The following is a 144179-nucleotide window of genomic DNA, read 5'->3' on the forward strand; positions in this document are numbered from 1 at the left end:
TCATTCCACATCTTCATCTCTATCTTATTACATACCCCACCCTCATACCTCTCCTCCATTCCACATCTTCATCTCTATCTTATTACATACCCCACCCTCATACCTCTCCCTTCATTCCACATCTTCATCTCTATCTTATTACATACCCCACCCTCATACCTCTCCCTTCATTCCACATCTTCATCTCTATCTTATTACATACCCCACCCTCATACCTCTCCCTTCATTCCACATCTTCATCTCTATCTTATTACATACCCCACCCTCATACCTCTCCCTCCATTCCACATCTTCATCTCTTTCTTATTACATACCCCACCCTCATACCTCTCCTTCATTCCACATCTTCATCTTTATCTTATTACATACCCCACCCTCATACCTCTCCTTCATTCTACATCTTCATCTCTATCTTATTACATACCCCACCCTCATACATCTCCTCCATTCCACATCTTCATCTCTATCTTATTACATACCCCACCCTCATACCTCTCCTTCATTCCACATCTTCATCTCTTTATTACATACCCCACCCTCATACCTCTCCTCCATTCCACATCTTCATCTCTATCTTATTACATACCCCACCCTCATACCTCTCCTTCATTCCACATCTTCATCTCTATCTTATTACATACCCCACCCTCATACCTCTCCTCCATTCCACATCTTCATCTCTATCTTATTACATACCCCACCCTCATACCTCTCCTCCATTCCACATCTTCATCTCTATCTTATTACATACCCCACCCTCATACCTCTCCCTCCATTCCACATCTTCATCTCTATCTTATTACATACCCCACCCTCATACCTCTCCTCCATTCCACATCTTCATCTCTATCTTATTACATACCCCACCCTCATACCTCTCCTTCATTCCACATCTTCATCTCTATCTTATTACATACCCCACCCTCATACCTCTCCCTCCATTCCACATCTTCATCTCTATCTTATTACATACCCCACCCTCATACCTCTCCCTCCATTCCACATCTTCATATCTTTTTATTTCTTACCGCACTATAGTTCACAGACAAGGTAGTCAAGACTGTAAATCAGATGTATTCAATAATGTTATAATAATAATATAGGATTTGTATAGCGCACGTATACACCTTGCTAGGTGCTCAAGGCACTCCTATATTACCCCAGCTAAGCAAGTCTACCGATTCTGGTGCGCACAGATTTTTGAAGAATTACTTCTTGCCGGTACCCATTTTCCTCATCTGGTTTGAGTGCAGCACAGTATGGATAAATTTCTTGCTGAAGGAAATCATGCCATGGCTAGGATTCGAACCCACGACCCTCTGTTTGAAAGGCGAGTCAGAACCACTAGACCATGGCGTGCACACACAAACTCACACAAACTTATCCCATGACAAACTCAGAGCAGACACAATATACATGAAAAAATAAAGTAATATTTATTCTAAAATTCATTCCCATGTGTATAAAAGTTCCACAATAATTACATTCAGTATTCACAAGTCATTATTATTGGAACATTTGTATTTACAATCAAAGCTGCTTTAGAGATCATCTGTCTACAATATCTTATTGATTCTAGAAGATTGAAATTCAAATTCAACTTCATTACTACAATTTAAAAATATATAAATATACAAAATAATTTACATTAAATAGGAATTATACTTGTGGAGGGGTCAAATTCAGCATAATTGCTTCTGTAAATTGAATCCATAATAAATATCAAATCAATACGTGTAAAAAATTTACACCAAAGGTTACAATATGAACATAAAAACTGAAAGACGACATATTTTTATCATTTGTATTTTAGGGTTTATTATTGAGCTACACAGCTGAAACCCCTGCTGGTGATAAACTTATTTCTTTTATTCTTTTTTACTATATCCCTTTCTCCATTTTGGTTTACTAGTGGTTGAAAAAATACAGGGGAGCTACCCTTTGAAGCACTGTCCTTGATAATAAGTGTGTATCCTTGAATATCATTGAAACATGTATTACAAGACCCTGTTCATATAAAGACTATCCTATTATAAACACTACTTCTCTCTATTGTTTGATATCTATATACAGGTTTTACTGTGCCATGATACTGTATATCATTAAAACATGTATTACAAGACCCTGTTCATATAAAGACTATCCCATTATAAAGACTACTTCTCTCTATTGTTTGATATCTATATACAGGTTTTACTGTGCCATGATACTGTATATCATTGACACATGTATTACAAGACCCTGTTCATATAAAGACTATCCTATTACAAAGACTACTTCTCTCTATTGTTTGATATCTATATACAGGTTTTACTGTACCATGATACTGTGTATCATTGAAACATGTATTACAAGACCCTGTTCATATAAAGACTCCTATTACAAAGACTACTTCTCTCTATTGTTTGATATCTATATACAGGTTTTACTGTACCATGATACTGTATATCATTGAAACATGTATTACAAGACCCTGTTCATATAAAGACTATCCCATTATAAAGACTACTTCTCTCTATTGTTTGATATCTATATACAGGTTTTACTGTGCCATGATACTGTATATCATTGAAACATGTATTACAAGACCCTGTTCATATAAAGACTATCCCATTACAAAGACTACTTCTCTCTATTGTTTGATATCTACATACAGGTTTTACTGTGCCATGATACTGTATATCATTGAAACATGTATTACAAGACCCTGTTCATATAAAGACTATCCCATTACAAAGACTACTTCTCTCTATTGTTTGATATCTATATACAGGTTTTACTGTACCATGATACTGTATATCATTGAAACATGTATTACAAGACCCTGTTCATATAAAGACTATCCTATTATAAAGACTGAACACTTCTCTCTATTGTTTGATATCTATATACAGGTTTTACTATACCATGATATTGTATATCATTGAAACATGTATTACAAGACCCTGTTCATATAAAGACTATCCTATTACAAAGACTACTTCTCTCTATTGTTTGATATCTATATACAGGTTTTACTGTACCATGATACTGTATATCATTGAAACATGTATTACAAGACCCTGTTCATATAAAGACTATCCTATTATAAAGACTACTTCTCTATATTGTTTGATATCTATATAGGTTTTACTGTACCATGATACTGTATATCATGGAAACATGTATTACAAGACCCTGTTCATATAAAGACTATCCTATTACAAAGACTACTTCTCTCTATTGTTTGACATCTATATACAGGTTTTACTATACCATGATATTGTATATCATTGAAACATGTATTACTAGACCCTGTTCATATAAAGACTATCCCATTATAAAGACTACTTCTCTCTATTGTTTGATATCTATATACAGGTTTTACTGTACCATGATACTGTATATCATTGAAACATGTATTACAAGACCCTGTTAATATAAAGACTATCCTATTATAAAGACTATTTCTCTCTATTGTTTGATATCTATATACAGGTTTTACTGTACCATGATACTGTATATCATTGAAACATGTATTACAAGACCCTGTTCATATAAAGACTATCCTATTACAAAGACTACTTCTCTCTATTGTTTGATATCTATATACAGGTTTTACTGTACCATATACTGTATATCATTGAAACATGTATTACAAGACCCTGTTAATATAAAGACTATCCTATTACAAAGACTACTTCTCTCTACTGTTTGATATCTATATACAGGTTTTACTGTACCATATACTGTATATCAGTGAAACATGTATTACAAGACCCTGTTAATATAAAGACTATCCTATTATAAAGACTATTTCTCTCTATTGTTTGATATCTATATACAGGTTTTACTGTACCATATACTGTATATCATTGAAACATGTATTACAAGACCCTGTTAATATAAAGACTATCCTATTATAAAGACTATTTCTCTCTATTGTTTGATATCTATATACAGGTTTTACTGTACCATGATACTGTATATCATTGAAACATGTATTACAAGACCCTGTTAATATAAAGACTATCCTATTATAAAGACTATTTCTCTCTATTGTTTGATATCTATATACAGGTTTTACTGTACCATGATACTGTATATCATTGAAACATGTATTACAAGACCCTGTTCATATAAAGACTATCCTATTATAAAGACTACTTCTCTCTATTGTTTGATATCTATATACAGGTTTTACTGTACCATGATACTGTATATCATTGAAACATGTATTACAAGACCCTGTTAATATAAAGACTATCCCATTACAAAGACTACTTCTCTATATTGTTTGATATCTATATACAGGTTTTACTGTACCATGATACTGTGTATAATATTAATTTATATCATTAGCAATATGAATGACATATTACATGTTTTAAGGTTTTAATGATTCATGCAGTTAAAACCATTAAGTCTTCTATTTGCATTTAGAATGCATTATAAGTAACTCCATCATGTGAAAAGTACAGGTGTACTACTTCACAATAATCTGATAGAAGTAGTCCTTTCTACTCATTAATCAACTTCTACAGTGAAAATCAAAACAAGTTTACACTTAAAAATAATGGTGTAAAATTTGTGATATTCTGAGGCTTTTTCCACATTTAAACATTGGTACAGAGCAAATGACGATATAACTGTCAAACAATTGTTCCGCTTGAGTGAGCACCACTCACTTTTGAAAAATTGGTGAAAAATGATTTGTGCAGATTTGGAAATAGTTATATGAATAAAACGTAAAAACGCACAAACTTTAGCTAGGAAGATTGATTTGGAGATATCTTTTCCATTCTAAACTTCATATACCTTCATAGAGCGCCATACGTACCACTTCACAATAATCTGACAGAAGTAATCCTTTCTACTCATTAATCAACTTCTCAATTAAATGGGATTTGGGCAATAACTAGTCATTTGATACACATATTCTACTACATGTAATAAGAACACATAATTAGTAATACCACTGTGTCCAAAATACAGGCGTACCACATCACAATAATCTGAAAGGAGCCATCCTTTTACTCAATTACCCTAAGACCAAACAGTTTAAATTTTGATTCATATTCAAGACGTAACATATTGGGGATTTTCTGATTCACAAATTTGATAAAAGTCAATAACTAGTCATTTGATACATAACATTTCAAATTACCATTAAAATCCAACTAAACCATACTGGCCTATAAAGGATGGATGGATACAATAAATTATCTTACATCAGAAGGATGAGTAATTCATGAGAGATGTGATAATAAATTAATATTTAAAGGCATTTAACTTTTAAAGCAACTGACATATAGGAATGGAAAAATAATTAGATATAAACAGTTAACAATGTACCCAATAAGATTCCTGAAGTTAATCAAAAATTCAGCTGCCATTTGTTTATTATAGACAATACTGTCTTTTAAACTTTACACTACTAATTTACATTGTAGATAAACATCTATCATTTATGACTCTATAGATTATTAAAATTGGAAGACTTCACATACACTGTGAACATGAACTTGTAGCTTAAAATAATTCCACATTGCTTTTCTTACAATGGAAAGAATAAGATGAAATATGACAAAACACTTGAAGCTGATTATTGGTCTCTGTTTGAAAGATAAATCATTCTGATACCATGGCTACAGATGAAAAATGACATGAAGGGCAATTCCACAGGTTGGGACAAATCTGTAACGTGAGTAACCGACACATTCCAAAAATTTGCCAGGAGCATAATAGAATTTCCCAAGTTTTGTTTTTATACAAAGGACAGTCAGACTGTGTACTTTGTTGTGATACGGAGATGTTTAGTTCCTATCAATAATAATGGAGTTACAGCTCCAAGTATGAGTCAAGGTGTCTCCAAATGTAACGTGAGTAACCGTGGAATAGCCCATAAGATTATTTTCATCCAAGGAGTAATCATACTCAATGTAATCTATTGTGAGCTTGTGTATCTTTATTGTATAATCAATTTTGTATGAATCTGAAATTGCCCAGCCCCCCTCTCTTCTTGTAGTTTCATTTGAATCACTTCTAAAAGGTAAAGAATTATTACCTTTATCATAATCAATTGGTATCTTTTCATTTTGCTTTATCATTATTACAAGTTACATATAAACATTGCATTGAGAATGGATGAGTTACTCAGTGTATGTACGCATCAGAAAACAAGTAATCTATTGTATGTTATCATTGAATGTGCATATTATTATGAAGAGAATCAAATATTCTTTGGGAGGTTATATATTTGTGTGAAAAGAACTGCCTTTCATTCTGAAAGATTGCAACTTGGTTTCAAAGTTCATATTAAATTGATTTCATGTCTATAAAATTGATAACATCAAACCAAAAAGGTGATTTGAAAAACGTGATTAATCATAAACCGAATATTGCTCATTCAGTTACAACATGAAAATGTACATGTATGATCATTACAACATAAATATATATTTATACAATTTTGTGAAAATAACATAAATGAAGGCTTCACTTTTAATTTTGAAAGAATGGGCAAGATTTGTTAAACCAGATGATAAGAATACAACATTTATGTAAGCATACTAGAACTGAAGGAGTGACTTTCTCCTTTATGATAAACATAATAGAATTGAAGGACTGACTTTCTCCTTTATGGTAAACATAATAGAATTGAAGGAGTGACTTTCTCCTTTATGATAAACATAATAGAATTGAAGGAGTGACTTTCTCCTTTATGATAAACGTAATAGAATTGAAGGAGTGACTTTCTCCTTTATGATAAACATAATAGAATTGAAGGAGTGACTTTCTCCTTTTTGATAAACATAATAGAATTGAAGGAGTGACTTTCTCCTTTATGATAAACATAATTTTGAAGGAGAAACTTTCTTCTTTCGATAAACCTAATAGAATTAAAGGAGTGACTTTCTCCTTTATGATAAACATAATAGAATTAAAGGAGTGACTTTCTCCTTTATGATAAACATAATTTTGAAGGAGTAACTTTCTTCTTTCGATAAACCTAATAGAATTAAAGGAGTGACTTTCTCCTTTATGATAAACATAATAGAATTAAAGGAGTGACTTTCTCCTTTATGATAAACATAATTTTGAAGGAGTAACTTTCTTCTTTCGATAAACCTAATAGAATTAAAGGAGTGACTTTCTCCTTTATGATAAACATAATAGAATTGAAGGAGTGACTTTCTCCTTTATGATAAACATAATAGAATAGGAGTGACTTTCTCCTTTATGATAAACATAATAGAATTGAAGGAGTGACTTTCTCCTTTATGATCAACACAATATAATTGAAGAAGTGACTTTCTCCTTCATGATAAACATAATACAATTGAAGGAGTGACTTTCTCCTTGACGATAAACATAATAGAAATGAAGGAGTGACTTTCTCCTTTATGATGAATTTATTTCAATTCAGGTTCATTGCAAAATACACGATTGCCAGTCACAGTCTGAATTGTAAATATTTACATAATGCCAATGTATAAAAATGATAACAATTATTAAGATTAACAATACAATTTAAAATTACATACATGTATGTACACTTAAGAATGGAGTTAAAATGGATAAAAGTTTGTTTTCAGTGGAGGTAACCAGTTTTTGTACAATTGATTCATTTCTAAATTTAAAGTGAAATCTGTGGTAAGTTTTACTCTTTGACTTTCAAGTGATGTCAAATGTGAGGTATTTGAAACAATAGATACTTGGTTCCCAATATTATCTTGCATGATCTTTTCTGGACAGTTTCAGTAACTTTTATCTGTTTCAAAGTAAGAGAAGCAGCGAATATAGGTACACAATACTCTAGGACTGGTCTTACATACCCTAATTACACTGTTAACAAATCACATTCAGGTTCATTGTAAGCTTTCAGCTTAACATGAATAACTTTTTATTGTTTTTTTCATTATTTCGGTTACACAAGCATTTCAATTTAAATCATTATGAATTGTAATTCCTACGATTTTCACTGTGGTTAAAAAAAATAGAATTAAAGGAGTGACTTTCTTCTGTATGATAAAGATAAAAGAATTGAAGGTAATAACAGAATTCCAGGTTGTATAAAGCATTGTTAGAAGAGTTTACCGTGATAATGCATTGACAGATTAAACATTGATTTTGGTTCAGAATAATGTGAAAATATGGAATACCAAGGTCAAAATACTTTAAATTGATATTAATGAAATCATAAAAACGTTTAAATTCATGTTAAAATCACCCAGAGATGATGTCATAATATATAGGCCTATTTTAATTCTATTAACACGCATTGCATGAAATTATTAGTTATGATACTTCTGAATAGGCCTGGGAGTAAACATCGATTGATTGAATGATTCTATAGGCCTATTTTAATTCTCTTAACTCGCATTGCATGAAATTATTAGTTATGATACTTCTGAATAGGCCTGGGAGTAAACATCGATTGATTGAATGATTCTATAGGCCTATTTTAATTCTATTAACCCACATTGCATGAAATTATTAGTTATGATACTTCTGAATAGGCCTGGGAGTAAACATCGATTGATTGAATGATTCTATAGGCCTATTTTAATTCTCTTAACTCGCATTGCATGAAATTATTAGTTATGATACTTCTGAATAGGCCTGGGAGTAAACATCGATTGATTGAATGATTCTATAGGCCTATTTTAATTCTATTAACCCACATTGCATGAAATTATTAGTTATGATACTTCTGAATAGGCCTGGGAGTAAACATCGATTGATTGAATGATTCTATAGGCCTATTTTAATTCTCTTAACTCGCATTGCATGAAATTATTAGTTATGATACTTCTGAATAGGCCTGGGAGTAAACATCGATTGATTGATTGAATGATTCTATAGGCCTATTTTAATTCTATTAACACGCATTGCATGAAATTATTAGTTATGATACTTCTGAATAGGCCTGGGAGTAAACATCGATTGATTGATTGAATGATTCTATAGGCCTATTTTAATTCTATTAACACGCATTGCATGAAATCATTAGTTATGATACTTCTGAATAGGCCTGGGAGTAAACATCGATTGATTGATTGAATGATTCTATAGGCCTATTTTAATTCTCTTAACTCGCATTGCATGAAATTATTAGTTATGATACTTCTGAATAGGCCTGGGAGTAAACATCGATTGATTGAATGATTCTATAGGCCTATTTTAATTCTCTTAACTCACATTGCATGAAATTATTAGTTATGATACTTCTGAATAGGCCTGGGAGTAAACATCGATTGATTGAATATATATAGGCCTATTTTAATTCTCTTAACTCACATTGCATGAAATTATTAGTTATGATACTTCTGAATAGGCCTGGGAGTAAACATCGATTGATTGAATATATATAGGCCTATTTTAATTCTCTTAACCCGCATTGCATGAAATCATTAGTTATGATACTTCTGAATAGGCCTGGGGGTAAACATTGATTGATTGAATATATATAGGCCTATTTTAATTCTATTAACTCTCATTGCATGAAATTATTAGTTATGATACTTCTGAATAGGCCTGGGAGTAAACATCGATTGATTGAATATATATAGGCCTATTTTAATTCTCTTAACCTGCATTGCATGAAATTATTAGTTATGATACTTCTGAATAGGCCTGGGAGTAAACATTGATTGATTGAATATATATGGGCCTATTTTAATTCTCTTAACCTGCATTGCATGAAATTATTAGTTATGATACTTCTGAATAGGCCTGGGAGTAAACATCGATTGATTGAATATATATGGGCCTATTTTAATTCTCTTAACCTGCATTGCATGAAATTATTAGTTATGATACTTCTGAATAGGCCTGGGAGTAAACATCGATTGATTGAATATATATAGGCCTATTTTAATTCTCTTAACTCACATTGCATGAAATCATTAGTTATGATACTTCTGAATAGGCCTGGGAGTAAACATCGATTGATTGAATATATACACAACAAAAAAAGTAAGTCCCCCCTAAACAAACATTAATAATTTCCGAACCAATGCGAGTTTTTGATATATTTTTACATGAGCGTGTAGGTAATTTTATAAGCTACCCTATGAGTAAATGTTGTGGATGTATCTTACGTCATGCTTCAGTGAGCACCGTCAGAAGGCAAAAATGTCACTTTTCAAAAGTCACAAGCAAAATATCACGACTTTGATTCCATTGTATTGGAACTAATTCCACATTCTCATCATGAAAACTAGTCAGAAGGCTTGGAAAGGGTACTTTCTAAAAGACGATACAACTTTTTAAGCTAAATTTCACGGTTGAATAAACTCAAGTCCAAATTTGCTATAATTGGATTTTTACACATTTCTTTCAATAAAAAATGCTAGAATATGATGACAGTTATTTTGGGGAAGACTATCTCCAACAATATTCACCGTTTCACGGTTCAATGAACATTTATTGGAAACAAAAAATGCGATTTTCAAATATCGTAGGCAAGTATTGCTTCATTTTTCTAACTGAAAATGATCTTTTCTCAACTTTTTTGTTATGTTCATGACCAATTAACATGCTTCAATGATTCAAAGGTGTCAAATTAAACATTTACGCTTGAATGAACATGTGGAATGTGATTAGCTCTTTTTTACGTTATTGGAAAAACTGCAATTTGTAACTATGGATATCTGTCACACAACTCCTTGCACAGTTCATTTGATTTGATTTTTATGAAAATCGAAAATTTTCGAAAATTATGCAAATGAGAAGAAAGTTCAAGGCCTTGGCCCCACTCTGTACCGAATCGAATGGTTATTTTGGTGTGCGCACATTTTGGATAGTGTTACTCTGAAGCCATGTGCGAAGTTTCATGAAATAACTTTTGGCAGAAGTAACAAAAACCGTCCATGAAACAAACCCTCATTTCATATTTGTTAAAATTTTGACTTCCTCTCTCATAGACTTGTGTACATTATGGGTGCATATGTTTAAGCATACGTAAACCCCTTATTCAATATGGTGGAACTTTTTTTCAAGACTGTCTTTAGCAATGTCGTTTGGCAGTAATGTTTATCAACCTATGGGCAGAATTCTGTGCAAAAATGAAATCGATTTGTTTGTTTATGGATGAGTGAGCACGCATCAAAGTGGGAAAATTGGTATTTTCAATGTCACAGACTCATTTTAAAGGGTAATAAAGTGAATATTGGGGGCAAATTTGGTTTGAAAGGTGTCTTTAATTGCTGTTGTTTTTATCATCCATCATTTCTATCACCAAACACTTTCCGAACTTTAGCCATTTCATGGTTGAGCGAGCTCATTCGAAAATTTAGGAATGGATACTCTTTATACTGCATAAATGTATTCTTTTCCTAACAATTTCTCAGGATCAGTTGAATGTATGGACAGATCAGTGGTGGATCCAGAATTTTAAATGGGGGAGGGGCCTATAATCGGGGGAGCCATCAACATTTTCAAATTTTAACATGATCTAACAAGTTGTAAAAGATAATACCCCAAAACCCTATGATGACACGTCACAATACAGGGGCCGCAGAGCAGCTTTCAAAGTGGGGGGGGGGGCTGACCATGCCAAAAATCACAATCGTATTACATTTTTGTACTTGCTTATGGACAAAAGTGGGGGGGGGGGGCTGAAGCCCCCCAGCCCCCCCCCCCTCCCCGCTTCCGCAGCCCCTGCAATACATCGTGCTCACTCAACCATGAACATACGATATCAAAATTTGGTCTGAAATGGTTAAATGATGGATAATAAAAGAGCGTTTACACCACAAAGTTCACCTAAAAATAATTTTTGCCCAACTTTGTATTTGCACAATCTGAAAAACGACTCTTGTGACTTTCAAAAATTGTCATTTTTAATTCAATCTTTAATTACTCATGCATGGCTCAACCGATCAATCTCATTTTCCCCTAGGAGTTGCTTAATGAGTGTATAAAACAACCCATGAAATATCATATCTCAAAATAATTCGGTTCAAAAGTTACAGCAGTTTGATTTAGGGGGACTTACTTTTTTGTTGTGTATACAGTGTATAGGCCTATTTTAATTCTCTTAACTCGCATTGCATGAAATCATTAGTTATGATACTTCTAAATAGGCCTGGGAGTAAACATCGATTGATTGAATGATTCAATTGTTTTTTTTTCAGAAAATAACCAAATGGTAACAATGACATTCGTCCCAGGCCTACTTCTGATGCTTAAATATCACTTTAAAAGTCAGATGGAAAGAGCTCATCAGTCATTTTAGGATTAAAATTATGATTCATATTTGCCTCTGGTGAAAATTGGTTTCACATCATAATAATATTCAAAGAATTAAAAATAAAATGGGTTCATACATATCACAGCTCTAAAACAAACCATTGTAGGATATGACTGCCTCATGGAGATCAATTAGATGGTTGTGGATTGCCGTTGTATAGATCTTGACTGTACTTGTTGCAGAGTCACATCATGCATCAAAATATTCGTCTAAGAAAGACTCAGAAGAAGTTTCAAATTCGTCTAAGGAAGACTCAGAGACTCAAAGAGAGCTTCCATTTCGCTATAAAATATTTAGAAAAGGTGACAAAATATAGGTTTATTTGATAGATTGGCTCTGAATACTTCAAAGGGATGGTCTAGGCTGGAGATATATCACAATGAATAGAGTAAATTTGATCAAAATCGGATAAAAAAAGTTACAAAAAGTTATTGAATTTTAAAGATTTGCATTATTCCTGTGAAACAGTTTAAGGCATGTCTTTATGAATATTAGGTGGGCTGATGTCATATACCAATTTGTTCTTTTGTATTTTATTATGCGAAAATCAAAATTTTTCTAGCAAGAACTGATAACTGATTAAGTGTATTAGTTATTCATTGCCGCATCTTACATGTACTTCATCATAATGGAGACATCATTTACACATGTATGAAAAAAATTAAACTATCATGATTTCATGTGATAACATAAAAAATGGAAAGTGGGATTGTGACATCATCAGCCCACCTAATGTATATTCATGGCGATGTGCATGTAACTGCTTTCACAAAATATTGATGAACTTTAAAATTCAATAACCTTGTTATAACAATATTTGTTATCCGATTTTGATCAAATTTTGCTTCGTTAATTTTATTTTGTTTATTTAGATATAAATATTTTCAGCGCGGACTATACCTTTAACATATTACGATTGTAAGAGCCGATTCATGAACAATTTATTGTATTCCTCGTACATAAAATTATTGTTGTACAAACCTGTGAATGACCAATACGTGTAATTATTGTATTCCTCAAACATATAAAATTAGTAATGTGAATAATAATAATCCACTTTTAAATAGCGCTCATCAGAACGTGTCTAAGCGCTCTACAGATATTACCGTTTCATGGCCAGTTTGAATACAATTATTGTATTCCTCGTACAGGTATATAAATTAGCCTTGGAAAAAGCTGTGTCATTACCAATTTTATTTCTCATACATATAAATTATCAAATCCCTTGCTTGAGATCGTTACATTGAGAGTTTACAAAAGGAGAAGACGTATAATTTTACTTAGAAAAACGTTTGCAGCGAAAAGTTCATTTTCCTTGTCAATGTCACGCATAGTCCATTTTTCCCCCAAGGAAAGTTATCAACTTTTTTCTTTATTTTTTTACATATGATGAGGAATGATATAGCTGGAACAGATATACAACATAGATACAAAGACTCATTCTCTGAACAGGCTAAATCTATTCACATTCAGAAACATCAATAGTACCACTTTCCCTTAAAGCCCCCTCACACCTGACCGAATTTAGGCGGACGAATGGGAAAAATGCACGAAATGCTCGCAAATTTAACAAATTCAAATAAATTTGACGTCAAATCATGTGATCAGTAACTATTGTCAAATTTTATCGAATGGTTTAAAAGCGAAGGATAAATATGACATGTGAAGGATATCGATTTTTCGGTTCACATCTTTGAGTAAATGGCAGCCAATGGCAAGCGAAGGGTTTATATAACCCAATAAGACGAACGAACAGTGAGCAATGTTTTGATATGGCGTGCGATTGGAAACGAAGACGAGGGAAAAGATCGGGCAATCTTGTACATTTGTGTCATCGTGTTGCTTCGTTAAGGCTTCTTTCGAGATCGGTCCACTTTGGCAAAAGCGCGACAAGGGACTATGCGCGACAATAACAAACGAACGATAAACATGATAAACAAACGATTACCGCAGACTAAAGAAGAGATGCGAATTCAAACAGATGACCAACAATTCGACGGGAAATCTTAAATATGTTCAAGATTCCGTGCGAATTTGAATAATTGCAGCTGTTAGTTCAGAAGCTGTACGAACCCAAACACGAAGGGTAAATATGATTTACTACCAGTTACCATTGAGATTTCTTAAAAAATGCCTTTCGCCAGCCATTGCAAGGCATATTCAGTGTGAGGGGGTCTTTAGGCCGATGGCCATCAGGGGAAGGGTACTAATGATGTTCCTTCGATGTTAATAGTTTAAGCCAAATCTTTGACCATCATTGTATAATTTGTATAGTATTGTACAAAGCAGTTTCACAACCAATTTAGGTGTACAATTACTGTATTCTACTTACATATAAGTTAAAATTGCACAAAAAGCTGTTTCATGACCAATTTAAACACAACTATTGTATTCCTTGTACATTTAAACTAGTATCTTAAAAAGCTATTTATGAACAATTTGGGTACAACTAATGCATTCCTCATATGAATTTAGTATTATAAAAAAGCTGTTCAAGACCTTTTCAAGTACATTTATTGTATACTTTATATAAATTAATTACTATTGGATGATGCAGATTCATGATAAAATAAAAATAATATAGGATTTGTATAGCGCAAGTATCCACCTTCCTAGGTGCTTATGGCACTCCCATATTACCCTGGCTAAGCTAGTCTACCGATTATGGTGCGCACAGCTTTTTGATGAATTTCTTCCTGCCAGTACCCATTTACCTCACCTGGGTCGAGTGCAGCACAGTGTGGATACATTTCTTGCTGAAGGAAAACACGCCATGGCTAGGATGCGAACCCACGACCCTGTTTGAAAGGCGAGAGTCAGAACCACTAGACCACAACGCGATCAGTTTAAGTACAATCATTATGTTCCTCATAATTATAAATTAGTACTCTAAATAGTTATTTCATTTACATGACCAGTGTAGGTAAAATTATCGTATGCCTGGAGCATATTTCTACAAAAGCCATTTCATGACCATTTAGGTACAATTATTACATTTGTCATACATTTATAAATGAGTTGGCCCATTGTAATGATCAAATTAATGAGCAGTATAAGAACTGTTAATACATTGATCATATCTAGGTTGTATCAGCCTGAGTGAAGAGGTCACCTTTAGCTTAATAAGTTTATTAGTTCACCTACCTTATCAAGTCACTGACTGCTTGTAAGAATGATTGACGATCCTTCTGAGGCTCTCCATTGAACATGAAATTTCCTTTGCTGATCTGAGGGAAAGAACCCTGAAAGAATAGAAGCATCATTGGAAATAGTAATTCACCAAATCATTTCTTTATTCTCATTATCATAATGCTCAAAATTGTATCATGCATAGAATATACCTTTCTTATTTTATTCATATTTTATACAAGTCATATCAGGCATGGATCCAGAGTTGGACTTTTACTGGGGGCTGATTAATGCACGCGAAGGTTGCCAACACTTACAGAGAGCGCAAAGCGTGCTCCCTAGAGGGGAGTATGCAGGGAGGGGGAGTTTCCTCCCTCAGGTGCGGAGCACAAAAGTTTTTGATCTCTCCTCAAATTCAAATTAACAGAAGATGTCTTTTGCGTCTCTAGGAGAAAATTCAACCGACGCAAATTTTTAAATAGTGATGAGAAAGAGAACAGGAGGAAGATCTGAGGACAAAGAGAAAAAAGAGAGAGAGAAAGACAATGCAACATAAATATAGTGTTTATCACAATAAAATTACTCAATATGATTATCTTGTGTTTTATATCCTTTTTACATTGTTATTTATCCTCTTAAATTTCTTGATTGTTATTGTCTAAAAATTAACCATCTGAAATTCATGGAAAACCATATCAAAGGACTTAAAAATATTTCCTTGCATTATTTTGAGTTTTCAACACAAATAACCTTTGCTTACATTGTACATGTAGAAAACAAATACAATTTACATGTATAACCTATGGCCTACTTTCAAGAACTAACTTGCCATGACACTTCACATCTTTTATCATTAAAATAATTGACTTTCTGTGTTATTTGACACACATTATTTTTACTGTATCAATCATTTTCTTGCTTTAATACTCCATTGTTCTGATGGAACATGTATCAGCTATTGTAAGTTATAATCATTTTGAAATCGATAAATATATACATGTATCTATTTTTTCTATTTTTATTTATTTTCACATCCTGTCTCATTAAAACAATTGACCTTCTATTGTTTTTTACTGAATTTCTCCCTTTAATACTCCATTGTTCTGATGGAAAAAACAGCTTTTGCAAGTTTTGCAAGTTGTTTCCAACATTCAGCAATTACAATAAAATTGAACTTTCTGTTTCTCAATAAATTAAACATACCAATGCTTCTACATGGATTTTGCCTGAAGCAAATTCACAAATGGAGAGGGGGGGGGATATCCACTCGCCAATGGAAGTCCCCTACCCCCCCTCCCGCCAGGTTCTCATCATTTCATCAAACAGGACACATGACGGAAGTGTCGCGGTGTAGCGGTTCTGACTCTTGCTTTGTAATCAGAGGGTTGTGTGTTCGAATCCCACCATGGCCTAGCGTCCTTCGGCAAGGCATTAATCCACACTTTGCCACTCTCCACCCAGGTGTTAAATGGGTACCCGGTAGGATGTGAAAGCCTATATGTAGTATGCCTAGCAATTGAGTCTTGGAACTCTTGTTGGAATGCTCCCCAGGGAGTGGAGAAGGTGCATACATTGTATGCGGGCATGCAAGGATCCGATGACCAGGGTAATAATATAATAATAATACCAACATGCTTATATAGCGCATTTCACTGCCAAATGCGTCCCAATGCGCTTAATTGGATATTATTACCCTAGCTTTAGCCTCGCAGCCTTTTACAGTGCGATAGCATTTCAAGGAATAAGTGCCAGGTACCCATTTACCTCACCTGGGTCGAGTGCAGCACAATGTGGATGAATTTCTTGCCAAAGGAAATTACGCCATTGCTGGGATTCGAACCCACGACCCTCTGTTTCAAAGTCCGAAGACTAATCCACTAGGCCACAACACTCCACGCGGTTTAAAGACGTCGTTCTGATGTATTAAGCGCTATATGCAGAATATTATTACTATTATTAATTTAAAAATTCTACCACTCTTTCCTATCCTTACTCCTCCATCTTTCTTTTTCTCAATATCTAATAGTCTCCCAAAAAATTATATTATGCCTCCTCTCTATCTTTACATCTATCATAGAGCTATTACAATAGCTATTACAATAGCTCTATGCATCTATCATTCTATATTGTTAGACAAACTTTGCATCATCAATCCTTTTTCCATGGTAAACTGTTATAAAATCTAAATTTAAAGTTGACAGTGATATGGGTCTCTTTAAGAAATGTTTTCCTTTCTGAGACTCACTAAATAACTAATGACCCAAAATGCACTTTAAGAAGAATATCCCTTTGATTAACTCTTCATGCATTACGTTCGCATTATTACACATCCGTAGGCGTGTTTCGTTCGCATTTTTGCACAACCACACATTTCCCATAGACGTCCCCTGTCCCATTGTTTTTCGAACAATTGCACGTCCCAGAGCAAGTGCGACATTAGTTTAGCGTTCAACGGATTATCGCAGTTTACAAATTACAGAAACGTTAAGTTTTCCCCAAAAATCAATACATCCTGATCACAGCCAGGAAGTTCATTGAAAAAAGAGAGGATAAAATCAATAAAACCCTCCTCACAAACAATACCATGGCCAGGTTTATTGTTAGGAGTCTGTGACTCATGGCACGAATGTGAATGAGACCCTAAAATAATGCAACACACAGGGGGTTTACAGGTGAACGCATGAAGAGTTAAATTATGTTCATTATGTAAAGAATAAGCATTAATATCTGAATTAGCCACCTAGATGTTTGTGAGGGCAATAGCAATTAATAATACCGGTAAACATTCCTGATATCTTGAAGCAATGTAAAAAGAGCTCATACTGTTCTCATAAGGTTAGAGGGTTTATTTGATAGAATGTCAAATTTATCTTTAATATTGAAATAAACAAGATGACACCTGTCTAGATGTTTAGTAAATGTACACAGTAATTCCTTATATTTGACAGGGATGTACATGTATGAAATTCTCATGAAGTTCACATGTCATTATCAACAGGATAGAGTCTCACTTACTTTCTTAAGTTTTATTTTTCATCCCAATTTTTTTATTCACTATGTAAGTGTCAGGGAGATTCCCTAAAATGTGTACAAGTCATTAACAATTGTTATCATGTTAATTACATTCATGTACATGCTCCCCTTCATTTGACTATTTCTGACTTTGGTAGACTAGAAGGTCAAGTACACAATAATTGTAAACATCTAGACAAATGGAATGTAAATTAGTTACTGGAGTTTACTGGTTGGTACAGCATAATGGATTTCAAAGTTAGTTCAACATGAATAGCTCCATGTATTAATAAAGATCATGTGCATGTATAGTGATTGTCTTTGTAGAAAAATCATGAATATTTTTCTTTTACAAAGTTCACAATTTTGACAATTCTACAAATAGTTCCTTTCTCTAAAAAATATTGGATTTTATTCTAATTTCTATTCAGCATTATTAATTGAAGTCGATGGTGTATAACATCCAGGAAGTAGGACTGTGATTCATTTAGGGCACTAAATTAATCTAGAATACAATATTCAATCATGGTTAACATTAATATAACCATCAGAGACAAGCACTACATGTAATTTTGCAGACTGTTCATTGCAACATTTGATATTGGGGTAAATTTCCATTTCTTTGCTAGACCTACAAATTTTGCTCCTAGTAGTTACCAAACAGAATTAATAAATTTGAAATTGATATTTAAATACCAGGGTAGTAAACTATCCTGTACTAACACTTCAATCCAATTTGCAGCCTGTCAATATCCACTATTCTATTTCAAACAGAATTTATTGAAAAACCATTCATAAATTATATCCTATAAAGCAAAATAAATAAAGCAAACAAGCAAAACACACAAACACCCATAACCCAATGAATTAACGTAGTATAATAACTCGAAGTCAGTAAGATTGGGCTTAATACACAGTGCTTCTTCTAGGTCAATGGATGAGATTGTTGACAAGTCTCATGCATTCAACACACAAACATAAACCCCTCAAAAAAAGTTTTGCAACTCAGTTTTGGGGGATGATATCTTTTTGGTTAATGAAGTATAAAAGATGAAACTGGTATCATTGGAAAGCTGAATTATTCCTCTTAATACTATGACATGCCATTTGCTGTGATTATGTAATCATGGAATATGCAATCACCCTGAACTTTGAGAAAAGTCAGAAGTGAAATGTTGGAAAATGCATTTATTTCTAACAAGAGTCTCCATTTCTATAGAATTTCCACCATGCAGGTGACAGTGAATGCACTCGGTCCATCCTCGAAACAATTGGAAATTCGCTATTGGAAACGACGAATTTTGCAACATTTCATTTCTTACATTGTTGCATATTTATCTTGTCTGTGTATTTCATGATAACACTAGCAATCCAAATGACACATATCGTAAAGAGGAATATTCATACTTTCCAATGACACCACTTTAACATGATGGCACACTAAGAAATTTATTAGCACTCAAACTTGAGTTGCAGAACTTTTTTTTGAGGGGTTTATATCTTTCATTACACACATAAAATTTAAAGGTAAAACAACATTAAAACTATTCATTTTCAATATAAATTATGAGTGCTATAAAGCCATTGAGATGTATATTCTACATATATATCAGACACCAACTCACAAAAAATAGTTTGAGCAGGACAAAAACATATTTATTGTCTTGCCAACAGATATTTGTTGATTGAAAAACATTAATTTGAAACTGATGTCAAGTTTAAAGGCAGGTATTTATCTTCTACAATACGTGAGTCAGCAAGAAAACAGTATGTCCATATTCATATCCATTTTCCATTCCAGCTTTTACCCTGCATACCATCTCAATCTAAACCACCTGGTCATTGTTCATTTCATCCTATTATTATGTTCCATGTATACACTCAATGTAGCTCTCACTGTACTGTATACATTGTATGTATCATGGTCAATATCACTCTCATACACATACCACATGCACCTCTGATATTCAATGATCTACTTTCTCTCCCACCTTTTTGAAGCTGATATTTCTCTTTATATCTTCCATGTGTATTATCATATTAGAAATGACTAGGAAGAATCACATATGGATAAAGTTAAAAACGATTCCATGTTTCGACATCATAAACCAAACACCTGAAGATAATGAATTGACAATTTCTCAATTACATGTAGAGCCAAATTTCTTAAACATTTACTCATCTAGTCTCCTTTATTAATAAACACTCCCAAACAATACATCTAAATATTATAAAAAATTATGTTCTCTAACATATCTAACACTATGAAATCGAATAAACACTGTCATTATTCCATGTTTTCAAACATGTTATGAGAATAAAGTAGAGGCAGACATACCTTCAAGGTTGAAGCCTTCTCATTCAGATGAGAATATAACTCCTCCTGGTAACAATCTCCACTCAGTGTCAGGTTAGTCAGGTTAGGTAGAGAGCATAAAGCTCCTGCTAGGTGATGTGAAGAGGCTGATGATAGAGGCTCATTATTCTCAATCTCAAGAGTATGGACCTACATGTGTACAAACATTGATCATTAAACATACATGTACATATCAGATGGTATGATCATGCTGTAATGCTTCAAGTTAAAATGGTTCAAAAATGTGTTGATAAGGCTAATGTATGCATAGATGTATTTCACAACATAATATTTTAGCATCCATACCTGTTTAAGCTTCACAGCTTTTCTGTTGAGGTGTATTTTGTTAAAGGACAACACGTTTTAATATAGATGAATTTTGAAAGAATTAATTATTACAGGTAAACTCTGTACACTTATTCTACAATATAACATCACTTTCAACAATTTCTGAGATACAGATTGATTTAAAAGATCATACATATGAAGACAATAATCTCAGACACTCTGTGATCTGTATGTTTGTGTACTTCATATTTGTATTCTATTTTCAGTAACCTTTTACCCTGCATACCATCTCAATCTAAACCACCTGGTCATTGTTCATTTCATCCTATTATTATGTTCCATGTATACACTCAATGTAGCTCTCACTGTACTGTATACAGTATTGCTCGGAATAAAGTTGACACCCTCCCGAGGGGTCACGCACCTACCGCGAGACAGGCGTGAACCAAAAAATTACCGCCAGCCAATTTCACGTGTGAAATTCCCGCGGTAATTCCCGCAGGCCGCTGGCTGAAGAGAGGCCCAATTATCACGTCAAACACGAGATTTTAGTCAGATCTGATCACCATTTGTCCATGTACTTTTCGCCTCAACACTAGACACTTTTTGGTAAAAACAAGACGCAATCTCAAGCGATCCCGATGCGATCCCGTCAGTTTACTGACGGATGTTCTATTGTCACTTGGTCTATTTATCAGATGGGCTAACAACATTATGGCTAAACCCACTTTGTTCAATTCTCTTTTAATCTACCATCCAGTCATTTGCACTTCAAAATATCAACCCGATAGACAGTAGGTTGAAAAACTGCCTCGAGCGCGCGCATCAGAAAAATTCCCGCTAAAAATCCATGTGCCCAGTTCCTGACCGAGTGACCCAGTTATTGTGACATCTTTGGCTTAAAGGACGAGTAGATTCCCTTTCCACTGTTTATTAAGCTAGCTAAAGGTTTATTTTTCAGTGTATATGTTATCAATGACGTCTTCCGTTTAAAAGGAGTAGATAATAATTTATGTCTTTTTATCTCCTGTTCTTCAATTCTGTAATTTTAATCAGGTACGTATTTCATTCAAAGAACGAATATTTTCATCATTTTTCTATTCATCATTCAAAGAAGATTCGCTTCCCATCATAGGCGGCGGAAGCCAACAAAAATAGGAGGGGTCCACCTGAAATCTTGTGATGGACGCAGTTAAAAAATTTGACAAGAAAAAAAAAAGGTTATCAACTAAAATTTTAGAGGGGAACCATCCTCCCACCTCAAATTTAGGGGGATCTGTCCCCCCCCCGCCGCCTATGCTCATCGTTTTCTGTTCATTGTTTTTTTTTTTTTTTTAATCAGTAATACGTCGTTTATTTAAAGGACGAGTAGATTTGCTAACCATCATATTCTGTTTATCAATTCTGTGTTTTTTGTTTTTAATTTCATCACTTACGTTTTTATTCAAAGTAGATTCGCTTTCCATCATTTTTCTGTTCATGAATTCTGTATTTGTATTTTTCTGTTACGTCGTTCATTTAAAGGACGATTAGATTACCATTATTTTTCTGTTCATTGATTGACTTTTTTTCATGTAATCGTTACGAAGTCAATTCAAAGGACGAGTTTAATTCAGATTTGAGTTTTATTATGAAGTTATGAAATAGAGATTTAGAATTAAGTCAGAATAATCATACATTTAAATAAACAAAACAACCTATGAGATACGAGATCTACTCAGAATGGAACAGAGATTACTAGATTTGCTAACTATCATTTTCTGTTCATCAATATTTTTGTGTTTTTCCATTACTGACGACTTTTATTCAAAGAAGATTCGATTTCAATCATTTTCTGTTCATTTATTCTGTGTTTTTTTTTTTCATTCAATCACTTGCGTCTTTTATTCAAAGAACATTCGCTTTCAATCATTTTTCTGTTCAATTCTGTATAGTTTAATTGCATCGTTCACTGCAAGAACGAGTTGATTACCTTCATATCATTTTTTAGTTCCATCAATTCTTTTCATTGTTTCATCAGTTAAGTCTTTTATTTAAAGAAAAAAAAAACGCTTTCCCTCATTTTTCTATTCAACGATTCTGTATTTTTATTTTATCTGTTACATCGTTCATTCCAAGAACAAGTAGATTCACTTTCCATCATTCCGACGTTCAGAGGACGAGTATATTTGCTTTCCATTTTCCTGTTCATCAGTTCTGTGTTTTAATTAGTTGTTTATTCGAAGAACTAGTAAATTTGATTTCCATCATTTTCTGTAAAATTCTATACGTTTATCGGTTACGTCTTTTATTCAAAGATAATTCACTTCCCATCATATTTCATTTTATCGCTATCGATAACACATGATTTTATACCCCAAAAAGATTACTTTTCAATATCATCATTCGTATATTATTTATTCTCATTCAATTCTTATGTCTTTCACTTTGTTTTCTTCCTGTTCTTCTTTCTTTACCTTTATCACCTTCATTCGTTCATTCAACATATCATCCATTGCTTCTCTTGTATCCTTATCTTCTTTATCCTTCATTCCTTCTCCTCGCCGTCGTCTTCTTCCTCCTACTTCTCCCTCTTTTCTCTTCGATCGGCCATCTTGAACCCCCCTTCCCGGAAAAAGAAAACCCGCAAGTGGCCCTGCTTTAAATGCCTAGCATCAGCACTTTCTGAAAAATCTTATTCAGTCCCCCCCCCCTTGCATCTTCCTTAAATATTTTATATGCCTGTTAGTGTTACTCTGTTCCCTTTCTCCCCGTTCATCATTCCAGCAACAGCCTGCCCCTGTAGGCTATATCGTCTTTTTACGCCCGCCCGTATGAAGGACACACTCGGTGTCCGTCTGTCCGTCCATTCGTTAACTTTTCCTTCTCAACATGATAACTCCAGTTCAACTTACCCGAGGCTTATATTATTGGTGTGTATATGATCCGGGAATTCTATTCCTTTTGAGGTCAATTAAGTCACTACCTTCCAGTTTTCTTGCTTTACCAATATACTCCATTTTCCGTGGCACAAAACATTGACAAAATATCATAAAAATGTTTATGGGAAATGTTAAAATCATATAAAAATGGTTTTCTCATTACTATAAAACATTTCACTTACGTTATAGCTGTAACGTAAAAAAACATTTAAAACATAATTCCCTATAAATGTATTTCAGTAATATTAATAAAATGTTGCAATGGTATCTTTTTATGAATTGACTCGTTTTAATCCATGTGCATATCAATTATCTCTTGCTAATATGTTTATGTATATTCATTTTAATGTTGCCCTGTGTATTGTTCGTCTATATAGAACAGACAACCAGGAATTATTGCAATTGTTTCTCTTTTTATCGACAACAGGTGATTTTTATCCAAAATATATGATAGATTTTCAATATCATCCTCATGACCATCATCGTCACCCTCATCAACACTCCGGGCCCCAAAATGCCAACTATATTGGACAATTTGGGGGTGGGTATTCATGGACTGTCTTAATACATGTTCTTTTCAAACAGTTACACAAAAGATCAGATGCGTAACTTACAGCCTTCTCATTGTTTGCTGTTCTATAATCTTCACACCTCTATTCATTGTCCACAAAAAGCGCGAGACGGTGTAATTAATTGACCCCAGTTAAGTTCACATACAGCTAGGGTTGTTCAATTCAACCACGTTTCAAGAGTAATTAATATACATGTACGAGGACATCATTCCTGATCTATCTATCTGTCTATATAAATGATGTACACGTTCGATAGGGAAGATTGATACTGAAGAAATAAAACAATGTAAGAGTCTTGTACCGTCATATTATAAACCCCTCAAAAAAGTTCCGCAGCTCAAGTTTGAGTGCTAATAAATTTCTTAGTGTGCCATCATCATATGTAAAAGTGGTATCATTGGAAAGTATGATTATTCCTCTTTACGATCATGTGTCATTTGTAATGCCAGAGTTATCATGAAATACACAGACATGATATTAATATGCAGCAATGTAAAAAATGAAATGTTGCAAAATTCGTTGCCATGTCATGTTTGAGTTCTGCAACTCATACTGCAAGTTTTAGTGCTAATAAATTTCTTAATGTGCCATCATCATGTGTAAAAGTGATATCTTTAGAAAGCATGATTATTCTTCTTTACAATCATGTGTCATTTGTCATGCTAGTGTTATCATGAAATACACAGACATGATAATACGCAGCAATGTTAGACATGAAATGTTGCAAAATGCGTCGTTTGCAATAGCGAATTTCCAATTGTTTCGAGGATGGACCGAGTGCATTCACTGTCACCTGCATGGTGGAAATTCTATAGAAATTGAGACTCTTGTTGGAAATCAATGCATTTTGCAACATTTCACTTCTGACTTTTCTCGATGTTCAGGGTGACTGCATATTCCATGATTACATAATCACAGCAAATGGCATGTCATTGTAAAGAAGAATAATTCAGCTTTCCAAAGATACCAGTTTCATCTTTTATACTTCATTAACCAAAAAGATATCACCCCCAAAACGAGTTGCAAAACTTTTTTGAGGGGTTTATATGTGTGTCTGATGGAAACGATTGAAGTTAAACAGAAGAAAAGGCGAGATCAGAAAGGAAAGAATGATCTGAAGAAATAAAATACTTAAATTTAAAGGTACAAGCCTATAGGCTTGAAAGAGATTGAACAAGAACGGTAGACGAATACAAAGACAATAACAATTGATAGTGAAGACAAAAATAAAGAATAGAACATACATGTTTCGAGGTGTCGCACCTCGTCCTCAGCCTGAAAATTATTAACAGTCATTGGTATTTATACAGTTAGGATGTCAAGTATAAATTTCAAGAATGTACATGTAGTTACACACAGTCACTGTCTACCATGTCTGGAGACACTTGCAATCGTCACCCCAATGCTAGTTAGAATGAAATACCCATTGTTTCAAAATTCTCGATACTGCTCAAACAGATTTTCAACTAAAAATAAAAGAAGGACTTTTCATCAAATGGAAACAACCTCAACTAAACAAACAGGTGTGCAATTTCCAAATAATGTTATCCATTTAATTTAACCCACCCCTATCTGATGAATCCATAGAATTTGTATTTTTTACTGCATTCCATTTAACAATTGAATTCACACCTTGTAATCCTGTGTAACTACATACTTGACATCCTAACTGTATAAATAGCAATGACTATGTTCCGTTTATTAAAATGTTATGTTCTATTCTTTATTTTTGTCTTCAATTTGGTATCGTGCCGTTCTTTTGGAAGTATCATAATTGATAGTGAATAAAATAGGGAATAGACATAGACAAGATATTCAACAAAAATTAAGAGCGATAGAAGAGGACAGGACCTATTGATATAGAGGAATGAAATAACGGGATTGACTTAATTGGCTTAATACATGTTCTATTCAAACAGTTACACAAAAGATCATTGTGTAACTTACAGCCTTCTCATTGTTAGCTGTTCTATAATCTTCACACCTCTATTCATTGTCCACAAAATGCGCGAGACGGTGTAATTAATTGACCCCAGTTAAGTTCACATACAGCTAGGGTTGTTCAATTTAACCACGTTTCAAGAGGAATTAATATACATGTACGAGGACATCATTCCTGATCTTATTGATGCTGAAGAAACAAAACAATGTAAGAGTCTTGTACCGTCATATTATATATGTGTGACTGATGGAAACGATTGAAGTTAAAGAGAAGAAAAGGCGAGATCAGAGAGGAAAGAATGATCTGAATAAATAAAATACTTAAGGGTATAGGCCTATATGCTTGAAAGAGATTGAACAAGAACGGTAGACGAATACAAAGACAATAACAATTGATAGTGAAGACACAAATAAAAAATAGGACATACATGTTTCGAGGTGTCGCACCTCATCCTCAGCCTGAAAATTATTAACAGAGTCATAGGTATTTATACAGTTAGGATGTCAAGTATAAATTTCAAGAATGTACATGTAGTTACACACAGTCACTGTCTACCATGTCTGGAGACACTTGCAATCGTCACCCCAATGCTAGTTAGAATGAAATACCCATTGTTTCAAAATTCTCGATACTGCTCAAACAGATTTTCAACTAAAAAGAAAAGAAGGGCTTTTCATCAAATGGAAACAACCTCAACTAAACCAACAGGTGTGCAATTTCCAAATAATGTTATCCATTTAATTTAACCCACCCCTATCTAATGAATCCATAGACTTTTTTTACTGCATTCCATTTAACAATTGAATTCACACCTTATAATCCTGTGTAACTACATTCTTGAAATTTATAATTGACATCCTAACAGTATAAATAGCAATGACTCTGTTAATAATTTTCAGGCTGAGGATGAGGTGCGACACCTCGGAACATGTTCGTTTATTAAAATGTTATGTTCTATTCTTTATTTTTGTCTTCAATTTGGTATCGTGCCGTTCTTTTGGAAGTATCATAATTGACAGTGAATAAAATAGGGGATAGACAAGATATTCAACAAAAATTAAGAGCGATAGAAGAGGACAGGAACTATTGATATTGAGGAATAAAATAAAGGGATCGTCTTAATAGAGATTAAGAGAAATTAAGATATAGATAGCAGGCGTATGTGTACGTGTGGTTACAAGAGAGGTTGATACTGACTGATGAAATCAAATGATGGATAAATTAGAAGAACTGATGATTGAAGAAATAGAAATAACCCACCCCTCACCTAGTCTGCTGGGCAAACCCTTCACTCGAAATAAGGGTCTGAATGTGCAGCCTACTCATGCCTTGTGTACTGAAGGCTCTCTCGCTCAGAGGCACACTTGTTCCACTGAGGGTCTGTGCCTGCAAACTACACCTCACCCATGATGATGCCAGGTCGTCCTCGACTATACCCGATGTTCAAACTATAACTATGTTGTGCATTAGATTAATAAGGTAAGTTTATCTTTCCACATTTCTAGCTGATTGATTTATTTTAATTATTTTTTTTCATTCTTACACATTCATGAAAAACGTACTGCGAAATTAAATGTCACGTCATTGGATATATTTCTTTATTTAATTTATGTATACTGCCACTTCCTGACTCGTTTCCATTGTTTTATTGCTTGGTTTTCCCTCATTCGCTCCGTCAATCATTTTAATCACAGCATCACTATTGAAGTTTAGGGGTGGATCCAACTTTTTCAACGGGGGGGGGGGGTATGCTTATTCAGTAAAATCTTACAAGTTGAAAAAAAAAAATGTGTTTCACTCCCAAATGAAGGTAATATATGCCACGAAAAGTCTGAACATTCTTAACAGAACGGAAACACGCAATGACAAGCTCGGTCGCTTTTCTCACTTCAATTTTTTTTTTATTTTATGCATCTCCCCCCCCCCCCCCGAAAAAAATTCTGCATATAACCAAGGGTCAGGTCACTTACGTATGTCCGTTATTTTACCACAATAAATGTTTTAATGGTTCTCGATGGAGAGGGGGAGGGTGCTACCCCCCCCCCCCCCCCCCCCGTTCCTCTACAGCTCAAATTCACTTTTTTTTATCTCGAAGTTTGTTTCGATTTCAAATGGGATTTTCAATTTCAGAAACATTTTCCTTAGTAATTGTTCCCATCCTTTATATTAAAAGCTCTCGCTATGCCTCTTAGAACTTTTTTTGTCGTATTTCTCAGTGATATTAGGCATAATCTATTCAGTCTACTCCTAAATCATACCATAATTAAGAGAAAAACCCATCTCGTGCGAGTACTCGTTAGCGCTTTTGCAGATACCGTACCATACCAGCGAGCTCGAAAGAAAATCAGATTGCTCGAACTAAGTTACAACAAAATCACCAAATAGAAAGTATTTCGTGCTTTTGTGCTATCCCAGTGATTGTTACTGAACCTAAACTCATTTTCTTCAGTTAAATGATACAGGTATTGTATTTTTTAATGATGGACGTCCATTTTAGAGACAAAATCGGAATATTATGCACTGTCACTGTCTTCTCGGCCTCTGCTCACAATGTACGGTAACAGGTACCGTACCGTATAGTAGTAGCAGCAGCTAACTAAACTCGTACTAGTGGTTTGACGTAGTGACACTGACAGTGATTGTAGCTAGCTACATGTAGTTACTTAGTACTAGCCTTGTACACTTCTTCAAAAGACTTTACTAAATTAGGCCTAACGTTGATCGTATACCCATATATGCTTACTCTCGGGCTTACTCTGTCGTTGTCGCAATGCAGATATCGCCGAGTGAGGGATAAGCACAAACAAGCCTTCACAAAGCACAAGCAAATGTTTATTCCGGCACTAAAACATAACTGAAGACATTCATACTTACAGTTAATTGTCATGATGTTAATCAGGACAATTTAATTCATTGTCTGACTTCAGTGGTTCATCTTTGTGCCTTCAGGATAATATGATCCACCGTTGGGTCTTAGTTAAGACCAAATATTTACTTATTGACAAATATACACCTTTATTTGTTTATTAGAACATTCAGGTACAAAAGATCAGCATAAAATTGTTTTTCATCAATGACCAAAGGAAAACATAAAAACTATAAATCATCATATAATACATGAAAATATAGTCAAAATCTAAGTCAAAAAAAGACAAAGATAACAATACTTGGTAACAGACGGTAGATAAATATTGTGATTATACGAATCAAACTAATATCTATATATCAAATTAAATACATGTATTTAAGGAACGATAAGGTAAGGGAAAAGTGAGTCGAGCAAACATTAGTCTAAAATGTAGACCCACATCAGCAGTGTGTGTACCTCAGCTGATTCAACGAGTCTGCATAGCAGACTATGTCTACGGAGGCTGCAGAAGCTTCGCTCGACCTTTCAGGCTGGTTTGCTGTGCAAACCAGCACCTCACGAGCCATTATGCCATGGTCACATTTGTTCCACGGCGGCCGTACGGCGAGTCGAAAACAGCCGTTTTATCCATTTTGATTCAAACCACCAATATGTAGTTGGACAAAAAAATGTTAAAACGGCTGTTTTCGACTCGCCGTACGGCCGCCGTGGAACAAATGTGACCATGGTATAAGCAAGCATTGGCGTACCTACAGCGGGGGGGGGGGTCAGATGGGAGAGAGTGCCCCCCCCCCTGACGAGCGACACACAGATGGCCTGCTACTTTGGTCTTGAATTTTATTTTTTTTGCTTGTAAATTTTTTTTCTGATACGAAATCCTTTATTTGTGGTTGAAGACTTTTTGGCTGGCCAAAATTTTTCCTGGTACGAAATCCTTCATTTGTTCTTGTAGACTTTTTTGGGGGTTGCTTGTCAATTTTTTTTGGCGGACGAATTTGCCCTCCCCCTTGCTGGAAAATCTGAGGTACGCCACTGCGAGCAAGAGAGATGACAGCAGACAATGACAAAGGTGACGTGAATCAGTGAGAGGAGAGAATATAAAAACAATTCTGAAAACTATCATTCAAACAATGAAAGATTAATTAAACTTTAAGATATATGCATATTATGACGATCCGGTGACAATAAATTGACACTTAAAAATATTTTATCTTTGTTCATCCATTAACACCAGCTTGAACGTCGGATAATATTGAATATAGAGCTTTGCAATATTACACCAAAAAAGTCAAAAGGATTAAAGAATGGAGGAAAAAAAGATAGGGATCGAGGGAGAAGTGACCTGAGATATTGATTCAGTAAAAATTTAATGAGTGAGACATGGGTCAAATGGAAATATATCAACATAAAAAACGATAAAAATAGAATATGAGGAAACAAGGGAAAAACAACACTGATTATAATTAAGCATGAGTAATCAATTCGTGGTGCAATCATTTAATATGCCTTGTACGTGCTGTGTTTTTGTGACTTGATCGAGTGGTGGGAGAAACAAAGTAGTTTATCATTCCTTATATCATAATAACGGCAGGAGGATTGTTGGGCAATAATGCACTGAAAATATTAAAATTAAATAATTATAGTTGCGAACAAGTGAGAGAATGACGATAAAGGAATGTAAGAAATTAAAGGAAATAGACGATAGGTCTGTTTTTTCCAGCCTCGGTGTCTCTTGCTCAATCTAACCACCCCGCCCCCACGCCCTCTCTATCCATTATCTAATGCTCTCTCTCTTGATCATTCCCCGTCTCTCGTATCTGTCGCTCTCTCCTCTTGCTCGACTCTGTCCCTCCGTTATTGGGTGCTCCCTTTTTCTTGTAACTATTTACAACTTATCCCAGAAAGTACATGATCTCATCTCGACCCGACTTTCGTTCAAAGAAGTTCAGAAAGATGACAATTTGAGGGCGATGACACGAGCGTGCATTAAAATTGTGCACTGGCGCAAAGCTAAACATCAAGCCATGACATTTTTGTTTGGGGTTTCGAGGAGATCGAGACGGCATCTTACGGCAATAAGTTGCTGTATTGTAATTTCGAGAGAGACATCGCGGCAAGTCAGGAGGGCTAATTTGAACCATGTGAGTTGTCTAAATTGTGACATTTTATTATCAACATAAGATCGTCCCTCCTTCTGCGGTATTACCGCGGTAATACACGAGATTTTTATTAAAAAAATCTCGTGGTAATTACCGCCGTAATTTCTCTTGGCAGGAGACTCCCGCCGATGGGAATTTGCTGGTGGTAATCGCGCGGTACCCGATCTCCCGTCGACTTACGCGGTACAGCGCGGTAATGTGTCAACTTTATTCCGAGCAATACTGTACATTGTATGTATCATGGTCAATATCACTCTCATACACATACCACATGCACCTCTGATATTCAATGATCTAATTTCTCTCCCACCTTTTTGAAGCTGATATTTCTCTCTATATATTCCATGTGCATTATTATATTAGAGATGACTAGGAAGAATCACATATGGATAAACTTAAAAAGGTTTCCATGTTTCAACATCAATCATAACCAAACACTTGAAGATATGACAAATTTGTCAATTACAGCATACTTGTGCATTAGAGCAAAATTTCCAAAACATTTACTCATCTAGTCTCCTTTATTGTACACCCCTAAATAGTATGAAAAAATATGTTCTTTAATGTATTTAACACAATAGAATTAGATAGACATGTTTTCATTATTTCATGTTTTCAAACATGGTGTGAGAATAAAGTAGAGACAGACATACCTTCAAGGTTGAAGCCTTCTCATTCAGATGAGAATAGAACTCCTCCTGGTCACAATCTTCTATCAGTGTCAGGTTAGTCAGGTTAGGTAGGGAGCATAACGCTTCTGCTAGGTGATGTGAAGAGGCTGATGATAGACGCTTATCATTCCAAATCTTAAGAGTATGGACCTACATGTGTACAAACATTGATCATTAAACATACATGTACATATCAGATGGTATGATCATGCTGTAATGCTTCAAGTTAAACTGGTTCAAAATGTGTTGATAAGGCTAATAATTGCAATAGATGTATTTCAGAACATAATATTTTAGCATCCATACCTGTTTAAGCTTCACAGCTTTTCTGTTGAGGTGTATGTTGTTAAAGGACAACACATTTTAATATAGATGAATTTTGAAAGAATTAATTATTACAGGTAAACTCTGTACACTTATTCTACATTACAGCATCACTTTCAACAATTTCTGCGATATCATGAAAAAGATTGATTTAAAAGATCCTACATATGAAGACAATAATCTCAGATACTCTGTGATATGTTTGTTACTTCATATTTGTATTCTTTTTTCAGTAACCTTTTACCCTGCATACCATCTCAATCTAAACCACCTGGTCATTGTTCATTTCATCCTATTATTATGTTTCATGTATACACTCAATGTAGCTCTCACTGTACTGTATACATTGTATGTATCATGGTCAATATCACTCTCATACACATATCACATGCACCTCTGATATTCAATGATCTACTTTCTCTCCCACCTTTTTGAAGCTGATATTTCTCTTTATATCTTCCATGTATACCAATTTCATCAGGAGATGTCTTGTTAAACTCACAGATGGACAAAGATGTAAACAATTTCTTACTTCTGCATCAATCATAACCAAATACACTTGAGGACATGCAAACTGTTTCAATTACAGCATACCTGTGCATTAGAGCCGATTTTCCAAAACATTTACTCATCGAGCCTCCTTTATTAATGAACACCCCTAAATAGTATTAAAAAATATGTTCTTTAATGTATTTAACACAATAAAATTAGATAGACATGTTTTCATTATTTCATGTTTTCAAACATGTTATGAGTATAAAGTAGAAGCAAGCATACCTTCAAGGTTGAAGCCTTCTCATTCAGATGAGAACAGAACTCCTCCTGGTAACAAACTCCTATCAGTGTCAGGTTAGTCAGGTTAGGTAGGGAGCATAAAGCTCCTGCTAGGTGATGTGAAGAGGCTGATGATAGAGGCTTATCATTCCAAATCTCAAGAGTATGGACCTACATGTGTACAAACATTGATCATTAAACATACATGTACATATCAGATGGTATGATCATGCAGTAATGCTTCAAGTTAAACTGGTTCAAAAATGTGTTGATAAGGCTAATGTATGCATAGATGTATTTCACAACATAATATTTTAGCATCCATACCTGTTTAAGCTTCACAGCTTTCTGTTGAAGTTTATTATGTTTAAGAACTAAACAATTTTAAAAGTATATGAATCTTGAAAGAAGGAATTATTACATGTAATATCTGTACCCTTATTCTACATTATACATGTAGCATCACTTTCAACAATTTCTGAGATTTCGTGAAAATGATCAATTTAAGATCATACATGTGAAGTCCACAATAATCTCAGATACTCTGTGATATGTTTGTTACTTCATATTTGTATTTTATTTTCAGTAACCCTTTTACCCTGCATACCATCTCAATCTAAACCACCTGGTCATTGTTCATTTCATCCTATTATTATGTTCCATGTATACACTCAATGTAGCTCTCACTGTACTGTATACATTGTATGTATCATGGTCAATATCACTCTCATACACATACCACATGCACCTCTGATATTCAATGATCTACTTTCTCTCCCACCTTTTTGAAGCTGATATTTCTCTTTATATCTTACATGTGTATTATCATATTAGAGATGACTAGGAAGAATCACATATGGATAAAGTTAAAAAGGATTCCATGTTTCGACATCAATCATAACCAAACACTTGAAGATATGACAATTTCTCAATTACAGCATACATGTGCATAAGAACCTAATTAAGAATCCTTCTGAGGCTCTTCATTGAATATGAAATTTCCTTTGCTGATCTGAGGGAAAGAACCCTGAAAGAATAGAAGCATCATTGGAAATAGTAATTCACTAAATCATTTCTTTATTCTCATTTTTATAATGCTCAAAATTGTATTATGCATAGAATATACCTTTCTTATTTTATTTATATTTTTATACAAGTCATATGAGGTGCAGATCCAGAGTTGGACTTATCTCCTCAAATTCAAATCAAAAGAAGAAAACTGAAACGAGGTGAATTTTAAATAGTGATGAGAAAGAACAGAAGGAAGATCTGAGGACAAAGAGAAAATAGAGAGAGAGAGAGACAATGCAACATAAATATAGTGTTTATCACAATAAAATTTCTCAATTTGATTATTTAGTGTTTTGTGTCCTTTTTGTACTGTTATGTATCCTCTTAAATTTCTTGATTGTTATTGTCTAAAAATTGACCATATTGAATTCATGAAAAACCATATCAAAGAACTTCAATATTGCCTTTTACTGCATCATTAATCATTTTCTTGCTTTAATACTCCATTGTTTTAATGGAATTACATGTATCAGCTTTTAAGTTATAATCATTTTGAAATTGATAAATATATACATGTACCGGTATCTATTTTATTTTTATTTTTACATCTTTTATTATCAAAAGAATTAACCTTCTGTGTTATTTGACACACATTATCTTTACTGTATCATTAATCATTTTCTTGCTTTAATACTCCATTGTTCTGATGGAATTAAATGTTCAGCTTTTGCAAGTTATAATCATTTTGAAATTGTTTCCAACATTTAGCAATTACATTACAATTGAACTTTCTATTTCTCAATAACATATCAATGCTTCTACATGGATTTTGCCTGATGCAAATTCACAAATGGGCGGGGGAGGGGGTATCCACTCGTCAATGGAAGTGCCCCCCCCCCCCCCCCCCCGTTCTCATCATTTCATCAAACAGGATACATGCAATATAAAAATTCCACCACTCTTTCCTATCCTTACGTGTACTCCTCAATCTTTCTTTTTCTCAATATCTAATAGTCTCCCCAAAAATTATATTATGCCTACTCTCTATCTTTACATCTATCATAGAGCTATTACAATAGCTATATTACAATAGCTCTATGCATCTATCATTCTACATTGTTAGACAAACTGTGCATCATCAATCCTTTTCCATGGTGTCTGTTATAAAATCTAAATTTAAAGTTGACTGTGATATGGGTCTCTTAAAAAATGTTTCCCTTTCTGAGACTCACTAAATAACTAATGACCCAAAATGAACTTTAAGAATATCCCTTTGATTAAATTATGTTCATTATGTAAAAAATAAGCATTAATATCTGAATTAGACACCAAATTGTCAGTGAGGGCAATAGCAATTAATAATAAACATTCCTGATACCTTGGAGCAGTGTAAAAAGAACTCTTAATGTTCTCTAAAGGTTAGATGGTTTATTTGATAGAATGTTAAATTTATCTTTTGAAAATAAACAAGATGAAACCTGTGTAGATGTTTAGTAAATGTACACAGTAATTCCTATCATTTAACAGAGATGTATAAAATTTCGAGTTCACATGTCATTTTCCACAGGATAGAGTCTCACTTACTTTCTTAAGTTTTATTTTTCATCCAAATTGTTTATATTCACTATGTACATGTAAGTGTCAGGGAGATTCCCTAAAATGTGTACAAGTCATTCACATTTGTTAGATCATGTTAATTACATTCATGTACATGCTCCACTTCATTTGACTATTTCTGACTTTGGTAGTACGCAATAATTGTAAACATCTAGACAAATGGAATGTAAATTACTTTCTGGAGTTTACTGGTTGGTAAAGCACAATGGATTGCACCATTATTTCAACATGAATAGCTCCATGTATTAATACAGATCATGTGCATGTAGAGTGATTGTCTTTGTAGAAAAATCATGAATATTTTTCTTTTACAAAGTTCACAATTTGGAAAATTCTACAAATAGTTCCTTTCTCTAAAAAATATTGGATTTCATTCTAATTTCTATTCAGCATAATTGAAGTTGATGGTGTATAACATCCATGAAGTAGGACTGTGATTCATTTAGGGCACTAGTCATTTAGGGCACTAAATTAATCTAGAATACAATATCTAATCATGGTTAACCTTAATATAACCATCAGAGACAAACACTACACATAGTTTTGCAGACTGTTCATTACAGCATTTGATACTGGGTAAATTTCCATTTCTTTGCTAGACCTACAAATTTTTCTTCTAGTAGTTACCAAACAGAATTACTAAACTATTTGAAATTGATATTTAAATACCAGGGGCGGTATTCTGAGGTTATTTTATCTTTAATATATTTTATTTTATCTCTTTAAAATGAAATTGGTATTTTGAGATGACATTTTATCTCTGAGATAAAATTTACAAATTCATCTTGCGTAACTATAGATGATACGCAACAGAACAGTGCCTGCGTAGACATAACCATAGCGTATCCGGGTATTGCAACGCAGATGATGTGCTTGTGCCAAAGTTACTTAGAAGAAAAAAATAAAATAAACTTAAAAGAGGGTAGGGGCTATTTTATCTCAGCGACGTTGATATCACCAATATTTCTAGGTGAATTAACCCCAAATGAAAATGAAGAAAAATTATATATTTATTGAGAATAACACCTTAATGTTATTCCTGTACAATCAGAAAGTATTTCATAGGATATATCTTGACTAATATTGTCTTTGAAATGATGCTTGAAAAGATGCGATAGAGACTTCAAAAAAAGATGAGAGTATTGTCCTTTCTGTTAAAAAGAAATCTATGTAAAGACGCGCAAGCGTATTTGAAGTCTATAAATTAACGCAATCTGTCCCCTTTGCCACACCTGGCAGAATTGATTTCAATTGGTTGAGTGACACGAGAGAGCTATAAAAGCACGTTTCTAATTTGATATTGATTAAAAGGTAGGTGTGTCTTACAGAGATAAAACTGTTCTCAGAATACCAATTCGGAGAGATTTTAAGGGTATTTCATCTCACTGATTTTAACGGAGATAAAATGGATCTCAGAATACCACCCCAGGGTAGTAAACTATCCCGTACTAACACTTCAATCCAATTTGCAGCCTGTCAATACCCACTATCCTATTTCAAACAGAATTTATTGAATGACCTTTCATAAATTATTATATCCTATAAAGCAAAATAAACAAAACAAACAAGCAGAACACACAAACACCAATAACCAATGCATCACATAAAATGATGGTGGGCCCCAAGTCTGCGCACCTAACAATTTGAGTTAAGATTTAACATAAACTTCTTTGTATTTCACAAAATCTCTTGGTTAATAGTGTTCCTTATTATTATTAAAAGTAAGTGTACCAAATTTCTCATTAAAAAGTGAAAGGAAATATAGGATTTTCTTGAAAAAACCTCGGGCAGTCATTTTCAGATTGAAAAAAGAATGGGACCCCATGTCTGCGCACTCATTCACTTTGCACGGGATTCAGGGATTTTGATGAAAAAGGCTGCATTTTGAGGTCGTCACATGAAATGCCCTGAATTCATTATTTTTCCACCATTTTGAGTCGGATTTTTTTATTAATACCTGTCTATGTAGTGCATGTGTAAAGTTCGTGCTCGTTGCGTATCTTCTGTAACTAAAATCGCGCAGATACGCGGGTGCGCAGACTTGGGAGACCGCGCAGACATGGGGGAACTGACCATATAATAACTCAATGTTAATAACGTCAGTAATATTGGGCATAATACACAGTGCTTCTGCTAGGTCACTGGATGAGATTGTTGACAAGTCTCATGCATTCAACACACAAACATTTATCTTTCATTACACACATACAATTTAAAGTTAAAACAACATTACAACTATTCATTTTTAATATAATTATGTATAATATGAGTATTATACAGCCATTGAGATGTATATTCTACAGATCATCAGAAACCAACTCTCTAAACATACATTACATTGAGCAGGACAAAAACACATTTGTCTTGCCAACAGATACATGTTCCGGTAATGTTGATTGAAAAATATTAATTTGAAACTGATGTCAAGTTTTAAGGCAGGTATTTATCTTCTACAATATGTGAGTCAGCAAGGAAACAGTATGTCCATATTCATATCCATTTTCCATTCCAGCTTTTACCCTGCATACCATCTCAATCTAAACCACCTGGTCATTGTTCATTTCATCCTATTATTATGTTCCATGTATACACTCAATGTAGCTCTCACTGTACTGTATACATTGTATATATCATGGTCAATATCACTCTCATACACATACCACATACACCTCTGATATTCAATGATCTAATTTCTCTCTCACCTTTTTGAAACTGATATTTCTCTTTATATCTTACATGTGATTATCATATTAGAGATGACTAGGAAGAATCACATATGGATAAAGTTAAAAAGGATTCCATGTTTCGATCTACATCAATCATAACCAAACACTTGAAGATATGACAAATTTTTCAATTACAGCATAATTGTGCATTAGAACCAAATTTGAAAAAGAAATCTCATCTAGTCTCCTTTATTTATAAACATTCTCAAACAATATTTATAAGTAGCATGAAATATGTTCTTTAATGTATTCAACACAATAAAATTAGATAAACACTTTTTCACTATTCCAAGTTCTCCAAACATGGTGTGAGTATAAAGTAGAGGCAGACATACCTTCAAGGTTGAAGCCTTCTCATTCAGATGAGAATAGAACTCCTGGTCACAATCTCCACTCAGTGTCAGGTTAGTCAGGTTAGGTAGGGAGCATACAGCTCCTGCTAGGTGATGTGAAGAGGCTGATGATAGACGCTCAACAATCACAATCTTAAGAGTATGGACCTACATGTGTACAAACATTGATCATTAAACATACATGTACATATCAGATGGTATGATCATGCTGTAATGCTTCAAGTTAAACTGGTTCAAAAATGTGTTGATAAGGCTAATGTTTGCATCACAACATAACATTTTAGCATCCATACCTGTTTAAGCTTCACAGCTTTTCTGTTGAGGTGTATTTCGTTAAAGGACTAAACATTTGTAATACCTTTGAATTTTGAAAGAATGAATTATTACAGGTAATCAATGTACCCTTATTCTCCATTACAGCATCACTTTTAACAATTATGAGATATCATGAATATGATCAATTTAAGATCATACATGTGAAGACCATAATAATCCCTGATACTCTGTGATATGTTTGTTACTTCATATTTGTATTCTATTTTCAGTAACCTTTAACCCTGCATACCCATTACCATCTCAATCTAAACCACCTGGTCTTTGTTCATTTCATCCTATTATTATGTTCCATGTATACACTCAATGTAGCTCTCACTGTACTGTATACATTGTATGTATCATGGTCAATATCACTCTCATACACATACCACATGCACCTCTGATATTCAATGATCTAATTTCTCTCCCACTTTTTTGAAGCTGATATTTCTCTTTTAATCTTCCATGTGTATTATCATACGAGATGACTAGGAAGAATCACATAATTATGGATAAAGTTAAAAAGGGTTCCGTGTTTCGACATCATAACCAAACACTTGAAGATAATAGACAATTTCTCAATTATAGCATATCTGTGCATTAGAACCAAATTCGAAAAAGAAATCTCATTTAGTCTCCTTTATTTATAAACACTCTGAAACAATATTTCTAAATATTACAAGAAGTTTATGTTCTCTAACTTTTGTGTATTTAACACATAGAATCGAATAAACACTTTTTCATTATTCCATATTTTCATGTGAAGACCATAATAATCTTGGGGAAAATGAGACCATAACTAGGAAATGATATCAAATTCCAGGAAATATTCATTTGTAAATAATCAAAAACTGATTTACAAACTACATGTACCTCAGTTCATAATGTACATTAAATAACATTATTTAGAAGAAAACAACTACATTCCAATAGCGGATTTGGTTGACGGTACACCATGTGGAGTTTTCGAAAAAAAAGCGGATAGAGGAAGAAATGAAATAGATAGGGAAGGAAGTGAACAGTTGATAGTCGAGTATTTTTTTGTTTAAATGAGCGTAGTCCTGAAAAAGATAGTAAAACAGAAAAGGTTGAAGAGTTGAAGAGGCTTATAAGTTGTTGATATGAGTACTCCTGCTGTCAAGCTAGCATCTTCTCATTTATCCAATAATCCAACTACTCAAGCCTCTTTAACTCTAACCTTTCAGAACCATACTCATTTTCAAGAAATATAACTCAAGGACCTACTCTCAATCTTCCAATTTCTCGCCTATCAAGTTTACTTCTTCTTCTCGCCTATCAATTTTACTTCTTCGGAAGAAGTAAAATTGATAGGTGAGAAATTGGAAGATTGAGAGTAGGTCCTAGAGTAATATATGACGACCTCAAGATGTTATGGTTTCTCGGCTTGACAGCTATGACATAGATTCCATATATGTTGCTCGAGTAACTAGCATTCCCGCGTGTTAGTGGGTCCTGTCTGAGCATTCCTGGGCGACCGCGCGTTTGTTAACCGAAACAGCCAACATGCACTTGTGAACCACTTTCAATTTGCCATTCGGTTTTAGTCTGAAATGTATTCATTAAAAGGTTTAAGGCTATCACACTGTTATAAGAAATTGAAAATGGGCTTATCAAAGGTATGTTTCACAGAGGGACATGTTTGTCAAAAGACGCAAGGCTTTCTATGATTTGCCCTGTTAGGGGTGAAATTTTTTCATTTTTGACCATGGAAATGATAATTTTCAGGCAGAAAAAAGCCTTCATCGTTTACTTTTGTCCTTAAATATTTTTTTTCTACTTTTAGGGGGGCACGTTGGGGGGGTTTTGCCCCAAAAAAATTTGATTGGGGGGGGGCAAATGCCACCCCTGCCCTGCTTCCAGTGCCCTTGCCTTCTGTGTTATTTGACAAACATTATTTTTACTGCATCATTAATCATTTTCTTGCTTTAATACTCCATTGAATAATGGAATTACATGTATCAGCTTTTAAGTTATAATCATTTTGAAATTGATAAATATATACATGTACCGGTATCTATTTTATTTTTATTTTTACATCTTTTATTATTAAAAGAATTAAACTTCTGTGTTATTTGACACACATTATCTTTACTGTACCATTAATCATTTTCTTGCTTTAATACTCCATTGTTCTGATGGAATTAAATGTTCAGCTTTTGCAAGTTATAATCATTTTGAAATTGTTTCCAACATTTAGCAATTACATTACAATTGAACTTTCTATTTCTCAATAACATATCAATGCTTCTACATGGATTTTGCCTGATGCAAATTCACAAATGGGCGGGGGAGGGGGGTATCCACTCGTCAATGGAAGTGCCCCCCCCCCCCCCCCCCCCGTTCTCATCATTTCATCAAACAGAATACATGTAATTTAAAAATTCCACCACTTTTTCCTATCATTACTCATCCATCTTTCTTTTTCTCAATATCTAATAGTCTCCCAAAAAATTATATTTTGCCTCCTCTCTACATTTACATCTATCATAGAGCTATTACAATAGCTATTACAATAGCTCTATATGCATCTATCATTCTACATTGTTAGACAAACTTTGCATCATCAATTCTTTATCCATGGTAAACTGTTATAAAATCTAAATTTAAAGTTGACTGTGATATGGGTCTCTTTAAGAAATGTTTCCCTTTCTGAGACTCACTAAATAACTAATGACCCAAAAAGCACTTTAACAAGAATATCCCTTTGATTAAATTATGTTCATTATGTAAAGAATAAGCATTAATATCTGAATGAGACACCTAGATGTTTGTGAGGGCAATAGCAATTAATAATAAACATTCCTGATATCTTCAAGCAATGTACAAAGAGCTCATATTGTTCTCTAAAGGTTAGATGGTTTATTTGATAGAATGTCAAATTCATCTTTAATATGAAAATAAACAAGATGACACCTGTCTAGATGTTTAGTAAATGTACACAGTAATTCCTTATATTTGACAGGGATGTACACGTATGAAATTCTGAGTTCACATGTCATTATCAACAGGATAGAGTCTCACTTTCTAAAGTTTTATTTTTCATCCCTATTGTTTTATTCACTATGTAATAGTGTCAGTGAGATTCCCTAATGTGTACAAGCCATTCACATTTGTTATCATGTTAATTACATTCATGTACATGCTCCCCTTCATTTGACTATTTCTGACTTTGGTTGACTACAAGGTCAAGTACAAAATAATTGTAAACATCTAGACAAATGGAATGTAAATTACTTTCTGGAGTTTACTGGTTGGTACAGCATAATGGATTGCACCATTAGTTCAACATGAATAACTCCATGTATTAATACAGATCATGTGCATGTATAGTGATTGTCTTTGTAGAAAAATCATGAATATTTTTCTTTTACAAAGTTCACAATTTTGACAATTCTACAAATAGTTCCTTTCTCTAAAAAAATATTGGATTTCATTCTAATTTCTATTCAGCATCATTAATTGAAGTCGATGGTGTATAACATCCAGGAAGTAGGACTGTGATTCATTTAGGGCACTAAATTAATCTAGAATACAATATTCAATCATGGTTAACATTAATATAACCATCAGAGACAAGCACTACATGTAATTTTGCAGACTGTTCATTGCAACATTTGATATTGGGGTAAATTTCCATTTCTTTGCTAGACCTACAAATTTTGCTCCTAGTAGTTACCAAACAGAATTAATAAATTTGAAATTGATATTTAAATACCAGGGTAGTAAACTATCCTGTACTAACACTTCAATCCAATTTGCAGCCTGTCAATATCCACTATTCTATTTCAAACAGAATTTATTGAAAAACCATTCATAAATTATATCCTATAAAGCAAAATAAATAAAGCAAACAAGCAAAACACACAAACACCCATAACCCAATGAATTAACGTAGTATAATAACTCGAGTCAGTAAGATTGGGCTTAATACACAGTGCTTCTTCTAGGTTAATGGATGAGATTGTTGACAAGTCTCATGCATTCAACACACAAACATAAACCCCTCAAAAAAAGTTTTGCAACTCAGTTTTGGGGGATGATATCTTTTTGGTTAATGAAGTATAAAAGATGAAACTGGTATCATTGGAAAGCTGAATTATTCCTCTTAATACTATGACATGCCATTTGCTGTGATTATGTAATCATGGAATATGCAATCACCCTGAACTTTGAGAAAAGTCAGAAGTGAAATGTTGGAAAATGCATTTATTTCTAACAAGAGTCTCCATTTCTATAGAATTTCCACCATGCAGGTGACAGTGAATGCACTCGGTCCATCCTCGAAACAATTGGAAATTCGCTATTGGAAACGACGAATTTTGCAACATTTCATTTCTTACATTGTTGCATATTTATCTTGTCTGTGTATTTCATGATAACACTAGCAATCCAAATGACACATATCGTAAAGAGGAATATTCATACTTTCCAATGACACCACTTTAACATGATGGCACACTAAGAAATTTATTAGCACTCAAACTTGAGTTGCAGAACTTTTTTTTGAGGGGTTTATATCTTTCATTACACACATAAAATTTAAAGGTAAAACAACATTAAACTATTCATTTTCAATATAAATTATGAGTGCTATAAAGCCATTGAGATGTATATTCTACATATATCAGACACCAACTCACAAAAAATAGGTTGAGTAGGACAAAAACATATTTATTGTCTTGCCAACAGATATATGTACCAGTAATGTTGATTGAAAAACATTAATGTGAAACTGATGTCAAGTTGAAAGGCAGGTATTTATCTTCTACAATATGTGAGTCAGCAAGAAAACAGTATGTTCATATTCATATCCATTTTCCATTCTAGCTTTTACCCTGCATACCATCTCAATCTAAACCACCTGGTCATTGTTCATTTCATCCTATTATTATGTTCCATGTATACACTCAATGTAGCTCTCACTGTACTGTATACATTGTATGTATCATGGTCAATATCACTCTCATACACATATCACATGCACCTCTGATATTCAATGATCTAATTTCTCTTCCACCTTTTTGAAGCTGATATTTCTCTTTATATCTTACATGTGTATTATCATATTAGAGATGACTAGGACGAATCACATATGGATAAAGTTAAAAAGGATTCCATGTTTCTACATCAATCATAACCAAACACTTGAAGATATGACAATTTCTCCATTACAGCATACATGTGCATCAGAACCCAATTAAAAAAAATCATCTAGTCTCCTATATTTATAAACTCTCAAACAATACAACTAAATAGTATAAAAAGATATGTTCTCTAAATGTCTTTAACACGATAAAAAAAAACACTGTATTGTTCAATATTTTCAAAACATATTATGAGTATAAAGTAGAAGCAAGCATACCTTCAAGGTTGAAGCCTTCTCATTCAGATGAGAATAGAACTCCTCCTGGTCACAAACTCCATATAGTGTCAGGTTAGTCAGGTTAGGTAGGGAGCATACAGCTTCTACTAGGTGATGTGAAGAGGCTGATGATAGAGGCTTAATATTCCAAATCTGAAGAGTATGGACCTACATGTGTACAAACATTGATCATTAAACATACATGTACATATCAGATGGTATGATCATGCTGTAATGCTTCAAGTTAAACTGGTTCAATAATGTGTTGACAATGCTAATGTATGCATAGATGTATTTCACAACATAATATGTTAGCATCCATACCCGTTTAGGTGTTACAGCTTTTCTGTTGAGGTGTATTTTGTTAAGGACAACACATTTTAATATAGATGAATTTTGAAAGAATTAATTATTACAGGTAAGGGCAAGTCCAAGAATTCGCGCGCGTTACGTATGGGACATTTCAGAGGCTTTAATGACCTGAAAAATAGTGTTAAATGACTTTGATTAGATTGAATACCCTCATGGTGGTAGACATTTAGGAGAAGAATAATCATGCAAAAAATTGTGACATATGACCTTGATCTTGACCTTTTAGAGCGAAAAGATGCGCCGTTACGTATGGGACGCAGAGAAAAGACAATTTTTAATACATTTGTTTCAAGTTGAGAATTCTCTGAAAGTATTTCACTTGACAACTTGAAACTTAGTGTGATAGAAGTCTCAATACTATAGTATATTTATGGCAAGTTTCATGTCATAAGCCAAATCCCTCTAATTACAGACTCTAATTAAACAAATTAATGACATGTTACGTATGGGACAGTTACGTATGGGACATTTTGTCCCCATAGAGAACGTACACAATTTTCCCCATAATTAAAAAAATTGAAATAATTTAAAATATGGAAATAACAAAAGAGTTTCTTTCTTTTTAAATGTTCTACTGAGACATATTTGATATCACTGAATGGGAAATTAGCCATTTCAACCTTTTTATTCCTTGTTTTTCATGGTTTTATGAATTTCTTATGTATTTCTATTGTTTTTATTTTTTCATATTTTTCCATTTTCACATTTTTTTTGGCTTCAATTGTATTCATTAATCAGTATTCATAACAAATCAGTGTTTAAAAACTAAAGAAAAGGTAAATAAACATTTTTAGAGCACTCTTCAAATTTGTTTTTCTCCATTCACTTTGTACACAAATCTCCCCATTGACATTGTGTGTAAATGTCCCATACGTAACATGTTGTCCCATACGTAACAATTTTTTAATTAACTTTTAATTAAAAAGTAAACTCCATTTTTGAAACTTTTTGTGGTATAACATTTTCATACTTAATAAATTAGAACTTCCCAGAGATGCAACAATACAAGTATTGTATTATGAGAAATAACTTAAAAAAACATCCTCAAAATGTTACGTATGGGACATTCCATCCTTGGACAAGACCTAATTTGCATAATTAATTAGATGACACCACTTTTTTCTGCCAAAAGTAATAAGATGTAAGGGGGTCCATGTCCCACCTATGACTAAAACTCAGAAGTTTTTTTTTCATTTTCTATGAGTTTTTCTAATTGTCCCATACGTAACGCCCATTTTACTGATTATGCAAATTAGGTGCCCCAAATTAGCATAAATATGCATATTATCAATTTTTTCTTAATGAAATTTTAAAATTCAACATTTGGGCTTTCTTACCCCACTAAAGATAACTTCTTAAATTAAAAATGAAATTTTGCCTTTCAGGGTGACCTTTTCTTGGACTTGCCCGTAAACTATGTATACCTATTCTACATTATAACATCACTTTCAACAATTTCTGAGATATCATGAAACAGATTGATTTAAAAGATCATACATATGAAGACAATAATTTCAGATACTCTGTGATATGTTTGTTACTTCATATTTGTATTCTATTTTCAGTAACCTTTACCCTGCATACCATCTCAATCTAAACCACCTGGTCATTGTTCATTTCATCCTATTATTATGTTTCATGTATACACTCAATGTAGCTCTCATTGTACTGTATACATTGTATGTATCAAGTTAGGGGGTCTATAACCAGCGTCGGAATTACACGGGGGCGACGGGCGATTTCGCCCCCATGACAGCCCAAATCGCCCCTAAAAATTCTCAAAACCCAATGCTTTGGGGCGACTATTTATTTTAGAATCGCCCCAATAAAATACCATCGCCAATGCAAACAATACTTCATACAATTACGTTCCCCGGCGGCGGAGCAAGCGCATCTATTATATCGCCCTTTCCAGCTTCAAGTTGAACGGTCGATGCAATATCCGAGCCTTCCGCAACACCGGAAGCTTCGCGATTGTAAATAAACGCGAAATGCAATATGGGATGCGGAGTACGCATAGACTTTAGCACAGGCTTTTTAGAATTGTTGACGCACTTGCCGCATGGCTTATGTATATGTACGCGTGCACGATTAGACTGCACAGCTGGTAACGAGACCACATGCATCGTACGGTAGGCGGTGGAAGCGATCAGCTGGTGATTGTGACAGCTCTGGCCTCTGCTTATCGACATCGTCGAGTCGGAGTGCGAGATGTATAAGCAGCGAAGCCATATCGTACATGTATAAATTTAAATATCTGGAAAGCTGAAATCAAGTAAATTTTAATTTACAATAAGCACAGTTTCAAATTGCCAAGTGCGTCTCTTTTTCAATACCATGGTTTCTCCATACTTCACCATGTGCAATATCTAATGCACACATTTCCCATTCGGGATATCACAATTCTGTGATGTCGTAATTTTAATTGCTCAGGAAATAAATCCCTGTTCACAGCACATACGATGTGTGAGTCTTTTATCCTCACAGTCGCTGTCTTTGCTTGTCAAAACGAAGCCTTAATAATCCAAAATCACTTTGCTTATAGTTGTGAATTATAACTTTTTAATTTCTTTCTTGAAGAGGGGTAAATATCAGACAATAAATCATCAAACAAGGCTCAATCTAAAAAAAAAAATAGGAGGACGCCGTGCACTTGAGTGTGGTACTTGCATGCTGTTAGCTAGCCAGTTAGAGCTCATGTTCTCTGCCAGAGCTCTGGGTGAGAATTCTATCAGTAATGGCCTAAGTGATGGTGATTTTCTGTTTCAGATAGAGTTTGGATTTCATGTTAATTTTTGAAAACTGTCCAAACACTTTATGATTTCTTCATTGAGATTAATATTTAAGTTATTAATGAATACATTTTCACCGAATTTAGACTCTCCCAGAATGAAAGGCATTTTCTGTGGAGATCTGCGTTTTCAAAATAACTTGCGAAAAACTTGAGGTACATGAACCTACAATATTATGTACATAGCCTGTGGCTATGTGTCGGAATTTGAATAGACTGAGTAAGATATTGATTTCATTTCTTTAACAATTTATATGCAATCCAAGTGCACTTCATAGTCACAATCACACACAAACACTCACCCACACCAGTGATTCTAACCATGAAAAAAAATATATATTTTTTAAAATTTAATCTGAATTCTCCTTTTCCATCTCTCCCTCTCTCCTTTATGTTTGTTTTATTCATTAATTTTAGTAAGATTTTTTTTTTTTTTTTGGGGGGGGGGTGGGGTTCATTGTTCATTAAAGATGAAAAATAAATAAGCCCATGTGTGTGTGGTTGTAAAGGGGATGTGGAGTGAGGGTGTCAAAACACACTTAAACATTTAAATCTGATTTCTTAAATGTTTGAATAAGCCATTCGGGGCCTCGATTGGCTCAAATCTGAAGTGTGTGAAGTTGAAGGTGACTGATGGGATCACTGTTGATTATTGTAAGGCCTGTAGGGCATTCCCCCACCACCTGGAGATAAAAAAAATGTTCTGAGCTGTTAGGCGTCACAGTGAGTCTCGTAGTCAAAAGGTAATTGCTGATATGTGATAAAAAAAAGTAGCCCCATTAATTTGAAAATAGCCCCAAGATATTCAGTGGTAGCCCCAATTAAAAAAAAAAGTAGCCCCTAAAAAAAAATAATTAATTCCTACCCTGTTATCAACACTCTCATACACATACCACATGCACCTCTGATATTCAATGATCTAATTTCTCTCTCAACTTGTTAAAGCTGATATTTCTCTTTTATCTTCCATGCATACTATTTTATGAAGAAATATCTTGTAAAACTGACTGACGGACAAAGTTGTAAACAATTCTTTATTTCTACATCAATCATAACCAAACACTTGATGATATGACAGTTTTTCGATTACAGTAAACCTGTGCATTAGAGAAAAATTTCCAAAACATTTACTCATCTAGTCTCCTTTATTGTACACCCCTACATAGTATAAAAAAATATGTTCTTTAATGTATTTAACAAAATAAAATTAGATAGACATGTTTTCATTATTTCATGTTTTTCAAACATGGTGTGAGAATAAAGTAGAGGCAGACATACCTTCAAGGTTGAAGCCTTCTTATTCAGATGAGAACAGAACTCCTCCTGGTAACAAACTCCACCTAGTATTAGGTTAGTCAGGTTAGGTAGGGAGCATAAAGCTTCTACAAGGCGACGTGAAGAGGCTGATGATAGAGGGCCATTATTGAAAATACCATCATTCTCAATCTCAAGAGTATGGACCTACATGTGTATAAACATTGATCATTAAACATACATGTACATATCAGATGGTATGATCATCCTGTAATGCTTCAAGTTAAACTGGTTCAAAAATGTGTTGATAATGCTAATGTATGCATAGAGGTCAGAGATGCCAACTTTTGGAAATCAGAATTAGGGAGGATTTGCAACCGACATCAAATTATGTGCGCGTAGCGCACATCTCGAGCGCGGAGCGCTCGACCCTTGCGGCCGGGGTCCAGGGCCCGCCTTAGGGCCCTGGAAGCTCTGGGTTTCTAGATGCTCTCTGGTGCAATCTGACCCTTATTTTGGAGCATTTCACATGTTTTTAAAAATCATTGTTCCCAATTTTTTAACAAAAAATATCAAATATGCATTTTTACATGTAAAAAAATGAGGGGACAATAGAAGAAGAGCACCCATTCAACAATAATAATGAGGGATTATCAGATATTCATGTAGGCAGGTTTTGTTCCATTATAAATCCAGTAAAGAAAAGCTCAGCGCGGGTAACGTCTACCTGTAAAGATCTTGTCTTCGCAATGTCCGTACCGTAAGGGCACTAGTATTCAACCCGTTTGGAGAGTTTCCTCAAATATATAGAAACATAGAATTTACCTGAATTTCAGACCCGTCTTATTTCTAAGAGCAAATGCTGGTTATTCTTTTTCCGTTATTTTTTTCTTCAACCAGTCGACTGTGTGCGCGGGCGATCGAATTATACGGCGACGGTTTTTTGCACTAGTATTCAACCCGTCTGCACTAGTATTCAACCTAGCGATGAAAGATGGTCCTGTCTCTCAATCTGCCCTTGTCCCATCCGACTATGGACTAGCCCATTTGAGATGAGACCAAACAGGGAATTAATCAAAGCCAGAGACTTACATAGATCTAGATCTAATTTACCAATATAAACCCTTCTGAGATTTGCTATCTATCCTCACTAGGTTGAATACTAGTGCAATTCAGTGCAAAAGGCCATCGGCGCATAATTCGATCCTACGCGCATACAGTCGACAGATTGATAAATAAAATACCGACAACAGATTACCCTGGAAATAACAAAGGTATGAAATTAAGATAGTTTCCATATTTCTAAATATTTTTGGAAATATGTCAAAATCTTTGAATTATGCCGGGTTGAATACTAGTGCACTTACGGTATGCCGTTTGCTCCCAAAGTGCTTCCGAATGGCATCACGACCTCCGTGCTCAACTGAAATGTCCACGCTGCAAACTGTGCAAAATGCATGGTAAATTCCTCTTTCCGACTTCCGAATACACGGGTACTAGAGACTGTATTCAGTCTTATACTTCTGAGGCAATTTCTTGGTCTTCTTTTGTTGATTTTCCGCCATTTTGTGTCAATATCAACCCATCAACACGCCGAAATCACACACTGATATTCCACCGCACGACTCGACAAATCCAGCGGCCGCGAGCGCACACGGCTCACGAAGCTAGCCGGGCCTACCGGCCTGGTGCACAGTGGATTCCCGTTGGGCATATCACATGCACCAGCTTTTCGCTGCTCCTTATTTGTCTACCTTTCACACAGAATTAAGTAGCAGCGAACGTAATGGAGTTAATACATGCTAAAGTTAGCAGACGATACATGTACTTCCAATCCAATTTGATCAATGCAAAAAAATCGTAATTTCGGGAGGATAAGGATGGTAATCGTAAGGGCGGGAGTTGGGATGAATTTTCGGGAGCCTCCCGATGAAATCGGGAGGGTTGGCATCTCTGAGATGTATTTCACAACATAATATTTTTGCATCCATACCTGGAATAGGCTTTACAGCTTTCTGTTGAAGTTTATTATGTTTGAGAACTAAATCATTTTATAAGTATATGAATCTTGAAAGAAGGAATTATTACATGTATATCTGTACCCTTATTCTACATTATACATGTAGCATCACTTTCAACAATTTCTGAGATTTCGTGAAAATGATCAATTTAAGATCATACATGTGAAGTCCATAATAATCTCAGATACTCTGTGATATGTTTGTTACTCCTATTTGTATTTTATTTTCAGTAACCTTTTACCCTGCATACCATCTCAATCTAAACCACCTGGTCATTGTTCATTTCATCCTATTATTATGTTCCATGTATACACTCAATGTAGCTCTCACTGTACTGTATACATTGTATGTATCATGGTCAATATCACTCTCATACACATACCACATGCACCTCTGATATTCAATGATCTAATTTCTCTCTCAACTTGTTAAAGCTGATATTTGTCTTTTTATCTTCCATGTATACCTATTTAATGAAGAAATATCTTGTAAAACTGACTGACTGACAAAGTTGTAAACAATTCTTTATTTCTACATCAATCAAAACCAAACACTTGATGATATGACAATTTTTCAGTTACAGTATACCTGTGCATTAGAGCAAAATTTCCAAAACATTTACTCATCTAGTCTCCTTTATTGTACACCCCTACATAGTATAAAAAAATATGTTCTTTAATGTATTTAACAAAATAAAATTAGATAGACATGTTTTCATTATTTCATGTTTTTCAAACATGGTGTGAGAATAAAATAGAGGCAGACATACCTTCAAGGTTGAAGCCTTCTCATTCAGATGAGAATAGAACTCCTCCTGGTCACAAACTCCTCTCAGTGTCAGGTTAGTCAGGTTAGGTAGGGAGCATACAGCTTCTACAAGGTGACGTGAAGAGGCTGATGATAGAGGCTTATCATTCCAAATCACAAGAGTATGGACCTACATGTGTACAAACATTGATCATTAAACATACATCTACATATCAGATGGTATGATCATGCTGTAATGCTGAAAGTTAAAATGGTTCAAGAATTTGTTGATAAGGTTAATTTTATTTCATAGATGTATTTCACAACATAATATTTTAGCATCCATACCTGTGTAGGTTTTACAGCTTTTCTGTTGAGGTGTATTTTGTTAAAGGACAACACATTTTAATATAGATGAATTTTGAAAGAATTAATTATTACAGGTAAACTCTGTACACTTATTCTACATTATAACATCACTTTCAACAATTTCTGAGATATCATGAAACAGATTGATTTAAAAGATCATACATATGAAGACAATAATCTCAGATACACTGTGATATGTTTGTTACTTCATATTTGTATTCTATTTTCAGTAACCTTTTACCCTGCATACCATCTCAATCTAAACCACCTGGTCATTGTTCATTTCATTGTTATATATAAGAATAATTGTAGAAGAATTGTGAAAACAGTTACATTAATCTATTAGTTATTTCCTCTTTAAGAATAGCCTAGAATGATCAAGTACATTCCACAGCATGTTTGTAAAGAACTTTCCAGAATGTCTTTTTATTATGCAGGCCTTGCCTATTTAAAGGCCAAGGAGTTTTATTGTTGAATAGGGAAAAGCCAAACAATAGAATTGTATTGGTAGTGGAAATGAATAGGCTTAGGTATTTTGTTTACACATGAGGTCATTCAAGAATGTTTTAGAAAGAAAGAAGCTTCCAGAAGAGTGAATTCTAGAAGCTTGTAGATTAGTTGAAATTTGAGAATGATCTAGAACACTTGTAATTAGTATAAAGCTGCAGATTTTTCAAGATGATCATCACATCATATGAGAGCAGGAGATCACATCACATCATATGAGAGCAGGAGATCACATCACATCATATGAGATCACTTCACCAGATCATATCAGTTCATTTCCACCTGGAATATCTATATTGTGTGGAATTATTTGCACACCATCAATGAACTGTTTGCAGTTATTTTGAGAGAGAAATTATCAGTTCTCATCGAGATCATCAACATCATCAACCTGTTCAATGAACACGCTTCAACCCATGGATTGCTGAAATTGACTGTTAATCATCATCAACATCGTCTTCACGGACATTTCAACTCGTTACAGTGACTTTTATTATTCATCGGACTTCAACATCAGTTTCATCATCGCCATCATCAATAAGGAATCTTCCCAGCCTACCTGGAATATATATTGGACTATAACAGTGAACTATAACCCTGGATTGTACATCAGACACTTCAAGAGATTTATGTAAGATCATTATTTGTTTTATTTATGTATAATTATTTCCTGTAATAAAAAAAAGGAAAATTTAAACTTTGTATTTCAAAATCTTCTTTGTTATTTGTTGCAGTATCGTAACATCATCCTATTATTATGTTCCATGTATACACTCAATGTAGCTCTCACTGTACTGTATACATTGTATGTATCATGGTCAATATCACTCTCATACACATATCACATGCACCTCTGATATTCAATGATCTACTTTCTCTCCCACCTTTTTGAAGCTGATATTTCTCTTTATATCTTCTATGTGTATTATCATAAGAGATGACTAGGAAGAATCACATATGGATAAAGTTAAAAAGGATTCCATGTTTCAACATCAATCATAACCAAACACTTGAAGATATGACAAATTTGTCAATTACAGCATACCTGTGCATTAGAACCAAATTTGAAAAAGAAATTTCATTTAGACTCCTTTATTTATAAACACTCTCAAACAATATTTCGAAGTAGCATGAAATATGTTGTTTAATGTATTTAACACAATAAAATTAGATAAACACCTTTTTGACTATACCAAGTTTCCAAACATGATGTGAGAATAAAGTAGAGGCAGACATACCTTCAAGGTTGAAGCCTTCTCATTCAGATGGGAATAGAACTCCACCTGGTCACAAACTCCTCTCAGTGTCAGGTTAGTCAGGTTAGGTAGGGAGCATAAAGCTCCTACTAGGTGATGTGAAGAGGCTGATGATAGAGGCTCATCATTCCAAATCTCAAGAGTATGGAACTACATGTGTACAAACATTGATCATTAAACATACATCTACATATCAGATGGTATGATCATGCTGTAATGCTTCAAGTAAAACTGGTTCAAAAATGTGTTAAGGCTAATGTTTGCATCACAACATTTTAGCAGTCATAATTGTTTTAGGCTTCAGTTTTCTGTTGAGGTGTATTTTGTTTAAGACTATACATTTTAATACCTATGAATCGTGAAAGAAGGAATTATTACAGGTTATCTCTGTACCCTTATTCTACATTATAACATCACTTTCAACAATATCTGAGATATCATGAAAATGATTCATTTAAAGATGATACATGTGAAGACCATAATAATCTCAGATACTCTGTGATATGTTTGTTACTTCATATTTGTATTCTATTTTCAGTAACCTTTTACCCTGCATACCATCTCAATCTAAACCACCTGGTCATTGTTCATTTCATCCTATTATTATGTTTCATGTATACACTCAATGTAGCTCACACTGTACTGTATACAATGTATGTATCATGGTCAATATCACTCTCATACACATACCACATGCATCTCTGATATTCAATGATCTACATTCTCTCCCACCTTTTTGAAGCTGATATTTCTCTTTATATCTTACATGTGTATTATCATATTTAGAGATGACTAGGAAGAATCACATATGGATAAATTTAAAAAGATTCCTTGGGTCATTCCATGTCAAATCACTCAAAAAAAATTAAAATTTTAACCCGACCATTTTTTATTTTGATAAAAATTGGTATACTGGTTTAGTTGATCCCACAGTACCAAATTTCAAATTTTAGGTCAATCGGGTCAGGGGTTCGCGAAATACGGCCCGTCGAATTTTGAGATTTTCGGCAAAAAAGGGTGTGGCCGCCTACATTTGAACGCTTGTATCTCATAAACCACTGGGCCAATCTTCACATAATGGGTATTGTTGGAAAGGGAATTAAATAGGGATTCCAAATCTGCAATCACTTTTAAGATTGGAACATGTTGACATACTTTGACCTTTGACCTTTGACTTTGACCTTTTGACCGAAGTTTTGACCTTGAAATTGACCTTGTGGATCTCGTGAACCCCTGACCCGATTGACCTAAAATTTGAAATTTGGTACTGTGGGATCACACTAAACAAGTATACCAATTTTTATCAAAATAAAAAAAATGGTCGGGTTAAACCCATTGGGTGATTTGACATGGAATGACCCCCATGTTTCTACATCAACCATATCCAAACACTTTATTTTCATTATATACATGTAGCTTTTCTGTTTAAAGAGAAATTCCAGTAGTTGCAGTAAACACTGATTTCATAAGAAAGTCTGTAAAACAAGGCTTAATTGTCAGTATATCATCGAGGATCTAGATCTGGTACAGTTACATTAACTGAACTTTGTGAAACCTTGAAATCTACGCTGAAAAATGTTCACACCGAAGATCCCCAACACAGATAAGCGCACGTGGGACAATGTATAATTATTGCTTAGGGCGTCGGGCCCGACGCCCTACCCGATTCCTGTGCTTATTTGCTGATTTCTCAGCAATTACACAATTTCTTCCAGAATTCTTTGGCACATGCGTTTTATTTATACAAACAGACACTTTGGTGGTCATTTCATTGGATTCTGTACGAACTCATTTTGATATAGTTACCAAAACTAGCATTTACCTTTAAGTGCATGTCTAATACTAAAACCTCTGAATATTGAAAGAATAAAATTTTTCAAAATCAATTATCTTGGTTATGTACTGTTGGCATTATATAATATAAACTGCCTTATTCTTGTGGAAGCGCAGTGGTATAGCGGTTCTGACTCTCACCTTGTAATCAGAGGGTCATGCTTTCGAATCCAACCATAGCCTAGCGTCCTTTGGCAAGGCATAAATCAACACTTTGCCACTCTTACCCAGGTACTAATTGATTGAGTACCTGTAGGAAACAACCATCATTGTGGTTGGTTTAGCAGGTGTGCACCTATAAAAACAGGCTGCTTAAAGATTAATTAAGTGAATGGGTAATAATAATTGTGAAGCACTTTGAGAAGTCGTAGATTGATAAAGCGCTATATATGCCAATTATTATTATTCTCAAAACAAATTTGGATTTTTTACAATTTTACAAAAGCCTGTAATTGATGTGACCTATAATTACTTTTCAATGCAAAGAACTAAAATAATTTCAAACATTCTTTCAATTACAACATGTGGTGCTACTGCATGTCTACATAGATGTATTCCATTTTCAGAAGCCTTCACCCTGCAAACCATCTCAATCCAACCCACCTGGTCATTTTTCATTACCTTCACTCTATGTATATTCCCTATATTGTAATACACACATGTATCATGGACATTGTCATTCAATATCACTCTCATACAAATACAACATGCACAAATTCAATGATCTACTTTCTCTCCTACATGTAACTTTTAAAGCTAATATTTCCCTTTTTAACTTCCATGATTATAAAGTATTATTAATTGAAAGATGTCTAGGAATATGGATTTTATAAAGTTAAAAACAATTCCATGTTTTTGCGTCAATTAGATGTTTTTGCGTCAAAACACTTGAAAGTATAACACATTTTAAATGACAGCATACCTGTGCATTAGAACCAGATTTTTAAAAAAAAATTCATTTAGTCTCCTTTATTTATACGCAATCTCAGATAATATTGTCTACATACTTGTAGTACAAAAATTTGTTCTTAAATGTATTTATCCCTATACGATTACATTTTTCCATATTGGTAACGTTATAAAAAGGTCAGCTGCCCAAAATAATACATAATATAAAATGTATAAATTTCAAATCTTAACGGTTTGTGATGATTTATTTTCACCAAACGATATGAAAAGAATTTACTAGCATATAACATCAATCAAATATTTAATAATAACTTCATTTATTCATTATGTTGGATTTTTCTTGAACCTTACAATATTTTTTTTATATTTTCTGTTATTTTATTCAACTTTTTGTCAGGGTGAACTTCCCCTTTAAACATGATATTTGTTGTGTTCTTCCTTGTACATACATCAGTATTTATCAAAGATGTATGAAAAGAATCATGATTCGGTATTAGTCAGTTACTTAATATATAGGCCTGCCATAACTATGTAAACCTGTGTAGCGATTATAACCAGAACTTCATAACAGAATTAGCTGGACACTAAACCTGTGCAGTACATGTAAAACAAAAAATATCAAGGATATTAATTCACATTTTTTGTGTGGTATTTAAAACAACCTAGTTTGTTATAATACATATTTGATAATAATATTTTGCATTTATACAACGCTTAACACAACGGAACAATGTCACTAAGAGCTTTACAGAAATATTATTACCCCGGTCAACGGATCCTTGCATGCCCACATACAATGCATGCACCTTCTCCACTCCCTGGAAAGCACTCCAACAAGAGTTCTAAGACTCAATTGCTAGGCATACTATTTATAGGCTTTCACATCCTACTGGGTACCCATTTAATGCCTGGGTGGAGAGTGGGAAATTGTGGATTGACGCCTTGCCAAAGGACGCAGCGGCTAGGCCATGGTGGTATTCGAACACATGACCCTCTGATTACAAGGCGAAGGTCAGAACCGCTACATTACTTTGCCTTAATGTACAATATCTTTGTCCATCTCAACTATCCGTTGTAATCTCTTTTTACCAAGAGCCTCATGAAAGCAGCTAGGTTGAAAGATTGGCCCCAGTTTTTTATAAACAGTATTTAGAGATTGGTGCTAATCACATTAGTACTACTACACTGTACCTCATTTGATATGTCTGGTCCAAGCAAAGCTCCATCACAAACCATCAATGTGATTATATGCTACATTTGCTTTGTTTATTTAGCTTTCTTTTAGAAATAATAGATTGATAATATTCCTGGCATTATTACGCTGTTAAGATTATTACCGCATAAGGACTGATTTCTTTTCCCTTCTCTTTCCCTCTCCCCTCTCTTTCTCCCTTTGTCTCTCTTTCTCTTCTTTATCTTTATTCCCTTCAACATTTTTCCTTTTTCCTATCTTACTATGTTCAATAACCTTTCTTCCCATCTGTCATTGTTCCTAATTCTCCCTATCTTGATCTCTTTTCAAGCTCCCATTTACCCCCAAGTTTCTTCTTTAAGATATGAATACTCAATTCCAACCATTCTTTTTTTCATATACTTGTATTTGCATAATTTATATATTTTTGTCATACCAATATATGTTTATACTATATAGTACAATTATGAATTAATGTAACAAAAATCAGAACAAAATAAGTTAAACCACGTATTAGCTTCTCCTCCTCCCCCTTCTCATTACTTCACTATGAAATTTGTTATGAATTGAATTGACTCGTTATAATCCATGTGCATATTATCGCTTGCATTATCATGTACATTTATATTCATTTTATGTTGCCCTGTATACTGTTTGTCTAAAACAGATAACCTGGACTTATCGTTATTGTTTCCATTATTTATCAATAAAAGGTGATTTTTTTTTTTTTTTAAATGTCATGTTTTTTTTCCAAACTGGTTGTTTAATCATTAATTTGTCTTACATGTATCTAGGAATGTCACTGTACAAGACTGGCATAATAAATCACTATAATGTAGGCAACTTTTCAGGCCAGAATCAGCGTTTCCAAACGTGATTAGTCCAAAACACGGTTGCGTCCATGCTTACTTTCATTTAAACGCTGTTTCAAAACACCGATCATAAACTCACAAAAAAGTGCATTTGTAAACGTCGTTCGACCAAAATCAGGCTTTCTGGGGAAGCATAAACAAAACCACGATCGTAAAGGTGTTTAAATGACGTCATTTGGTACATGCTTCCGGTGAGATGAAAATCCACGGGCAAATACAGTCGTATTGCTCCATGTTATCTCTACGTAATAACAACAATCGGGAAAAAAAAACTTTCGAAAAAAGGCGCGCCCAATATGACCTCGCTTTACGATGGAAAGCCAGCTGGAGATCATGATTTGCTCTGAAAAGTGAAGCATAAACAGCACTCCCAGAACCACGTTTACGATCGGCGTTTTGAATCAACGTTTGAAATCGCTGATTCTGTCCTCGCAAGGGAAGCATAAAAACACCAGGACAAGTCCACCCCAACAAAGCTTGATTTGAATAAAAAGAGAAAAATTCTACAAGAATAACACTGACAATTTCATTAAAAATCGGATGTAAAATAAGAAAGTTATGGCATTCAAAAGTTTCGCTTCATTTCACAAAACAGTTATATGCACATTTCGGTCTGTATGCAAATGAGGAACTGATGACATCACTCACTCACTATTTCTTTTGTATTTTATTTTCTCATCATTGAATATGAAATGAAGTTTCATTCCTCCCTGAACATGTGGAATTTCATTATTTTAACATTTTGTGCTTCAGGCAAGGAGGTCCTTATCGTCAAATTAGTAAAAATGGAAAAATTGTATAATTCAAACAATAAAAAACAAAAGAAATAGTGAGTGAGTGACATCATCGACTCTCTCATTTGGATGTAACTGGCTCGTTCATATAATATTTTGTAAAAATTAAAACTTTGAAATGTCATAACTTTCTTATTTTACATCCGATTTTGATGAAATTTTCAGCATAGTACTTGTCTGATTTTTCTCTATTGATTCTAATCAACATTTTTCTGAGGTGGACTTGACCTTTAAATTGCAATCTCTCTCTTGTATTCTTCCTCCACTAAGGTCGGAGATCAACGGCGCCGTTGAAGGGCCGCTATCCATTTAAGGCTCTAGTAGATGCAATCATATAAAGTCATCAGCATTATATCAGGATTACATTGACACATAAAATAAAATTACAGATCACTATCAGGTCATTTCTAAAAAATGAATAATTTTAAAAATTGTTATGTTTTTTTCAAACTGGTTGTTTAATCATTTTATTTGTCTTACATGTATCTAGGAATGTCACTACACAAAACTTGCATTATAAATCATTATTATGCAGGCAACTTAAATTGCAATCATATTCATTAAAAGTCATCAGCATTATATCAGGATTACAATTACAGTCAGTGTTACATAATCTAGAATTATAAATTACTATCAGTATTGTTTTAGCACTGTCATTCTCATTATTACTATCATCACTCATCATCTTCTTCCTCCTTATAAATTCTAACATCAACATGACCATCTTATTCTTTAAGATGAATTCTACTTACTGTGGCTTTCCTTCCTTCTCTGGCAAGAGTTTCATACAAGGTAGGGTGAAAGATTGCATCCAGTCTACCATCCCTTAGTGATGGTGCTGAGCATATCATCAATGCAACCTCATTTGATATACCTGGTCCATAGCTAGGAAATCCCAAAACACCAACTCTCATATTGATCTGAAAGTACATTGTAAAGCCATACATCACAATTATATTTCCTATTGGATTGCATTATGTGATATTGAGATTGCCCCATTGAATAGTTTAAAATTGTGTATTCTGCAAGAGTATAAATGTAAATAGTAAAGTGGTATCTACAATTTTTGTGTGGAGTTAAAGAAGCCTATTTCAATATGTCTATCCTGTATTCATCTCAAATGAAAAAAATAATTTCAAAGACTTGTACTCAAATATAAGCACGATCTGTTAAATATGAATGACAAATTAAAACATTGTTAGAATCAAGTTGATAGTAGGCCTATTAAAGATACTCAGCAGACAATGCTCTCATGTCTCTCTCTTGTTTTTATGAATTGATTGTCATTGGGTTCTTTTGTTCTATTGTTTTCATTCAAAATGAAAAATAATATTTCATTTCCAATAGCAATTTTAAGTTTTAAACTAGAATTTTAATTCGTCATGAGGACGAATTAGGAGATCTGTCTCTGATTTTCATGATCATGAATACAATCACCATGTTTATTGAGATCAATACGATGCTCATATTGAAAACTAAACTTTTATTACGAAAAGAACATGTTGAATACTCTTGAAAAGAGGGAAATGAGAAAATGTGAAATACATGTAGGTGTAGGCGATACACATTGTACATGTTATAGGCCTATTAAAAACGATTTTAACCTTCCTTATTGTGCGATATTTGAACTAATATACCTTGTAATGGTGATTAAGGAACACTTGCGAAATGTTGAAAAGAAAAAAAAATTGATGTTTACTTTTGGGTTCGAACCGTGGACCCCAAGGATGCAAGTCTGATGCCTTACCCATTGAGCTGCACTGTATCCCATAGACTTTCTACACAAGCAAATTAAGAGGATCTCAAATCCAATTTTGCAAGTGAAATACGGGCATGATCCCGGCATCTGATCGGAAAACGAAGACCACACTTGCGATAGCTTACGATCTCAGCTACAACGTTCTCCAAGCTCAGAGAAAACCGACAAATATAAATTTGAGATATGGCTCGCGAAATAGAGGAATGTAAAATCCAGTTTTGAGAAAAAGTCATTTCCCATAGAGATTGCACACAAAATGAGCGAAAATGACATGCCTCTATAACTTGCCATTTTTCAGGATGATCCATTCCTTTAAAAAAGTAAATAAAGCCATCAAATTAGAAAGAGTTAAGGGGTGCATTTTGAGAATATAGAAAATACGTGTTTAGGGTGCTTTTTGAGACCCTATGGTCGCGCATGGTATCCACTCGTGAATGGAAGTGGCCCCCCCCCCCCGGATTCCCCCAACATGGTCTAAGTTTATTGACCCTTAATGACCTTTGACCTTGGTCATGTGACCTGAAACTCAGGCAATGTATGCAGTAATACTCGATTACCCTTATGTGGATGTTTCATGTATTAGGTCCATATACTTTTTTTTAGTTATGATATTTCAAAAACCTAACATTGGTTAAGATTTCAATGTTGACGACGTCACCGCTGTCGGAAAAGCAGCGCCTCAAGTACAAAGAACATGGCTATAGTCTCCCTCTGCTATGCAGGCTAGACAAAAATAGGAAAAATATAACTATACGGCGCATCTCCCAAAAAATGTCCCTCTGAAAAAGGGCTGATTTTATTTTAAAATGTGGTAGTATTCTCAATCAAATGTAGAAAGAGTAGAAAGTTTATTTCATAATCTAACATTTATGAAAATTTCACTGGTCTCACTTCAGTGGTTTTGAATACACACCCTGTTACATAAAAGTGGTGCATTTCAGCCCATTCCAAGTTTGCAAGACTGCTGTATTTCTGCATTAGCATGATAACACTCATTTAACCATCCAGGATCTGAGCAGGGAAATTTATGTGATCTATCAGGACTCATTATTTAACCTGGTCATGATCAGAAGGGTAAAAACCATCAAAAATGAAGTTTTTTTGTTTTTATTTTCATGATCATTGCATCAACTTGATAGAAGGGCAAACCACGAGTGTATCATACTTTGCAAAAGCAAACATTACTTGTGGAAATATTTTTATTTTTTCATTCAAACAGGTCCCGTGAATTAACTTTGGCCCAAGTATAAGTTAATAAAAATGAATGACATCAATAATGCAATATAGTTAGAAAGAGAATCGAGCATCAATTAAACATGCAAAACTTGTTGTCTCTATCATTGTGCATATTCCTTTATCAAACTTGAAATGAATTGTTACTGTCAAATACTGTTTTTGCCCTTCCGAACATGCGCGATGTTATGATTTGGTGAGCTTGGTTAGATCTTGGAGAATGATCAAAGGGGTCGATACGCTAGGCAGTGCAGAATATAAGAAATGGTAGCAGTGCTGCATGTATGCAAACTTGGAATGGGCTGAAAAGGACCACCCTTATACACAATGTTTACAAACTATCAATGCCTAAGTATTGAAAAGCTTGTTTTCAAACAGGCAAAGAACATTTCAAAGAATATACCATGTGAATAGATGAAAAACTTGAAACCTCAAATTTAAGGTAAAAATATGTCATAAACACATGGCCGAATGCAGAGATTTTTCACTAGGTGGGGGGGGGGGGCAGCCAGGATGTCAAATTGTGCGGGAGCGGGGAGCACCGCTCCCAGGAAGCAACAGAAGAAATTGAGGAAATTGTGCCTTCATGAGAAAAAATAAAAATGGGAAAAAGGAGAAGAAAAAAAGAAGAGGAAAAAGGAGAGGAAGAGGAAAAGAAAGAAAAGAGGAAGGCAAGAAAGGGGAAGAGGAGGAGGAGGAAAAAAGAAGAAAAGAGAAAACTTAGAAAAAAGTGCCATATTTTTATTCATTTAGTTACATCTAGACTAGCTTGCAAAACGTAGCAGAGTAATTCAGTAATACTGAGCACACTTAATCTGGATTTTTTATACATATTTTACCTTGCACTTGCACAGTGCCAGTGAGGTGAGGACAGGTCTGAGTGAGGAAATTGAGTATAGGCGCAAAACAATGTTATTTATCTATTAATTGATACTTGAGATTCTGATATATATATCCGATATTATATCCCTTACTTAAGATTGTTGTATTGAGAGTGTACACAAGGAGAACAAGAATAGTTTTACTACGATAAACGTCTGTCGTGATATAGTTCATTTTCCTTACTGACGTCACCCATAGTCCATAGTCACCACCGTAGTCACCACCATGTGGCATCCTAGCAGACAAGGCTACAATGAAAAAACGCACTGGACAAATAACAGGACCAGTGACAGTCTTTCCTGATGCTGATGATATTATTCAGTCGTACCTTTCAAATGACATTGTCAAGGAACACTCTGGAGTAGAAACTGCTAAAGCAATAGAGAATGTCTTACACAAGTTTCTGGATACAGAACAAGTAACAGATCAGCTTGTTGCAGGAGGGTTTGATGGCCAGTATTTTCATAATAGCGTACCAGATCATCTGTCAAACTCACTGAAGCTACAAAAAGCACATTTCACTCACGACTTGGCTCATCGAATGCAGCTAGCAGAGAAGGATGCCCGATGTGCAGGTATCAAAAGTGGAGACAAAACCCAGTGCTACCATGAATTTGTGGAGAAAGCTATAAAGATCATATCCGATGTTCTTTCTGATGTCAGATTTGGAAAGAAATTTGAAAGACTTCTGGAAGCCATGGAGGAGTGTCCAAATGAAATATTTTATAAATTAGACACATTCAGCACAACACGGTTTGCATCTTACTCTGCAAGGGTATTCAAGGCATTTGTCTTAGATCTGAAGCCCATTATCATTGCTCTAGGGAAGCGTGCAGCGCAGAAGGAAACAAAGATGATGCAGCTGCAGCTCAGTCGTTGCTGAATAGAATCTTATCACTGAAAACTATGGCTGACCTGGCTGGGATCGTCGATATATATGAAGATCTGGGGAAACTCTCAAACAGCTTGCAAAAGGTGAACAGCTTTCTGTGGGAGAAAATGGATTCGGTTAAGAAGACCATTGATCATCTGACTAAAATGAAAATGAAATCTTCAGATTCACCACCAGCAGATAAGTGGCCAATCTTGAGCAACATGTGGCCAAAACTTCTAAAGAATGAGGCACACCTATAAATGCACAGCCAAAGGTGAGACATGTGACAAGAAATGTCAGTCATAACAAGGAGAATGCCTTGCCCGGTTTAACCAATTCTAGTAGAGATCTGCAAGACTTCCTCGAAACACTTGTTTCAAACCTGGAAAAGAGGCTGCTTAGTGATGAAGAAGAACAAGAGCTCACCAACAATGTCCGTAATCTAACCAGCTACATGGATCTTGTTAAACTTGCTAACAAATATGGAGAAGAGTTGTTTGTTACAAGAATTCTCGACCAAAGAAACATTTGGGATTCTTGCAGTGCATTAGTCAGTTTGGAAGTAGATGAGAGGACAATCATTAAACAGGCAAAAGTTTTCATGCATAGGCTACATGTATATCCCATTATCAAGAGCAAAACGTCTCAGTTATTAGACAAAGGGATCATCCACAAGTTTTGCAAGGATTCAACCTTGTATGATGGCATTCCTAACTTCATACACTGCATTTTATGTGCTTGTGTCAAGGGAGCAGTAGAATCGGTGGTGGAAGCAACGGGAGTAAGCTGGAGAACCACAACCGACCTGACAGTCAAATGTACCCAGAAACAGTCAATGAAGCAGTTTTTGTGGCTTGGAATGGGCCAGAAGTGCATTGCTTTGATGTTGTGAGAAAAGCCTTGGATAGACACTTCGGAAAAAGCTGGCACTTTGTCAGGTCTCACCCTGTGAAACTTTATAGAGTATCAGAAGCTGTTGATCACATCCAGACTCAACATCCAAAGTTCCCCATGATGTGTTAGCAGGCCTGATGTGCTAGTTACCGCCTACATGATATAACACGCACTGTAAGTTCCTAAGGACCATGTAAACTCTACCAGTGCAAAATAAGTATTCTTAGTCTGTAAGTTGTAACAACACAGAAGTTGTATGATGTTAGAGATAAGCATTAGCAAGCAGTACACAATATATACGATTACAACTGTACAAAATTGCAAGGTCTATTTAAGCATAAAGCAGTACAGAATAAATACTGTAAGTTTGTATCAGTAAGAAGTCCTAACGTCCAGGCTGGAAAGGTGTATTGTACCTCTAGGTCTAAACGACCCAACTCCATCATTAAACTAATAGTTTCTGATTGGGAATGGATCTTTCATCCATTTAGATGCTCAATTATATGCACTACCTGTAACAGTACAAAGCCAAAGTGAGTACTGAAAGTCTATACATAAGTTATCAAGTATTATTGGGGTGACTTTGTAACAGTACAACCATGTGAATATGTAACTCATGTTGTATCTTTCTTCACAATGCGCAAAAATGTAGACATTTCAGAATAATGTTGATTATGAAAAATCAACCACAAGTGGTTGTTTTTTACCAGCTGATTGAGAAAACTTTGAGCTTCAAAACTTGCTCCTGAGGAAGAAAAAATAATTTGACGCCCTGGGGGCAGCAAGCATAAACTTAAAACAAAAACAAGTGGAATGCCTCTGGCCGTCTCACCTGCATCACGCAGTTCAATATAGCAGCAGTGCTGACTTTGAATACTACTCTAACTCGCACAAGATGTTCAGTGATACATGGTTACTCTTATGTCCACTTTTTATGAACTAGACCAATAAACTAACAGAGATATGATGGTTATTCAACAGATACACCCAGTTCGGCCAAAGTTCATTGACCTTTGACCTTGGTCATGTGACCTGAAACGCGCACAGGATGTTCAGTGATACTTGATTACTCTAATGTTCAAGTTTAACGAACTAGACCAATAAACTTTCAAAGTTATGATGGTAATTCAACAGATACCCCCATTCGGCCAAAGTTCATTGACCCTAAATGACCTTTGACCTTGATCATGTGACCTGAAACTCGAACAGGATGTTCAGTGATACTTGATTACTCTTATGTACAAGTTTCATGAATCAGATCCATAAACTTTCAAAGTTATGATGGTAATTCAACAGATACACCCAATTCGGCCAAAGTTCATTGACCTTTGACCTTGGTCATGTGACCTGAAACGCGCACAGGATGTTCAGTGATACTTGATTACTCTAATGTCCAAGTTTAACGAACTAGACCAATAAACTTTCAAAGTTGTGATGGTAATTCAACAGATACCCCGATTCGGCCAAAGATCATTGACCCTAAATGACCTTTGACCTTAATCATGAGACCTGAAACTTGCACAAAATTTTCAGTGATGCTTGATTACTATTATGTCTAAGTTTCATGAATCAGATCCATAAACTTTCAAAGTTATGATGGGAATTCAACAGATATCCCCAATTCGGCCAAAGTTCATTGACCCTAAATGACCTTTGACCTTGGTCATGTGACGTGAAACTCATGTAGGATGTTCAGTGATACTTGATCAACCTTATGTCCAAGTTTCATGAACTAGGTCCATATATTTTCTAAGTTATGATGACATTTCAAAAACTTAACCTCAGGTTAAGATTTCGATGTTGAATCCTCCAACATGGTCTAAGTTCATTGACCCTAAATGACCTTTGACCTTGGTCATGTGACATGAAACTCTAATAGGATGTTCAGTAATACTTGATTAACCTTATGGCCAAGTTTATTAACTAGGTCCATATACTTTCTAAGTTATGACGCCATTTCAAAAACTTAACCTCAGGTTAAGATTTGATGTTGACGCCGCCACCGCCGCCGCCGTCGCAAAAGCGGCGCCTATAGTCTCACTTTGCTTCGCAGGTGAGACAAAAATGAAAACCTAGGGAGTAAAACGACCAAGCTTGCATTGGGGCGTTTTACATTTAGTCAAGTGAAATTGAAGGATTTTGTGCGTACTTTTGGTGAATTTTGTGAACATTTTCAGTAAAAAATGTAAGTTTTCAAAAAAAATTTGGGGGGGGGGGGAACTGCCACCCTCCTGCGTACGGCCGTGCATGGAGGCATAATCATTATATACGGCTGGAAAGAGTATCTTCCTACAAATAATTTGATAGCACATTTATGTGGTATGTCTTCACATGAAGATAATTCTTTGCAGTGATGTAAATTTTGATTTGCACCAAAGTAAGGCATGACTACAATGAATGAATCCAGATTTTTATGATGCCATAATCCTACATGAGTTAGTAAACATATTTGTACATCCCTTGTCAATACAGTTAAATTGAGAACTGATAATAAACAGTGTTTAAAAGATGAACAATTATAATGTAAATTATTTGAATTTGAATTTAATGCAACCCTTGTAACAACATGTAATTGGGGATTCGAGATGTTAAGTTTTTATTGAAATCACCCAGTATAATAATAATATAACATGCTAAGATGGACAATATTTCAGTCCCATTCAAGATTCCAATATCTTCATATGTATTACTGATATCAATAAATGTAAAACAAACTGAAAGATGGATGTTTGAATGTTTTAGGATTTTTGTTTTTATGTAAGTCCATTTCAAGACTAATAAGATCTTTCTGATAACTTTCAGCTACACTCCTGAAGGAGTGCTACTGTATTGAAAAAATGGAAACATGCATGATATCAGGGTACTTTTCCTTTGTATCCAACTTACCGCCTTTGAATATATCCCAGTGGATGCATAACCAGCTATAGTGTGTGTGTCTGTAACATCAATGGACAGAGATGATACTGAATTCCGAAGCATGGCGTTGGTATCTTCATCCTGACTCTCAAAAGCTACATCAACCAAGAAATTCATCTCCGTCTTTACTTGGCTTTGGGTGTACTGTTGTAACAGACATTTTGTGATATACTTGGCAATCTTTTTGTCCTGAGACACAGTGAAGTACAGGAGATACCTAAACTCTTCCTTCCTAGGGATCACTACTTCCTCAATCAGCCTCTTAAATTCATTGCGATCTGAATCATAGAGAGAAGCAAGATAGACTGCAGCCATGTACTCCTGGAATAGTTTATGAGGAAAGAAGAATGTTGACTGCAGGAACGGTCTGCTCTTATCATGAATGGATGAGAGCTTATTCTCCTGTGACAACACTCCTACTTTGCATGCTGTTTCCACAGAGTCTGAGTACTCTTCAAGATCTTCTTCATTGAAAATAAGGTTGTTCGATAGCAGTCCAGTAAATGCCAATTTGGCAATGGGTTCCATGAGTTTTTTAATTTTACAGCGATGGGTATTAAATGATAGACTTCTTAGATCTTTGATCTGTTTTTGGACATAATGCACGTTTAAGAATTCAAACATCTCATGAAATAATTGAGAGAATGTTCGAATGGTTTTAAACAATTCTTTCTTTTTGTCATCAAGTCCTCTCCACATAAGACAGAGCATAGATATATAGATAGGATAGGGTGCCATATACTCTAATATGATATCATTCTCTTTGATCATTTGAATAAGCTGATCTGCTGTGACTGTATTGTCTTTAAAGTACTTGTGAATATAAACCTCCACATTCTCCTCACTAAAGCCTTCCACAAGAATGAAAGCATACAGCTTCATTAGATTGAGATCCCACTTTATCTCATTGGCCTTCCATGGACGACTGGTCACCATCACTGGGCAATTGCTAAGTTCATCTGAACGAAGGATATGTACTAGAGAGATATCATCTTCTTCAGTAGTGCTTTCACTTGCATCTGAGATGCTGTCTCTTGGCATCAATGGGGCAGTTGGTGTACCTGAGGACATATGCCCCATTAACTTTTGTCGCTTTGATTTTGGGCTTGAATCTGGTTGATCATTAGACTCTGGCTGAGCACCTGCTAATTCTTGTTTGGTTTCAGAGTGCTGTACAACCTTGCCACTAAACTCATCTAATCCATCACAGGCAATGAATACCTTTTCTGGATTTGAACGGATGTACTCGGTGATCTGACAGGCTCTTGCTGGGTTGTCCTTTGAGAGGTAAGACTTGACTATCTGACCAATTGTATATCGCTTGACTTCACGAAGAGGGATTACAAGTACCCATACAAACTTGGGAACATCGGGACTATCGTTTATCCAGTCCCATGCAATCTTTGCGCAGAGTGTCGTCTTTCCAGCCCCTGCTTCTCCCTGAATGATGATCCGATTTGGAAACTCTCCATTAATTTCAAGTTTGAAGAGGTCCTTATATTCAAGTGATCGCTTCTTATTGCGATAATCTTCTTCTTCCAAAACAAGGTGTGTATATATGTCTTCACACGGCGCAAGGGAACGTGGATTAAGACTATCAGCTCTTATCTTACAGAAATATCTTCTGTAATGGGATTGAAGCTCCTTTCTACATCTTTCAACCAGGTCAGGAGTGAGTGGTTGGGTCTGTGATGCTGGCATTGATGCATCTATGAATGAATAAAGGAGGGTGTTAAGAAGCGTATATTTACATGAACACAATAACTTTGCTACTGTTGATCATTCCTGGTCGATTGCTTTTAAATTTTATTCATTTTTTTACCAAAATGACTGAAATTATCAAGAACTCTTCAGTGAGTAGACAATTTCTGCATTTGATATTCTAGACTGACATATTACACATGTATGTTACCAGGCATGACAAAACCTACCCATATAAATTGCCAGAAATGAATTGTCAGGTACTTGTTCCTACTGAGAGAGGAGACTCAGCTTTAATTGGGTGAACCAATCCCTCATTAGAAAGAGAAGAGCATTCAATATCATAAAATATTACTCTGGAGAAAATGAGGATTAAAGTTGACAATTGTATTGAAACACACTTCCTCTCACACAATTGTGAAAGGTGACAATAAGAGGATAAAAACTCAATAAAATCATTCTACAAGGAATCATCAAATTAGATCCAAATTTGTGACACTAATTAGGTACATTCTGTTTATTAAAGAAATATTTCTTCTAGTTTTTCATATATTGGAGTTCAAATAAGGGGAATACTCTGGTTTACAGGTAGAACAAATTCTTCGGCGAGATTGCCAAAAGATTGTTGCTGATGTTGAACAAAGGGGTCGCATCGTCGCAGGATAATAAACCACAATGACAGTGTCAGAAAATCTGCACCATGATAATTCCAAAATAGTCCATGGGGGGGGGCCTTGTGGCCTCCATATTTTTTTGATAAATATTTGAGGGTGATGGGGAGTCATTTCATGACTATTTTCTTTCAAATCTGAACAACTTTTGAGAGGAATTTATGACGTGTTGGTACACGGTGATGATATTGCCCAGTATTGCGTCAGTGGATGTAAGACCCGAAGTTGCTCTTAAACATAATTTCATAGTCTGTACAAAATATTATTATGCTTCGAGCGAAAATGTATTCTTGTTAATGAGTGACTATTTTTGTTTTTATTGACAACAGTCATTTATTTTTATATATTGAATTTTCAAATCATTATGCTTCAGTCAGAATCTGGTATAAAGTTAAATAGAGCGCCAAAATGAGCCATTATACTTAAGATTTTCATTTTGCACTCTTCAGAGTATGACGCCTAAATAAATGGAAGCGAACACAACAAAAGAATATAACAAAGGGCACGTAGGCAGACTGGCGTGAAATAGCGAGTGCTAATTGGCTATTTAAGTGTGTGTGTGTGTATTTGAGTTTTGTCAGACGTGTATCAATCAGATATGATTATTTACGTCTGGGACCGACCTTTAACGTCACCATCCGAAAGACGTGACCAGGCTCGAACCTCGAACCTCTGCATCAATTTGTAACTTCCCTACACCTTGGATTACAGGCGCACGCCACAACGCCCAGCTGTGAACGGTAAATTAGTCTTGTCCCCAGTGATACTTGATTATTCTTATGTAAAAGTATTACAAACTAGATCCACACACTTTCAGAGTTATCATGGCAAATCAACAATTACATGTAACCATAATATGGCCAAAGTTCATTGACCTTGGCTTAAATGACCTTTGATCTTGGTCATGTGACCTGAAACTCACAGAGGATGTTCAGTAATACTGATTACTCTTATGTCCAAGGTTCATGAACAAGGTCTATATACTTTCTAAGTTGTGCTGTTATTTAAAAAACTTAACCTTTAGTTAAGATTTGATGTTGTCACCGCCGTTGGAAAAGCGGCGCCTATACAGTCTGTATCAAAAAAAGTTTACACTTCGAAAAAGTCCTGGGAATTGAAAAACATAGAAAATCTATAATTTTTCACATATATTCTTGGGTTTGGGTCTCATCTATCAAATGAAAGTAAAAATTTTGACAGAATGTTACACTTGAGTGAGCACTGTCCATCTTTGCTGGGTCAAGGAAAAAAGGCAAAAACCAACTGACCATGCATTTCTTGTACATTTTTTTTTCAATTTTAGCCAATTTAGATAATGCAGATACATATAAATATTTTGTAACAATTTTGCCACCCAAATATGAAATTCCACCCTAGGTAAGCCTTTTTTTGTGCCAGCTGGATCTGAGGACATAACTGCATGTAAACAAAAGTTTATTTCAGACGGTCTCTAACATTTTTTCAATAAGTTTTTATCATTTTCAGTGGATTTAAATTTAATTTCATATATTTCATTTAATTCTTGTTTCTCCACATTTTCCCCAAGCTTGACAATGATTATGAGAAAGAAAAGCATGCTTTCGCCATTTCATGAGCTCTGTGTAAAGCAGATATCATCACAACGGCCTCGGTGTGTGTGGGGGGGGGGGGCGAAATGGTGCACTGTGAAATGTTTTGGGCAAGAAAACAAGTTAAAAGGCAAAAGATATCTTTAAATCCTTGTTCCTTGCTAAAGTTCCTGTGTTCTTCATAATTATTGTCTACTTTTATTCATGTACATGTAACTATTTCCAAGTCCTGCGCAGATCATTTTTCACCAACTTTTCACCAAGCAAGTGGTGTTCACTCAACCAGAACAATTTTTTACAGCTATATCATCACTTGCTTAAATATCTGTACCAATGTTTAAATGTGGAAAAAGCTTCAGGACATAACAAATATAAATTTAATAAAATTATTTTATATGTGTAATTTTATTTTGATATGGCATACGCACTGTAGCCTCGCTATGCTATGCAGGTGAGACAAAAAAAAACCTGTTTGAAATGCTGAACACTATAATCTAATAGGTTTTTACCAAGATGATCACCATAGATGCCATTACATACAAAGTCATATCAACAACAGCTCACATAAGAAGACCCTTCTTTTTATATTAGTAGCTCTACAAACAACAAACTATCTGAACAAGACTTTTCTATAATTATTCCCAAGAAAAATAATGACATGAAGGAGTGATTCCTTGCAGGAATTTAAAATAAGTTTGGTTTTTCATTCTCACCTGTCCCTAATAGATCTATAGGAATCAGTTTCTGAGACAGCGACACTAGACCACTCTTTTGTAAAGCCTCTGCAAGATGAGCCCTGATGTTTGTGTCTGGAAGCTGTTTATCTCTCCATCTTGTGAATACTGTCATCAATGCATCAGTAGTATCTTGTGTGTCTTTCTTTATTTTATCAAGAGTCACAAACGAGATCTTCAGGTTAACGCCAATCCTCTTGTAGTAAGTAGGTCCAATTTCCATTGATAACATCAAAAGTTCTTCCTCACTGACGGTACTGTAAAATGAATAATATCAAGAGCTTATATTATTGTGAACCATTATTCAGCACCAAGTATGAAAATGATCACCTACAGGTATTCCAAATACTGTCCAGTTTACTTCACTTGAAGGTAAACTGTCAGGCAGCATTTGCAAAGACTCTTTAGTCATAATACAAAACAGTAGAAAGGTAGTTTTTTTTTCTTCCTCTGGGTGGTGATACCATGGGCAGGGGGACGAGTCCCCATCCCTCAATTTTCTCAATATTTATCAACTTTATGGAAGAAAACGTTTCATCCCTCTAAAGTGATACAAAGTCTAACAAAATCCCTTCTAAAAATGTTTATAATAATCACATTAGTTTAAATACTGGCAATACATGTATGCATATAGCACCTGACCAAAGGTCAGAAAAACATTTTTCATCACTATCTTCACAGTTTATAAAAACAAATGGGGAATGAAGAGGGCCTACATGGCAGGATTATTAGACTAGAACATGTGGAAGAGAATTTTTGGTACGGTGCTGCATAAACTGTTAACCAAAGTAGCATCACATTTGAAAACTTATATTCTATAATACTTAATATAGTGTCTCTTTGATTGTTTTAGTAAATGACCTTTTCCAGAAAAAACACTGATTTTTTTAAATCAAAAATACATGTATACAAGTACAACTCTAATTTCTTTATCTTAATATTCAAGAGTATGATATCTGATGATATAGGTTTATATTTTCTCAATCCATTATATTCTAGCGGACTAAAGACAGAGAGATCTTTAAGATATAAACAATCTGGTCACATCCCCAATTTGTAAACAAACTAAGTATTGATTTGTTTACATACTGTGGTGTTGCTGACATGTCTACTGCTCCTGTTGAAGTTGATGCTCTTGAAGTTGTTGCAGTTGTTTGTCTGACATCTTTAACATTCAAAGAAAGAAATACAAGACATAAAGATGGCAATATATCAAAAAGGGGGCTGGGCCAGTATTTTACAATACACTTTCCAGATGAATATTGGACAAGCAAAAAGCCCCCAAAACAGACCATGCCAGATGATGTGACTATGGAGAATACCCCTTTCTTACAAGAAAAATTTCATCAATTGTGGATGTTGAGTTACAAACCTTTAAACTGTCATACACAGAAACGGAGAGTTATGAATTACATCAAGCCACAAAAAGAATGTTAAAGTTGATGTCAATCAATACCAAGATCACATAACACCTCCTTCAAGAGCCTCCTCCTCCTCCTTCAAAGAGGAGAGTGGTGGAAGCCCGAGTGTGACAATGATGCAGTATGGTATAGGGAATGTGAGTTGAGAGGCAAATATGACCATAAACCAAGAATTCAGGATGACATATTATCAACTTTGAAGAGGACAGTTGTTATGAAATTAATCTTGTTTTTTGGTTGATGGTATTTTACTCTTGAACATCATGCCAAAAATACTTTCGTTGTTGAGAAAAATGTTGTATTTTTGCACTTGTCATGTCACTCACGTTTTGGATGTTGTGTCACTCATGGTATATAGGAGGGCACCATTTTCCATAGAGGTTTGATTGATTTTGACTATATATGTGTTACATAGGTACACTATTTACATACATGTATGGGTACTCACAGTACTCCTGGACAACTACTTGGGCATGAATCCAATCATAAGTGATAATGGTCAGAAACCCATGTCCAAAATTTGTCATGTCACTTACGCATCATTTTTTATATCATATCTACTTAACGAATTGTGCCAGTCCTACATTGTATATAATATAAGAGTCATGATTGATATCCTTTACATTTAAAGATATGAGCCATTAACCCTCTCTGATTGCTGTGTCACTCACGTTTGAAAATGACCAATTGTAATAGTATTGGAAATCTTTATGAATGTCCTTCATTCAAGAAGGCATTTTATGCACATTTTGCAAGCAAACCAATTATCATACTGATCCCTGATAATTAAAATAGTTTTCATTTTTAAAACTAAAGACATGAACAAATGTAATTAACCAATGTATATTCATGTTGTCTATTAGATATTATCATTATCTTACCTGTTGTTTTCTGGATTAGATTCCCAGCTAGAAGTTCTTTGGACAATCCCCCTAAGTCACTCTTTTCTAATCCTTCTGCAAGAAGAGCTCTGATATCTTCATCTGGATGTTGTTCATCTCTCCACCGTGTGAACATTGTCATCAATGCATCCTTGTAATTCGATGAATGTTGGACAATGATATGATCAAGTTCAGCAGATGAGATTCCCAAATGTATCCCTAAATCTGAATAGTACCTCGGTGAGATGAGCTGGGCCAATCTCAAAAATTCTTCTTCGGTGACAGAACTGAAAAAAAAAATATGTTGCAAGAGACGAATGACAGACAGACAACATGCAGACTCCATTCGTATCCCTTTCTAGTCTCGCTTTCACCTCTAGTCGATGAGACAAAAAACAGCCCAGTAAATCCCCACCCCATGTTTGTCAACAGAGCAGTACATTCATGTAAATATAGTCAACAATAAAATAATTACTGGCGTTCACTACAACATAATAATAACAGTATATTTACCCATGGTAGCCACTTAAGTTCCGAAAACTGTTCTCCCAGTGGGCCCTGCTATTATTATTACCTGTCTAAGCTAGGCTACCTATTCAGGTGCACACAGCATTTTGAGGAATTAATTCCTACATGTATCCATTTACCTCACCATGGTCGAGTGCTGAAGGAAATTACACCATGGCTGGGATTTGAACCCACGACCCTCTGTTTCAAAGTCTGGAGACTAATCCACTGGGCCATGATGCTCCACATAAGAGAAATAATGTATTTTTCTAAGACTATGATAATAAAACTGTACTTTCCTTTCTCAGAATATAGCATTTACAATGCTAGTCTCACATGTAGACCTTGATGTTCATAAGATTCCATGACGTTGTCTCTGGTGAAAATTGTTCCAAGTTTGGGATTCATTTTGGGATTCAGTAAGAGTTTTTTTTTTCTTTCTCTTCAATTTGAATCTTTTTGGGTTTTGAAAGTGGGTCCAGTTTGGTCGGTCCCTGACCACTGTCGATCTGGGAAGTTAAATCTGGATCCATGCAGTTTGGAATTAATGGGTATTATTATAATATTACATTATAGTGTAAGAATATGGTGATGTGCCTTCTTCTTACGGTCTAGCTCTCTGCGTTCTTTTTACCTCAACTCATCCTTACCTTCTATTATTCTTTTCCATTTCCATTCTCATTCAATAGGTCTACCAACACAAATTCTGGAAGAAATAAGAGGAGAGTGTATTAAAATACTTGTGCTGTTATGTATATTACACAAGACCGAGCAGTAGACCTACAGACACATTTTTGCTAACACAAATTACATACTAATTTAAAAATAATCAACGCTACTGTAGATATTTCCTTAAATCATTAAGAATTCAGAAGAATTTTTTGATGAGTAATTTGAAATTGATTTAAGGTAGATGCCTCTTTTATCATTCTGTTCAGAGAATTCCAGAATTTGGGTCCTGTGAAAAATATAGTTTTGCTCGAAATTACTAAGTGATAGTCATTTGACTGTCTGGTATTATATGAATGCAAGGTATTATTTCTCATAAATTTCTTTTGTAGGTCATTAGGTACACTATTTCTATCTAGCTGACAAATGAATTGGAATAACTGTAAACGTTCAAAATCAATGACTTTAAGGATACGTTTCTGACGAAACAATCCATATATCTAAAGGGCACATTACATATTATCCTTAGTACCGTGAACTTTCTTGATGACACCAATATTTCTTGCGACAGTTTTACAAACATTGTTGATATGAAAAAGATTTAAAAACAATTTGAATGTTTTGATCTGGATTTGTCATTAAAACTAATGAACTTTTAACTTAAAAATTCTTCATAAATGTAGTAAGCCAGCAACTTATTCAACACACTATTGCCTACATGTATGTTATTAGAAAATTAGAAGAAAAAAATTGTAAGAACAACCAGAGCTTGGAATTTATTGGATCCTACTCTAAAGAACAAAATATTTGTACAAAGTTTCAGAGCAGCACGCTGGCGATTCACAGTCTACAGCCCTACCGGTAACTTCAGAAAGTTCAGTAGTGAGAAGTACTATTAGCTGAGACCAGTAGGATCTGATCAGATAATTGGGATCGTCCCAGTTTACAGGGGCTGTCTCAGTTTTTTAAAGATTTCTCAACACAAGAAATCTATGAAAGTACATTCATCTGTCAAGTGCCGACATCAGTTGAGTGCACTAGTCGAAAAAAACATATCAGGATTCATAACAAGATTCTGAATACCGTAATTGCCATCTATAGTATGTAGATCTATGTCCTCAGGGCCAGGGGGGTATTCTAAAGTCAAACAAGTGGAATGCCTCTGGCCGTCTCACCTGCATCACGTGGTTCAATATAGCAGCAGTGCTGACTTTGAATTCTACTCTAACTCGCACTGTTACGGCGGCTACCAGTCAAAATTAGTTCCCAAAATTTACCTTTAAGAATATATGAGTAACACCCCTATTAGGCATGTTAGGAGTGTAACCCCTAATTTGCATATCTGTGGTCAAGCCCAAGGAGTGGGCATCATACTTGCACAAAGAGCTCATTGCTTAGAAAAGGAAAGTTGGATGCAGTTGCTATTGAAGAAGCTCACAGCAAGTTGACAAGAAATTCATCATTTTGGGGTATATAACAGTTGGTGAGTTTAATTATTCTCATTTATTATATTGCATAATGTTGTAATTAGATATTAATGTATTAATTGCAAGATTTCACTTAGAAGATACATATTGCAAGTTGGTCAGTAATTCTACCAACTCTCTCATGGAGTATATATATGTTTCTGTGATGCGAGATAATTATGTGTGCAGCATAATGGGCACACCCAGCAAGATATAATTTACATTTAATGTATGTTCTATTATATGTATGATAGATTCATTTTAGTTTAAGATTCATTCAATCCTTGTATATTATCTGGGATAAGTTGTTTCAGTTATAGATTATGTATTCATTAGTAGCATCATTTTATATATCACATATTGTGTATATATTCAAGTTAGGGAAAGAAGTGAAAGTAAGTTTAGAGCGAGAAGGAGTTTATGACTCATCATCATACTCTGGACAGTGCTCCCATCTCCTCACAAAGGGAAGCCCTACACTGCATGTGCATACAATGCATGCAATACACCAATACCAGTGTGTGTGAGGGGATGCAGGCCACTCTCTGGCTGGTGATGAATCAGACTCCAGAGCAGAGTTTCAGAGAAAACCACTGTTTGAGGATCTGTTCCTACACAAACTTAATTCTCACTGATTCAAGTCAGTGTGAATGGGGTTTATAGGAATGTCATTTAGAGACAGAAATGAAAGTTTAGAAGTTCTTATTAGCTGTTGTACTACGGAAAAGTTAAAGGAATAATTCATGTGTGAAGTATACATGTATTTAGTTAATGTTTATGGTTGATGTTTAATCTCTTTGTCTAATTTATAGAATAGATCATGAATAACAAGTTATGATCAGTGCATCATTAACGCATCTAATCACTATTTAGAGCCCAATTCACATTTGAAAGATAAGTCCACAAATAATTTACTTTGGTTTATATTACATTTGGTGTTTACTATGAAGTTAAACCAGTATAATATCATACATACAGTATTCATGTATGTAAGACAATTCAATTTAACTTATACAATTTACTTATTAATTTATGTTTATGTTTATTTGTTTCAGCTAACCACACACACACACGGTGCCACACTCACACGCACAAGGTGGTACACACACGCCTACACCTAAGTCATATAAGCTCAAGCAGTGTTCACACATTACGTTCAAGTCGTGTTCACACGCAAGTTTATGTTAGGAATAAAGTGACACTTCGACATTTGGTATTGCTCGTCGATCTTTATCCATTGAATAAATGCAACAAGGCTTTATCGGTTGGAACTTTAAGACAAGGTCTTCATGGTGATTATTTATGCGTCGTGGTGACTTTCAAGTTCGTGTGCGTTAGAACGTTATAGTTTCCCTCCGTGTAGGAAGTTTATTTCGTGAGCTGTAAACGACCCTACACGCACAAGATGTTCAGTGATACATGGTTACTCTTATGTCCACTTTTTATGAACTAGACCAATAAACTTACAGAGATATGATGGTTATTCAACAAAGAAACCCAACATGTTCTAAGTTCATTGACCCTAAATGACCTTTGACCTTGGTCATGTGACATGAAACTCTAATAGGATGTTCAGTAATACCTTATGGCCAAGTTTTATTAACTAGGTCCATATACTTTCTAAGTTATGACGTCATTTCAAAAACTTAACCTCAGGTTAAGATTTGATGCTGACGCCGCCGCCGTCGGAAAAGCGGCGCCTATAGTCTCACTCTGCTTCGCAGGTGAGACAAAAACTGTCCCTCTAAGGCTCTATACACGGACAATCTCAGTTTCTCAAGACATGATTTGTCCTGGTTTATGAGGATATCCTTTTTTTCTGGAACAATCCAAATTTTTGGAGCAGCGCTTCTATCAGTCTTACTTTACGTTACTCCTGAGAAATACGATTTTGAGAAAAAATTGGTCATGTGGGATTGTGGCCGTTGACCATGTTGACCCACTCACACAACATGCGAGGTTAGTAATAATAACCTCGCACAACGCTTGTGGTTTCATAGTGGACTTTGACGTTTTCATTCATCACACGAATGTGAGGGAATGAAAAACGCCAAACGTTTCAGTATTTATCCACTATCGTATTATTATTTTAATAATTAAATTTGTCTTAAAAATGAATTGGAAATTGTTTATAAAAGTGTTTTTATCGCTTACCTCCGAGTCTCAACCAGGATACTCCGTTCGATCCGTCCTTAATACTGCGGTGGAAAGTACGCAAACAACAAGCGAAAAGCAATTTTTCGTATCGAACATTCTCAATTCAAGTCGTCAGCGCATAATAGGAAATTGTACCTAAAATCAACAGGTTGCATCTCATGTATATACTTATTGGTAAAGTACGCCATCTTTTGACAAGATGATGCTGAAAGTGGATTGAACGAGCAAGAAAATAATGCTGATCGCCTAGAATGCAGCTAGCTTGCAAGACCGTAAACAAAGGTACGGTAGGCACTTAAGAACCAAGTTTGAAAGGACCCTCGTAAAATTACGTCACTGTCGCGATGAATATTCATTAGATCGTGGTCGTGCGTGTTCAATACAAACTCTCTGCATGCATGCACTCAGTGTGTATTGAACACGCACGGCCACGATCTAATGAATATTCATCGGCGAGAGTGACATAATTTTACGAGTATCCTTTCAAACTTGGTTCTTAAGTGCCTACCGGCTTGGTGAATAATATCGCGCGCCCTCTTTAGGCAAAAATTGATATCCACGCTGAGCAGAACCAGAAGTTATCTGCGTGAAGATCACGAAAAATGCTCTTATTTTATTAACTCTTAACATGCCACGCACACTACTAACCTAACGCCACAGTGCTAATCCGATGCTAATCCCCTGTGCCAGCCACAAAACCCCCCTGTGCCACATTGATTTTGGGATCGCGAGTCGTATTCACTCCTTTCAATAGTCATGATTACAATTGCTTGTAACTCTCTAACAATTAGTTTATCCACAAAATATTGTGTAGTAAAGTTGTAGGAAATTTCATACCCCTTATAATGGTGTCCTCATTATAGGGATTGGTTATTATCTTTACCGCGAAAATATGAGTTGTATCAAGTAGTTCAATTTTGTGGAGTGTTTTGTATGGATCAAAAAACCTAGGTATCTTCCCTCTCAGAGGCGGAGCCATGTCTTGTAAAAAAATGTAGAAATACTCGAAAAGGTCGAATGTAAACTGCGTAAGTTAATCTGTCAGAAAGCAGAGTTTGCACTGCACACAATAGTGCTAATTACGGCGTGCATGCGATGCGCAATACAATGCAAAACGGCGTAACAATGATTGTAATTCCAAATGTGCGCAGTCATGCACGAAGCAGGCGAGGGTAGGAAACAATGCAAGCACAAAGCAGTCAATAGTAGGCGTGCGAGCACGAGTGTGGCATGTTATAGTAGGATACGTAGCGTGCACGAAGCACTCAATGAGTTAAAAAAACAGCAAAGAGAATTCAACGAACGATCCATATGGTTCGGTAAGTGTTATAGAACAAGTAGAAATCTTAGCTATGATGTAAAGTCATAGTTATTTTCGTAAAAAGGGTGTGAAAGATTCACGTGCACCAGGTGCATATGAACACTTCACACACGAGACGATTTGAAACCATGAGTGATGTTGACCCGGCCCAGGCCTCAGCCTCGTGGGAAGACCCCCTAACTAAGGCTACAAAACAAAGGTTGGCAATTACTACAAAGCAATTAATGGAAAAAAGAACATGTCGATCATCTCACCTGCATGACCTGCAGCTGCAGTATTATCTGATCATTCTTTCCAGGCCCAGTCGTTGGCCAACAACCTGACATGCCTGACGTGATTCGTGATGAACTTGACCGTCGACGACTCCGAGTCCAATTCACCCATGGGTTCAAAGCATCTCGCGTGCGAAGGAATATCAGTCGAATGCAACGCGACACACACGACACAGTTAAACTTTTCTGGGCTTTTGCCCACATAAAATATTACTTAAAATTTTATATATCACATTCTGCTATGACACTTACCGAATCATTTAGATCCTTCTGTGACTTCTCCTTGAAGTTTCTTTTAAAAAACATGTATATTTTCTTGATCTTTAGTGAAGATTTTACGGAGATGAAAACTGCTCAGCGCGGATATCAATTTTCGCCTAAAGAGGGCGCGCGATTTATATTCATATCAAAGACACGACAAGGGAAAGACTAGGCACCTACACTACTTCTACACGCAAATCGACGCAAGGCATTACGCGAAGTCCGTGAAGTGTCCAATCTTTTCATTGTATAGACTTTGGGATACCGTATACGTATTATTGACGTTCGTTAAATCCTGTACTGCTGGTTTCTTTCCAGGCATGTATATTATTTTCATTTTTTTTTATTAGTCATCTTTTTAAATTCATTGCAAATAAGTGTTATCATCACCAATAATAATCTTTAATTATGTTTTTGAAGGTATTTCATTCATTGGTGCCCATAATTAGTAAATTAATCATAAGGATTGCGCATTCAAAGAATTTAGATACAGTTATAAAATTACCGAGGAGCTGAATCAAGTTTGTGAAATTATTAGCGCCACCAACGGGCTTCCTTGTATTTCTGTGGAAGAGACAAGCGAAGTCACTTTCGAGGCCGAGGTAAGCGAAATTTGTTTTTTTTTAATGATTATTATTTTATTATTATTTTCATATTTCTTTAATCTATTGCTACTTACCGGCAAGAGCCCCGGTGCGTAGCGAGAAGGAGTTTCGGCAAATATTACTTCAGCAATGAGGCGATGTTTGCCGACTACTTTGAAATCCAGGGTCAAACACGGTCTATTGTACGAGGTTAGTATCTATTGTACGAGGTTAGTACATATACTAACCTCGTACAATGTGTGAGTGAGTCCAATTCAGATTCAGAACTCGATTAGCTGGTATCCAGTCAGTCATGCCAGTAGATCTTGTTGTTTAAGTTAACGACTGATTCTGAACACTTGATCAACATCTCAGCATTTGGATGTCTCCATGATGATGATAACAATGACCACCAGTGAACTGTCAGAGTTCGGAATAGATGAGGAAGAAGAGTTTGTAGAGTACGCGGCCAATTACCAAAATGGCGAAGAGCGATGTCGTCACTAGCTGCGCTGCGTCACGGCATGGACCATGGTCACGGGGAATCCCCGAAAAAAACTGTTTCCTAATCGCCATACAGATGGCGCTATTTAAAATCTATGGAAGATCAAATCCGAGGTGCCGTGGCCGAGTGGTCTAAGGCGCCTGGCTATACATGGAAAAGTCAGGGGTTCGATCCCCGGCCGTGGCACCTATGACCATGAGCAAGGCATTTAATCTGCAACGCTCTTTTATCCTGCTTTCAAATAAATGGAAATGCTATATGCATTATTGCTAACTAGGTGTGCACTTGTAAAAAAAAAAAAAATCCCATTTTTTCGGGCATGTTATAAGTCAGTTAACTTTTTTATCCGGGGGGAGGGGGGCACTTCCATTCACCAGTGGATACCATGCGTGAACATTGGGTTGAAGCACCCTAAACATATATATTCCATGTTCTGAAAATGCACCCCTAAACAAGTATTGGCGTGTGAAACCCTACCCCTATAACAAGTATTAAAAAAATAATAATAAAAATAAACGGTACCCTTGACAAGCATTCTTTTATGGGTATGGTTAGGGCTGAAAATTTCACCAAAATCAGATAACAAAATTATTGAATTTTAGATTTTATCAATATCTTTGTGAAAACATTTATATGCACACCGCCATGAATATTCATGAGGATGGCTGATGATGTCATATCCCCACTGTCTTATTTTATTACATGGAATCTGTTTCATTTTTTCATACATGAAGAGTTTTAGTTGCAAAAGGGGTTAGGTCCACTTTGGACCATTCCGAGAATGCAATATTGATGTAGAATGATGCACTACCCTTTCATTTGAACATGGCACTAGGTATAAAGAAATCTACCTGTCTTCAATTTTTTCCTATATATATATTTTTTTCAAATTATCATTGTGGACCTTGCCCTTTTGCAAGCAAACTGAAATGAATCCAATCTTTAGAATCCAATCTCCTTTGATTAAAAAAGTGATCTTTCTTTGCAACTTTCATTCTCGTTTTTGTTTGAATTTCAAACTTTTTTTGGGGTATCATCAGAGCGACTAAAAATTTAGAGGTTTAGAGACAGAAAGCAATAAAATTTATGGAAAATGGACCTAACCCCATTTTGAAAAATGAGTTCAGAGTTTGGTTGCAAAAGGGATTAGGTCCATTCTATGAAGAGCATTATTTTTAGTTCTCCCATATTGCAATATTCTTAGGCGAAAACTGAATTTTCATGATACCCTACTATGAGAACATAAAATTGAGTATAAAAGAAATCTACCTGTCTTAATATTTTTAAGCTATTCTTTAAAAAGAAATTTGTGTGGACCTAACCCCTTTTGAAAAAAATGATCTTTCTTTGCCATTTTAGTTCACTTTTTAATGGGAATTTCAACTTTTCTTTGGTATCATCCTATAGAGATACTAAAAATCTATATAATTCAGACATAATCCAATTTGATGAAAACTAGACCTAACTCCTTTTGCAAGTGAGCTCTTCACATGTGTAAATGATGTGTCTCAATTATGATAAAATAAGTTGTGGATATTAATAACTAATGCACTTAATCAGTTGTCAATTCAATTGTTCTAGTTCTTGCCATAAACAAATAAATAAACCTAATTTCATATAATAAAGTACAAAAGAACAAGTGGGAATATGACATCATCAGCCCACCTAATGAATATTCATGAAGACATGCCCAAAACTGTTTCACCGGACTAATGGAAATCTTTAAAATTCAATAACTTTGTTATTTGTCATCCGATTTTGATCAAGTTTTCATCACTTTGCTTTGTGAATTTTACTCTATTTATTGAGGTATAAATATTTCCAGCCAAGACCACCCCTTTAATTTGACCCCCTTAACAAGTACAATATTTTAATTGTTCTGTCATGGACGTCGGCAATTGGCTTTACCTTTTTATACATATCAGTACCGCCCTTCTGACATACCTCGCTCAAATCGGACCCCATGTACTTATACAGTTTTACATTAAAAACATCCTGTATATACCATTTCAGTGAGTGTATTTATACCCTCGGAAATTGGACCGTAAACAGGTAGCTTTGCTTGTAAAAATGTATACCATTTTTCCAGTATTTTAGTGTTTTACACTCTTATTACGTAATGTACGTAACGTGCCCAATCTTGAAAAAAAAATCCCTTTTTACGTGTTTTTTGGTCGCGCATGGTAGCGATTCGTCAATTTTAAATGCCCCCCCCCCTGGGCTTTTTATTGATGAATCCTATAACCATCTTGCTCATTACGAGGTGTACCACAGTTTAATAAGAGTTAAGACAAGTAGAACTTAAAAAGTAAGGTTTGGGAGAGTAACATTAAGAAAGAGAGCAAGAAAGAAAAATGACAGAGGCTGGGAGATTGAGAGAATGTTATGAACCGTGTGTTGGAGAGGTGGGAAAGTGAGATGGTTTGAATGAATTAATAGGATGAAGAAACAGGAAGAAATACACAAAGTGTAAGAAGATGAGATAAAAATGGATGCTTCACAAAGAAAGGATACAGTAGAGTTGATAGATCAGAGAAGAATGAAAGAGAGAAAACAAAGAAAAGATTAAGGAAGGAAAACCAAAAATAATGAAACGAAAATTAGTTGCATTCAATATCGTGAATTACTGTCAATTTCACAATATTAATCATATAATGTCTAGCAGAGTAACAGCGAGAAGCACATATGGAAGCAGGGGCGGATCCAGCTTCCGCCAATAGGGAGGGGGGGGGCGATTTTTTTTTCCACCCATATTTTCCCCGATCAGCCGCTTAAAGTTGATTTTTGTTTGTTTCTTTGAAGGGGTTGTCCCAGTGGAGTAATGAGCTAAGAAATGAGGCTAAATACAGCATATCGCGTAAAAATTAATAAGGTGCGAGGGAGCGAAGCGAGCGAGCAAATATTTCAACATTTTGTTACAAAAATCATAGTTTTTCATACATTTCTACATAACATTTTTCGAAAATAATAGTCCTATATTTCACCCTTATCCCTTTCCTTTTCTCTTTTTTTCTTGGTCGTGAGAAATAAGGGGGGGGGGGGGGCAAACGCCGATGTCCTAACAGTCATTTCTATGCTTTATTCTTATAAAGCAACATAAAAAGTGTAATTATCTTATAAGCCTTTTTTAAATAGTGTGAGCGCGAAGCGCAAACAGATTTTTTTTTGGAATTTCATGTTTATATTTTAACCAGAAAATTGATTATTCTGGGCAATGTTTGTGAACTTGAACAAGATGCGTATGTAACTAGATAATTACTGCGAACGTGAAGCGCGAGAAGAAATTGTTGATATGGTTTCTTGCTTGATCGAAAAGGGACCTGTTAAGGAGGTTTTGCAATTAGCCATTAAAACGATACATATTTCAACTATTAAATAGTGCGAGCGCGAAGCGCGAGCTGAATTTCTGGTGACATTCTGAGCTAAAAAATGACATTCTGAACACCTTTTGAAATCATTAACGGTATAGGTATAAAAAAAATTGATGCGAGCGCGAAGCGCGAACGGAAAAAAATTGAGATTTCAGACCTAAAAATTGGACGCTCTAATCATGTTTTGTAAATCATAAAAAGGATGGGTAATTTGGTTTCTTCCTACATTGATTATGCTAGCGCAAAGCGCGATTAGGGGACCGTTTCATCAACATTTTTGTCCGACAAGTTGTCAGATCTGACATCTTTCCTTGATTCTGATTGGCTGAGAGGCACTGTTACTATAGTAACTGTCGGATAAAATAGGACTTGTCGGATAAAACGTCCGACAAGTCCTTTCATAAAAAGGCTCCCCTGATCTAAAACAGGGGGCGAGCCACAACCCATGCAAAGGACGTATACCTGTCCCCCCCCTGACGAGCTTGAAAGACCTTTTTTGCCCCCCCCCCTGACGAGCTTCAAGACCTTTTTTATACTGTCGATATTCATTTCTGAAAAGGGACAATTTAGTCATTAAGAATTAATGAAAATTTTATTATAATGTAATAAGGCTAATGAGTGAGTGAAATGTGTTGACACTGAGGCCTGAAAACTGATTTTATGCACTTTTGTAATCATGAATAGGATTTGTGAGTTGGTATATTTTTAACAACAATGCGAGCGCATATCGTGAGACGGATTTTTTGGTAAACTGTCAAAGGGGGGGGGGGGAGGTTAAGTGGTTTGTTACATAATTTGGCAAATCAAATAATGCGAGCGCATAGCACAAGCTGCAGGTTATATTTACACCGTAAAACGGACATTAAACAGAGCACTTAAGAAATCAGTTTGTAAATAAAAAAAATGAATAATGTCCGAGCTGAAATATGAAGAAGAAAATTAATAAGGAAAAGAAGAAGAAAAATCAGTTTGTGAATCAAACAAAATAATGAATAATGTCCGAGCTGAAATATGCTTTGTATATCGATTTCAAAACGTGATACTTTAAGCTACATATCAGCCTATTTAGCAAGATATGTTTCTCATCGAACAGGCTATGCAAGCGCGAGCGAAAAATTTAATATAGTGACATAAAATATATTTTTTAATCATTTTCTAAGTCTTCCCCTGACCCTTTTTTCACTCGTCTCCCTCCTTTTATTTCACCTTCTTCCTTTTCTTGTTTTTTTTCTTTTTCCCCCCTTTTTTTTTGCTCCGCCAAAGGGGGGGGGGGCCCTCCCTGGATCCGCCTATGGATAGAGCTTATTTTTACAGCTTTCTTACGGCGTTCGTTTGATTTCAAGATACTCGAGAATGCCTTGAGTATTTCCTACGTCAAACGTACAGCCGACGTATGACTCTGTGCACTCCCTTTGACTAGGGGGTTATTATCCGAGGGGGGGGGGGGTAATTGTTCCCGGTGGTACTTGTCCTTGAGGTTAATTGTCCGGGGGTAGTTGTACGGGGGGTAATATCTGGGGGTTAATTGTCCGGGGGTAATTGTCCTCGGAGGGGGGGGGGTAAATTTCCGGGGTTAGTTGTCCGGGTGGGGGGTAATTGTCCGGGGGAAGTTGTCCTGATCCCGAATAGGTAGAAGGTGAAAAAGATAAGAAGAAAAAAAATGATGAATAAGAAGGAGGTTAAAAAGATGAAAAAGAAGAAAAATAAGAAGTAAACAAAGAAAAAGAAGATGATAAAAAGAGGAGGAAGAAGAATAAGAATAACAAAAAGAAGAATAACAAGAAAAAAAAACAAAAAGATGATGAGAATAAGAAAAGAAGAAGGTGAAGAGGGAAATGAATAAGAAGGAAAAGAAGAAGAAAAAGAAGAAAACAAGAAGAAGAAGGAGAAGAAGAAGAAACAAGAAGATGAATAAGAAGGATAAAAAAATAAGAAAAAGAAGATGAAGAAGAAGAGTAAAAAATGGAGGAGAAAAAAAGAAGAGGGAGAAGATAAGAAACGAAGAAAAAGGAGGAAGAGGAATGATGTCAGATCTGACAACTTGTCGGATGAAAATATTGATGAAACGCTCCCCTGGACTTAGTTTTGGAACGGAGAGAACAGTTTAGACGAGCTGAAGAAGTGTCCCGGATCGGATGTGAAACTGTTCTCTCCGTTTCAAACCAGTAAGTCGAGATGATCCTATTCATTTCTATTCGTCTGCTATGATAAGTTTGCTTTTCAAATGATGCTTCAATCCAAAGGGATTCAGTATGTTTTACTTCAAAGCTGTGACTTAATACTTTGTATGGTACAGATGTATGAATGTGCCAACACCTCCCCCTCTTTGAGGCGCTTCATGACACTGAACTTCTAGTGAATATCCTTGTAAACTTTGATAAAACCTAACATGTGGAAAAGATACATTCCAAACTTCAGATAACCCAATCACATGAAATTTTGTTTGCAACGAACATTCATATAGTAATCGTAAATTATCAATATTTTTTGTAAGGATCTTGTGTTTACATGTGAAATATGTAAAGCATTTTCAGTAATCTTGTTTACCTTAACATCAAAGGAACTTGGACATAAATTTGTGCTCTATATCATCAGTTTCATGATTATTAATAATTATTTATGGAAGTAACTTGAGGCAGTGCCTGCGTGGTTCTGGAGAACAAGAAAGTCAAGCCAAAATGTGGAGGCTAAAACTGTTGTATGCGACATCGTCCACTCCAAAATCTGATTGCATGATATGGACATTCCAATGTTTCAAACATTCTTCGTATATTGCTTATTCATGTTTTTTTCATCTCTGGGACTTTAATCCTTATTAGGGTGGCGCCCCCTGACCAATACCTCATCCCCTTTTCTTAAATCCATGAACGCTTCGTGTGACAAAACAAGTCAAAATCGCGATGACACTTTCTGTTTTTATTGTAAAGATTGAAATCAAGTTATTTCATGTTGTTTATGACCGAAATTGAGTTGAATTTCCGCCCACTTTGTATCTATGGTATATCACTATAGAAACAGAACGGGAATATTTTTTAATCGATAATCGAGTCCGATATTCCCGTGTGGTCTTTTTCCTATAATAAATCTACATGTCGCTATTACTCCAGTTTATGTAACGATATAAACCTTTGCATGTATAACCTTTTTTTTATCATTGGTAATAACGATTTTTAAACTGACACCGCGGTATATTAACTGTATATTAGAGATATGATAATACGTTCGTAAATCAAAACCGGACACTTGCTGGAAAATGAATTATTGCATGACTTTGTAAATAAAATAGAAATTTAATAATTAGGAGAAATTCAAACGGGACGCTGTATGATTTCTTGGGACTTTTAGTATGTTATTTAGGAGACCTTCCTGGAAAGCATTTCAGTGGAATATCTCGTGTTGAAATTAGTGGTAGGTTATCCCTCTATTCTGGCTAGATTGACTGGACTAAAAGCTTAGCAATGATTGTAGAACAGTTTTCTACGTTCGATTGTATTGACTATAATAATGTACAATCAATCTAGAAAATCGAGTCTATGATTAATCGTTAACTTTTGTGTTACCGGACTCTAATGTCGCGTTGTAGAGGTTTGCGAAAGGTGCCTATTACCTTCCCACACCTCGCCCCCTTAATGTAAATTCAATGATAAACCTAAACTTTAACGAGTGTTTAGTTGTTGTAGCTTCTTCCGATTTTCATCTAATCTCAAAGACGCATCCATGACTTTAATTTGTGAAAGAACTTGCTAAATGAACTTTGTTAGATATAATTTTTATTTTATACCTGTGTGTGTCTTTTGTAGTACATAATGACATCTAATTCAAAGTTCAGCTATTTGTGATTTTTTTATGGTTAGGCGTGAGATGGGAGCAGAGTCTTTTTGTATAATATATGATGATAGGCTGCAAAATTATAGGGATGAAAGAATTTGAGAGAATTAGGAAGAGTCCCTATTTTGAAGTCTCGTTCAAAGATTTCTTTGCCATTTTCTGTATGATTCATTGTCATATTTTGCGTGATAAGCTAAGACTACTGAATGCCAGGCCCTCTTTAGTTCTTTGGATATCATGCAATGATAGAAAATCACAATAAATACCGGATCGCCAGAGGGGTGCTTATTATCGGCACCTCTATTCATTATTTATACGAATGACTGTAAAGCGAAAAACATGACGTTTTGTTTTCTGATCTCTTCTATTGGTGGAATATTTTTACCTATCATCTTTATTTTTACATTATCATTGAGAATATCCCTTGTACATGATATTTTCTCATGTAAGTTTGTATGTTTATATATTTGTGTGATATATATAATAGGTATGTTTTATTCCAAATTAATGTTCATTATGTGAGCAAAACGATTTTTTCATGTGGACAATAACATGGAATTAAATTGAATTTAAATCATGGCCTACATGTCTTTTATTTTGATAGGCAATGATTCAACAATATACTCGTCCACGAATAAATGGTGTGGTCATCAAGACTTCTATGGACCAAGATTTTTAATTATTTTGTGTGTATTTTGTTGGTGTATTTGACTGGTTGTAGTTAAACAATGATGCCAAGAGTAGCACGCTGCAGATTTACTGCTTTAGGACACGATTTTAATGGGATATTCAGATAAATCCGCCTAAGTTTGGACATATTTTTTTTCACGTAACGTGCCCTATCGTAAAAAAGACATCCTTTTTACGTGTTTTTTTGGTCGCGCATGGTATCCACTCGTCAATGTAAGTGCCCCCCCCCCCGGGCATTTTCCTCATCTCGGTTGAGTGCAGCAGTGTGGATAAATTTCTTGCTGAAGGAAATCATGCCATGGCTAGGATTCGAACCCACGACCCTCTGTTTGAAAGGCGAGTCAGAACCACTAGACCATGACGTGCACACACAAACTCACACAAACTTATCCCATGACAAACTCAGAGCAGACACAATATACATGAAAAAATAAAGTAATATTTATTCTAAAATTCATTCCCATGTGTATAAAAGTTCCACAATAATTGCATTCAGTATTCACAAGTCATTATTATTGGAACATTTGTATTTACAATCAAAGCTGCTTCAGATTGAAATTCAAATTCAACTTCATTACTACAATTTAAAAATATATAAATATACAAAATAATTTACATTAAATAGGGATTATACTTGTGGAGGGGTCACATTGAGCATAATTGCTTCTGCAAATTGAATCCATAATAAATATCAAATCAATACGTGTAAAAAATTTACACCAAAGGTAACAATATGAACATACAAACTGAAAGACGACATATTTTTATCATTTGTATTTTAGGGTTTATTATTGAGCTACACAGCTGAAACCCCTGCTGGTGATAAACTTATTTCTTTTATTCTTTTTTACTATATCCCTTTCTCCATTTTGGTTTACTAGTGCTTGAAAAAATACAGGGGAGCTACCCTTTGAAGCACCGTCCTTGATAATAAGTGTGTATCCTTGAATATCATTGAAACATGTATTACAAGACCCTGTTCATATAAAGACTATCCTATTACAAAGACTACTTCTCTCTATTGTTTGATATCTATATACAGGTTTTACTGTACCATGATACTGTATATCATTGAAACATGTATTACAAGACCCTGTTCATATAAAGACTATCCCATTACAAAGACTACTTCTCTCTATTGTTTGATATCTATATACAGGTTTTACTGTACCATGATACTGTGTATAATATTAATTTATATCATTAGCAATATGAATGACATATTACATGTTTTAAGGTTTTAATGATTCATGCAATTAAAACCATTAACTCTTCTATTTGCATTTAGAATGCATTATAAGTAACTCCATCGTGTCAAAAGTACAGGTGTACTACTTCACAATAATCTGATAGAAGTAGTCCTACTCATTAATCAACTTCTACAATGAAAATCAAAACAAGTTTACACTTAAAAATAATGCTGTAAAATTTGTAATATTCTGAGGCTTTTTCCACATTTAAACATTGGTACAGATCTCTTTAAGCAAATGACGATATAACTGTCAAACAATTGTTCCACTTGAGTGAGCACCACTCACTTTTGAAAAATTGGTGAAAAATGATTTGCGCAGATTTGGAAATAGTTATATGAATAAAACATAGACTTCAATCGTAAAAAACGCACAGACTTTAGCTAGGAAGATTGATTTGGAGATATCTTTTACATTTTTAGCTTGTTTCCTTGCCCAAATACCTTCATAGAGCGCCATTACATACCACTTCACAATAATCTGACAGAAATAATCCTTTCTACTCATTAATCAACTTCTCAATTAAATGGGATTTGGGCAATAACTACTAATTTGATATACAAATTCTACTACATGTATTAACACATAATTAGTAATACCACTGTGTCCAAAATACAGGCGTACCACATCACAATAATCTGAAAGGAGCCATCCTTTTACTCAATTACCCTAAGACCAAACAGTTTAAATTTTGATTCATATTCAAGACGTAACATATTGGGGATTTTCTGATTCACAAATTTGATAAAAGTCAATAACTAGTCATTTTGATACACAACATTTCAAATTACCATTAAAATCCACCTAAACCAAATTGGCCTATACAGGATGGATGGATACAATAAATTATCTTACATCTGAAGAATGAGTAATTCATGAGAGATGTGATAATAAATGAACATTAAAAGGCATTTAACTTTTAAAGCAAATGACATACAGGAATGGAAAAAAGTTAGATATAAACAGTTGACAATGTACCCAAGAAAATTCCTGAAGTTAACCAAAATTCAGCTGCCATTGGTTTACTATAGACAATACTGTCTTCTAAACTTTACACTACTAATTTACATTGTATATAAACATGTATCATTTATGACTCTATACATTATTAAAATTGGAAGACTTCACATACACTGTGAACATGAACTTGTAGCTTAAAATAATTCCACATTGCTTTTTATAACAATGCAAAGAATAAGATGAAATATGACAAAACACTTGAAGCTGATTATTTGTCTCTGTTTAAAAGATAAATCATTCTGATACCATGGCTACAGATGAAAAATGACATGAAGATTATTTTCATCCAAGGAGTAATCATACTCAATGTAATCTATTGTGAGCTTGTGTATCTATATTGTATAATCAATTTTGTATGAATCTGAAATTGACCCGCCCCTCTGTTCTGTAAAATGTGAAGGAAAAAAATAGTAGTTTGATTTGAATCACTTTTAAAAGGTGAAGAATTTTTATGTTTGTCATTTAATCAAATGGTACCTTTTCATTTTGATAAATGAAATCTTTATTTTATACTTTCTCCTTTATGATAAACATAATAGAATTGAAGGAGTGACTTTCTCCTTTATGATAAACATAATAGAATTGAAGGAGTGACTTTCTCCTTTATGATAAACATAATAGAATTGAAGGAGTGACTTTCTCCTTTATGATAAACATAATAGAATTGAAGGAGTGACTTTCTCCTTTATGATAAACATAATAGAATTGAAGGAGTGACTTTCTCCTTTATGATAAACATAATAGAATTGAAGGAGTGACTTTCTCCTTTATGATAAACATAATAGAATTGAAGGAGTGACTTTCTCCTTTATGATAAACCAATAGAATTGAAGGAGTGACTTTCTCCTTTATGATAAACATAATGGAATTGAAGTAGCGACATTCTCCTTTATGATAAACATAATAGAATTGATGGAGTGACATTCTCCTTTATGATAAACATAATAGAATTGAAGGAGTGACTTTCTCCTTTATGATAAACATAATAGAATTGAAGGAGTGACTTTCTCCTTTATGATTAAACATAATAGAATTGAAGGAGTGACTTTCTCCTTTATGATTAAACATAATAGAATTGAAGGAGTGACTTTCTCCTTTATGATAAACATAATAGAATTGAAGGAGTGACTTTCTCCTTTATGATAAACATAATAGAATTGAAGGAGTGACTTTCTCCTTTATGATAAACATAATAGAATTGAAGGAGCGACTTTCTCCTTTATGATAAACATAATAGAATTGAAGGAGCGACTTTCTCCTTTATGATAAACATAATAGAATTGAAGGAGCGACTTTCTCCTTTATATAATTGAACTGAAAGAGCGACTTTCTCCTTTATTATAAACATAATAGAATTGAAGGAGTGACTTTCTCCTTTATGATAAACATAATAGAATTGAAGGAGTGACTTTCTCCTGTATGATAAACATAATACAATTGAAGGAGCGACTTTGTCCTTTATGATGAACATAATTGAACTGAAAGAGTGACTTTCTCCTTTATTATAAACATAATAGAATTGAAGGAGTGACTTTCTCCTATATGATAAACATAATAGAATTGAAGGAGTGACTTTCTCCTTTATGATAAACATAATAGAATTGAAGGAGTGACTTTCTCCTTTGTGATAAACATAATAGAATTGAAGGAGTGACTTTCTCCTTTACGATAAACACAATAGAATTGAAGGAGTGACTTTCTCCTTTACGATAAACACAACAGAATTGAAGGAGTGACTTTCTCCTTTATGATAAACATAATAGAATTGAAGGAGTGACTTTCTCCTTTATGATAAACATAATAGAATTGAAGGAGTGACTTTCTCTTTTATGATGAACATAATAGAATTGAAGGAGTGACTTTCTCCTTTATGATAAACATAATAGAATTGAAGGAGCGACTTTGTCCTTTATGATGAACATAATAGAATTGAAGGAGTGACTTTCTCCTTTATGATAAACATAATAGAATTGAAGGAGTGACTTTCTCCTTTATGATAAACATAATAGAATTGAAGGAGCGACTTTGTCCTTTATGATGAACATAATTGAACTGAAAGAGTGACTTTCTCCTTTATTATAAACATAATAGAATTGAAGGAGTGACTTTCTCCTATATGATAAACATAATAGAATTGAAGGAGTGACTTTCTCCTTTATGATAAACATAATAGAATTGAAGGAGTGACTTTCTCCTTTGTGATAAACATAATAGAATTGAAGGAGTGACTTTCTCCTTTATGATAAACATAATAGAATTGAAGGAGTGACTTTCTCCTTTATGATAAACATAATAGAATTGAAGGAGTGACTTTCTCCTTTGTGATAAACATAATAGAATTGAAGGAGTGACTTTCTCCTTTATGATAAACATAATAGAATTGAAGGAGTGACTTTCTCCTTTACGATAAACACAATAGAATTGAAGGAGTGACTTTCTCCTTTATGATAAACATAACAGAATTGAAGGAGTGACTTTCTCCTTTATGATAAACATAACAGAATTGAAGGAGTGACTTTCTCCTTTATGATAAACATAATAGAATTGAAGGAGTGACTTTCTCCTTTATGATAAACATAATAGAATTGAAGGAGTGACTTTCTGATAAACATAATAGAATTGAAGGAGTGACTTTCTCCTTTACGATAAACATAATAGAATTGAAGCAGTGAAATTCTCCTTCACCATGAATTTATTTCAGTTCAGGTTCATTGCAAAATACATGATTGGCAGTCACAGTCTGAATTGTAAATATTCACACAATGCAAACATATAAAAATAATCACAATTACTGAGATTAACAATATGTATTTGCACTTAAAAATGGAGTTAAAATGGATAAAAATGAAATTATAGATAATACAATATTGCACATGTGGTACTTATTTGATAATCTTGTCAGGCTTGGAAGAGCAATGTTCTGAAATCTTTTTGTTTTACATGGAATCTCCTCAAATTCATTCATATGTCATAAATTGAAAGTGTTTGTTTTCAGTGGAGGTAACCAGTTTCTGTACAATTGATTCATTTCTAACTTTAAAGCGAAATCTGTGGTAAGTTTTACTCTTCGACTTTCAAGTGATGTCAAATGTAAGGTATTTGAAACCATGTCATATATATGATAGATACTTGGTTCCCAATATTATCTTGCATGATCTTTTCTGGACAGTTTCAATAACTTTTATCTGTTTCAAAGTAAGAGAAGCAGCAAATATAGGTACACAATACTCTAGGATTGGTCTTACATACCCTATATACACTGCTAACAAATCACATTCAGGTACATTGTAACCTTTCAATCTTCTTAACATGAATATCTTTTTATTGTTTTTTTCATTATTTTGGTTACACAAGCATTTCACTTTAAATCATTGTGAATTGTAATTCCTACGATTTTCACTGTGGTTACAAAAAATAGAATTAAAGGAGTGACTTTCTTCTGTATGATAAAGATAAAAGAATTGAAGGTAATTCCAGGTTGTATAAAGCATTGTTAGAAGAGTTTACCGTGATAATGCATTGACAGATTAAACATTGATTTTGGTTCAGAATAATGTGAAAATATGGAATACCATGGTCAAAATACTTTAAATTGATATTTATGAAATCATAAAAAAGGGTAAATTCATGTTAAAATCACCCAGTGACGATGGCATAATATATAGGCCTATTTTAATTCTCTTAACTCGCATTGCATGAAATCATTAGTTATGATACTTCTGAATAGGCCTGGGAGTAAACATTGATTGATTGAATATATATAGGCCTATTTTAATTCTCTTAACCCGCATTGCATGAAATCATTAGTTATGATACTTCTGAATAGGCCTGGGAGTAAACATCGATTGATTGATTGAATGATTCTATAGGCCTATTTTAATTCTCTTAACCCGCATTGCATGAAATTATTAGTTATGATACTTCTGAATAGGCCTGGGAGTAAACATCGATTGATTGAATATATATAGGCCTATTTTAATTCTCTTAACCCGCATTGCATGAAATCATTAGTTATGATACTTCTGAATAGGCCTGGGAGTAAACATCGATTGATTGATTGAATGATTCTATAGGCCTATTTTAATTCTCTTAACCCGCATTGCATGAAATCATTAGTTATGATACTTCTGAATAGGCCTGGGAGTAAACATCGATTGATTGATTGAATGATTCTATAGGCCTATTTTAATTCTATTAACACGCATTGCATGAAATCATTAGTTATGATACTTCTGAATAGGCCTGGGAGTAAACATCGATTGATTGATTGAATGATTCTATAGGCCTATTTTAATTCTATTAACCCGCATTGCATGAAATCATTAGTTATGATACTTCTGAATAGGCCTGGGAGTAAACATCGATTGATTGATTGAATGATTCTATAGGCCTATTTTAATTCTATTAACTCGCATTGCATGAAATTATTAGTTATGATACTTCTGAATAGGCCTGGGAGTAAACATCGATTGATTGAATATATATAGGCCTATTTTAATTCTCTTAACCCGCATTGCATGAAATTATTAGTTATGATACTTCTGAATAGGCCTGGGAGTAAACATTGATTGATTGAATATATATAGGCCTATTTTAATTCTCTTAACTCGCATTGCATGAAATTATTAGTTATGATACTTCTGAATAGGCCTGGGAGTAAACATTGATTGATTGAATATATATAGGCCTATTTTAATTCTCTTAACCCGCATTGCATGAAATTATTAGTTATGATACTTCTGAATAGGCCTGGGAGTAAACATCGATTGATTGAATGATTCAATTGTTTTTTTTTAGGAAATAATCAAATGGTAAAATTGACATTCGTCCCAGGCCTATTTCTGATGCTTAAATATCACTTTGCAAGTCAGATGAAAAGAGCTTATCAGTCATTTTAGGATTAAAATTATGATTCATATTTGCCTCTGGTGAAAATTGGTTTCACATCATAATAATATTCAAAGAATTAAAAATGAAATAGGTTCATACATATCACAGCTCTGAAACAAACCATTGTAGGATATGACAGCGTCATGGAGATCAATTAGATGGTTGTGGATTGCCATTGTATAGATCTTGACTGTACTTGTTGCAGAGTCACATCATGCATCAAAATATTCGTCTGAGGAAGACTCAGAAGAAGTTTCAATTTCGTCTGAGGAAGACTCAAAAGAAGTTTCAATTTCGTCTGAGGAAGACTCAAAAGAAGTTTCCATTTCCCTATAAAATATTTAGAAAAGGTGACAAAATATAGGTTTATTTGATAGGTTATTAGCCCTGAATACTTCAAAGGGATGGTCCAGGCTGGAGATATTTATATCGCAATGAATAGAGTAAATTTGATCAAAATCGGATAACAAAGAACTAACAAAAAGTTATTGAATTTTAAAGATTTTTTTTGCATTATTCCTGTGAAACAGTTTAAGGCATGTCTTCATGAATATTAGGTGGGCTGATGTCATATACCAACTTGTTCTTTTGTATTTTATTATACGAAAATCAAAATTTTTCTACCAAGAACTAAAAAGTGTTTAAGTGTATTAGTTATTCATTGCCGCATCTTACATGTACTTCATCATAATGGAGACATCATTTACACATGTATGAAAAAAATCAAACTATCATGATTTCATGTGATAACATAAAAAAATGAAAGTGGGATTGTGACATCATCAGCCCACCTAATGTATATTCATGGCGATGTGCATGTAACTGTTAAAAAAAATATTGATAAACTTTAGAATTCAATAACCTTGTTATAACCTTCTTATTATTTGTTATCCGATTTTGATGAAATTTTCAGAATTTTGCTTCGTTAATTTTATTTTGTTTATTTAGATATAAATATTTTCAGCGCGGACTATCCCTTTAACATATACATTACCATTGTAAGAGCTGATTCATGAACAATTTATTGCATTCCTTGTACATAAAATTATTGTTGTACAAATCTGTTAATGACCAATAGGTGTAATTATTGTATTCCTCAAACACATAAAATTAGTAAAGTAAATAATAATAATCCGCTTTTAAATGGCGCTCATCAGAACAACGTGTCTAAGCGCTTTACAGATATTACCGTTTCATGGCCAGTTTGAATACATTTATTGTATTCCTCGTACAGGTATATAAATTAGCCTTGGAAAAAGCTGTGTCATTACCAATTTTATTCCTCATACATATAAATTATCAAATCCCTTGCTTGAGATCGTTAAATTGAGAGTTTACAAAAGGAGAAGACGTATAATTTTACTAGGAAAAACGTTTGCCGTGAAATAGTTCATTTTCCTTGTCAATGTCACGCATAGTCCATTTTCCCCCAAGGAAAGTTATCAACTTTTTTCTTTATTTATTTTACATATGATGAGGAATGATATAGCTGGAAGGGATATACAACATATATACAAAGACTCATTCTCTGAACAGGCTAAATCTATTCACATTCAGAAACATCAATAGTACCACTTTCCCTTAAAGCCCCCTCACACCTGACCGGATGTAGGCGGACGAAAGGTGACGAATGGGAAAAATGCACGAAATGCTCGCAAATTTAACAAATTCAAATAAAATTTACATCAAATCATGTGATCAGAACTATTGTCAAATTTTATCGAATGGTTAGGGAAGGATAAATATGACATGTGAAGGATATCGATTTTTCGGTTCACCTCTTTGAGTAAATGGCAGTCGATGGCAAGCGAAGGGTTTATATAACCCAATAAGACGAACGAACAGTGAGCAATGTTTTGATATGGCGTGCGATTGGAAACGAAGACGAGGGAAAAGATCGGGCAATCTTGTACGTTTGTGTCATCGTGTTGCTTCGTTAAGGCTTCTTTCGAGATCGGTCCACTTTGGCAAATGCGCGATGAGGGACTATGCGCGACAATAACAAACGAACGATAAACATGATAAACAAACGATTACCGCAGAATAAAGAAGAGATGCGAATTCAAACAGATGACCAACAATTCGACGGGAAATCTTAAATATGTTCAAGATTCCGTGCGAATTTGAATAATTGCAGCTGTTAGTTCAGAAGCTGTACGAACCCAAACACGAAGGGTAAATATGATTTACTACCAGTTTAGATACCATTGAAAGAGATTTCTTAAAAAATGCCTTTCGCCAGCCATTGCAAGGCATATTCAGTGTGAGGGGGTCTTTAGGCCGATGGCCATCGGGGGAAGGGTACTAATGATGTTCCTTCGATGTGAATAGTTTAAGCCAAATCTTTGACCATCATTGTATAATTTGTATAGTATTGTACAAAGCAGTTTCACAACCAATTTAGGTACAATTACTGTATTCTACTTACATATAAGTTAAAATTGGACAAAAAGCTGTTTCATGACCAATTTAAACACAACTATTGTATTCCTTGTACATTTAAACTAGTATCTTAAAAAGCTATTTATGAACAATTTAGGTACAACTATTGCATTCCTCATATGAATTAAGTATTATAAACAAGCTGTTCAAGACCTTTTCAAGTACATTTATTGTATACCTTATATGAATTAGTTACTATTGGAAGAAGAAGTTTCATGATAAAATAAAAATAATATAGGATTTGTATAGCGCACGTATCCACCTTGCTAGGTGCTTATGGCACTCCTATATTACCCCGGCTAAGCTAGTCTACGGATTATGGTGCACACAGCATTTTGATGAATTTCTTCCTGCCAGTACCCATTTACCTCACCTGGGTCGAGTGCAGCACAGTGTGGATAAATTTCTTGCTGAAGGAAAACACGCCATGGCTAGAATTTGAACCCACGACCCTGTTTGAAAGGCGAGAGTCAGAACCACTAGACCACAACGCGATGAGTTTAATTGCAATCATTATGTTCCTCATAATTATAAATTAGTACTGTAAATAGTTATTTCATTTACATGACCAGTTTAGGTACAATTATCGTATGCCTGGAGCATATTTCTACAAAAGCCATTTCATGACCATTTAGGTACAATTATTTCATTTGTCATACATTTATAAATGAGTTGGCCCATTGTAATGATCATATTAATGAGCAGTATAAGAACTGTTTATACATTGATCATATCTAGGTTGTATCAGCCTGAGTGAAGAGGTCACCTTTAGCTTTATAAGTTTATTAGTTCACCTACCGTTTCTCGTCACTGACTGCTTGTAAGAATGATTGAAGATCCTTCTGAGGCTCTTCATTGAATATGAAATTTCCTTTGCTGATCTGAGGGAAAGAACCCTGAAAGAATAGAAGCATCATTGGAAATAGTAATTCACAAAATCATTTCTTTATTCTCATTTTCATAATGCTCAAAATTGTATTATGCATAGAATATACCTTTCTTATTTTATACAAGTCATATGAGGTGCGGATCCAGAGTTGGACTTATCTCCTCAAATTCAAATCAAAAGAAGAAAACTGAAACGAGGTGAATTTTAAATAGTGATGAGAAAGAACAGAAGGAAGATCTGAGGACAAAGAGAAAATAGAGAGAGAGAGAGAGAGACAATGCAACATAAATATAGTGTTTATCACAATAAAATTTCTCAATTTGATTATTTAGTGTTGTGAGTCCTTTTTGTACTGTTATGTATCCTCTTAAATTTCTTGATTGTTATTGTCTAAAAATTGACCAAATTGAATTCATGAAAAACCATATCAAAGAACTTCAATATTGCCTTGCATTATTTTGAGTTTTCAACACACTTAACCTTTGCTTACACGTATGTAGAAAACAAATACAATTTACATAACCTATGACCTACTTGCAAGATCTAAACTTGCCATGACACTTCATATCCTATATCTTTAAAAGAATTGACCTTCTATGTTATTTTATCAATCATTTTCTTGCTTTAATACTCCATTGTTTTAATGGAATTACATGTATCAGCTTTTGTAAGTTATAATCATTTTGAAAATTGATAAATATATACATGTACCAGTATCTATTGTATTTTATTTTCACATCTTTTATCATTAAAAGAATTAACCTTCTGTGTTATTTGACACACATTATTTTTACTGCATCATTAATCATTTTCTTGCATTAACACTCCATTGTTTTAATGGAATTACATGTATCAGCTTTTGTAAGTTATAGTCATTTTGAAATTGATAAATATATACATGTTCCGGTATCTATTTTATTTTTATTTTTACATCTTTTATTATCAAAAGAATTAAACTTCTGTGTTATTTGACACACATTATTTTTACTGCATCATTAATCATTTTCTTGCTTTAATACTCCATTGTTCTGATGGAATTAAATGTTCAGCTTTTGCAAGTTATAATCATTATGAAATTGTTTCCAACATTTAGCAATTACATTACAATTGAACCTTCTGTTTCTCAATAACATATCAATGCTTCTACATGGAATTTGCCTGATGCAAATTCACAAATGGAGAGGGGGGAGGGATCCACTCGCCAATGGAAGTGCCCCCCCCCCTGTTCTCATCATTTCATCAAACAGAATACATGTAATTTAAAAATTCCACCACTCTTTCCTATCCTTACTCCTCCATCTTTCTTTTTCTCAATATCTAATAGTCTCCCCAAATATTATATTATGCCTCCTCTCTATCTTTACATCTATCATAGAGCTATTACAATAGCTATTACAATAGCTCTATGCATCTATCATTCTACATTGTTAGACAAACTTTGCATCATCAATCCTTTTCCCATGGTAAACTGTTATAAAATCTAAATTTAAAGTTGACTGTGATATGGGTCTCTTAAAAAATGTTTCCCTTTCTGAGACTCACTAAATAACTAATGACCCAAAATGCACTTTAAGAAGAATATCCCTTTGATTAAATTATGTTCATTATGTAAAAAATAAGAATTAATATCTGAATTAGACACCAAAATGTCAGTGAGGGCAATAGCAATTAATAATAAACATTCCTGATACCTTGAAGCAGTGTAAAAAGAACTCTTAATGTTCTCTAAAGGTTAGATGGTTTATTTGATAGAATGTTAAATTTATCTTTTGAAAATAAACAAGATGACACCTGTCTAGATGTTTAGTAAATGTACACAGTAATTCCTATCATTTAACAGAGATGTATAAAATTCGGAGTTCACATGTCATTATCCACATGATAGAGTCTCACTTACTTTCTTAAGTTTTATTTTTCATCCAAATTGTTTATATACACTATGTAATAGTGTCAGGGAGATTCCCTAAAATGTGTACAAGCCATTCACATTTGTTATCATGTTAATTACATTCATGTACATGCTCCCCTTCATTTGACTATTTCTGACTTTGGTTGACTACAAGGTCAAGTACACAATAATTGTAAACATCTAGACAAATGGAATGTAAATTAGTTACTGGAGTTTACTGGTTGGTACAGCATAATGGATTTCAAAGTTAGTTCAACATGAATAGCTCCATGTATTAATACAGATCATGTGCATGTATAGTGATTGTCTTTGTAGAAAAATCATGAATATTTTTCTTTTACAAAGTTCACAATTTTGACAATTCTACAAATAGTTCCTTTCTCTAAAAAATATTGGATTTCATTCTAATTTCTATTCAGCATTATTAATTGAAGTCGATGGTGTATAACATCCAGGAAGTAGGACTGTGATTCATTTAGGGCACTAAATTAATCTAGAATACAATATTCAATCATGGTTAACATTAATATAACCATCAGAGACAAGCACTACATGTAATTTTGCAGACTGTTCATTGCAACATTTGATATTGGGGTAAATTTCCATTTCTTTGCTAGACCTACAAATTTTGCTCCTAGTAGTTACCAAACAGAATTAATAAATTTGAAATTGATATTTAAATACCAGGGTAGTAAACTATCCTGTACTAACACTTCAATCCAATTTGCAGCCTGTCAATATCCACTATTCTATTTCAAACAAAAGTTATTAAAAGACCATTCATAAATTATATCCTATAAAGCAAAATAAATAAAGCAAACAAGCAAAACACACAAACACCCATAACCCAATGAATTAACGTAGTATAATAACTCAAAGTCAGTAAGATTGGGCTTAATACACAGTGCTTCTTCTAGGTCAATGGATGAGATTGTTGACAAGTCTCATGCATTCAACACACAAACATAAACCCCTCAAAAAAAGTTTTGCAACTCAGTTTTGGGGGATGATATCTTTTTGGTTAATGAAGTATAAAAGATGAAACTGGTATCATTGGAAAGCTGAATTATTCCTCTTAATACTATGACATGCCATTTGCTGTGATTATGTAATCATGGAATATGCAATCACCCTGAACTTTGAGAAAAGTCAGAAGTGAAATGTTGGAAAATGCATTTATTTCTAACAAGAGTCTCCATTTCTATAGAATTTCCACCATGCAGGTGACAGTGAATGCACTCGGTCCATCCTCGAAACAATTGGAAATTCGCTATTGGAAACGACGAATTTTGCAACATTTCATTTCTTACATTGTTGCATATTTATCTTGTCTGTGTATTTCATGATAACACTAGCATTACAAATGACACATATCGTAAAGAGGAATATTCATACTTTCCAATGACACCACTTTAACATGATGGCACACTAAGAAATTTATTAGCACTCAAACTTGAGTTGCAGAACTTTTTTTTGAGGGGTTTATATCTTTCATTACACACATAAAATTTAAAGGTAAAACAACATTAAACTATTCATTTTCAATATAAATTATGAGTGCTATAAAGCCATTGAGATGTATATTCTACAGATATATCAGACACCAACTCACAAAAAATAGGTTGAGCAGGACAAAAACATATTTATTGTCTTGCCAACAGATATTTGTTGATTGAAAAACATTAATTTGAAACTCATGTTTAAAGGCAGGTATTTATCTTCTACAATATGTGAGTCAGCAAGAAAACAGTATGTCCATATTCATATCCATTTTCCATTCCAGCTTTTACCCTGCATACCATCTCAATCTAAACCACCTGGTCATTGTTCATTTCATCCTATTATTATGTTCCATGTATACACTCAATGTAGCTCTCACTGTACTGTATACATTGTATGTATCATGGTCAATATCACTCTCATACACATACCACATGCACCTCTGATATTCAATGATCTACTTTCTCTCTCACCTTTTTGAAACTGATATTTCTCTTTATATCTTACATGTGTATTATCATATTAGAGATGACTAGGAAGAATCACTTATGGATAAAGTTAAAAACGATTCCATGTTTCGACATCATAAACCAAACACCTGAAGATAATGAATTGACAATTTCTCAATTACATGTAGAGCCAAATTTCTTAAACATTTACTCATCTAGTCTCCTTTATTAATAAACACTCCCAAACAATACATCTAAATATTATAAAAAATTATGTTCTCTAACATATCTAACACTATGAAATCGAATAAACACTGTCATTATTCCATGTTTTCAAACATGGTGTGAGAATAAAGTAGAGGCAGACATACCTTCAAGGTTGAAGCCTTCTCATTCAGATGAGAACAGAACTCCTCCTGGTCATAAACTCCACTCAGTGTCAGGTTAGTCAGGTTAGGTAGGAAGCATACAGCTCCTGCTATGTGATGTGAAGAGGCTGATGATAGAGGCTTAATATTCTCAATCTGAAGAGTATGGACCTACATGTGTACAAACATTGATCATTAAACATACATGTACATATCAGATGGTATGATCATGCTGTAATGCTTCAAGTTAAACTGGTTCAAAAATGTGTTGATAAGGCTAATGTTTGCATCACAACATAACATTTTAGCATCCATACCTGTTTAAGCTTCACAGCTTTTCTGTTGAGGTGTATTTTGTTAAAGGACAACACATTTTAATATAGATGAATTTTGAAAGAATTATTACAGGTAAACTCTGTACACTTATTCTACAATATAACATCACTTTCAACAATTTCTGAGATATCAACAGATTGATTTAAAAGATCATACATATGAAGACAATAATCTCAGACACTCTGTGATCTGTATGTTTGTGTACTTCATATTTGTATTCTATTTTCAGTAACCTTTTACCCTGCATACCATCTCAATCTAAACCACCTGGTCATTGTTCATTTCATCCTATTATTATGTTCCATGTATACACTCAATGTAGCTCTCACTGTACTGTATACATTGTATGTATCATGGTCAATATCACTCTCATACACATACCACATGCACCTCTGATATTCAATGATCTACTTTCTCTCCCACCTTTTTGAAGCTGATATTTCTCTTTATATCTTCCATGTATACCAATTTCATCAGGAGATGTCTTGTTAAACTCACAGACGGACAAAGATGTAAACAATTTCTTACTTCTGCATCAATCATAACCAAATACACTTGAGGACATGCAAATTGTTTCAATTACAGCATACCTGTGCATTAGAGCAAAATTTCCAAAACATTTACTCATCTAGTCTCCTTTATTGTACACCCTAAATAGTATAAAAAATATGTTCTTTAATGTATTTAACACAATAAAATTAGATAGACATGTTTTCATTATTTCATGTTTTCAAACATGATGTGAGAATAAATTAGAGGCAGACATACCTTCAAGGTTGAAGCCTTCTCATTCAGATGAGAATAGAACTCCTGGTCACAAACTCCTATCAGTGTCAGGTTAGTCAGGTTAGGTAGGGAGCATAAAGCTCCTACTAGGTGATGTGAAGAGGCTGATGATAGAGGCTTATTATTCCAAATCTCAAGAGTATGGACCTACATGTGTACAAACATTGATCATTAAACATACATGTACATATCAGATGGTATGATCATGCTGTAATGCTTCAAGTTAAACTGGTTCAAAAATGTGTTGATAATGCTAATGTATGCATAGATGTATTTCACAACATAACATTTTAGCATCCATACCTGTTTAAGCTTCACAGCTTTTCTGTTGAGGTGTATTTTGTTAAAGGACAACACGTTTTAATATAGATGAATTTTGAAAGAATTAATTATTACAGGTAAACTCTGTACACTTATTCTACAATATAACATCACTTTCAACAATTTCTGAGATACAGATTGATTTAAAAGATCATACATATGAAGACAATAATCTCAGACACTCTGTGATCTGTATGTTTGTGTACTTCATATTTGTATTCTATTTTCAGTAACCTTTTACCCTGCATACCATCTCAATCTAAACCACCTGGTCATTGTTCATTTCATCCTATTATTATGTTCCATGTATACACTCAATGTAGCTCTCACTGTACTGTATACATTGTATGTATCATGGTCAATATCACTCTCATACACATACCACATGCACCTCTGATATTCAATGATCTACTTTCTCTCCCACCTTTTTGAAGCTGATATTTCTCTTTATATATTCCATGTATACCAATTTCATCAGGAGATGTCTTGTTAAACTCACAAACGGACAAAGATGTAAACAATTTCTTACTTCTGCATCAATCATAACCAAATACACTTGAGGACATGCAAATTGTTTCAATTACAGCATACCTGTGCATTAGAGCAAAATTTCCAAAACATTTACTCATCTAGTCTCCTTTATTGTACACCCTAAATAGTATAAAAAATATGTTCTTTAATGTATTTAACACAATAAAATTAGATAGACATGTTTTCATTATTTCATGTTTTCAAACATGATGTGAGAATAAATTAGAGGCAGACATACCTTCAAGGTTGAAGCCTTCTCATTCAGATGAGAACAGAACTCCTCCTGGTCACAATCTCCACTCAGTGTCAGGTTAGTCAGGTTAGGTAGGGAGCATACAGCTTCTACAAGGTGATGTGAAGAGGCTGATGATAGAGGCTCAACATTCACAATCTCAAGAGTATGGACCTACATGTGTACAAACATTGATCATTAAACATACATGTACATATCAGATGGTATGATCATGCAGTAATGCTTCAAGTTTAACTGGTTCAAAAATGTGTTGATAATGCTAATGTATGCATAGATGTATTTCACAACATAATATTTTAGCATCCATACCTGTTTAAGCTTCACAGCTTTTCTGTTGAGGTGTATTTTGTTAAAGGACAACACATTTTAATATAGATGAATTTTGAAAGAATTACATATTACAGGTAAACTATGTACACTTATTCTACATTATAACATCACTTTCAACAATTTCTGAGATATCAACAGATTGATTTAAAAGATCATACATATGAAGACAATAATCTCAGACACTCTGTGATCTGTACGTTTGTGTACTTCATATTTGTATTCTATTTTCAATAACCTTTTACCCTGCATACCATCTCAATCTAAACCACCTGGTCATTGTTCATTTCATCCTATTATTATGTTCCATGTATACACTCAATGTAGCTCTCACTGTACTGTATACATTGTATGTATCATGGTCAATATCACTCTCATACACATATCACATGCACCTCTGATATTCAATGATCTACTTTCTCTCCCACCTTTTTGAAGCTGATATTTCTCTTTATATCTTCCATGTATACCAATTTCATCAGGAGATGTCTTGTTAAACTCACAGACGGACAAAGATGTAAACAATTTCTTACTTCTGCATCAATCATAACCAAATACACTTGAGGACATGCAAATTGTTTCAATTACAGCATACCTGTGCATTAGAGCAAAATTTCCAAAACATTTACTCATCTAGTCTCCTTTATTGTACACCCTAAATAGTATAAAAAATATGTTCTTTAATGTATTTAACACAATAAAATTAGATAGACATGTTTTCATTATTTCATGTTTTCAAACATGATGTGAGAATAAATTAGAGGCAGACATACCTTCAAGGTTGAAGCCTTCTCATTCAGATGAGAACAGAACTCCTCCTGGTCACAAACTCCACTCAGTGTCAGGTTAGTCAGGTTAGGTAGGGAGCATACAGCTTCTACAAGGTGATGTGAAGAGGCTGATGATAGAGGCTTATCATTCTCAATCTCAAGAGTATGGACCTACATGTGTACAAACATTGATCATTAAACATACATGTACATATCAGATGGTATGATCATGCTGTAACGCTTCAAGTTAAACTGGTTCAATAATGTGTTAAGGCTAATGTTTGCATCACAACATAACATTTTAGCAGTCATAATTGTTTAGGCTTCAGTTTTCTGTTTAGGTGTATTTTGTTTAATACTATACATTTTAATACCTATGAAACGTGAAAGAAGGAATTATTACAGGTTATCTCTGTACCTTTATTCTACATTATAACATCACTTTCAACAATTTCTGAGATATCATGAAATGATTAATTTTAAAAGATCATACATGTTAAGACCTTGATAATCCCTGATACTCTGTGATATGTTTGTTACTTCATATTTGTATTCTATTTTCAGTAACCTTTTACCCTGCATACCATCTCAATCTAAACCACCTGGTCATTGTTCATTTCATCCTATTATTATGTTCCATGTATACACTCAATGTAGCTCTCACTGTACTGTATACATTGTATGTATCATGGTCAATATCACTCTCATACACATACCACATGCACCTCTGATATTCAATGATCTACTTTCTCTCCCACCTTTTTGAAGCTGATATTTCTCTTTATATCTTACATGTGTATTATCATATTAGAGATGACAAGGAAGAATCACATATGAATAAAGTTAAAAATTATTCAGTGCTTCGACATCATAACCAAACACTTGAAGATAATGAATAGACAATTTCTAAATTATAGCATATCTGTGCATTAGAGCCAAATTTCCAAAACATTTACTCATCTAGTCTCCTTTATTATTAAACACTCCAAAACAATACATCTAAATATTGCAAGAAATTATGTTCTCTAACATATTTAACACATAGAATCGAATAAACACTTTTTCATTATTCCATATTTTCATGTGAAGACCATAATAATCTCAGATACTCTATGATATGTTTGTTACTTCATATTTGTATTCTATTTTCAGTAACCTTTTACCCTGCATACCATCTCAATCTAAACCACCTGGTCATTGTTCATTTCATCCTATTATTATGTTCCATGTATACACTCAATGTAGCTCTCACTGTACTGTATACATTGTATGTATCATGGTCAATATCACTCTCATACACATATCACATGCACCTCTGATATTCAATGATCTACTTTCTCTCCCACCTTTTTGAAGCTGATATTTCTCTTTATATCTTCCATGTGTATTATCATAAGAGATGACTAGGAAGAATCACATATGGATGAATTTAAAAAGATCCAAACACTTTATTTTCATTATATAGCTTTTCTGTTTAAGTGCATGTATTATGTTAATACTAAAACCTCTGAATATTGAAAGAATTAAATTTTCCAAAATCATTTATCTTGGTCATGTACTGTTGGCATTATATAATATAAACTGCCTTATTCTTGTGGAAGCGCAGTGGTGTAGCGGTTCTGACTCTCACCTTGTAATCAGAGGGTCATGTTTTTGAATCCCACCATGGCCTAGCGTCCTTTGGCAAGGCATAAATCAACACTTTGCCACTCTTACCCAGGTAATAATTGAGTACAGGTAGGAAACAACCATCATTGTGGTTGGTTTAGCAGGTGTGCACCTATAAAAACAGGCTGCTTAAAGCTTAATTAAGTGAATGGGTAACAATAATTGTAAAGCGCTTTGAGAAGTCGTAGACTGATAAAGCGCTATATGCCAATTATTATTATTCTCAAAACAAAATTAGATGATTTACAAGTTTACAAAAGCCTGTAATTGATGTGACCTACATGTATAATTACTTTTCAATGCAAAGAACTTAATAATTTCAAACATTCTTTCAAGAACAACATGTGCTGCTACTGCATGTCTACATAGATGTATTCCATTTTCAGAAGCCTTCACCCTGCAAACCATCTCAATCCAACCCACCTGGTCATTTTTCATTACCTTCACTCTATGTATATTCCTTATACTGTAATACACACATGTATCATGGACATTGTCATTCAATATCACTCTCATACAAATACCACATGCACAAATTCAATGATCTACTTTCTCTCCTACATGTAACTTTTAAAGCTAATATTTCCCTTTTTAACTTCCATGATTATGAAGTATTATTAATTAAAAGATGTCTAGGAAGATATGGATTTTATAAAGTTGAAAACGATTCCATGTTTTTCATCAATTAGATGTTTTGCGTCAAAACACTTGAAAGTATAACACACTTTAAATGACAGCATACCTGTGCATTAACCAGATTTTTAAAAATCTCTCATTTAGTCACCTTTATTTATAAGCACTCTCAGATAATATTGTCTACATACATGTAGTACAAAAATTTGTTCTTAAATGTAACTATCCACGATTACATTTTTCGATAAAAAGGGCAGCTGCCCAAAATAATACATAATATAAAATGCATAAATAGTATCTTAATGGTTTGTGATGATTTATTTTCACCAAACATTATGAAAAGAATTTGCTCGCATATAACATCAATCAAATATTTAATAACTTCGTTTATTCGTTATGATGGATTTTCTTGAACCTTCAATATTTTTTAATATTTTCTCTTATTTTAATCATTTTTTTTGTCAGGGTGAACTTCCCCTTTAAATACATTTGCTATGTTCTTCCTTGTACATACATCAGTATGAAAAGAATCATGAATCGGCATTGGTCAGTTACTTAATATATAGGCCTACCGTAATTATGTAAACCTGTGTAGCGATTATAACCAGAACTTCATAACAGAATTAGCTGGACACTAAACCTGTGCATTACATGTAAAACAAAAAAATATCCAGGATACTAAAGGGGAAGTTCACCCTGAAGAAAACTTTATTGTGAAAATAGCAGAAAAAATAGTAAAAATATTGGTGAAGGTTTGAGGAAAATCCGTTAAAGAGTAAGAAAGTTATTAAAGTTCAAAATTTTTGATTTGTGAAGTCATAAACGAGTAGCTGCCCCATGTGTTATGTAATATAAAATGGATGAATTTCAAATTTTGTATGGTTCCTGATGACTTAATTTTGTTTTCTTTTCATGATCGGGTGTGAAATGATTTGTCTATTGATATACAAAAGTTACAGTGAAAACCATTTTCAATTTTCTGAGAAAATGACATTTCATTGATTTTTTACCATTCGCTTTGTAGGAATGCTGCTCGCATATGACGTCACAAATCAAATAATTGAAATTCTAATAACTTTTTAATTATTTGATGAATTTTTGTCAAACCTTCGGCAATATTCTTTATTATTTTTTCTATTTTTATAATAAACTTTTTGTCAGGGTGAACTTCCCCTTTAATGCACCTTTTGTTTGTTATTTAAAACAATCTAGAGGGTATGTTAATACATATTTGGTAATAATATTTTGCATTATACAGCGCTTAACACAACGGAACAATGTCACTAAGCACTTTACAGAAATATTACCCAGATCAAAGGATCCTTGCAGGTCCGCATGCAATGTATGCACCTTCTCCACTCCCTGGGGAGCATTCCAACAAGAGTTCCAAGACTCAATTGCTAGGCATACTATTTATAGGCTTTCGCATCCTACCGGGTACCCATTTAATGCCTGGGTGAAGAGTGGCAAATTGTGGATTGACGCCTTGCCAAAGGACGCCATACCATGGTGGTATTCCGAACACACGACCCTCTGATTACAAGGTGAAGGTCAGAACCGCTACACTACTGCACTTAAATGTACATGTACAATGTCTTTGTCCATCAACTATCCATTGTAATCTATTAAAACGTTTCTTTCTATCTCTTTTTAATACCAAGAGCCTCATAAAAGCAGCTAGGTTGAAAGATTGGCCTCATTTTTAAAATAAACATTACTTAGAGATTGGTGCTAATTAGTACTACTACACTGTACCTCATTTGATTTGTCTGGTCTGAGCAAAGCTCCATCCCAAACCATCAATGACATTATATGCTACATTTGCTTTGTTTTAGCTTTCTTTAGAAATGATAGATTGATAATATTCCTGGCATTATTACGCTGTTAAAGTGATTGGTTAACATTGGTTTGACTTTTAAAAAATCTGAGCTAGAAGGTCACACTTGTCACATATGTCTGTGATATGTTACAAAAATGAAGCCTTGAAAAAATTGCATTCGAAAATCATTATTTACTGATTCAAAAATTGAAATATAAAGTGACCGGAAACACCATCTTAGTCACTTTCATACCATACAGTTATGTGTACTATTTAGGCGTCTATAAGACGCCTATTTACAAAATTGGGGTTTGCCTTGTAGTTTTAGCTTTTCATTCTCAATGGTTGTTTTCAGGGTTTATTAGTTCAAATACATGCACTTGTACACATGTTTCATCTTGGTTTGAGAATTTTTTAAATTGGCTGCTCACAAAGTTAAACAATACCTTTAAGATTATTACCGCATAAGGACTGATTTCTTTTCCCTTCTCTTTGCCCTCTCACCTATATTTCTCCCTTTGTCTCTCTCTCTTCTTCCTCTTTTCTATCATACTATGTTCGATATCCTTTCTTCCCATCAGTCATTGCTTCCTCATTCTCCCATCGTGATCACTTTTCAAGCTCCCATTTGCCCCCAAGATTCTTCTTTAAGATATGAATACTCAATTCCAACCATTCTTGCTTTTTTCATATACTTTGCATAATTTATATATATATTTGACATATCAATATGTTTGTACAATTATGAATTCATGTAAAAAGAAATTAGAACGAATTAAGTTAAACCACGTATTAGCTTCTCCTCCTCCCCCTTCTCCTTAATTTGTTATGAATTGACTCGTTATAATCCATGTGCATTACTTCACTATGAAATTTGTTATGAATTGAATTGAAATGACTTGTTATAATCCATGTGCATATTATCGTTTTCTTTATGTTTGTTTATGTACATTTATATTCATTGTATGTTGCCCTGTATACTGTTCGTCTAAAACCGATAACCTGGGGTTATTGTAATTGTGTCCCTTTTTATCAATAAATTGTGATTTATATTAAAAAATAATGTTTTTTCCAAATTGGTTTTTAATCATTTAATTTGTCTTACATGTATCTAGGAACGTCACTGCACAAGACTGGCATAATAAATCACTATAATGTAGGCAACTTAAATTGCAATCATATAAATTTTATATCAGGACTATGATTACAGTGTTACATAATTTAGAATTACAAATTACTATTAGTATTGTTTTTAGCACTGTCATTCTCATTATTACTATCATCACCCATCATCTTCTTCCTCCTTATAAATTCTAACATCAACATGACCATCTTATTCTTTAAGATGAATTCTACTTACTGCGGCTTTCCTTCCTTCTCTGGCAAGAGTTTCATAGAAGGTAGGGTGAAACCTTGCCTCCAGTTGAACATCCCTTAGTGACGGTGCTGAGCATATCATCACTGCAACCTCTTTTGATATACCTGGTCCGCAGCAAGGAGATCCAAATTCACCAACACTCATATCGATCTGAAAGTACATTGTAAAGCCATACATCACAATTATATTTCCTATTGGATTGCATTATGTGATATTGAGATTGCCCCATTGAATAATTTAAAATTGTGTATTCTGTAATAAGAGTATAAATGTAAATCGTAAAGTGGTATCTACAATTTTTCGTGTGTAGTTTAAGAAGCCTATTTCAATATGTCTATCCTGTATTCATCTCAAATGAAAAAAATAATTTTAAAGACTTGTACTCAAATATAAGCATGATCTGGTACATATGAATGACAAATTAAAACATTGTTAGAATCAAGTTGATAGTAGGCCTATTAGAGATACTCAGCAGACAATGCTCTCATGTCACTCTCTTGTTTTTATGAATTGATTGTCATTGGGTTCTTTTGTTCTATTGTTTTCATTCAAAATGAAAAATTATATTTCATTTCCAATAGCAATTTTAAGTTTTAAACTAGAATTTTAATTCGTCATGAGGACGAATTAGGTGATCCGTCTCTGATTTTCAGGATCATGAATACAATCACCATTTTTATTGAGAACAATACGATGCTCATATTGGAAACTAAACTTTTATTACGAAAAGAACATGTTGAATACTCTTGAAAAGAGGGAAATGAGAAAACGTGAAATACACGTACATGTAGGTGTAGGCGATACACATTGTACATGTTATAGGCCTATTAAAAACGATTTTAACCTACTTTATTGTGCGATATTTAAACTAATATAAATTGTAATGGTGATTAAGGAACACTTGTGAAATGTTGAAAAGAAAAAAAAAATTGATGTTCACTTTTGGGTTCGAACCCTTGACCCTAAGGATGCAAGTCTGATGCCTTACCCATTGAGCTGCACTGTATCCCATAGACTTTCTACACAAGCAAATTAAGAGGATCTCAAATCCAATTTTGCAAGTGAAATACGGGCATGATCCCGGCATCTGATCGGAAAACGAAGACCACACTTGCGATAGCTTACGATCTCAGCTACAACATACTCCAAGCTCAGAGAAAACCAACAAATATAAATTTGAGATATGGCTTGCGAAATAGAGGAATGTAAAATCCAGTTTTGAGAAAAAGTCATTTCCCATAGAGATTGCACACAAAATGAGCGAAAATGACATTTCTCTATAACTTGCCATTTTTCAGGATGATCCATTCCTTTAAAATGGTCGCGAATGGTATCCACTCGTGATAGAAGTGCCCCCCCCCCCCCCCGATTCCCCCAACATGGTCTAAGTTTATTGACCCTTAATGACCTTTGACCTTGGTCATGTGACCTGAAACTCAGGCAATATATTCAGTAATACTCGATTACCCTTATGTGGATGTTTCATGAATTAGGTCCATATACTTTTTTTAAAGGTATATTTCAAAAACCTAACATTGGTCAAGATTTCAATGTTGACGACGTCACCGCTAGCAGAAAAGCAGTGCCTCAAGTACAAAGTACATGGCTATAGTCTCCCTCTGCTATGCAGGCTAGACAAAAATAGGAAAAATATAACTATATGGCGCATCTCCCAAAAATGTCCCTCTGAAAATGGGCTGATTTTATTTTAAAATGTAGTAGTATTCTCAATCAAATGTAGAGGAGTAGAAAGTTTATTTCATAATCTAACTTCTATGAAAATTTCACTGGTCTCACTTCAGTGGTTTTGAATACACACCCTGTTACATAAAAGTGGTGCATTTCAGCCCATTCCAAGTTTGCAAGACTGCTGTATTTCTGCATTAGCATGATAACCCTCATTTTACCATCCAGGATCTGAGCAGGGAAATTTATGTGATCTATCAGGACTCATTATTTAACCTGGTCATGATCAGAAGGGTAAAAACCATCAAAAATGAAGTCTTTTGGTTTTTATTTTCATGATCATTGCATCAAATTAATAGAAGGGCAAACCACAAGTGTATCATACTTTGCAAAAGCAAACATTACATGTACTTGTAGAAATAATTTCATTTTTTCATTCAAAAAGGTCCGTTGAATTAACTTAAGCCCATTAAGTTAATAAAAAGGAATGACATCAAGAATGCAATATTTTAAAATTGAGCATCAATTAAACATACATAACTTGTCTCTATCATTGTGTATATTCCTTTATCAAAATTGAAATGAATTGTTATTCTCAAATACTGTTTTTGCCCTTCCGAACATGCGCGATGTTATGATTTGATGAGCTTGGTTATATCTTGGAGAATGATCAAATGGGTTGATATGCTAGGCAGTGAAGAATATAAGTGGTAGCAGTGCTGCATGTATGCAAACTTGGAATGGGCTGAAAAGGACCACCCTTACATAATAATGCTTACAAAGTATCAATGCTTTAACTGTATTGAAAAGCTTGTTTTCAAACAGTCAAAGAATATTTCAACGAATATACCATGTGAATAGAAAAAAAACTTGACAACTCCAATTTAAGGTAAAAATATGTCATGAACACATGGCCGAATGCAGAGATTTTTCACTAGGGGGGGGGGGGGGGCAGCATGTGTAAACTTTGAAAAAAAACAATCAAAAGCTAGGGAGTAAAACGACCGAGCTTGCATTGGGGCGTTTTACATTTTGTCAAGTGAAATTGAAGGATTTTGTGCATACTTTTGGTAAATTTTGTGAACATTTTCAGTAAAAAATGTAAGTTTTAAAAATTTGTGGGGGGGGGGGGGTAACTGCCACCCTCCTGCGTACAGCCGTGCATGGAGGCATAATCATTATATACGGCTGGAAAGAGTATCTTCCTACAAATAATTTGATAGCACATTTATGTGGTATGTCTTCACACTTGGATAATTCTTTGCAGTGATGTAAATTTTGATTTGCACCAAAGTAAGGCATGACTGCAATGAATGAATCCAGATTTTTATGATGCCATAATCCTACATGAGTTAGTAAACATATTTGTACATCCCTTGTCAATACAGTTAAATTGAGAACTGATAATAAACAGTGTTTAAAAGATGAACAATTATAATGTAAATTATTTGAATTTGAATTTAATGCAACCCTTGTAGGATTATGACATCATTGACATCTGGATTCATTCATTGCAGTGTCATGCTTTACTTTGGCACAAATAAAAATTTACATCACTGCAAAGAATACCTACTGATCATCCAAGCATTAACACATACCCCATAGATATGGTATCAAATTATTTGGAAGAACATACTCTTTCATGCCATTTTTAATAATTACATGTTTGTGATGTATTTTTCTGTAAATTGGGGATTCGAGATGTTAAGTTTTTATTGAAATCACCCAGTATAATAATAATATAACATGCTAAGATGGACAATATTTCAGTCCCATTCAAGATTCCAATATGTATGTACATGTATTACTGATATCAATAAATGTAAAACAAACTGAAAGATGGATGTTTGAATGTTTTAGGATTTTTGTTTTTATGTAAGTCCATTTCAAGACTAATAAGATTTTTCTGATGAGTTTTAGCTATAACTCCTGAAGGAGTGCTACTGTATTGAAAAAATAGAAACATGCATGATATCAGGGTACTTTTCCTTTGTATCCAACTTACCGCCTTTGAATATATCTCAGTGGATGCATAACCAGCTATAGTGTGTGTGTCTTTAACACGGATGGACAGAGATGATACTGAATTCCGAAGCATGGCGTTGGTATCTTCATCCTGACTCTCAAAAGCTACATCAACCAAGAAATTCATCTCCTTCTTATCTTGGCTATGGGGGTACTGTGGTAGCAGACATGTGGTGATATAATTGGCAATATTTTTGTCCTTAGACACAGTGAAGTACAGGAGATACCTAAACTCTTCCTTCCTAGGGATCACTACTTCCTCAATCAGCCTCTTAAATTCATTGCGATCTGAATCATAGAGAGAAGCAAGATAGACTGCAGCCATGTACTCCTGGAATAGTTTATGAGGAAAGAAGAATGTTGACTGCAGGAACGGTCTGCTCTTATCATGAATGGATGAGAGCTTATTCTCCTGTGACAACACCCCTACTTTGCATGCTGTTTTCACAGAGTCTGAGTACTGTTCAAGATCTTCTTCATTGAAAATAAGGTTGTTCGATAGCAGTCCAGTAAATGCCAATTTGGCAACTGGTTCCATGAGTTTTTCAATTTTAGAGCGATGGGTATTAAATGATGGACTCCTTAGATCTTGGATCTCTTTCTGGACATAACACACCTTTAGGAATTCAAACACTTCACAGAATATTTCAGAGAATGTTTGAAAAGCCTTCAACTCTTCTTTCTTGTTGTCATCAAGTTCTCTCCACATGTGACAGAGCATAAAAATGTAGATAGGATATCGTGCCATATTCTCTGATATGATATCATTGCTTTCAAACAATTGGATGAATTCATCTGCTGTAGCCTCAGTGTCTTTGAAGTAATTGCAAATGTAAACCTTTGCATTCTCTCTGCTAAAGCCTTCGACATGGATGAATGTGTATTGATTTCTTAAACTACTGCTCTCTCTTATTTCTCTGGCCTTCCATGGACGGCTTGTCACCATCACAGGGCAAGTACGAAGTTCATCTGAGCGAAGAATATCTTCAACTGTGATATCACCTCTCTCCAAAGAACGTACATTTAGTTCGGTGTTAGTTCTTGTGTGCATAGATATACTTGCTGGACTTGTTTCTGATCCAACTTTGAACTCTGACTGAGCACCTTCTGAACCTTGCTTGGTTTCAGAGTGCTGTACAACCTTGCCACTAAACTCATCTAATCCATCACAGGCAATGAATACCTTTTCTGGATTTGAACGGATGTACTCGGTGATCTGACAGGCTGTTGCTGGGTTGTCCTTTGAGAGATAGGACTTAACTATCTGACCAATTGTGTATCGCTTGGCTTCACGCAGAGGGATAATGAGTACCCACACAAACTTTGACAGATCTGGACTATCGTTTATCCAGTCCCATGCAATCTTAGCCAAGAATGTGGTCTTTCCAGCCCCTGCCTCTCCTTGGATCATGATCCGTTTGGGGAAGATGCCGTTGACTTTGAGATTAAAGAGATCCTTGTACTCAAGTTTATTCCTTTTCTTTCGTTTTTCTTCTTCCAAGAAAAGGCTTGTGTACATATCTATGAATGGCACAATAGAATCAGGATCTAGTGGATCAGCTCTTATCATACAGAAATCAGTCCTGTACTTGTCTTGGAGCTCATCTTTACATCTCTTAATCAGGTCAGGGGTAAGTGGTTTGGTCTCTGATACTGGAATTGTCGCAGGTGCACCTAGAAAAAAGGTCACATCTTTTAACTTTAAAGTCACATAAAACAATTATAGACACATTTCTATATTAAGCACAAGGTTCTATCGTTAAAAATTAATTTCATTCTCTTAAACTTTTCAATAGAAAATGTACTGTATGCTTCAAAGCATAAATTGATGTTCATGGAAATTCAGCGACAATCATCACCCTTTTTTAAATTTGGTGCTGATATCGCAAAACAACACATTAACATGAGCCTGTAAACAATACATGTATTTCAGTTTCTTATCAAAATCACAAAGTGACCTCAGGAAATTTTAAGCAGTGTTTTCTCCATAGCATTTTCAGACCAGTTTTTATTGAGATTTGACCCAAAACAAGACCGTGCCTCCTGAAAATGTTATTTGAGTGGCTGTGGCCCTAAATATAGGCCATACAAGAGCGTGTCTGAGTGAATTTTAGTAATTTACTATTTTGTAACAAATTTTGGTAAATTTTTTAGTTAATGCATCTCATGCATACTTTCGTATATAAAATCAATGCCAGATTTGATCTTTTGAGGAAAATTGTACACTTTTTATCAATTTATGTCATTTACTGGGCCAACAGGACATGTGACCTTGAAACTTAAACAGCTCATTGTCGTAGAACATAGTTGTAAATGTGTCAAATGTGATCCACAACAACTCAAGCTTTGCCCCTGTCAAATCGGAGCCCATCCCCCCCTTAGCATGAAAAGCTGTGAGAGATCACCAGATGTCCATATAGACATGTACATAAAAATTATGTATTTCTTTGTTTTTTGGCTTTTGGTTTCTTGTGTTTTTTTTTTTATGGAAATCGTGGGTGATATTATTTCAGTCATAAATTAAAAAAAAAATCATGGTCAACTTATGTCAGTTTATTTGTATAATGCATGCATTTTCAATCGGGCACGGTCCTATGGGACCAAAATCGTTTTCAGCTTGGCAGCATCTCAATTTAGGAGTGATTTTGATGAAACATCACCATTTATAATCTACCTCTATAAAGAAGCAAGTATTATTGTCAATACTTGATTAATAAAATAAATAAATGTGAACCCGGTCAAGCAGGTCAATGAAATAGTGCCACTAGTTGAAAAGGTACGCATTATTTTGTTAAAACCAATTTAAATGATTTATTGAAGGCAGCCATCTTAGCTTCATTCTTCCCCTTACCTGTCGACTCTGTCAATAGATTTCCAATAATCAGTTTCTGAGAAAGCAACACTAGACCACTCTTTTGTAAAGCCTCTGCAAGATGAGCCCTGATGTTTGTGTCTGGAAGCTGTTTATCCCTCCATCTTGTGAATACTGTCATAATTGCATCGCAGTTATCTCGGGTACGCTCCTTGATATTATCAAGGGTTACAATGGAGATATTCAGGTTAATGCCAACTTTCTTGTAGTAACTTGGGCCGATCTCTGTTGACAACATCAAAAATTCTCTCCCACTGATGGTACTGTAAAATGAATGAAAAATAGCAAGAGAGCTTATATGATTGTAAAGCATTATTCAGCACCAAGTATGAAAATGATCACCTACAGGTATTCCAAATACTGTCCAGTTTACTTCACTTGGAGGTAAACTGTCAAGCAGCATTTGCAAAGACTCTTTAGTCAAATATACAAAAACAGTTGAAATGTAATTTTCTTTCTCTGGGTGTTGATAGCATGGGCAGGGGGACGAGTCCCCATCCCTTAATTTTCTAATTATTATTTATAAACTTTATGGAAGAAATCGTTTCATCCCTCTAATGTGACACAAAGTCTAACAAAATCCCTTCTAAAAATGTTTATAATAATCACATTAATTTAACTAATGGCAATACATGTATACATACAACACCTGGCCAAAGGTCAGAAAAAAAATTTCATGCATGACATTCATCATTCATCACTATCTTCACAGTTTATCAAAACAAATGGGAAACAAAGAGGGCCTACATGGCAGGATTAATAGACTAGAACATGTGGAAGAGAATTTTTGGTACGGTGCTGCATAAACTGTTAACCAAACACAGCACATCTGAAAACTAAAGTTCTATAATACTTTATAGAATGTGTCTTTGATTGTTTTATAGTAAATGACCTTTTCCAGAGAAAAACACTGATTTTTTCTATCAAAAATACACAAAACCCTAATTTCTTTATCTTAATATTCCAGAGTATGATGTCCAATGATCAAGATAGGTGTATATTTTCTTAATCCAATATTTTCTAGCAGACTAAAGACAGAGAGATCTTTAAAGATACAAACGACCTGGTCACATCCCCAATTTGTAAACAAACTTAGTATTGATTTGTTTACATACTGTGGTAATGCTGACATGTCTACTGCTCCTGTTGAAGTTGATGCTCTTGAAGTTGTTGCAGTTGTTTGTCTGACATCTTTAACATTCAAAGAAAGAAATACAAGACATAAAGATGGCAATATATCAAAAAGGGGCTGGGCCAGGATTTTACAATACACTTTCCAGATGAATATTAAACAAGCAAAAAGCAACAAAAAAAATAAAGAAAAAAGGTCCTCACTTTCAAAATGGAGAGGCACACCTTGGGTAAAAAATGCATAATTATTTTACATTAAAATTTGGATTATGACATCATTGGCTACCAGACCATGCCAGATGATGTGACTATGGAGAATACCCCTTCCTTACAAGAAAAAAATTATATTATCAATTGTGGATGTTGAGTTACAAACTTTTAAACTGTCATACCCAGAAGGGAGAGAGTTATAAATGACATCAAGCCACAAAAAGAATGTTAAAGTTGATGTCAATCAATACTAAGATCACATAACACCTCCTTCAAGTGCCTCCTCCTCCTTCAAAGAGGAGAGTGGTGGAAGGGAATATGAGTTGAGAGGCAAATATGACCATAAACCAAGAATTCACGATGACATATTATCAACTTTGAAGAGGACAGTTGTTATGAATTAATCTTGTTTTTGGTTGATGGTATTTTACTCTTGAACATCATGCCCAAAATACTTTCATAGTTGAGATAAATGTTGTACTTTTGCACTTGTCATGTCACTCACATTTTGGATGTCGTGTCACTCATAATAGGGCACCATTTTCCATAGAGGTTTGATTGATTTTGACTATATGTGTTACATAGGCACACTATTTACATACATGTATGGGTACTCACAGTACTCCTGGACAACTACTTGGGCATGAATCCAATCATAAGTGATAATGGTCAGAAACCCATGTCCAAAATTTGTCATGTCACTCACACACCATTTTTTTTAATAAGATCTACTAAACAAATTGTAAAATTTAAATCAAACTGGTAGTGGCCCATGCCAGTCCTACATTGTATATAATAATAATATAAGAGTCATGATTGATTCATAACCTTATAAGTATAACGCTATGAGCCCTTAACGCTCTCTGATTGCTGTGTCACTCACGTTTGAAAACAGGAGTGGATCCAGCTTTCGTCAATATGGGGGGGGGGCAAAAATATTTTCATCAACATTTTTCTCGTATCTGCTTTTTTTTGTTCGTTTTTTCAGGGGGAAGTCCTAACTAAAGATTGAAGGTTTAAGTATAATATTTTATGTTAGTTTTTAACAAGATAAGTTATCTCGTGTGGTCTTAATGTATAATGTAAGAGCGAAGACCTGAAGATTCTGAGATGTTATAATCATGAAAAAAAAATTAGTATCCAACTAAATTTAATGCAAGCAAGTCAAAATTTTATTACAGTAATGTGAAAAGGGACTCAATAAGGACTGTTTTAGTAATAAATGCAGAGGATACAAGTATCACCAATTAAATCATGAGAGTGCGAAACACAAGCTAAAATTTTTTATATTCCGACCTGAATAGCTGTGTCTCTCAAACAATTAAATACGAGCGCGAAGCATGAGCTTATTTTTTATATACTGACATTATAAAGGAGCATTTTACCAAACTTTTGTAAGAATTTCCAATCAGGATATGTAACTCATAAATCAAACAATGCGAGCGCGCAACGCGAGGTGAAGATTTTGATATATTTGTGTAAATGTAACAAAATAATGAAAGTTTGATGTGCGAGCTAAAATATTGTTTGCAAATTGAGTTCAGAACCGGATATAATATGTGCCATTTAATCCTCTTGAATGGGATTCATTACTCAGGCATAGCGAGCGCAAAGCGCGATTGAACATTTTTATATAATTATAAAGTCTATTTTCCAATTCTTCCCCTCACCTTTTTCTTGTTTCTTTTCGGGGTCGGGCCGGCCGTTACGAGGCTGTAAATTACACATCATGGGTATGATAACTCTTTCTTACTTTTCTTTCTGCTTTTCATAGTTTCTATCAAGTTAAAGATTACACTTTTCTCAGCAGGTTGTCAAAAATAGGGGGGGGGGGGGCTGGGGCTGGCTCGGCCCCTCCTGGATCCGCGCCTGGAAAATGACCAATTGTAATAGCATTGAAAATCCTTATGAATGTCCGTCATTCAAGAAGGCATTTTATACACATTTTGCAAGCAAACCAATTACCATACTGATCCACATACGTAAAATACCTTTTATTTTTAAAACTAAAGACATGAACAAATTTAATTAACCAATGTATATTCATGTTGTCTATTAGATATTATCATTATCTTACCTGTTGTTTTCTGGATTAGATTCCCAGCTAGAAGTTCTTTGGACAATCCCCCTAAGTCACTCTTTTCTAATCCTTCTGCAAGAAGAGCTCTGATATCTTCATCTGGATGTTGTTCATCTCTCCACCGTGTGAACATTGTCATCAATGCATCCTTGTAATTCAATGAATGTTGGACAATGATATGATCAAGTTCAGCAGATGAGATTCCCAAATGTATCCCTAAATCTGAATAGTACCTCGGTGGGATGAGCTGGGCCAATCTCAAAAATTCTTCTTCGGTGACAGAACTGAAAAAAAAAAATATGTTGCAAGAGACGAATGACAGACAGACAACATGCAGACTCCATTCGTATCCCTTTCTAGTCTCGCTTTCACCTCTAGTCGATGAGACAAAAAACAGCCCATTAAATCCACACCCCATGTTTGTCACCAGAGCAGTACATTCATGTAAATATAGTCAACAATAAAAATGATTACTGGCGTTCACTACAACATAATAATAACGGTATATTTACCCATGGTAGCCACTTAAGTTCCGAAAACTAAAACTGTTCTCCCAGTGGGCACTGCTATTATTATTACCTGTCTAAGCTAGGCTACCTATTCAGGTGCACACAGCTTTTTGAGGAATTAATTCCTACATATATCCATTTACCTCACCTGGGTCGAGTGCTGAAGGAAATTACACCATGACTGGGATTTGAACCCACGACCCTCTGTTTCAAAGTCTGGAGACTAATCCACTGGGCCATGATGCTCCACATAAGAGAAATAATGTATTTTTCTAAGACTATGATAATAAAACTGTACTTTCCTTTCTCAGAATATAGCAATAACAATGCTAATTAAGACTTATATCGCGCCAAATCCACTCTGTAGAGTGCTCAAGGCGCTTTTTAGGAAATTATAAAAGAAATTAAGAATTGAACAGAAATGTTTTGAGGTAATTTTAGAAAGTTTCAGAAGTCAAGCACTGTTTGATGTTATGAGGGAGGCTGTTCCATAGCTTTGAGGATGAGTAAACAAATGATCTTTCACCCCAGGTTTTGGAAACTTGGGGGTAACAAGAGAATTGGAAAGGGAGGAACGTAAGGATCTTAAAGGGGTATAACTTTTGATCAGTGAAATAAGGTACTGGGGAGATGAGCCATTTACAATGCTAGTCTCACATGTAGACCTTGATGTTCATAAGATTCCATGACGTTGTCTCTGGTGAAAATTGTTCCAAGTTTGGGATTCAGTAAGTTTTTTTTTTCTTTCTCTTCAATTTGAATCTTTTTTGGGTTTTGAAAGTAGGTCCAGAGTTTGGTCGGTCCCTGACCACTGTCGATCTGGGAAGTTAAACCTGGATCCATGCAGTTTGGAATTAATGTGTATTATTATAATATTACATTATAGTGTAAGAATATGGTGATGTGCCTTCTTCTTACGGTCTAGCTCTCTGCGTTCTTTTTACCTCAACTCATCCTTACCTTCTATCTTTCTTTTCCATTTCCATTCTCATTCAATAGGTCTACCCACACAAATTCTGGAAGAAATATTAAAGAGAGTGTATCAAAATAATTGTGCTGTTATGTATATTACACAAGACCGAGCAGTACACCTACAGACACATTTTTGCTAACACGAATTACATACTAACTTAAAAATAATCAACACTTGTAGATATTTCCTTAAATCATTAAGAATTCAGAAGAATTTTTTGATGAGTAATTTAAATCGATTCAAGGTAGATGCCTCTTTTATTATTCTGTTCAGAGAATTCCAGAATTTGGGTCCTGTGAATAATATAGTTTTGCTCGAAATTACTAAGTGATAGTTATTACGAGTGTGTAGTATTATATGAATGCAAGGTATTATTTCTCATAAATTACTTTGGTAGGACATTAGGTACACTAATTCTATCTAGCTGATAAATGAATTTGGAATAACTGGAAACGGTCAAAATCAATGACTTTAGGATACGTTTCTGACAAAACAGAATCCATATATCAAAAGGGCACATTACATATTATCCTTAGTACTTTTTTCGGAAGTAGAAATACTTTGTTGAGTCTCGTTTGAGAGGCATTTCCCCATGCAAGAATCTGATAATTAAGATACGGTAAAATTAATGCACAATACAACATGGATAGCGCCTGTGCTGGAAGAACCTTTTTAAGTTTCTTGATGACACCGATATTTCTTGCAACAGTTTTACATTGTTGATACGAAAAAGATTTAAAAGCAATTCAAATGTTTTGATCTGGATTCGTCATTAAATCTAATGAACTTTTAACTTAAAATTTCTACATACATGTAGTAAGCCAGCAACTTATTCAACACACTATTGCCTACATGTATGTTATTAGAAAATTAGAAGAAAAAAATTCTAAGAACAACCAGAGCTTGGAATTTATTGGATCCTACTCTAATTTAAAGAACAAAATATCTGTAGAAAGTTTCAGAGCAGCACTCTGACCCACATGAAAGCAGCACGCTGGCGATTCACAGTCTACAGCCCTACCGGTAACTTCAGAAAGTTAGGCCCCCATCTCACTAGGATGGCGATCATGGCGACCAAGGCGACCATGGCGATCTGATTAAAATCCCGCAAAGCGTAGCAGAATCGTCCCCGAATTCTATTTTTAGCCTGCGAGGCGATTGCACTACAACTTCACTGCGACGGACCTGCGCTGAAGGCGATGGTAATACGCTGGTAGTACGACGCTGCAACTCTCTTGCCGCGATTTGAGGCAGATGTGATGCGCTGCTTCTGCGATCAAAGCGACCGTACAACGAGGCCCATACGCTAATTAGGACCTCGGTACGGTGGTGCTACGAATGGAACGATTGTGTTACGTTCATGATGGGCTCTTGAAACGATTTCAAGCAATCGGCATATTGATCGCGGCACATGAGACATTTTTCAGTCGATTGCCAACCTCCGACCAAGATGGATGTCCAGAATTTGGTTGGACTTATACATCTTAGCATTATACAACAACTTCAAATAGAAGTTGAATACGAGGACCTGATACGAGGACAGTAGGAGGAGGCCCAAAAGATACTGGGTCCGATCCTGGCTGTCACTTAAGTCATAATATACAATATATATTACAATTTCACTCAAAAGATGTTGATGAGCCTAATAGTTAATATGAGGGATGCATCCAGAATTTCATAAAAGAGCATAAAAATGTTTTATATTTTGTTTATTTTTTTCCACAAAAGTTTGTCACTCAAAATTGTTAGGTAAATTCCTTTCAAATTTGCTTTCAAGAAGTAGTCTATTGATGTGAGAGCACTCATAAGGGGGGGGGGGGGGGGCACAATGCCAGAATCCCCATAAAGTGTGCTTTCCCAATCAATACATCAGTGATCGAATCATTAAAATTTTAATATTGTTTACTGTCACTGTAGTTAGAATTCATTCTATTTTTAAAACATATTCAATTTATATATTTTTGCGGAGGTAACCCATTTCGTCATCAAGACATGCGAGCGTCTTTTTTTCTCTCTTTCAAGCTGGCTCAGCAGTTATATTTTTATCTTCCTACTATACCTCCTCCTTTTCCTCCTCCTCCTCTACCACCACCATAACCTCTTGTTCGCTTCCTCTTGGACCGCCGGCATAACAGATAGGGCAGCTTCCCTTTTTTATGGAAGCTTAAAAGTGCCACCGAGATGTTGAGATAACTATCTCGGGAAGTCGACATCTTGATAGCAAAAGATAAGATGACGAGATCCCAGATCTCATCATGTCGACATCTTTTAGAAGAGATGATGAGATGACAAGATCCCAGATCTCATCATGCCGACATCTTGTAGAAGAGATGATGAGATGACAAGATCCCGGATCTCATCATGTCAACATCTTTAAGAAGAGATGATGAGATGACAAGATCCTGGATCTCATCATGTTGACATCTTTTAGAAGAGATGATGAGATGACAAGATCCCGGATCTCATCATGTTGACATCTTGTAGAAGAGATGATGAGATGACAAGATCTTGGATCTCGTCATGTCTACATCTTTAAGAAGAGATGATTAGATGACATGATCATGGATCGAAGATCTTGTCATCTGATCATCTCTTCTACAAGATGTTGACATGATCAGATCCTGGATCTTGTCATGTCATCATCTCTTCTAAAAGATGACATGACGAGATCCGGGATCTTGTCATCTCATCATCTCTTCTAAAAGATGTCGACATGATGAGATCTGGGATCTCGTCATCTTATCTTTTGCTATCAAGATGTCGACTTCCCGAGATAATTATTTCAACATCTCGGTGGCACTTTTAAGCTTCCATACTTTTTGGTCCTTTTTCTGGGAAGTATATTTGAAAACGTCGTGGTGTCGCCTCGTAATCTGTTGAAAATGTGATAATCCGCTACCATCGGCACGTTGTTTCATAGCAGCGCAGACGGTCGCTGCTCAATCGCTGGCCAGTCATCAGCGGCGCAGCAAAAGCGCAACGCGAATGCCTGCAGCGGGCTGAGAACGTGTGCCACATGCCACCCAAAGGGAAAAGCGTCATGGTGGAAACGGTGTGAAGCGTGTCGAGCGCAAGGCAGTCGCCTCGTAAACGGAAGCAGCGTAGCAGAATTGTCTTGGGAACGGGCCTGAAAAACACGGGCGATCGGTGCCGCTTTTAATGCGCTTCTACCACGCTTTGTGCGTTGGAGCTTCGTTACAGCTACGAATATGTCGTTTGTAATACGCTCTTGACTCGATTATGATGCGCTTTAGCACCTCCGCGATCTCGCTACGTAAGTTTTGAACATGTTCAAAATTTTGTGGCGACCAGGAAGATGGTGGCGATCCTTGCCGCTTCAGAAAAGATCATGGTACGACGGAGAAGATTGAAAAGATCAAGCCACGTTCAAGCTACGATATACCACGCTTTGTCGATTTTTGACGATCGCAGCGGAATCGCCATTTAGTGAGATGGGGGTATTACCAGTTATTAGCTGAGACCAGTAGTACAGGCGCTGATCAGAAAATTGGGATCGTCCCAGTTTACAGGGACTGTCTCAGTTTTCAAAGATTTCTCATCACGAGAAATCTATGAAAGTTCATTCACAAGTGCTGACATAGTCCAGATTGGACCTTGTTGTTTGGAAGTGCCCTTTCCCAAAAGCTAACATAGAGGGCACATGTCTCCCAATCTCTAATCAGCGACAATCCACTCATCTTCGCTCCCCAGATGAGTGGATTGTCGCTGATTAGAGATTGGGAGACATGTGCCCTCTATGTTAGCTTTTGGGAAAGGGCACTTCCAAACAACAAGGTCCAATCTGGACTAGTGCCGACATCAATTGTGTGTGCTAGTTAAAAAGGTTCCGGGACAGCCCGACCACCGGACAGCCCGGCCTGGACAGCCCGACCCGCTGCCCTGGACAACTCGTCCCGGTCGAGTTGTCCAGGGTTGGCTCTGAATCGGACAACTCGACCACTTGAATTCTTCTTCAAAATTTCATTAAATAAAATTTCAAACTTTACTTCAAAAGTATTATCCCGCATAATCCATGTTTCTTCAATACATTCTCGACAGTAAAATTTACATTTCAGTACATTTTGAGCTATTTTGAAAGAAAATAAAACGAGAAAAATCTGATACTGCCGGCAAGCTGTGTTCATTCAACTTACTACTAGCAAATGAGTTGATTTTTCCGTCACTTTACATATTTTAATGGTGAGTGTGTGCTATTTTGTATTTTCATATTCCATTTTCACATTTCCTATACTTATTTAAAGTTATTGCATTTCACAAAACTGATACTTAATGCAAACTTTTTGAGATAGTTCACCTGGAAAGGACACCGATACGGTGCTTTGCCTCGCCGGGAAGCTGGGCGACCGGCTGTGCTGTGATTGTGACTGAGTGAGGCAGTCAGCTCAACTACATGTAGCTATGCGAGGTCGATCTTACTTGTTTTAGTTAATTTTCCGTCTCTTGACATATTGCCCATTTTCCAGTGGCGAGAGTGTGCTATTTTTGTATTTGTACGCTTCTTCCACTTATTAAACAGTTTTTTTAAATGTCACTAAAAGGAAATAGATTTGAAAATGTCTCGGTAGCCGGCATACCGGTTTTCTTTTCATGTAGGAAAGTGTCATTGTTTATTTTTGTTCTTAAATAACTATCACAATTTTTTATTGTTTTCTAAGTTTTGAAGAGCAGGGGGGGGGTAAACAACTGACAATAGATTGGGTATTTATAATTATCAAAATTGAATAGTTTATTGAATAATAATAATATAGGATATTTATATTGCGCACATATTCACCTTGTTAGGTGCTCAAGGCACTCCTATATTACCTTAAAAATGAAATGTATTCTGCTGAAATTGAAAAAACTTAACTTTTTATCAAAATCTAAAGACTTGCTTTTCGTTTTTGATTACTGTCGCAGCTTTTTTAATGCAACTTCCATTGGTAACTGTGGGTCTTCTGGAGGATACAAGCACTTGCGCTGTACCAGGGATGAGGAGAAGAGGTTTCATATACTCGACAAATATTACCGATTTCCAATGTCTTGGGCATCAGAGCGGCAGTCTCCTGATCGATGAGGTAAATACAGCTTTATAGATAAGTGAAATTTAATTTTTGGGGGTATTTTCGAATTTTTAAAAGAAAGAAAGAAAGGACAATTGAATTGAATAATGAATTCACTTTTTTTTTCTTTATACATTGTTTGAATTGAACAAAAAATTTACTTATTTTACTTATAGGTTTCATAGAAGTTGTAACATTTCAAATTAATTTTTGGGTATGGTAATGCGAAATTTATGTGGATCCTTTATGTTATGTAAATCTTCCAGAAGATACCAGATATGGTTCTAGTGTGTTTAGCAAATTAACTTAACTTTGATATATTAAAATTGTATTTGATTCTAAATTGTTCAAGACAAGGTGAAGATTGAAAATGGTCGAATTTGTTTTATTATCAAGAGGTGCAGACTGCAGATCTTAAAATATTTGAAATTACAATAATTTTGTCAATAATTAATTTCATACTTCATTTCATCTTTCCAGCTGTTTGACTTAGTTGAGACAACATTTGCAAACCGTACTTAGCATGTTTTTATTTATAAAACAAAATTGTAAGGAAGTGCTGAAAGGACAAGTCCACTCCAACAAAAAGTTGATTTGAATAAAAAGAGAGAAATCCAACAAGCATAACACTGAAAATTTCATCAAAGTCGGATGTAAAATTAGAAAGTTTTGACATTTAGAAGTTTCGCTTAATTTCACAAAACAGTTATCTGCAAATCCTTGCTGGTATGCAAATGAGGAGACTATGACGTTATCCACTCACTATTTCTTTTGTATTTTATTATATGAAATATTCTAATTTTCTCCTCATTGTCAAGTGATACAACGATTAATTCCTCCCTGAACATGTGGAATTTTCATTGTTTAATGCTAATATGGTTCAGTCAAGTTAGTCCTTATTGTCAAATCAAATCTAATAAAAAAAATGAAATATTTATTATTCAAACAATAAAAAAGAAATAGTGAGTGATGGGCATCATCGACTTATTCACCTATTTGTGCATATATCATTGTTTTGTGAAAAATAAGCGAAAATTTAAAATGTCATAACTTTCTTATTTTACATCCGATTTTGATGAAATTTTTAGCACTATGCTAGTGTGATTTTCTCTATGTATTCAAGTTAGCATTTTCCTGGGGTGGAATTAACCTTGAAAGAGCCCTCTGTAAGTTAGGGTTACGTTAGTTGTCATGGTAATCAAATAATGCAATAAATTTTCAAATGTATATTCTTAAATCAAAAGGGGCAATTAATAATTATATGATAATTTGCATGGTTACTATTGTAGCTTTAAGATTGTCTATATTGTTACATTTGCACCCAAAGCAGAGGATATTGTTCTCAATCGGAGTTACAAATCAACAAATATAGTATGAGCCCACATGAATATGTGAATATGTACTAGTAATAGTATACAAATATAGCAGGCTTTAAGGAAGTATAGCAGGAATTATTTGTCTGAAGTTGGACTGGCAATTGCTTTTTATACTAAGAGGCAAAAGTATGACTGGGCACACATGAATTTGTGAATATGTAAATAGTAAACAAATATACCAGGAATGGTGCACTATTTGATTTTCTTTATGTATGTTTTTTTCTTTCAACAGCTTAACAAGACCATGTTTTGTTATGCTATACTGTTTGTAAGATATAACAGAAAATTATGTGTTACTTAGTAATTTTAGTTGGGATCAAGTTTATCACATTGTTACATAGAAAATAAAGAGTCTACTTAAAAAGTATTGTGAATATTGGGTTCTATTACTCCCATGTATTTTTTTCTGCTGAACATTTCACTATTAAAGGGGAAGTTCACCCTGAAGAAAACTTTGTTGCAAAAATAGCAGAAAAAGTAGTAAAAAATATTGGTGAAGGTTTGAGGAAAATCCGTTAAAGAGTAAGAAAGTTATTAGAGTTCAAAGTTTTGGATTTGTGACGTCATAAACGAGCAGCTGCCCCATGTGTTATGTAATATAAAATGCATGAATTTCAAATTTTGCATGGTTCCTGATGACTTAATTTTGTTTTCTATTTATGATCGGGTGTGAAATAATTTGTCTATTGATATACAAAAGGTACAGTGAAAACCATTTTCAATTTTCTGAGAAAATGACATCTTATTGATTTTTTACCATTCGCTATGTAGGAATGCTGCTCGCATATGACGTCACAAATCAAATAATTGAAATTCTAATAACTTTTTAATTATTTGATGAATTTTTCTCAAACCTTCGGCAATATTTTTTATTATTTTTTCTGCTATTTTTACAAAAAAGTTTTTGTCAGGGTGAACTTCCCCTTTAAGTGCTGTGGTGATTAGATGGACATTTTGGGAGAGATGAAGTTGAAATTGGAGGAATGGAGACGATGATATGAAAAGGATGGTTATGAAAAGTGGGTTGGAGATGAGAGGAAGGATGGAGATGAGAGGAATAGATGATGAGAGGATGGATTGAAATTATGATGGAAAGGATGGAGGGGATGACGATGAGAGAGAGAGAGATAAAGCTGAGAGGAGCAGAGATGAGAAGGCGATGGAGATGAGGGGATGTAGAAGAGGAATGGAACATCATCACCAGTTCACCACCAACATCATCTCTATCATCGCCACCATCACGATCGTCACAATCATTGCCATCACCACCACCATCATCATCATCACCACCATAATCACTATGCTATCATCATCGCCATCATTATCATTACCATTATCTTAATTATCATCATCATCACCACAATCGTTATCGCTATATTCATCGCCATCATTATCATCATCACCATAATCACTATCGCTATCATTTCCATCATGATCTTAATCACCATGTCATTTAACATCATCACCAACATCATTGTCTCTATCATCGCCACCATCAATATCACAATCATTGCCATCACCACCATCATCATCACACCGACATCATCACCAACATCATTGTCACTATCATCGCCACCATCAATATCACAATCATTGCCATCACCACCATCATCATCACACCAACATCATCATCACCACCAACATCATTCTCATCCATCATCATAATCATCGCCATCACCACTATAATCATCGCCATCATTATTATCACCATAATCTTCATCATCATATCACCATCATCAACCATCCCTACCATCATCATCACAACATCATCATTATTGTCATCGTATCACCAGTATAATCACCATCATAATCATCATCAGCATCATCATGATCACCAATATCATCATCACCACCATCGTCACCGTCATCACCAATGTTCATCATTATCATCATCATAAACATCATTATCATCATCACCATCATCACCATCGCCACCAACATCCTTTTCATCATCTCAGGAATATTATTGAGAACCTCTTGGAAATGATGCAATCCATTGACTCGATCTCATCAGTGCATGAAGTAGCTGGGTTTGTTTAGCTTTGGGTGCACTGGGGGTCTTGAACTTTTGTAGGGGGCACCAAGATAAATATGTTGTGGGGATAGTCCTGCAGACCAAAGTTTAAGAAAATCATAATTTCATTCTCAAAAACACGATTAGTTTATCTCAAAAGGCCTAAAGTAGGACCGTCACTCTCTTCTCCTTTCTCTTACTTTTTTCTGCTTCATTTTCCCATTCTTTTTCCTTTCTCCCCCATTCCACTGTTTCATTCACTGTGTCTTTCCACTTTTTCTCTTTCCCTCCTTTTTTTCTCTTCTTCAGGTGCGTTTTTTTTTGGGGGGGGGTTAAAGCCAACCCCCCCCCCAAATAAAAAAATCGCTCAAGCCCTACCAAGATTTTTCAACCCCAAAGAAAAATAATCGCTATATATGTGGGCCATATTATGTATTAACGTACTATTCCATTCATGTCATCAAGTGCTCTAGAATCAATTAAGTTTTTACTATTCAAATTCTTCAAAGATTTTCTCCCCGGTCACCACATTCCCTCATAACATTTTCAAGGGTGTCATTGATATCAAAACCTTTTCCCCTGCCATGTTCTATCCATGTAGGAGTGCAAAATTGATGTTTAAACTAAGGGGAGGGGGTTGATGTTTGAACTAGGGGGTGCCAAATGATTACCAAGAAATTGACTGATTAGGCCGATGCTGATTTATTGAAAAAATGAATGTTTGATCAAGCATATTTCACATTGATTGAGTTGATTTATTGATAGATTTTTGACAGAAGATTGAAAGGTAAAAGTTGATGCCCCAATTTTTGGAACTTATCATTAAATTCTGAAAATTCTGCTCTAGACTTCATACGTACATGTAATAGCAATCAGTCTCTCAACAGAAGGGGAGGGCGGGTGAGAAGGAGGTTGGGGGGGTCTAAATGTTCTGTTTAACCTTATTCCATCAACCTACTTTTCCCACTTAAGTTCCATCTCACCCCCTATTCTCCCGACTCCCATGAACACATTGCTGAGATCCACATAATAAAGTTAAAATGCTGCCCCAAAAAATGCAATGTGTGTTGAACTTCACTCATGCATTAAAGTTCAATTTAGTAATTTATGAAATTTGCTTTAACAACCAAAACTGACCACGATTGATCATCACAACACTCTTAACTTTGCAGGTTCTAACGGATTTGCCTTTCAAAAACTGACTGAAATTGGAAGGCTATTTCCTGCCCAGCCTAATTTTCATACCCTTTGTTTAAGTGGGAAGTACTCGCTCAACACATTTTGGTGTCATTTGAAAGTTGGCTTTATTGACTTCCATATGTAGGTCCCCCCCCCCAGTAATATATTTTTTATTCGGCAGCCATGTCAAAAGTTGATATTTTTTGGGGGAGCTACCATCAAGAAGATAAAACTAGTATTGTACCCAGGTCAGTCAGGGTCGTATCTAGGGGGGACATTCAGGGGGCGCAAATAAAGAAATGAAAAAAAAGGAAAAATAATGCAAAGGAATAAAAGTGCAGATAAGGGATACCACTGAACTGAAGGAAATTAATATCCTGTCTTTTGATATTCCCATGGTAATGCCATTTCCAACACATTTAGAAAATGAATCTTGCATGTCCAAGGATGAATATTTGTGCCACTACTCTACAAGAATTAAAACAAACAGCTTTAGCTTAAAATATGCCTTTTGTCAAATGCAAATATGACTTCTTTAGCTGCAAGTTTGAATCTTGATATTTTACTTTTCATTAATTCTCATTAATAGTTATGAAATACATTATTATCTGGTTCCCTTTTCCAAGCGTTTTCAACACGCGCTGATTTGATAAGGGAGACATAAATCCTATTCATTGATTTTTACCAACAATGATTGAAATGTCATTTTTGGGTGAGAATATGCAAAGTCCATCTTAGGCAGGGTAAGAGACGAATAATGTGACACTAGTATCTGTGTATGAAATCACAGATAAAATAATCATGATGATAATCATGTTGTGGTGATGAGGATAATGATGATGTGATGAAGATAATTATGGACTGGTGATTGTTATGAGATGGGAGGTGGTGATGCTAGTGATGGTAATGATGTTGATGATGGTGGTGGTGATGCTATTGATGACGATGATGTTAATGAAGCTAATGGTGTTGATGATGATGATTATGACGATAGTAGATGGTGATGGTAATGAACTGTGGAATGCAGGTGGTGGGGATCAAGATCTTGGGGGTAAGAGCACCCCCTCAAAAAAAGATGATAAAATACAAAAAAAAATGAAAGAGAAAAGAAAAGAGAGAAGAGTTTTAGTACGATGTCATAATCTATCAAAAATTAGTTTGTGTAATAATTTTTTTTTTTTTACGTTCGTTCACAATTTTTAAAAAATAACTTTGGCATGATGGGCCATATCTTACCCCTCAAAATCTTTCACTCATTAAGCCAATGATAATGATGAAGTTTGTGGTTTATTTTCTTTCAAAATAGCTCAAAATGCACTGAAATGTCAATTTCTCCATCAAAAATGTATTGAAGAAACATGGATTATGCAGGAAAATACTTTTGAAGTAAAGTTTGAAATTTTATTTAATAAAATTTTGAAGAATTCAAGTGGTCGAGTTGTCCGATTCAGAGCCAACCCTGGACAACTCAACCGGGACGAGTTGTCCAGGGCAGCGGGTCGGGCTGTCCGGACCCCATGCCAAAAAAACATATCAGGATTCATAACAAGATTCTGAATCCTAAATTGCCATCTAGATCTGGCCCCTCTAGATCTATGTCCTCAGGGCCAGGGGGGGGGGGATTCTAAAGTGAAAAAAAAACTGTCCCTACAATGCCCTACACCTGTCATGTGCCTGTACAGACAATTTCATTTTCTCATGACTTGTTCTGGTTTATGAGGATATCCTTGTTTTCTGGAACAATCCCAATTTTTGGAACAACGCTTCTATCTGTTACTTGGTAACGTTACTCCTGATATTATAAATACGATTTTGAGAAAAATTGGTCAAGTCACAATGAAGTGGGATTGTGCCCGTTGACCCTCAACCTCGTGGGAAGACCCCCTAAGGCTACAAAACAAAGGTTGGCAATTACAGCAATTAATGGAAAAAGAACATGTCGATCATCTCACCTGCATCATAACCTGCAGCTGTAGTATTATCTGATCATTCTTCCCAGGCCCAGTCGTAGGCCAACATCAACCTGACGTGATTCGTGATGAACTTGACGAAACTTTCTGTCGTAAGATGTCCATTTCAGAACTCGATTAGCATGATTAGGTATCCAGTCACGCCAGTAGATCTTGTTGTTTAAGTTAACGACTGATTCTGATCACTTGATCAACATCTCAGCATTTGGATGTCTCCATGATGATGATAACAATGACCACCAGTGAACTGTCAGAGTTTGGAAAAGATGAGGAAGAAGATTTTAGTACGCGGCCAGTTACCAAAATGGCGAAGAGCGATGTCGTCACTATCTGCGCTGCGTCACGGGGAATCCCCGAAAAAAACTGTCTCCTAATCGTTCTACAGATGGCGCTATTTAAAATCTATAAAAGATCAAATCCCATTTTTTCGGGCATGTTATAAGTTAGTTAACATTTTTTATCCGGGGGGAGGGGGGACTTCCATTCACCAGTGGATACCATGCATGCACATTTGGTTTCAAAAAGCACCCTAAACATATATTTTCCATGTTCTGAAAATGTACCCCTTAACAAGTATTGGCGTGTGAAACCCTACCCCTATAACAAGTATAAAAAAAATATAAAAAAATACTTGTTATAGGACAAGTATTTAAAAAAATAATGAAAATAAACGGTACCCTTGACAAGCATTCCTTTCCGGGTATGCTCAGGGCTGAAAATTCCACCAAAATCAGATTACAACAAAATTATTGAATTTTAGATTTTATCAATATTTTGTGAAAACATTTATATGCACACCGCCATGAATATTCATGAGGATGGCTGATGATGTCATATCCCCACTATCTTATTTTATTACATGGAATCTGTTTCATTTTTTCATACATGAAGAGTTTTAGTTGCAAAAGGGGTTAGGTCCTCTTTGGACCATTCCAAGAATGCAATATTGATGTACATTGATGCATTACCCTATCATTTGAACATGGAACTAGGTATAAACAAATCTACCTGTCTTCAATTTTTTCCTATATATTTTTTTCTTCAAATTATCAATGTGGACCAAGCCCTTTTAGAAGCAAACTGAAATGAATCCAATCTCTTTTGATTAAAAAAGTGATTTTTCTTTGCCACTTTCATTCTCATTTTTGTTTGAATTTCAAATTTTTTTGGTATCATCAGAGCGACTAAAAATTTAGAGGTTTAGAGACAGAAAGCAATAAAATTTATGTAAAAATGAACCTAACCTTATTTTGAGAAATGAGTTCTTAAGAAGAGTTTGGATGCAAAAGGAATTAGGTCCATTCCATGAAAATCGTTTTTTTAGTTCTCCCATATTGCCATATTCTTATGCGAAAACTGAATTTTCATGATATCCTACCATGAGAACATAAAATTGAGTATAAAAGAAATCTACCTGTCTTCATATTTTTAAGCTATTCTTTAAAAAAAATCTGTGTGGACCTAACCCCTTTTGAAACAAAGTGATTTTTCTTTGCCATTTTAGTTAATTTTTTAAATGGGAATTTCAACCTTTATTTGCTATCATCCTATATAGAGATACTAAAAATCTATAAATAAATTCAGACATAAAAATCAAATTTGGTGAGAAATTGACCTAACCCCTTTTGCAAGTTAGCACTTCACATGTGTAAATGATGTGTCTCAATTGATGAAATAAGTTGTGGATATTAATGACTAATGCACTTAATCAGTTGTCAATCCAATTGTTTTAGTTCTTGCCATAAAAAAACCTAATTTCATATAAAGTACAGAAAAAAAACAAGTGGGAATATGACATCATCAGCCCACCTAATGAATATTCATGAAGACATGCCCAAAACTGTTTCACCGGACTAATGTATATGTTTTAACCTGCCACTTAAATGGTATCTGAAATGTACTTTGTATTTTATTTTAATTTCGTTGTTATACCAGTAGCAGAAAAGGTGACGTTTGCTGGGAAATATTATTCAGACAACTCCCGTCGAATTCATCACCATCTCCTACGGTATGCATTTTAAGAATTTTATAACCTTTCTCTATCCTGTGTTTGGGACCTGTTCGGGTTCCACACGGGTTGAAGAAAGGTTCTGGGGAACATTTCGGTCTTCTTTTTTCTTGTTTTAAAGAGAGTGAGACGCTGGCACTTTACAAAGTGTACTTGTCTGAACACTGCAAATGCACAAGAAAAATATTGAGACTAAACCATAACAAAATAACATCTGAAAATAGACATTAGTATACCTTTAATTCAAAGTTCCAATATCCATAATTATCTATATCTATATTTACACTCATTCTGCAAATTTTTATCGATTTGCAAACGCCAAATCTTTTATAGTTTATCATGTAGCAGTATACAACTGTAGCAAATCGAAATAATCCGAATGATGACATAAAAAATAATAATAAAAAATGCATATTTTCGATACATAATTGAATGATGACATAAAAATAATAATAAAAAATGCATATTGTCGATACCTTTTGTACATCAAAATTCATCTCCGTAAACTTCAATTACCATTATATCACGTTTATGATAAAGATATACCTTTATGATCAAGCATCCTAAAGTGATCAAATGACCCCCCCCCCCACTATTTTGAAAAATCCATAGACTGAGCTACCTCCGATGTATACGATCTAAAGAGGATAGCATTCCAGAGCTGATGTTTAGGTTTTCGCCTCTTCTCTCCTTTCATTAATTTCCTTTCATATGTACATGTAACCTGTAACTCGATGTCAAATGACTTCCACAGTCACACCTTTATATCTCCTTTTGTTGAAGATGGAAAGCGTATTTTGTTAGCTTTCTTTTCCTTTCATTTCCAAAATTTATCGACCATAGTAAGGAATGCCCTATTGATTTCTGGACTCCACCTAACTTCTTTTCTTTCCTCGTTATCTTAAGGTGATTTCTTGTGATTTAGCATTGACAATTTGTCGATTAGTTCAGACAATGTCATTCGTCGTCAAACTTTATTTGCATGCATTTGTTAACAATGGTCGATAACCTCTTACTACTTTTATTCCTCACATGCAAGTCATGCTAATTTGCAATTCCGATACGCTCTTATTTAAGTCATGCCTTGTTTCTTGGTAATTTTTTATATCTGAATTTCCATTTTGAAAGATTTCTGCCTAAATGAGACAGAAAATCGTGTACAACTCTTGAACGCACGCACAGGTCACGGAGTGACCCTGAGTGCAAACAGCTGACTGAGTTACAACTTAGGGGTGATACATTTTCACAATAGGGGTGATCAAACTCACTGGAGGGACTTTAATTCACTTATAATAAAGACATGTGTACTACAGTACTCCTGTTGAATGCTCTGATGAAAATTATATGAGTTTCACATTCATTTGAACGGGAGGACAAGATTATTGTATATATCGAGTGCATTATGCATAAATCATACTACCATTGCGACCCCTGCCCGGCCGATGGTTCAGGCATGACGATCCTGAGTGACGTCACCGATAGAGACCTCAAATGTCAGGAGAGCCTATTCGACAACTAACTTCATCTAAAAAACACGTATTGAAGATAACATTCAATGGGGAAATGGCTTTCATTTTCATGAAATATACACTCCATTCTTCAATAAATCTTTAACCCCGTCATTAACTGCCCATTCATTCTCGAGCGATGGGGGAATGAATACAGAGTGTCTCAAAGTTTGTGTGAAAAAAGGTGCATTTTCCATAGAACTTCTGCCACAAAGCAATGCGTAAGGGAATTAAGATTAGCCAAAAAACACAAATAGATGAGTTAATCAAATGGGATAAATCATGGAAATCAGTGAAATATAGTTTCTCCTGTACTCATTACTGAATACCCCGACTTGATACGATTAATTTTCCCCTTCTCCATCAACTTTTAAGAAAAAGTGTGCATATTATATAAAAATATCATTTTTCATAATGTCTGCTAACTTTCCTATTACAGGAGAAATGAAAAATAGTAAAAAATATGCATTATGCCCTTCAGGTAAAGGGGGTATTAATTGCTTGATCAATGAAGATATATTTCCAGAAAGAATAACAAAGAGCAATTTTTGTAATATTCATTTTGTTTTGATCCTTATTGCAGGTATCCGTTGCTCCTCTCTTTGATGAATTCCTGCCTGCATTCTGTTGTCAATAGAAAAGGACGGTGTGCTTCGGGTATTAAGCATTCCATTGGATTATCTGTGTATGAAGGTGGACACTTAGGATACAAAAAAAATGGTAGCTTAGTTGATAGGATGTATTCATGCATTCCCATTTATCAGTAGTGATCAAATGCCCATCTTGCTTTTAAAAACCCAAATTCACAACATTTTTCTTGTTTGACAAAAGGTTTGGGATGTGAATTCCAGGAAATAAATGACACACACGATGGGCTAATGTATAAGCAGGTATGTGAGAGGTATAAGCAACATTTTTCTCATGCTTAACTAAGTTTGGCATGAGACATGTGAGATGGTCTTGGTCATTCTTATGATTCAAGTCTATTTTTATACCATTTATTTTAACAACAATCGTTGTTTGAAGCCTCATGATTTCAATTTCAAAACTTCTTTGTTAATTAAACAGTCATATTTCTTAGCATATGCAGGTTTCTAATTTATCAAATTTAAATTATATGATATCATTTTTTGCTGAATATCCTTTTTTCCCACCTATTTTCTAAAATACATTTCTGTAGTAAGCACTATATATACATTGCATGCTATTATCATTTGTTTGATATTACTATTTTATGATAGAATCATCCTTTAATTTCTTTCAGAAATATATTTGACGAATTAACTGTGATATTCATGCTTTAGCTGTAGAGTTTAAAATCTTGACTAAACTTTTTTAAATCCATTTTTTATCTATTATTATTCAGAGTTTCTGATACATTGTTAAGAAAATGTAAACAGTCCATTCAATCTTCGTATCATTATGTAAAGAATTTCAATCTACTTAGAAAAAAATAATGTAATAAACAAACTGCCCTGTCTGCTCTGTCAACTACACATGTACATATAAGTTTTGATTTTAAAGGTCAAGTCCTCCCCAGAAAGAATTCGATTTGAATTAATAGAAAAAAAATCCACCTAGCATAATGCTGAAAATTTCATCAAAATCGGTTGTAAAATAGGAACGTTATAACATTTTTAACTTTGGCTTATTTTTCACAACACAGTTATATGTGCAGATCAGTGACATGCAAATGAGACAGTCAATGATGTCCTTCACTATTTCTTTTGTTTTTGTTGTTTGAATTGTACAACATTTCATTTTTTACAGATTTGACATTGAGGGCCAACTTGACTAAACCAAAATTATAGTCTTAAAATAATGCAAATTCCACATGCTCAGGGAGTGACTACTCTTGGGTTCACTTGACAATGAAGAGAAATTCGAATATTTCATCTAGTAGAATAAAAAGAAATAGTTTGCATACCGACCTGGATGTACATATTAACTGTTATGTGTGGTCAAGCAAAACTTTAAAAATGTCATAATTTAATATCTTTACATCAGATTTTGATGAAATTTTCAGTGTTACACTTGTTGGATTTTTCTCTTTTTATTCAAATCAACTTTGTGGGGGTGGACTTGTCCTTTTATTTTTATATCGTTTTCAAGTAATTGTGTCAGGAGAAAACAAAAATGAAATTCTTTTATCAATTCTGTCCATATGCTGCATGGTTCATCATTCTTGCAGGAGGCAAAAAATAAATTTATATAAGAAAGACTGCGAAGGAGAGATTAAGGTTATGTGTAAGGCAGGGGTGGTGGTAATGGTATGTTGGTTAAGGTTGTGTATAAAGAAAGTCAAGTGATTGCTTGCTTGTGCAGGAGGATATACTTCAAGAAACTTGTAGGGTATACTGCAAAATTATTTATAATAAAACTTTTGAGAGAAAAGTATTTGGCACGTTAAGATGCACAATAATGTACATGTGATGGAAGCAAATGAGAAATAAAAGGAGTAAAGGTTGCTACATGTGTCACTGAGAGAATGGCCAGTGGTGTTATAGCATAAATCTTTGTTAAAAGTTATTTTCTGTTAGGGAAATTTAGTCCCTTCAGTTTGAAAGTATGGAGGGGGGACCACTGACCATGGAAAAAAGTCCCCCCCCCCCAAAAAAAAAATAATAATAATAAAATAAATTTTTTATTACAAGAAAAAAAGAAGGGTAAAACATATTATTTTTTAATATTATGTCAATTCTATCACAAAATTGGATATTTGCAATTAAAATTTTGAATATTTTTCCTTGCTTGCAATTTTTTTTATTTTACCTGATACGCCATATTTAGCCCCCTCAAAATTTTGGGCTTAATAGGCTACGTATGCCACTGTTATTTCCTCAATTTCAAATATATTATTGATTGGGTGGAATACCCTTTACACTTATCCAGGGTTGATAAGTCTTTATTTTTCTGATAAGGAAATTGTGTTTCTTTTAAAGAAAACAAAATACTGCAAGCATGATGAATAGCTTGACCCCCCCCCCAAAAAAAAAAAAAATACTGCAAGCACAAACTGGAAAATAGGTTAAGGTTGGGAATAATGCGATTGCAAGAGTGACCTGAGTGTGGGGGAGCTACCAATGAGTTTCTCAGCTCCTTTTAGAGATGTTGGTAGAACTGACGTACAGAGTGGGGGGGGGGGCTTGGGGCTCTCCCCCCAAAAAAAATAATGAATAATAAATTCATGACCAAGAAAAGAAAGATAAAATAAATGAGGGTGAAATAGAATTATTCTATTTATATAAATTATGTGAAAATCTAACAAAACTTATATTTAATGTCAATTAAAAC

The 144179-nt window shown here is 34.6% G+C and overlaps 2 protein-coding genes and 1 long non-coding RNA gene across 16 annotated transcripts in view; 1 reads left to right on the plus strand and 2 right to left on the minus strand.

Annotated features, from left to right (window-relative positions):
• Positions 1-12011: 12011 nt before the first annotated feature.
• LOC121416795 lies at positions 12012-81604 on the minus strand. Of its 3 annotated transcripts, XM_041610281.1 has the most exons (17): positions 81486-81604; positions 76269-76324; positions 75112-75398; positions 73899-73974; positions 72789-73066; positions 68106-69844; positions 60330-60497; positions 53960-54127; positions 51868-52035; positions 49102-49284; positions 44661-44828; positions 38945-39109; positions 33259-33426; positions 32140-32307; positions 20718-20885; positions 15383-15480; positions 12012-12520 (listed from the first exon to the last, which is right to left on the minus strand). In XM_041610281.1, exons 2-17 carry the CDS (start codon positions 76298-76300, stop codon positions 12481-12483), a joined length of 4074 nt encoding a protein of 1357 aa, XP_041466215.1. In that variant the 5' UTR covers positions 76301-76324; positions 81486-81604; the 3' UTR covers positions 12012-12480. The 3 variants fall into 3 exon arrangements, with proteins under 3 accessions (XP_041466215.1, XP_041466216.1, XP_041466217.1); XM_041610282.1 differs by lacking the exons at positions 12012-12520; positions 15383-15480; positions 20718-20885; positions 32140-32307; positions 33259-33426 and adding an exon at positions 33852-34282; XM_041610283.1 differs by lacking the exons at positions 12012-12520; positions 15383-15480; positions 20718-20885; ... (1 more) ...; positions 33259-33426; positions 38945-39109 and adding an exon at positions 33852-34282.
• Positions 81605-100759: 19155 nt separating this feature from the next.
• LOC121416798 (NACHT, LRR and PYD domains-containing protein 12-like) overlaps positions 100760-144179 on the minus strand; it is a 47920-nt gene continuing 4500 nt past the window's right edge. The window contains exons 2-13 of one of the 12 annotated variants that reach the window (XM_041610285.1): positions 137352-137616; positions 125755-125810; positions 124283-124569; positions 121980-122055; positions 120844-121127; positions 117973-119666; positions 114264-114431; positions 108787-108954; positions 107672-107839; positions 106564-106728; positions 105463-105630; positions 100760-101240 (exon numbers count right to left, since the gene is read on the minus strand). In XM_041610285.1, the coding sequence (XP_041466219.1) occupies positions 101139-101240; positions 105463-105630; positions 106564-106728; positions 107672-107839; positions 108787-108954; positions 114264-114431; positions 117973-119666; positions 120844-121127; positions 121980-122055; positions 124283-124569; positions 125755-125786 (3312 nt within the window). In that variant the 5' untranslated portion in view covers positions 125787-125810; positions 137352-137616 and the 3' untranslated portion in view covers positions 100760-101138. Of the gene's footprint in view, positions 101241-105462; positions 105631-106563; positions 106729-107671; positions 107840-108786; positions 108955-114263; positions 114432-117972; positions 119667-120843; positions 121128-121979; positions 122056-124282; positions 124570-125754; positions 125811-137351; positions 137710-144179 lie in introns of those variants that run through there. The other 11 variants (XM_041610286.1, XM_041610291.1, XM_041610289.1 and 8 more) reach the window with 11 other exon arrangements.
• On the plus strand, positions 139203-141594 carry LOC121416799. The gene is made up of 2 exons (XR_005970257.1): positions 139203-139377; positions 141469-141594. It is a non-coding gene; the product is annotated as an uncharacterized LOC121416799 (long non-coding RNA).

The sequence above is a fragment of the Lytechinus variegatus genome, chromosome 6, assembly GCF_018143015.1.
Source record: "Lytechinus variegatus isolate NC3 chromosome 6, Lvar_3.0, whole genome shotgun sequence".
Lineage (NCBI taxonomy): Eukaryota > Metazoa > Echinodermata > Echinoidea > Temnopleuroida > Toxopneustidae > Lytechinus > Lytechinus variegatus.

Bases quoted from the DNA above. Each gene is read 5' to 3' on its own strand.
- LOC121416795 (XM_041610281.1), bottom strand. From the start codon at position 76,300: ATGAGAATGGAAATGGAAAAGAATAATAGAAG. The intron at 73,067-73,898 runs GTATGTAAACAA...TTCATTTTACAG, and splicing joins GACATGTCAGCAACACCACA to TACCGTCAGTGAGGAAGAAC. The intron at 60,498-68,105 runs GTAAGTTGGATA...ATGTACTTTCAG, and splicing joins CTGGGATATATTCAAAGGCG to ATCAATATGAGAGTTGGTGT.